The 111,882-nt window shown below is 34.1% G+C and overlaps 6 protein-coding genes, 3 long non-coding RNA genes and 4 other non-coding genes across 14 annotated transcripts; 2 read left to right on the top strand and 11 right to left on the bottom strand.

Annotated features, from left to right (window-relative positions):
• Positions 1-9,789: 9,789 nt before the first annotated feature.
• LOC141705564 (uncharacterized) lies at positions 9,790-11,945 on the bottom strand. The gene is made up of 3 exons (XR_012568398.1): positions 11,887-11,945; positions 11,651-11,727; positions 9,790-10,767 (listed from the first exon to the last, which is right to left on the bottom strand). It is a non-coding gene; the product is annotated as an uncharacterized LOC141705564 (long non-coding RNA).
• Positions 11,946-21,015: 9,070 nt separating this feature from the next.
• Positions 21,016-26,765, top strand: LOC141705559 (uncharacterized). Its single transcript, XR_012568394.1, has 4 exons — positions 21,016-21,194; positions 21,430-21,515; positions 21,763-21,943; positions 26,537-26,765. It is a non-coding gene; the product is annotated as an uncharacterized LOC141705559 (long non-coding RNA).
• Positions 26,766-54,730: 27,965 nt separating this feature from the next.
• Positions 54,731-56,261, bottom strand: LOC141684174 (uncharacterized). The gene is made up of 4 exons (XM_074489016.1): positions 55,940-56,261; positions 55,452-55,530; positions 55,070-55,292; positions 54,731-54,890 (listed from the first exon to the last, which is right to left on the bottom strand). Exons 1-4 carry the CDS (start codon positions 55,958-55,960, stop codon positions 54,731-54,733), a joined length of 483 nt encoding a protein of 160 aa, XP_074345117.1. The 5' UTR covers positions 55,961-56,261.
• Positions 56,262-58,766: 2,505 nt separating this feature from the next.
• LOC141706700 (putative protein kinase At2g41970) lies at positions 58,767-62,399 on the top strand. 2 transcript variants are annotated; one of them, XM_074509499.1, is made up of 8 exons: positions 58,767-58,919; positions 59,341-59,561; positions 59,783-60,045; positions 60,140-60,266; positions 60,341-60,614; positions 60,886-61,018; positions 61,106-61,192; positions 62,135-62,399. In XM_074509499.1, exons 2-8 carry the CDS (start codon positions 59,462-59,464, stop codon positions 62,258-62,260), a joined length of 1,110 nt encoding a protein of 369 aa, XP_074365600.1. In that variant the 5' UTR covers positions 58,767-58,919; positions 59,341-59,461; the 3' UTR covers positions 62,261-62,399. The 2 variants fall into 2 exon arrangements, with proteins under 2 accessions (XP_074365600.1, XP_074365601.1); XM_074509500.1 differs by having other exon boundaries at positions 58,797-58,919; positions 59,375-59,561.
• Positions 62,400-62,508: 109 nt separating this feature from the next.
• On the bottom strand, positions 62,509-65,465 carry LOC141706699 (uncharacterized). The gene is made up of 3 exons (XM_074509498.1): positions 64,628-65,465; positions 63,458-63,991; positions 62,509-63,371 (listed from the first exon to the last, which is right to left on the bottom strand). The coding sequence occupies exons 1-3, from the start codon at positions 65,378-65,380 to the stop codon at positions 63,261-63,263; spliced, it is 1,398 nt and encodes a 465-aa protein (XP_074365599.1). The 5' UTR covers positions 65,381-65,465; the 3' UTR covers positions 62,509-63,260.
• A 7,181-nt stretch (positions 65,466-72,646) lies between these two features.
• On the bottom strand, positions 72,647-75,514 carry LOC141706698 (putative zinc finger protein CONSTANS-LIKE 11). The gene is made up of 7 exons (XM_074509496.1): positions 75,312-75,514; positions 74,399-75,210; positions 74,000-74,221; positions 73,522-73,844; positions 73,110-73,287; positions 72,876-72,967; positions 72,647-72,793 (listed from the first exon to the last, which is right to left on the bottom strand). Exons 2-5 carry the CDS (start codon positions 75,083-75,085, stop codon positions 73,161-73,163), a joined length of 1,359 nt encoding a protein of 452 aa, XP_074365597.1. The 5' UTR covers positions 75,086-75,210; positions 75,312-75,514; the 3' UTR covers positions 72,647-72,793; positions 72,876-72,967; positions 73,110-73,160.
• Positions 75,515-79,047: 3,533 nt separating this feature from the next.
• On the bottom strand, positions 79,048-79,173 carry LOC141709975 (small nucleolar RNA snoR80). Its single transcript, XR_012570522.1, has one exon. It is a non-coding gene; the product is annotated as a small nucleolar RNA snoR80 (small nucleolar RNA).
• A 407-nt stretch (positions 79,174-79,580) lies between these two features.
• Positions 79,581-79,688, bottom strand: LOC141709967 (small nucleolar RNA Z152/R70/R12). The gene has a single exon (XR_012570514.1). It is a non-coding gene; the product is annotated as a small nucleolar RNA Z152/R70/R12 (small nucleolar RNA).
• A 63-nt stretch (positions 79,689-79,751) lies between these two features.
• LOC141709966 (small nucleolar RNA R11/Z151) lies at positions 79,752-79,837 on the bottom strand. The gene has a single exon (XR_012570513.1). It is a non-coding gene; the product is annotated as a small nucleolar RNA R11/Z151 (small nucleolar RNA).
• Positions 79,838-79,890: 53 nt separating this feature from the next.
• On the bottom strand, positions 79,891-79,985 carry LOC141709961 (small nucleolar RNA Z157/R69/R10). Its single transcript, XR_012570509.1, has one exon. It is a non-coding gene; the product is annotated as a small nucleolar RNA Z157/R69/R10 (small nucleolar RNA).
• Positions 79,986-80,850: 865 nt separating this feature from the next.
• LOC141705542 (peroxidase 3-like) lies at positions 80,851-82,459 on the bottom strand. Its single transcript, XM_074508454.1, has 4 exons — positions 82,182-82,459; positions 81,871-82,068; positions 81,600-81,762; positions 80,851-81,399 (listed from the first exon to the last, which is right to left on the bottom strand). The coding sequence occupies exons 1-4, from the start codon at positions 82,389-82,391 to the stop codon at positions 80,987-80,989; spliced, it is 984 nt and encodes a 327-aa protein (XP_074364555.1). The 5' UTR covers positions 82,392-82,459; the 3' UTR covers positions 80,851-80,986.
• A 1,132-nt stretch (positions 82,460-83,591) lies between these two features.
• LOC141705552 (uncharacterized) lies at positions 83,592-84,669 on the bottom strand. The gene is made up of 3 exons (XR_012568393.1): positions 84,201-84,669; positions 83,886-84,067; positions 83,592-83,701 (listed from the first exon to the last, which is right to left on the bottom strand). It is a non-coding gene; the product is annotated as an uncharacterized LOC141705552 (long non-coding RNA).
• A 3,790-nt stretch (positions 84,670-88,459) lies between these two features.
• LOC141705530 (vascular-related unknown protein 4-like) lies at positions 88,460-89,795 on the bottom strand. Its single transcript, XM_074508447.1, has 2 exons — positions 89,320-89,795; positions 88,460-88,933 (listed from the first exon to the last, which is right to left on the bottom strand). Exons 1-2 carry the CDS (start codon positions 89,638-89,640, stop codon positions 88,787-88,789), a joined length of 468 nt encoding a protein of 155 aa, XP_074364548.1. The 5' UTR covers positions 89,641-89,795; the 3' UTR covers positions 88,460-88,786.
• Between the last annotated feature and the right edge of the window lie 22,087 nt (positions 89,796-111,882).

Here is a 111,882-nt window from a genome sequence, read left to right as displayed (position 1 = left end):
CAGAACATACACATTCTACTTATTAAATTGAAAGAATCTTCAACAATTTTAATGAAGCAGTAATATTCGTAAAACATAATTCACAAAATAATATATTTGATAGTATTTTGATCGCAGAACATAGATGGTCTTCGAGATCTCCGATAAAATAGTGGTCTCCGTAGAATTTTATTATATAAATTATTATAATTATTTCAAAATAATCAATAATATGCATACTAAAGTGGTAAATATCACGATTTAATTAGTAATTTTATATTAAAACCTGCCGAAACCTTTGAACGGCTAAACAATATATTAAATTAAATTGGTAACAATCGGCAAAATTTCTATAAATAGTAGCACCACGTGTATAATGTAAAGCTACGTGGCAACATTTTGTAGCGAGCACATATTTTTAAACTCATTCGTGATCAACTTTTGTTTTTAGGTGCGACACTAGTAAACATTTGAATATGTTAATTTCGATCTGCTTGTACGGCAAACAATTTATAGGATAAAACAAAAGACTTCTTACGCCTTGTATCCAACTATATTGAACGTACTATAGTTTTTATCGCCTTTTCGAATCAAACACAAAGAATAACTCGGTCCGATCAATTCCGTCCCGATCCCAGCATCAAAAATAACGGTGATTCGGGGATTTTTGCGGATACAGATTAGGGACGTGGGCGATTTCAGAAAAAAAAAAGTCGAGGAACGGGTTACCATCTATACGGTATATTTATACATTCTTATTTTTCTTCAAAACATATGTATATGTTAGGGATAATTAATATTTTCTATGCTGTTAGAGATATTTTTAAATATTATTTTTTTCAAAATATAATGTGAAGTACTACAGATGTACTTTGATTTTATGTATATATTTCATGTATGAAAATACAAAATTATTAGAATTTGCAGTATAATATTTAGTTTTTGCTATTTTTTTTTCTACATTTGCATGAAAAAAATACTATCGGGGAATGGGCCGAGGACGGGGATTAGGTTTGAAGTTGCGGGTCGGGGACGAGAATAATACTACCGGGTTATATGAAATCCTAGAGGTGATAATTTCATATATGACACGATAGAGTGACATGTTATAAATGAATATGTGTTCGACTTTTGGGTACACGAACACGAAATTAAACGACACGATAAATAGAAACTTTAAATGAATACAGATATGTGTTTACCCTTAAATACACGACCCGACACGAAAGCACACGAAATTAATAAATTTATTAATAAATATTTAAATATTTATTTATATAAATATACATATTTTGGAATATTATTTGTATATATTTATAAAAATATATTCAAAAATATATCATTATATGTAAATATATATATATATATACTCTATGTAAAATTATATGAAAAAATATAATATTTTTATATATTTATTTATTTTTATACATGAAACGTACACAACACCATTAATTACAGATATGCGTTGACTTTTCAATACACAACGTGTCAAATACGTGTTTATTCTTCAATACACGAAACACGAAATTATACGATACGATCGACGAATTGTCAGCTCAACCGAGTATGCCCCCGTCTAGAAAATCAAGTGCTTCCCATAGTGCAGTAGACTAGCTCGCATAATTGCATGCGTGTTAGTGGATGACTTGATCATTAGTCTTTTTCTACTTTCACTAAGTTCCCAGAAAAACAGCCAACATCATTACCCTATAATTTCAGTTACTACTGAAAACGGCTTGTAGAACATATTTCTAAGAGTCAGTGCAAGGTAAACGGCGTTACTTTGTTCTGTGAAGTGATAATTTAGTACTTCTAATTTATCTGTTTTATTTCTTGTTTAATTTTTTATTGTCAAATTAATTCAATTTTTGACTGGAAATTTTGTATAATATATAATAAAAGATAATTATAAAAATTATATCATTAAAAAATATATTTAATCTGTTTTAATATATTTTTTTTCAGTTTTTCTAAATAATAAAAGTGTAATTTTAATTTAAATTTAACTTTGAGTTAATCTAGCAATAAAAATGGAATTTTTCATAAATACCCAAGTTGCAGAAAATATTTGCAAAAATACGGATCAACTTCATATGCAACCACATATGCAACTGTTGTCACCTCATATGCAACCCGCGTCCATATTTTTGCAAATATTTTGTTAAAAATCGGTATTTTTAGTAAATTCCCTAAAATAATCAATAATACTGATAAATTGCAACGGCAGTCTTAATTTATTGCTATAAATCTTTATGATTTTCTTAAATTTTTTTTTTCATAGGCATGAAAAAGTATATAATTTTCTTACTATAAGCTTATTAATTAAAATAATAAATAACAAAGACTAAACAGGTGGGAGATTGAGATAGGGATCATGCAAATATAAATAAAATAGAAATGTCGTGGCTAAGTATGAAACTAATGAGTGACCAACAAACTAGTTGGGGGTTCATTAATTTTAAAAATTAAAAATTTTAAAAACAGGTGATGTCATATAAATATATAATGCAAAAATAAATAGGTTGGGGTTGGGGGGTGGTCCATTTAATTCTTTCAACCTCGTGCATTTTTCCAACGACCCAACCTCCACCGTCACACCCACTGCCTCAATTCAACACCACATAATTGTTTTCATAAAAAAAATACTAAATTAAACACCATTTTTCAAACATTAATTAATTTATTATTTTTTTGAAAAATAATTTCTCTATTTTTTAATATATGACGTTTGATTTTCTGGCACACATATTTGGGAGATTTGACCATATACTTAAAATATTTTTTTTTGAACTTTTTTTTTTGTGAATAAAAGTTTTTATCTCATATTTTTATTCAAAAAAAAATTCCTTAAAAATAATAAATCAAACATGTGGTCAACTTCTAAATATGTGCGCTAAAAAGTCAAACGTCGTATATTAAAAAACAGAGGAAGTATGACTTTTATCTTATAAATGAGTATTTTTCTCATAAATCCTTGAGATAAGCGATGATCGAACTCAAGACGGGACCGATAGAAAATAAACTCTTGACCAATTGAATTATCATACCGTACACAATTATTTATTATTTTCATATTTTGAGTAGTATTTGATAACTCCGGTGAGCGGGACGGCTCCTTCCGACGCTGCGCCTAGACCTTCCTTCTGAGAGTGAGGTGTAGCTGTTGTTGGGTATCTGCAAAACAACACCGGAGGGGGGTTTTGTCCCCGTGGCGCCTCCGGTGTAAGAATAAGAGTCTGGTTGGGAAAGATGAAGATATAGAGGACTTGGGTGGTTGTGTGTGCATAAGCTGTGTATATGAGAGTGTGTGTAATGAAAATGTGGCTAACCCCTAAATTCTTCATCTTTGAGGGTATATATAGCCCAAATGTAGGGTTTAGGGGTTGGTACCTCTAGATCAGGGTCGTTGGTTGTTGGAGGCGGAATACGCCTGACTTGGGCAGATTGCATACACGTGTTTAGGCGAGGACCACCTTCGGGGTGTCCTAACGGTACTCTGACACGCACCATGTTTGTCTGATATGTTAGTTATTGATAGCTATCATTGTCACGTGCCCAGGTACCCCTCCTTGGCGGATTGTGGGCGTGCACGTGCTTGTAGGGCCCCCTCGTGTCTACTATATCTGGGTGATCCTAGAACTGAGATGGATCCAGGTGGGTCGATGATCCAGGTCCTGGCCTGGGTCCTGGTTGGTGGATGATCCAGGTTCTTGGTTGGCACCTGAGCCCGGGTCACTCCACCTGGATGTTATAGGAGAGGAGGGTCTTATCCATCAGTCGAGCCTGCCTCATCCTAAATCTGGATTGGACCCTAATCAGGTTGCTTATGCCCTATCAGTATTAGGCATAAAAAATAAATCCCAAAAGACACATATCATGTTTTATTTAGAGAATTCATATTAACACACACGTGGGATCTTTTATATTTACGACAAAAATAGACAGTTCATTTTTTGAGAAAGGTTTGGAATTTTATTGCAAACCTAAAGAATTACTCTTAAATTTTATATTGGTAATCGGTAAAATTGAGATTAAAAACCATGGACCTCATAGATCCCATGTTTTGCAGCCCACTTGACATTTGGAATGTCCATCAGGCCCAGTCTACCTTTTTCCCAAATATTTGGTTGATTGATTTTTTGTATTAGGCCCAATCTACCTTAGCTTCCCTGACCTACACGGCACATATTATTTATCATACCAAATCAAGATTCTTTTATTTTATTTTACCTTGCAATCGTTAACCATAATTTTACGTAGCTTCATAGTCGAAAGTGGTCAGCAGTTCCCTCCGCACGTAGGGTTTACCTAGTACGCATGAAAGATAGCGGTTACGGTTTACCTACAGAAAAAAAATCCAAATTTAAATCCGTCAAAAAAATAATATAAAAAATGTGTATAATTAATTTCAAAAATACATAATTATTATTTAATTATCTTTTATAATTTTTTATTTTTACAAAAATTATTATATAAATAATAATATCAGCCCGTGCATCGCATGAGTTATATGTTAGTATTATATATATACTATAATAACCGAAATGAGATATATTTTGTTTCAACGGTTATCCCCTATTTTAGTTATTAAAAATAAAAATATATAATGTTAGACATTTACTAAACTACTAAATTGTTAAACTTTTAGAATTAGTCTTTTTATCTTGTTAAACTACAACCAAAACTTATCTTACTCTTTGTCAAAAAAGAGATTATCCTATTAATTAATATACATATATACTAGATAGGGCTATATTTTGATTCAACGGTTATACGCTATTTTGGTTATTAAAAATTAAAAATAAAAATACATAATGTCAGACATTTACTAAACTACTAAATTGCTAAACTGCTAGAATTAGTCTCCTTATCCTGTTAAACTACAACCAAAGATTATCCTACTATTTGTCAAAAAAAAGATTATCCTACTAAATTATGACCACGGTTTCTTCTAACACTTTTATTATTTTGATATTATAAATCTACAATTGTTATAAATTTATATAAATATATTAAAATTATTATATAAATAAATAAATAAAATTTTAAAAAAAATTAATTATTAACGGAACATGTGCATCGCACTAGATTTAAGCTGTTACCGGGAATCTGCAAAATCGAGTATCTGACATTTTAGACCATGGACCTCCTCGTAGATCCTACATTTTTGTAGCCCACTTGAAATTTAGACTGTTTATCAGGCCCAATAAACCTTAGCTTCCCTGACCTAAATGAACACGTTGTATTGAACATCCATCGATATTATCATACCAAATCAAGCTTTCTTTTTCTTGTCATCTGGTTCCCTCTACGTACTGTTCTTCACATCTCAAGTTACATATGTAGGTTTGTTTCATCTTAATATGCTCTTTGTGTTTTCATTCTTAAATATTCTAATTAGTTTATCACATATTGAAAAGGTACACGTGTATATTATAATTTGTCTTGTTTGAAATCAATAGTAAACATCTTGGTTTATAGTTGGTCTGCTTTTCATTCAAAGCTTTGGATAGAGATGCATTACTGTATTTTAAAGCCCTCAGACTCCAGTTTTAATATGTCTTTTACCATTACTATGTGCCCGTCTGAGAATTCTTAAAATAAGTAACTTATAATCTAAATCGAATAAGTGACTGATAAGACATAAGTTGATAAATGCTTATAACTTATACAAGTGTTTGGATAATTTAACTTATACGTCAAAAATAAAAAATAAGTTGAGAAAAAGTACTTCGTTACTTAATTTATAAGTTATAAGTTGTAAATTCAACTTATAAGTTAGGTCTACAAGCACTCGTTATAAGCCAATAAACTGGTTTATAAGATTTGCCAAACAGGCCCTATATTCTTCTTATTTATTGCTAAGACGATTTTCTTATCATGTCAATGGTAATTTTTTCCAAACTGTTGTCCATGAGCATCTATTACTTTTGTTGCAGAAATTTAGTACTGAGCATATTAGCAATATTGTTGTAATATATATCAAGTCACTCTGTTTAAAAGTGCAGGTGCAGACACGCAGAAGATCCAAATCTGCAATTTCGGAGGATACATAAGTGAAGCAGGAAAGATGGAAAACTGTGGTTCTCTGGGTAAAGAAAAAATGTTTGTTTTCCCGGAAGAAATATTTGCCGAGATCTTGAGCTGGTTGGAAGTAAAGTATCTGTTGAGATATAGATGTGTGTGTAAGGTATGGTATTCCTTAATTAGAAGCAAATTCTTAGTAGAGATGCATGCTGCACGTAATGGAATTCTCCACAGTGATTGGACTCAAGAAACTTTTTTTTATGATAGTAAATATTGTAGAGGCTTGTTACTCGAGTCAAAAGTATCATCAGTCCCTGTACCAAATCAACCAAACTGTTGGATAGGTAATCCAACAACCTATCGAATAAGAAATCCAACAACCAAGCGTATACTTGATATTCCCCGTCCAAGTTAAGGAGAGATTTACATGGACATCTTTCACTATCCTTCGACTAGTTCATATTATGTGGTATCCGTATTTTTTCATCATGTGTGGAAGAGACTTACTTTGGAACTTCTTGATCTTGGAGGGCAGAGTAATGATTCTTGTCCTAATACTGATCTTTCCTGGAGAATCGTCAAAATTCCAGTATTTGACATGCTCAGCAGACAAGGGATATGTTATTTCTCATATTGTATGTCGAGGGAGGGCATCTTGCATATCCTTATTTCACCTAGAGTTGGTCGTAAAAATCCTAAGATCATGTGTGTTGATTTGGTCAAGCAGACCTGTGAAATTATTAAGGTACCACAAAACTTAAATTTCAATTGTATGCAGCTTAAATTTCAGTCCTGGATGGACAAGCCATCAGTAGTTTTTGTGCGAGAAGAGAAGCTGAATATATGGGTGTTGGAAGATTACAAGAAACAGAAGTGGGCTGACACAAAGGTAATTCCCTTGCCTTTTCTCAAACGACGTCCAATTTTGATGACAGCAATTCCTTACATACACCGTGGCAATGGTGATGAAGAGGATATCTTAATTTATATCCCTGTAAACGGGCGTTATTATGCATTTAAATCGGGATCAGATTATAATAATACACGTCCACGCATGAGGATAACACCTACATTGGTCTCTCTCAGAGGTATGCAATCAGAGAAGAATGAATGCTAAATTTAACTCCAGACAAGATTTTTGGCTTGAGTTCTTATTCTATGTTCAAATTTCCCTAATGCTATATTTATCAGTTTGCAAATGAGACTGCAATTAGTATGTTAAAGTTTCTAGTTTTCTGCAGCATATTTGTATCATTCTTATGTGATATTTTGGGACTTGTTACTATGTACTCGGTACTTCTTTCACTGTTTCTTTGACAACGAAGATGTTAAATCTGTAACCATCCCTTTTTCTGCAATCCTTTTATCTCCATTAGTACCAGTATGTTCTTCTTGTGATAAATTATTCACAGTTTCATTTTTCTCCGTCGGACTTGGCCTCAGGTCTTTGCTCTGAGTCTGATGTTGAGCTTGATTTTTGTAATATTTGACATCAAAACTCCATCTTTATAATGCATGTTTTTAGTCTGACTCTGATTTTTCACTTGTGGGGAGACACAATGGTAATAGTTGAAGTAAAAATTCAAGTTGATCATCACATTTAGGGTTCAGATTTAAGAATCCAATGTTTTAGTCTGACTCTGATTTTTAGATTATTTGACTCAGCTTCCTACTACATTGTTGAGTAATAAAAATGAGAACTGTTTAAAATATTAGCTTAAATACTGCGCAAATTAATTGAGAAAAAGTAAATGATTTTTTAGCTTTTGAAGATTAACGTTTGTATTTGAGTTGTGATGTAGGCGAGGGGAGAATAAATGTATACCAAGGCCATGTTTGTTTAATGGTATTAAACATGTGATAGGATTATAATCCTTTAAATTTTTCCAATCTAATGTTTGTTTTGTAAAAAATTAGTGAAGAGTTATCCAGAATTATAATTCTTTAAATTATCATATCTCATATTTGTTTTGTTGAAGAAGATGATATGACTATAATCCAATCTAATGCTTGGTGGAATAAGGTATTGTTTTATCCCCTCCTATAAGTCATTTTTTAAAAGATTATAATCTCCCTCATTGTTATCTCATATGAAACAAACATAGGATTGGAAAATTTAAAGGACTATATTCCAATCTCAAGTACTATCTCACAAAATAAACTTTTAAAGGATTATATTCCAATCCTACACTTAATCCTTCCAAACAAACTTAGGATAAGATTATTTAATCCATATGACTAATTTTGATGGAATTAATTATCCCCGAATTATTATCCTGGAATTATAATCCCACGAAATAAATATGGCTCAATGTTAACACTATTCTAAAAATAGGCTGTTAATTTCTAAACTGTGTTGGCCGTCACCATAGCTTGTTTGGACCATGCAATTTCCAGTTGAATTGCAGTACCCTATGGCCATATTTGTTTAATGGTATTAAGCAGGAGATAGAATTATAATCCTTTAAATTTTTCATTTTTTTTTCAAAAAAATAGTGAAGAATTATCAAAGGATTATATTACTTTAAATTATCCTATCCCATGTTTGTTTTGTTGGAGAAGAGGATAGGACTATAATCCCATCTAATGCTTGGTGGGAGGAGGTATTATTTTATTCCCTCCTACAAGTCATTTTTTAAAAGATTATAATCCCCCTCATTGTTATCCCATATGAAACAAACATAGGATTAAAAAATTTAAAGGACTATATTACAATCCCAAGTACTATCCCACAAAACAAACATAGGATAAAGTTTTAAAGGATTATATTCCAATCCTACACTTAATCCTTCCCAACAAACTTAGTATAGGATTATTTAATCTATAGGACTAATTTTGATGGGATTAGTTATCCCCGGATTATTATCCCGGGATTAAAATCCCACGAAACAAACATGACATATATTCTTGCATGCATCACTCTTACATGTGATGTCGCACAGAGTAGATGAGCGGCAAGGTGAATATTTGAATTCTCTTCCAAAGAAGGCTTAATGACCTTTTGGCGCTTAAATTATGGACCAATATATATAACCCCAAAAGTATGGAGTTGTACCCTTTGACTTCTAGAGTATTAAATACCGTTCTCTTTAGCCCTTTTCCTAATTAAAACGACAGACTAAATCGGAGGCTAAAACAGTCTTTATTGTAGAAAATGGCTAAAATGAACGATAACTAATACTATATGGGTTAAAAGGTATGGAAAATCGGCTTTTACTAAAATTATTCCCTCTTAATCAGTTGTTGATCCACAACTCCGTCTTTTGGTTTATTGTGATGGCCACTTGACTCCCAAAGCTAACATATATTACACTTCTCGATAGTTGTGCATCGAGCCAAGTTAAGCAGCTCCTGTCTTCTTTTCAAAGACTATTTGTGGAATGAGCCTGTGGAGACTTCATGGATGCTGCAAGTTTTGTGTTGTAGAGTGAATGTAGAGGACCAACAGCATAGAGGTTACCCAAGAATGGGAGGGCGATTGACCCAGGTGGAAGCTTTGTTCTAGCATATAAACCAAGAAGATATTGTACAGAGATCAGGAAAAATAATGAGAATGTTAATAAGACATAAGGTTCCATTTCTGTTGAGTGCCTTGCCCAAACACCTCAATCTCCACTTCTTATACCACTGTTACAGTTCTAGCTTGTGGTTAACTAACCATAATGTGACGTACATATTCTTGTAACCTATAGTATGTCAAGCAGGCTTGTAATATTAACCATCCACAACTTAGAACTCGGGACAAAATCGACTGACAGAATCAATCAGAACTTGAAATATAACGGACCATGTTCAATCAAATACTAAAGTTTCGAATAACAATGGTCACATAAATTTACATGTTTATGTAGAGTTGGTTGGCAAAAGTAAATCATACATGTCTGCCTTGAAGTGGTAATTACCAGTTCGACAAAACTCTGCACAATAGTTCTTTCTAATGATAGATAATTTATGCGAGCATATCAGGTAATGGCCTAATAATCAAGTAGAGATGTGTTTTGTAGATCCATACTGTTTTCATGTGAAGCTCACATCTGATATTATTCTGGCTGTTCGTGAACTACATGAGGTATCTCTTACGGCATTTTTCTCCCAGACTCTTACGACAGAGATCATGTTCTGTATCATTGTTTAGTTAGACATTTGGTAGGCCAAACTCATACTGAGGAATATCTTCTAATGCTAGTGAAGTTAGGTTTCAGTATCTTGACAAGGATTATAGCAGGTAGGTTGGTCCTTCTCGATTGTCCTGCGTTCCTTCCCAATTGATCGGAATGTTTTGTGCATGCAACCTGTAGTTTTGTCTTCAGCAGTTCAGCTGAGATTCCTTTCGAGAGAAGTAGGTTCCCAAGACGATGACAACGGATATCGTATTATTGTCTTTTGGTTATATCCTTTGTTTACTATCATGTGTCAACAAACAGTGGCCTAATGACAATGATCGCAAGTTCTCTCTGTAAAGTGAGCGAACATAATACATATATCACACTGTGAAGTGTACAAAACAGCCTGTACAAAGCATATCTAAACCTCTATACAATGATTGAACATGACAGACTAAAGAGTGTACCCTTAGTATACAAGATCAATCTGGACATCCTGTGAGGCTTCTCCTCAATCCCGCGGGTAACAACATACATTAATATAGCAGCTCCTCCTAAACTGTGACAAATCGAACATATCTTATAGGGCTGTTCACTGCTAGTTTGTTCTTCCTCCGTTTGAAGTGAAAATGGTGTGTAGTAATCTATCATTTGCTATCTGACAAAAGCAAAGTATCTTTGTTATTTCATATCTAGTTTTTCAGGAGCGACAACAATAAAGTTACTATACTGAGATTGATAGCTTTTGTTAACTGAAGATATAATAATAAAATAGCAGTTTGCAATTAGAAAACCATCTGACGTAGGACTTAAAGGAGGAGATTCCCATGAAAAGATCCAGTAGAACCTTTTCTGTGACGCCCCGGACCCCGGGATGACCTCAGAAACCAGAACCCGGGAACGCCAAACCAAACCAAACCAATTCACTCAATATTTGCTTACACAACCTTAAACTTAAATAATAATATATAATTCTTACAGTATTCCAAGTATTACAACCAAAGTTCACGATACAACCAAAAGTCTATTACACAAGCATTATTCATTAAGATACTATACGCGTTCATCATCTACTAAGCCTTAGTTCATCACATACTTATCATTTCCCGAACATCCTTCTCCAAAGTTCTTTCCTGTGGAAGTTAGTGACATAAACGAGTGAGCTTAGAAAGCTCAGTTAGCATATATAGTAGAATTCAACTGAGGTTTATCCAAGAAATCAAAGTTCATCAAACAAATATTCGAATAAAGAGACATGAAAGTTACTACAATCAACAAAAATTCATCATATAGTTCTCACAAGATTAAAACTGAGTAATCAAGCACGACAAGTTCATCAATTCATCAAGTTGGGATCCCCGCCAGCTAAACAATTGGTTTAGCTTACTTCCAAAAAGGAAGTATCATCATCAGTTCATCAAGTATCAGTGCAAGAATACTCATTTTCCATCAGTGAGTTATCAGTCCGATCAAATCAATCATCATATAAGAATCAAAACATCAACAGTGAAATACAGTGAAATAGTACAGTATATACTTACCTTAAATCGCTTTTAATACAACTTCTAAAACAATTTCTTTCTCGAATCTTAAGTCCCTTTATTCTTGACTTAGTACCCTAACAACGTCATTCACAATTCTCAGTAACATGATTTTATTAATAAATTAAAATCTAAATCTTACCAAGTAAATTCTAATATTTACTTAATTTAACTAATACAAATTACCTATAAATAATAATAAAAATGATAATGGATGAGGGCGTAGGAAGACTTACCAACTAAGGAGCTTTTCTTTTAGCTTCTTCCTCCCTCTTTATAAATAACTTATTTCATTATCTTATAGGTAGTGAAACTTTACTACTTCTTTTCTTTTTCGATGTGGTACTCAATTTGACAAGTTTAAAAATAAATTTTCCATTTTCCAAAACAAGTCGCAAAAACGGACAAGTAACTCCCAAGGCAACCCCCATGCACACAACAAACTTGAATCTTACTCAAGGCAAGGTGCACACAAGTGCAATTGCACCTTAGCAACAAATATGCTAAAGACTTCCCAATTTATTCTAGTTTATCTTCTATTTTCTTTCCAATGTGGGACTATGACACTCTCATATGCTCTTACATCCCAAGTCCCACATTGCCTATGTTTTGAAGAGACTCACTTCCCTCATCTATAAAAACAAGGCTTGGGCAACACAAGCCTTAGTTAAGTCTTAACATTGTTGGTTCCCACATTGAGAATGAATAGACACAAGGCTACACTCTTCTCCTATATAAAGGACGGGGTAGCAAATTATTTATTTTTAACAAGTGTTAAAAGGAATTTACTTGGCTTCTATAAGTTGAAATCCTTAAATAAGCTAAAAATTCTTTTTATCAAGATTACTAGATTTTGAGTTTGATATGAACTAGTTATCTAGTCCAATTTAGTCCCACATTGACTAGATTATGCTTGTAAGACTTACTATAACTCTATATAACTCACACAATAGTGTCGTTTTGAGTTATAGTTTAGAGACAAGTTCAAATTTATCCCACATCGAGAGAGTTTTGAAAAGAATCACCTCTCAATTCTATTTAAGATTATGGGGTTCAAAGTATTGAAATCATATCAACTTATATATTTGGGGCTCTTTATAGCCGAAAAATATAAAATATTTGGAGCATTATTAATGCAAGGAAAATTAGTTCAAAATTTTAAAATGCAAGAAAAATACAAGGCACTAAAATGTGTTTGGATGTTTAAAATATGATGTTATTTAGTCCCACATCGAAATGGGGTGAAACTAGGCATCTAACATTCTCTATATAAGTAGGTGCAAGAAATTTTTAGAATCATATTTTGTGCACTTGGAAGACTTGTTATTTCATTGAACTAAGTTCACTTGTCCCACATCGAGGGGATTAAAGTGAAGGTTCCCTTACTTCTCTATATATGCACACATTAGCTTAGCATAACACATTAGCTCTGCATAATATGCTAAGCTCGGGGCTAGCTCTTTGAATTAGTTCAAAATTTTCATCTTTTCTTCCTTGGGCGCCAAACCCTAAATTCTTATTCCTCTCAATCTTTTCGCGTTTCTCTCCCTTTCATTCCTTTTCTTTGGCCCTTGATTAATTTCGGGCTTGACTTATAGTTAAATTTTATGGGAGCTTCGATCAAAGAAGTAAACCAACACTCAAGATTAAAATAAAATTTTATACTAAGTATTATTATTATTTAAACAACTTAAATAATATAATAAGAGTACTTTATTATATTATTCAATCAAATGACTTAAGAAATAAGTGGGGATACTTTGCTCTCATCATCTCTTCGGGTTCCCAAGTTGCTTCCTCTATCTCATGATTTCGCCAAATCACCTTCACGAGAGATATAACCTTGTTTCTCAATTTTTGCTCACGACGATCGACTATTTCAACTGGTAGTTCTTCATACTGCATATTTTCCTGAATCTCTATTGGTTCATAATCTATAATATGCGATGGATCCGGAATATACTTCCTCAGATATGATACATGAAAAACGTTATGAATATGCCCTAAACTCGGTGGTAATGCTAATTCGTATGCTACTTCTCCAATCCGTCTAAGAATCTCAAATGGTCCAATATAACGTGGACTTAACTTTCCTTTCTTCCCGAATCTCATAATGCCCTTCCAAGGAGAAATCTTAAGAAATACAAAGTCTCCTTCCTTAAACATCACCTCTCGACGATCCTTGTCTGCATAACTCTCTTGTCTGCTTTGAGCCGTCAAAATTCTCTGTTGAATCAACTTGACTTTCTCGGTAGTTACACGAATCAACTCAGGCCCTAAAAATTTTCTTTTTCCAACTTCATCCCAACATAACGGCGTTCTACATCGACGTCCATAAAGAGCCTCGTATGGAGCCATTCCAATTATTGCTTGAAAACTGTTGTTGTACGCAAATTCTACTAAAGGTAAATGTTCTTCCCAACTTCCTTTAAAATCCAATACACAAGCTCTTAACATGTCTTCCAAAACTTGAATTATGCGTTCTGATTGCCCATCAGTCTAAGGATGAAACGTCGTGCTCATACTTAACTTAGTACCCATCTCTTCTTGAAAACTATTCCAAAACCTAGACGTAAATCTAGGATCTCTGTCAGATACAATTGAAACAGGTACTCCATGCAATCTCACTATTTCCCGCATATACAATTTTGCTAATTTCTCTAATGGTGATGATTCTAAAATTGTCAGAAAATGTGCACTCTTCGTCAGTCTATCCACAATAACCCAGATGACATCATTTCCTTTTTGTGACTTTGGCAAACCAAGTACAAAATCCATCGTTATGTGCTCCCATTTCCACTCAGGGACAGGTAAAGACTGTAATAATCCCCCAGACCTTTGATGTTCTGCTTTTACTTGTTGACAAATTAAACACCTTTCTACATACTCCGCAATTTCTCTCTTCATCTTAGGCCACCAAAAATGTTCTTTCAAGTCCTTATACATCTTCGTAGATCCAGGATGTACCGAAAAAGGTGATGAATGAGCGTTAGACAAAATTTCTTTCTTAATTTCTACATCAGACGTCACACATATTCGATCCCGAAATCTAACGATTTCATCATTACCTTTCCTAAAATCCTTTTTACCTAATTCTGAATTTGAATTATTCCAAATCTCCTTTAAGCATTCATCTTGTCTCTGACTTTCCTTTATCTTTTCTAACAAGATGGGTCTGACCTCGATTTGATACACTAAACTCTCTTCCTCTCATTTCTTAACAAATTCAATCCTAAATGTTTCCAATTCCTTATGATTTATGGATTCCACTTCAATGCTCGAGCAATTCCCTACTTGTTTCCTACTTAATGCATCAGCCACAATATTTGCCTTACCGGGGTGATATAAAATTTCACAATCATAATCTTTTAACAACTCCAACCACCTTCTCTGTCTCATATTTAAATTCTTATGTGAGAAAATATACTTTAAGCTCTGATGGTCAGTATAAATTTTGCACTTTTCCCCATACAAGTAATGTCTCCAAATCTTAAGAGCGAAAACTACTGCAGCCAATTCCAGGTTGTGGGTGGGGTAGTTCTTCTCATGGTTTCTTAATTGTCGAGATGCATAAGCAATTACCCTACCGCATTGCATTAGCACACACCCCAAACCTTTTCTTGATGCATCACTATAAATCACAAAGTCTTCAGTTCCATCTGGTAATCCAAGTACCGGGGTAGACATTAGTCTTTTCTTTAATTCATCAAAACTTTGCTCACATTCTTCCGACCAAACAAACTTAACTTCCTTTCTTGTAAGATTCGTTAACGGTCCCACTATCTTAGAGAAATTTTGAACAAACTTTCTATAATATCCGGCCAACCCTAAGAAACTTCGAATTTCTGTCACCGTCTTTGCTCTCTCCCAATTCATAATTACTTCAATCTTTGAAGGATCAACTGAAATTCCTTCTTCCTCTCTGTTGAGGAGCATGTAATGACTCCTAAACTAATTTTATATTAGTATTTATGTTTCCACTGAAGTCTGGGCACCAGTCCCTCCCTTTTGTTGCTGTTGATTTAAGATTAAAAAACATTTAGAGACATTAGCTGTTGGAGTTAGAGCAATTCATTTACATCATAAATGACTTAAGAGGTTATATAATAATAAATTTTATGAAGAGCTTGTCAAACAACTCTTGGAGTTGCTCTAAGGGCCTCTTCTCTATCCTCAATTTTAAGAGCATCTATTTAACTCTTAACTTACATTTTGTATTAAAATAATATCTCCAATTTCTTTCTTTCTCCCACTTCTTTTGTCCTTTTATAACTTCAATATACTTTTATTTATAAAATAATATATAAAGAGTGGGTTTAAAAGTTTTTATTGGAGATGAACCTATCTTATCTTACTATGAGCTAATTTTTTGTATTATTTTAAAAGAGTGAGTTAAGAGTCTCATGGAGATACTCTTAAGATGTGCTGGTCGTTTCTTTTTATGAAGTTTTGGAAGCTATCAATAAATTCGACCATTTACGGTCGAATTAAGGAGCAGTCTTTTATAATCGGTCGAATTTAGCAGCTAAATTCAACCGATTTATATTCGATCGAATTTAGCAACTAAATTCGACCAATTTTTTATTCGGTCGAATTTAGTAATCTGCCAAAAAAGGGGGAAAACTTCCCGCTAATAACTTGAATTTTGAAAAACAAATTCGACCATTTTTGGTCGAATTTAATAAATGGTTTGGGTGGGAAATATCCCGTTTTTTTTTTCAAAATGAATGGAAGTAATAAATTTTCCACCCAAGGAAAAGCTGTAAAAGTTTTTTACTAAATTCGACCAAACATGGTAGAATTTAGCTAAATGCGACTGAAATCAGTTGAAAATTTCCAATTTTTTTTAAAAAAATTGTTTTTATTTTTTAAATGGTTAGTACATATAATGCAAAGAAAAAATTTAAATTGAAGGACACTTTCATTGTTGGGAAAAAATTATTTATGAATATATATATATGTTGAATTTTTATTTGTGTTATATTTGATAAAAGTTAAAAAATCTTAATTAGTTAGAACCCGTGTTGTAAAAATCGGGAATCGGGGAAGATCGGTCGAGCTACCAATTTAGGATTTATTGAAAATCGGGGATTAATCGGGAGGATTAATCGGAGTATAAATCGTATGTATTATAATATTAAATTATATTTAATATATTATTATGATTATATTAGTTATTTATTAACTAATATATATTTATTATATCATAATTTCTATAATTATTCATTTTTAAATTAATATAGTATTTTAATTTTAATAAATAATTATATATACTACAATAAAGAAAAATTCGTAAAAATAAATCGTATTTCAAAGATCAAATCGGTTGAATACTTTGTAGGGGATTAATCGGGGATTTTTTTAAAAATCAGGGATTTTTAGAACACTGGCTAGAACAAATATAACAAAATAGCTATATCAAGAAAATATATGTTTAAATATAAATTTACAGAACATGCTATCAAGATGATAAAAAAATCTTTGCTTTAAAAAAAAAGATGATAAAAAATCTTCTAATTAAATAACTATGAAGGACAAGTTTTCTTAATTAAACACGAAGTTTGTGTATGGATTAGGGTTATATTATTTATTTTTTAAAAAAATTGGTTTGAGTAAATCAACCATACGATGAGAAGATTGTCAAAAATGAAGAGTGTACATAAAAAATAATCTATTTATATATTAAACATTAGTAAGAAATACCGGTCAAACGATTGGCTATTAAAATAGCAAACCAAAAACATTAATTTTTTCTAAAAAAATTGTTATATCACTAAAATATATAGATCTTACCATCCGTACGGTTGGATTATTCATAAATATTTGCTTTAAAAAAGATTAAACATCAATATGGAAGCAAACACTAGTTGGAAGTATTATTCAAACTATTGGTTGATTGTTAAAATAACAGATAAAATACATTTATTTTTTCTGAAAATTTTATCATATCACCAAAATATATAGATATTGATATTCGTACGGCTGGATCATTGATAAATATTTTTAAAAAATTGAAATATCAATATAGGGTTAAACACTATTAAAAAAATACTGATCAAAATATTGGTTGACTTTTAAAATAGCAAACCAAATAAATTTATATTTTTCTAGAAATTTTGTGATACCACTAAAATATAGATCTTGACATTCGTATAGTTGGATTATTCATATGTATTTTTCTAGAATGCATTCTGCTGCATTCTACTATTGTTTTTTAAAAATCTGGTGCTTTTTAAATTCTACCAAATTTGATCGAATTTAGCATACCTATTTCGACCAGATTTGGTCGAATTTAGCTTAGTAATTTCGACCAGATTTGGTCGAATTTAGTATTTTTGGGCGGGCTTTTTAAATTTTTTTTTGCGAATATTTGAAATTTCGTTAAAAAATTTGGGGGATGAGATTTTGCAACCAATTTCGGTCGAATTTAGTTGGTCGAATTTATTCGGTCGAATTTAGTACGGTCGAATTTAGCTAAATTCGACTGCCCCTTATTTTTGACTAGCCTTTGTTCGACCAACCAGTTGTTGGTCAAAAATAGCTATTTTAGATCAAAATCGGTCGAATTTAGCTAAATTCGACCCAAAAATTCGACCCAAAAATTCGGTCAAATTTAGCCGAATTTGTCGTAGTGAAAAGTAAAAGGATTGATAAGCTGAAGTATGATTGGATTGCCATTTTATGATAGATCATACTTCATAGGCATGTTTCAGGAATATTCTATAGAGTTTCATGTAGAGATATCTTATATATATATATATATAGAAAAAACATTGAATTGTATCATACCTTCATTCTGATAACTTTGGGTCATGCCGAAGGTACCAGTTAACCACCGTATGTAAGATCATGCATGCAAAAACAATCATATAACCACCACATCTACTTAAGAGTAGAGGTGGCCAGACGGTCGGTTTGACTCGGCCCGCACGTTAACCGGCTCGCCAAAATCTCGCTTGACTCGGCTCGTTGCGTGCCGATTTATTATTCGGCACTAGCCGGCTGTAGAAACGAACCGAACCCGAATCAGTATTCCAGAAACCGTGAACGGATCGGCACGTGTAACTCGTGTACGAATAAGAACCTGCTTTATTCGTTATTCGGCCCGGCACGTGGCGAATAACCGGCCCGTGTACTTTGTTATTTGCAAACACAATATGTTTGTACAAATTAAAAAATAAAAGAAAAGAAAAAACAAAAAAAAGGTAAACAGAAGGTGTGGGTGGGAGGTGGCCAGGTTGGACTTTGGAGGTGTCAAATCAAATCAAGGACATAAATCAACTTGTAATTTGTAAATCAAGGAGGAGGCCCGCGGTTATTCGCGGTTACTCGGAAAGTTTTTATTCATTTTATTTGTTAAACCGGCCCGAACCGCCAGACTCGCCAGAACCGTTAAAATCGTACGATTCGCGAGTCGTTCACGGCTTACAATTCCATCAAATCGGCATGGCATGGCACGATTCGTAGATATACGGGTCGTTCACGACTTAAGTTGTTAGTGAACCGGACCGCAGAATTTCGGCCCGGCACGGTCGGCCCGACCGTGTGGCCGGCTCTACTTAAGAGTATAAAGGTTAGAGCCTTTTTTTACTATTTAATTACGGAAACGCCCATCCAACTTTTACATATTAACAATAAAATGTCATTGCATTTGTCATATTATACGTATATTATATTATCATATGTATTTTGTACTTAAATACCGTAAAAATGTATCACTTTTGAACACTTCGCAGTTTGTACATTTCCCTAAAATTCAAAATATAATTCAATCAATACTCCCCATTTCCATATGTGCACATAGATTTCAAAAGTAGTTTGAATTTTAAATTTCACTATTAAGTATTTCTTTCTTTCTTTTATATATTCAAACTTCAGTTTACCAATAATTTTCTCATTTTTTTATTTTTTATATGCAGGTTCGACTATGTAGATTGAACAAACCTCCCGGTGTTACTACTCATTTCAAGGTTTTCAAATCATTTTTTATTACCGTCATCGATTGATTATAATACTTACAGTGATTCTTGATATTTGTGACAACTTTTGGTTTTATTTGATCAAATCTTTCACTAAAAGTTGTGTTTTGTTAATATTTCAGATCGATGAGGTTATTAGATTTGTTCGTATCAAACTAGGAACAATAATATATTTAGAAAAACAGAATCAGACAACACTAATCAAATAACAGTTGAAAAAAACCGTTGTCCCAACATGACAGACAACGAATTTTTTTGCCCTCCAATAACCATTATCTAATCCAAGGTTTAAACAATGATTTTATGAACCGTTGTTAAAAACTACTTAGATTCATGGACATCACACAACAATTTTTAAAAAAGGTTGTGTTATAAAAATTCATACAACGGGTCTTATAACCGTTGTAAAATATTAGACAACCGTTTTACAAAACTGTTGTTTTAGTGGAATTCATACAACAACTCGGAAGACCATTGTTAAATATTAGACAATGATTTTTAATATTATTATTTCAACATACGTTATACACTGGGCTAACAAGTGCTTCTTTTTTGTTGTCTATACACTATTTAGACATGTGTTTACCTTTAATACTATTGTCACACATATTCTAATTTTTATTTTTATTTTTAAAAACAAAATAATATTTTCGACGATCCAACCGGATGTTAAGATATATCGATTCTAGTCATATGATAAAATTATCAAAAATATTTGAATCACACTTACGTGATGAAAATAGATTTTTTTTGTAAAAGTACAACTCACTCGCACGAGATTCCAATTAGATTGACAAGATAATTTTATTAAATGATTTTTTCGACGGTCCGGCCGTACAGATAATAAGCTATATTGGTTCTAGTCATATGACAAAATTATCAAAAAAATTCTAGTCATATTTGCATGACAATAATAGAAAAATCTAGTAAAATTACAAATACTTTCACGGGATTATAACCCGATTGACAAGATAATTTTTTTAAATAATTTTTTCGACGATCCAAGCGTACAACTGTTAAGATATATCGATTCTAGTCATATAATATTAATATATTAAGATGTTAAGATATTTCAAATCACATTTGCATGACACAAATAGAAAATTCTAGTAAAAGTACAACTCACTCGCACGAGATTCTCACCGGATTCACATAATAATTTTATTAAATGATTTTTCCGATATTCCAACCATATAGATGTTAAGATATATCAATTTTAGTCATGTAAAAAAAATCAAAAAAATCAAATTAATCTTGTATAATTTTATAAGAATAATGAAGAAAAAAAATCTATTTTTACCAAATTAATTTAGTGGTTCTAATTTGTTTCCCCCGTTAACATTTAATTTCCCCCCAATTTTGTTTTGACTAGCCGCTTCCCTAAAATTCACTTTCCCCTTCCTTCTTTAATCTCCTTATACACTGAACATAGTCATCCCCCTGTCTCTCTTCTACTGGATATCAAGTCTCAATCCACCTATATTTGAAATACTTATTACATAAATCGGGTTGTATTCATCCCCTTTTGTGTGATTGTTATTTATGAGTTCCGATCAAATCTACAGGTGATTGTTTCCTTTATCCAAAACCCATCTCTTTTCTTTATCTTAAATCTGCTCCTCTCATCCAATAACTCTCTCCCAAGTACTATATCACCTCGATTTGCAAACTTTACCCATTCGTTTGGTACTTGAATACAAACACGAAATACAAACTCTTTCCACAAACTCCATTTACAACTCCTTTTTTCTTCCGATTGGCTATACCTAAGTTCGTTTTTTGTTTTATTTGAAATTGCAGGTAGTTTGCGCTTCAATTCATTTCAATTAGAGTTTCAACTCATTTTCATTAAAGGTTTAAAGATTTCATCTTGAGATTTTATTTAGGTAAAAGAATCTCCAACTTATTTCAATTTATATTACTAATTTTTCTTATACCATGTATTTTGCTGGTTTTATATTTGAATATTGTGGCGTTACATGTGTTGCAATTGTGCTAATTCTTTTTGAGGCATTTTTTAGATTACTAATTTTTGAATTAGAATAATTTTCATTTTTATATTATCTATTTTATTACTGATTTTTTTTTATGTTAATATGTTATTCACATTATATTGCTATTATGGTCATTTAGGATTGGAAGGGAGGAGAGGAGATCTAGCAAAGCTTTATCTTCCGACACGAAATGGAAGGGATCGAAAACCTTAGATACACTTGAGAATGATGGTGTTGGTATGAAGAGTTGTACTATGTTGAATGAGGCTTATGATCGTTTTGGTGAAGTTTGTGCTAAATATGCCAAGACATTTACTTAGGTATGTGTATTTCATTATTGCTTATTTCCTTATTTTCTTTTACTTGTAGATGTTATTTTAAGGCAAACATGATTAGGACTAGGACTCCATTGAGACTCAGACCTTCAACAATTTTTACAAAGAGATTAGCCTAATAGAATGTTATGGATCCGAAAATGTGTCTTATCCCTTCAGCAAATACTAAAAAATGATCTTTTATTTTAATGTGCGGGAACATTACTCATGACACCAGAGCGCCGAAGAGCAGTTTGGGCAATATATATGTCTAAGGATAACTTAACTATTATGTTTCTTGCACAATAACTTATAGGTATAAAGATAATATCTTTTATAAAATGAGACAAATGTGTGAATGATGAACTGAACAAAGTGTATTTACATTACAGTGTGGTGTAGAAGTATAGTAGATGGACCTAATGCCTCCCATATCACACCCAAGGCTCTTGACAGATAGGAGAAAAAACTTTATTTATTATGGTAAAGTGTATTTTGCTATTATGGTCATTTGCTGGAAGATAAAGCTTTGCTGGACCACACTTCTTTCATGTCCTAGTGTGATTATAAAATCGGATAATGTTGCTTGTATGATGTTAAAGTTGGCTGGTATATATTGAGATACTTTAATTAATTGAGTATATATATATTGAGACAACAGTCTATGTTAGTGTTGCTTCTACCCTCAAATCACTTGTACCAAACTATTTTCTAATATCAATAAAATGCAATAAGATAATAAAAAACCGTTGTATGTAGCCATTCTGACAAATGTTACAAATGAATAAAGCGTTGTCTGAACATAATATACACAAATTGAGGTTTACTTGATCGTTGTAACAAGATGTTCCACACAATACTATTATAGCAGGAAAAACTTATAACAATATGTCACACCCAACGGTTGTGTAAAACTAAACCATTGTGTTTTAAATATTCAAATAATATGTTTTTATGTAGAAACTCTTGAATGACTACAAGTCTAACAACAGTTTTATATGCCCTCGATGTTGTCTTGGATTCAAACAGACAACATATGGGTACTGTTTTCTAATACACATATCAGACAACGCCTCAATACTCAACGGTATCAGACAACAATTCCTGTTTTTCTTGTAGTGCATAATGACCCAACAATACCCCAAACATGCTCTAGTTAAATTATTCGGAATCTTAAAGCAACTCCAATGGAGAGTTTCAAGAGGGGGCGCCAGTGCCATGTGGCATGACGTGGCTTGACACCCTTTTTAGCGCTCAATTGGAGTTGAGAGATGTCACTGGGGTGCCAAATGAGTTGGCATGGGGTGCTAACTTGGGTGCCAAAAGTTGGAATCCCATAAAGTAGAAAAATGGCCCTAATTTTCACAATTTTGGAATAAAATGCCCTTAATACCCACAATATAAAAATATGGCATTTTCTCTCACAAAAAAACGTTCATAAAACATGCGTTTATACTTATACACATATGTTGCTGTTGCTGAATTGGTATTGCCTTGCAAATAGGAGCTTCGCGCACTGGAAGTTACCTGTTCGAATCCAACTTGCAGCAAAACATATTATTTTAGCACAAAAAGGCATAAATACCATGTGTTTGCAAAAATCAAACGCATGAAAAACATGGGTGTTATTCAGTAATGTATTCTGTAGATGTGCTTTCAATATTTTTTTTATTTTTATTTTTAGTTTTCAGTTTTTAATTTTATAACTAATATAAACGCAAATTAAAAATGTGTTTCCTGAAAACGGAACTTAAAAATGCGTTTTCATGTGATAAAAATGGCCATTTTTCTGAAATGTGAGATTTTGGGCCATTTTACTTGAAATTGTGATATTACGAGCTAACATCCCATAAAGTAGGGTGTCAACTTCATTTGCGGTCCCAATGTGGTCCCCGGTGCATACAATATCATTTCTCTAATATATTTCTATAACCATTTTTTATTAAATTAATGAAGTTGACATCTTGGGATGCCAACCGTTGAAGTGTTTTTTGAAATATGGGTGCTCAAAATGATATTGAAGAGAGAGAATTTAAAATATAATATTTTTGATTATGTGGCGAATTTGGCGTGCAACCTTTAAAGGTGCCAACCATTAATTGCTCTTATAGCTAGCTTTTGTATCTCCTAAAGATTACACAGTTTCATGGACAACTGTTGATTTTCTAAATCATATCCCATTATGTAATCTTGTTGAGCCGTCAAACCTATGACAGTTAGTTTTTCTAGAGTCGGACCATTTATGGAGCTGGGCATCACTGTCATGCAAAAGTAATTCAATATGGAATCCATGAATAAATCATCTTCGTCCAGTTGCAGCCTTGCTCCGCCAGCAAAGTTAAATGAAAAAATCGGAGAGTCGGATCTTTTCACTTGTTCCACAAATCCATAGAAGCATAAATCTGCTGTATTTAGCTTTTTCTCGAAACCTCTTCTACGTAGTTCAATTGCCACTTGAATGCTAACTATGTCGTAGGCATCCACTGTCAACCATGTTTTAATAGTACCACTGTCAATAATCACACCAGTACCACCTCTACCTGCTCTGTGAGCAAATACTTTAGGGTCGATATCAAGTTTTATCTCTCCCAAACTTATGCTTTCGAGAAAAAGTCGATAATGAGCGCTACCGGTGTCTATTCTTAAAGGTGTGGTATTATCATCTTGTACATCTGCCTCGTCACCTAGACTGAGTCCTGCATATGGATGAAAGGGATCAGTTACCACTCCATTGATGTAATACGAGAACTTTTTAGCTCCCAAATTGTGTAGCCAATGCACAAATGATGGACGCGGGGGACTAAGTCCAAAAATCCCGTAAAAGTTTTCTTCACCTAACATACTACCCTTTCCGCTGCAAAACATACCCATGATCACTTTATCTACCGTAGCATCCTGAAAGACAAATCTCTCATATGTTAGATAACTTTCTAATCTATGTTGGCCGTCACCATAGCTTGTTTGGACCATGCAATTTCCAGTTGAATTGCAGTAACCTAGATTCTTGCATGCATCACTCTTACATGTGATGTTGTTCTGAGTAGATGAGCGGCGAGGTGAGTACTTGAATTCTCTTTCAAAAGAATCTCCAATCACCCATGTAAGACGGCTGCCAGTATCCATGGCTAAATATGAAGTTTTGGAAGCTATCAGTTTTATGATAAGGGAGGGAGGGAGAAAAACGATGAAAGAGTTGCAGCGTAACTCCTCTATGAATTGGTTTAGTGTTTGCATCAGGCGATAATAATAAAAGTAAAAGGATTGATAAGCTGAAGTATGATTGGATTGCCATTTTATGATAGATCATAGGCATGTTTCAGGAATATTGTATAGAGTTTCTTGTAGAGATATCTTATATATATGAAAAATATTAAATTGTATTATACATTCATTCTGATAACTTTGGGTCATGCCGAAGGTACCAGTTAACCACCGTATGTAAGATCATGCATGCAAAAACAATCATATAACCACCATATCTACTTAAGAGTATAAGGGTTGGAGCCATTTTTTACTATTTAAATACGGAAACACCCATCCAACTTTTACATACTAACAGTAAAATGCCGTTGCATTTGTTATATTACATGTATATTATATTATCATATCTATCTATACTATACTATTATAAGCAGAACACTCTCTATTTGGTAGTCGTTGGTTGCTCGGTACAGTTGTTTGATACGACAAATAATAACTGTTAGATCTAAAGTCACATAGACGAGAACCGTTGGATATAATAATAAATATTATTATATTAATATTAAATATTCAGGGTTTGAACCCTGTCAACAGCTTATTATATTTAAATTTCTATATTTTTTATTTTAACAATTTCTAAATGTTCAGGGCTCGAGTCCCGTGAACAACATATTATATTATATTATTTATTTTTCAGTTAAATCTCAAATTATCACAAAATATCCTCTATTTGGTAGTCAGTTGTTCGGTATAGTCGTTTGATACGGCAAATAACAACCGTCAGATCTAAAGTCAGATATATGGGAACCGTTGGATGCAATAATAAAATAATATTATATTAATATTTAAACTGCTCTCGTAGATCTGGAGTTTGAACCCCGTCAATAACTTATTATATTTAAACTTTTATATTCTTTATTTTAACAATTTCCATAGATTGAGGGCTTGAGTCTCGTGAACAACATATTATATTATATTATTTATTTTCAGTCAAGTCTCAAATTATCACACAATATTTATTATTAAAACTTATTATGTTCTTTAATTTATTTTTCAACTATTAAAAATATATATCAAAATATAATAATTTTAAGATATAATTATATTATTAAAAATTATTCAAGTGTTAAAATCAATCAGTCTATCGCACGGGTTATGGGCTAGTATATTTTATACTTAAATACCGTACAAATGTATCACTGTTGACAACTTCATAGTTTGCACGTTTCCATAAAATTAAAAATATTATTCAATCAATACTACCCATTTGCATATCTGCACATAGATTTCAAAAGTAGTTTGAATTCAAATTTCACTATTAAGTATTTCTCTCGTCTTTTATATATTCAAACTCTAGTTTACCTATAATTTTCTCATTTATTTATTTTTTATTTGCAGGTTCGACTATGTAGATTGAACAAACCTCCCGGTGTTACTACTCAATTCAAGGTTTTCAAATCATTTTTCGAAAATACCCAATCGAAAATACATCGCTATTGTACAGGTTTAGTAAATCGAAAATACCTGATTACTAGTTGACAAAATCTAGCACAATACATTCCAAATTACATTGTTGCAGTCATTAGAATGGTAAAATTGTTAAATATATGATCCTATTGGGGCCTTTCTCTAACACCTTAAGATTTTAGATGAGCTAATTACTCAAAACGGTATCAGATCTTAGGCTGGCGGGGGAGAACTAAGGATTCCCAGCCACCCCCAATATATATGATCCAATACAAAAATGTCAATTATCCATCCCATCCCTAATTGCCAGCATTCAGCTCAATAGACAGTGGCCATACTGATCTTAGGGCTTCATCGCTATCTACTGGACTGTTCTGCATTTCGGTGTCTCTGGCAGTAGAGTTGCAATTTCCTTGCATCATGTGTTGCTACATATGCACATATGACATAACTACTGCCTAACTGGAGCACAGGAACGAACTAAATCTGCTGCTCCAACACCTTCCTCGTCTGCCACGATATTGAGCATCAACATAGGTAAACATATGCATTCCCACTGGCTCCAAACTGTTAACTGTGTCGATCCCAAAATCAATTTAATGAATAGATTCCAGTCTTCCAGGTGATCAGTTAATCAGGTTACAGTAAACTGAAGCACTAGCACAAAAAAAAGGTCCTGATTTTGTAAGAGTTCTGTAAAAACAATCAGTGACGATGTTTGATGGAACAACGAAAACAAAGTACCTGGGAAATTGTTTAAGAATACAAAAAATAAGCAAAAGCTAGCATGCAGTCTAATTTGTTGCCATGTACTGCAATCTGGCAATGGTAACTTAGGATTAAGATTAAACATAAGAAAGGACATTAAATTTAAGAATGGTATAGTGTAAATACACAAATCGAATGGATTCATTTAGTCTATTTTGATCTCACCCTCCAAAATTCCTTTCTCTAACAATAGGGGCAGTTCTTTGAGTAAATCCAGATCTACCATGACAAGCTGAACCACTTGACCTATAAACTTCTACCTGAAAATATGTAATACACGTACATAAGCAACAACATGTAAAAAATCAAGGCCAAATTATTAAATGTCAAAAAAGTGACAAGTCAAATAGTATGAGCATAATATTAAACACCTCAGTGATTTGAAGAAGAGATACTTGCCCAGCAACCTAGGAGCTAGTTCAAGAACATCGATTCTAAAGAAATCAGCAGAGAATGTCATCATCATTTTTGTTGATAATGGCTTGTTCAAGATGTTGGTATTCAATATTAATTACATTGATGATAATAATATGTATTTCCATTAGCTGCAATTGCAACAATGCAAGGTTAGGTACGCTACGTCCTTGATATATTAGTGATAATACTAATATATTCGTTTTGATCTGATTAGCAACAAACACAGTCATTAGGAAATAGTCTAACCAATTGAGCCATTGTTGCATTAAAAATGCTAAAATCGGTGATATTATAAACTGTCTAAAACAGTTCATTCAACTCATCGATTCAATTACTAGCAACTAACGAAATGCATAAACTTATCCAAAGAAGGACACAAAATACTTGATTCTTAATCTTCTCACATAAGCAAATTCATTTATTATCTATTCATACAAATCAAAAAGTTTCACATTACTACTCGTTTAAGTCAACTCACAAAGTTCATTAAAGGGCATCCCACAAACTCTGAGAACAACGAAAGTATTACCACTACAAACTAAGTTAAAAGCTGCTACCACTACATAATACAAAATACCCAATTTACAAACTAATTACTTCATAATCAAATTTTAAATATGATTGAGACATATAGTGTAGAGATCACAATTTACATTACAAGAATAAAGATAATAAAAATTTGAAGCATAATTCATGTAATTATAAAAACAATTAACATAAAAGCAAAACAACAATTCCATTCAACTGAGTTGTTTACAAATCCTAACAATTGGTAGAACCTATCAATTACATATAAGCACTAGACTTGATACATACAAACCCAAGACTTGAAACTACAGTATACGGACATTTGAAACACATGTTAAAAATTAATTCTGAGGAAACTTATTCAGTTGTTAATTTAAACAGGTTATACATCTTAGTATGCAAGTGAGACAAGTAACATTTGAATTTATTACTTCCGGAAGATAATGAGCAGGATTTACATCAGGAAACAAAATGTAATTCACATATAACCCAACCCAAGTATCTATGTTACCCTACCAAACAAACTTAATAATATTATTCACTTATAACCCAACCCCAGTATGTAAAGAATTCAGAGGACAAGTAGAGATAGCCAGTTTCTTATAATAATGTAAGCACATTAAAAAGTACATGGAGTTACACTTTACAAAAACAGAAGTGTTTAATAAACTTGATAAACCATAAGTAGATCAACCTTCCAAGGCCCAGCAAGAAAAGCAGGTTTCTCGGTTTTTAGACCTAGGCGTTGCTGTATGGTCCCCAACCCTGCTTGTGCAAACAGGAAGATAAGTAAATCATATTTAAAAAGATAGAGTGCAGATCAAACAGAGAAGATATACTGGTCTAATGGCAATTATGTAACAGGTCTTGTTCGTGAGTGTTCACCGGGTGGACCGAGTTGGTCTTAGGACCTTAGAGCCTTCTCTGGCCTGTTGGATATAGACCTTGTTGCACTATACGTTGAGAAACCATACAGTGTCAGCTATTCGTTAACCTATGACTGTAGAGTTGCAATATCCTTCAACCATGTATGTATGTTATCTATGAACATAACTACTGCATCTTTGCATCTGAATGTAATGTTAACGTGAAAAGTTTCAGTTCATAATATATATTTCCTAAACTAGGTATTCATGAAAAGAGGGCAATTACAAGGCAAAGTCAAGGATAAATAAGATACAGTTCAGATCAATCAGAGGATATATATATGGGCCAAGGAGCAAATTTGTGAAGGTTCTCATCTTAACAAAATCTAGCACAATACATTGCATTGTTGCAGACATTAAGATAGGCAAAGTGTAAATCATCAGATCCCTAATTGCCAGCATTCAGCTCACTAAACAATGACCATGCTGATCTTAGGGCCTTATGCCCTTATCGGTATCTACTGGAGTGTTCTCCCTTTCTCCTAGAAACACTATATTTAAAGAACCATATATTGTCAACTTGTCAGCTACACAGTACCTCTGGCTGTAGAGTTGCAATTTCCTTGCATCATGTGTGTGCTTACAAATGAACATAACTGCTGCCTTTTTCCATCTATATATAAGGAACAAAAAACTTTAAATTGTATATTAATCTTTTAAACATTATAATCATTAATAGAGGGCAATGATAACGGAAAGTGAAGGGGCTTCCATGCTATTCATATTTATACAGAAGTCAACCCAATAGAATTACCACTGACCGGAGCACAGGAACGAACTAAGACGTCACGGACAGCTGCTCACCTTCCTTGTCTGCCACAATATTGAGCATACTATGGAGACCAAAACATAGGTAAACATATGCATGCCCACCGCGTCCAAACTGTTAACTGAGTCCATCCCAAAATCAATATACTGAATAGAAACTAGTCTTCCAGATGATCTGCGAGTTCATATTTAATGTTAAACTAATAATCAGTGTACAGTAAAATAAAGCATTAGCACAAAAAAAGGTCCCGATTATGTAAAAGTTCTGTAAAAACAATCAGTTATAATGTTATCAATGTGAATGTTTGATGGAACATCGAAAACACAAGTTCATTCCAATGAAAGTAACCCAACTCCCATTTAAGGATCCTAATCTTCAAACTCGGGTAATCTCACAAATTTCCAAATACCAGTTATAGTAACTTACCAGGTTCACCGGAGTGAAAATCCAAAATGGCAAAATGCCAGCATTAACTAAGATACTTAAAGGCAATTGTTTAAGAATACAATATATAAGCAAAAGCTAGCATCCAGGCTAATTTGTTGCCATGTACTGCAATCTGGAAATGGTAACTTGGGATCAAGATTAAATATAAGAAAGGACATTAAATAATGTCTCATGAAAACCTGTTTATACAATTCCATTGGTCCAAGAGGATATATAAGTTACTTAAAGTATGTGAATAAACTTATTAAAGAAACTCATACCAAAGATATAGATTACACAGTAAAACAGGGTCGATATATCATATAGCTGCTACCACTACATTATACAAAACACTCGGATTTACAAACTACTTACTACATAATCAAACTTAGAATTATAAAAGCCGTGGTTTACAAACTAATTCAAGCATAGTGCAGAGATCACAATTTACATTCCAATCAAAAAGATAATAAGAAATTAAAGCAGAATACATGTAATTACAAAAACAATTAACGTAAAACCGAAACAACAGTTCAATTCAATTAATCTGTTTACAAATCCTAACAATTAAGTACAAACTTGATACATACAAACCCTAACCCTAGACTTGAAACTAAATGGGCATTTGAAACACGTGTTCAATCCCATGCACCGCAAAAACAGAAGAGAGATATATATCGGGATCAGTAATAGAAGTGTATTGAATTGTGAAGTTGGAAGGAGTAGCCGTAATTTGCAAAGTCTTCGAATGCAGGAGAGTAGGGAGATTAGAAAGAGTTTCGAAGGCTCGAAGTTGATCGAAAGAGAGTCGTTGAGGAATGATATGATAGAGAATATCATCATGATCAATTTCAATCCCGTATCGAAGACCAATCATTGCGGCATTGAGGGGAACAAACAATGTGGCCTGGTCAGGCAACACGGGTCTGGTAGAATGTCCCGCTAATAAGAGTCCCCAAAGAGTGAAATCATGGTCTAACAAGGCTCGAAAAATGTTATGAAGTTCGTCTTCATAGAAGGAAGGAGGCAGTGCGGAATACTCGGAAGGTATAATTGCAGGGGTTAGATCAGATGTTGGATGAGAAACAACTGCGGTTGATGGCGGTGGAGTTGCGGTGGCGTTGGAGGAGGGAAGGAACGGTGCTGAGGTGCTAAAAAGCATTAGACCTAGGGTTGCTACAATGGCATTCAACATCATTCTGATTCTGATGATGATGCGCATTATAAATACTATATAGAGAGCGAATTATATATTGGGCCCTGAGGGCAGTAAACTCTTTCCCTTGATCTCTTTATAGTGCTCCGATTCGGGCCGACTTTTTATTAATCGAATCTGACCGAGTTTTATTTATTTTTTGATAAATTAAGCCGAGCGGAGCTTTTTTAATCAATAAAATATCGTGCTCGAACTCGATCTCGTTAGTTAACGAGCCGAACACAAGTTTTTAAAAATTCTGGTCAAATCAAATATGTTTATTTTTTTCTAAATTTTTTATTATAATACTAAAATATATCGATTTTAATATCCGTACAGTTGGATCATTTATAAATATTTTTTAAAAAATTCAAATTTCAATATGAGATTAACACTAGTTAGAAGTACTATTCAAATGATTGGTTAATTGTTAAAATAATAAAAAAAAATAAACTTATTTTTATGTAAATTTTGTCTTATCAATAAAATATATAGATATTGACATCCGTACAGTTGGATCATTCATAATTATTTTTTAAAAATTAAAACATCTAACATAGACAAACCACTACTAAAAAGTATTTGTCAAACTAGTGATTGAATGTTAAATACAAAACCAAATAAATTTATTTTTTATAAATTTTGTTATATCACTAAAATATATAAAATCTTGATATACATACGGATTAATCATTCATACATGCATATTTAAAAATAAGTGAAAATAAAGGATAATGAATGAAAATTTAACAAAATTATAAGCCACCATGCATTACGGTACTGGAAGAGAGTCCAATCCAAGAATTATAGTGTAATAAAATTGTCACTTGTCAGTGCCTCTGGCTTAGGAGTGTAAACGAGTCAAACTGTTCGTGAGCTACTCGAGTTCGGCTCGTAAAAAAATTGAATTTGACTCGAAAATAATCGAGCCAAGCTCGAACTTGAGTTTTTCGAATTTTTAACCAAGCCGAGCTCGAGCTTTAAATTATTCGGCTCATAAGTTTCGCGAGCCTTATTGAGACTCTTTTATTTTTAATTTTTTTATTATAAATATATTTTTATGTAAATATTTAATATTTATTATATATTATTTATTTTTATCGAGTCGAACTCGAGTCGAACCGATCATTTTATTTTTTTTAATATTGGGTGAATTAATTCGAGTTTTCGAGCCGAACTCGAGTCTACCGAACCTTTTACGAGCCGAACTTCAAATTTGAAATTAAAGGTTCAATCGAGTTCGAGTTCGAACTCGAGCCCCAAATATTTTAATCGAGCTCTCCAGGCTCGGCTCAATTACACCTACCTGTAGAGTTGCAATTTCCTTGCATCATGTGTGTGCTTATATTTGAACTAGGGGTGTTCAAAACATCCGTCAAACCGTGAATCCGGACCGGACCACGGCAATCCGAACAAAAAAAAAATCAAAATCGCAAAAACCGTTTTTAATGGTTCGGTTAACCGAACCGTTCACGCATAAATGGTTTGGTTATGGTTTTCAATAAATTAAAACTGTTTAAAGCAAACCGGACCGTTATATAATAATATATAAAAATTCTAATATATACCTATAAGTTAAGATATCATGTATGCTACATGTCTTTGTGCAAGATTTCAGGCTGATCCAAGAGAACCTCGCTTAATAGCTGTGAAAAGAATTTTCAAGTACCTCAAGGGTATAGCTGATCTAGGATTATGGTATCCTAGAGAATCAGATTGTATGCTAATAGGCTACTCAGATGCAGATTTTGCAGGATGCAAAATAGACAGGAAAAGTACAAGTGGAAGCTGCCAATTTCTTGGAGGCAGATTGGTTTCTTGGTTTAGCAAGAAACAGAAGTCAATTTCCACATCAACTGCAGAAGCAGAATATATTGCTGCAGGAAGCTGTTGTGCACAGATTCTTTGGATGAAGAATCAGTTACTGGATTATGGGTTAGAATTTTCTAAAATCCCTATTTACTGTGATAATCAAAGTGTTATTGTTATGACAGGTAATCCAGTTCAACACTCAATGACAAAACACATCAGCATTATGTACCATTTCATAAGGAAACATGTAATGGAAGGTACAGTGGAATTGCATTTTGTTCCAACAGATCAACAACTAGCAAATATCTTCACAAAACCACTATGTGAAGCTACTTTTACAAGACTGGTAAATGACTTGGAATGGTTTCAGGTTCTTTCTCTAAATCTGCTTAGTTTTTGTTCTCATGTATCAGACTTTATGATCAGTGTTTACAGATTGTCTTATCTTCATGTAATCTGTGCTTAAATTGAAAATTCATTAAATACTGATTGTTATCTAATATGGATCTTTATACTCTGATAAGTGTTTTGAATGTTCTGTGACTATTCAATCCAATGAGGATAATTGTGTTAGATGCTGACCTATCAGTCTTTAACATACTAGAAATCCCATGTTTGAATTAGTTGTTTATGTGGAAACTCATTAACACAAGCAAATTCTGATATTGGGCTTAGTCAAGTTTACTTTGTGTATCTTATTACTAAGTCACAAACTAGATTCTTGCTTCTTATCTGTCAAATTCTGATGTTAGTAAATCTTAAGGATGAACTAAGTGCTGATAAGCCTCACTTATCTGAAGAAAAGAAAAGAAAATAAAAGTCAGGTACTCCTTTGAGATCTAGAGTAAATATATGGAAGGGAAGACCCAAGTGCATTGTTGGTATTAAGTAATATGCATTAGAAAAGCAAATAAATTTTTCTTGGTGACTTTTCACATTCTCTGATTACTGGAGAAATACTCTGATAATAGCATAAATCCTGATAAGCAGTTGTGACTCACTTACACTGAGAAGCCACTGTAAAAAGGAATTTCAAAAGATGCATAAAATGAGCACAAACAGTTGAGGTGGACTCTTGCATAAATTTGTTCTATAGTAGACTTCATGATTGATGACAGATTTTAAGCACTTTTCTCAGTTATGCCTTATTTCTAAGATGTACTGAAGTTTATTAGACTTTAATCTTTAACTGATATTCTGCTGAATGCACACACACTTTCACTCCATATGAATGACGAAAATTAATGTGGTGATTAAGTTATTTTTGACAAACAGTTAAGTGTCATTTGCATAAATTCTGAGGACAAGTTCTGATGGAAGTTCTGACGATTAAACTCTGAAGAAAATAAGTCAGTATTTGTATGAAGGATCACAGAAAAAGATATTCACTTTTTGAGTACAGAAGCCATATTCTGGTGTCCATTAAGTTCTGATATTAGTCAAGTTCTGATATTAAATCCTGATGGAACCTCTGATGCTTACGTGACATCATTTATTTACTTGACTTATTTGTGGTAAAAACTGAAACGGTCATATTTAATCATAATATAATTAGGTGAGATAAAAACAGTCATAATCAATAAGGGTTAGGGGTAAACGTGTCTGTCCTGAAAAACTGCATGTGCACGGTAATTATTGCTTATTTCCCGTGCCCATTAACTCCTGCTTTAACTTTTTAATGACTGTTCACACGTTGCCAGGTGTACATTGTCTGCCATGCTTCAAAATTAACTGTATCTCTTGATGAATGTTTTGATTAAAATTATGGTCAATAATAAATTGTGATGATTAGAGGACACAATTGAAGCACAGGTTCATGCATCAGAACCTATGACAGTTGAAGCTGAGAATGTCAATTTTCAGAAAGAAACAGAAGCTGAAGGGTCAATTCCTCAGATAAATGCTGAAGCTCAAAGTTCTGATACTTTGAAGAGGAAAAGAACTGTAAGTTCTGATACTAAAGCAACTCCTTCATTGACAAGGAGATTGAAGAAAATGAGGGCAAATAGGTATAATGTTAAGCCTCCATCAGAAGACACTGAAAAAGCTGAGGAAGGGGATCAGGAATCTCTGATCTCAAAAGAGCCAATTATCATTGAAGCCCTTCCAGCTAAAGCTCAAGACACTATTCCTGATACAGTGATCACTCCTACCGTTTCTCCAGTCAGAGAGACAATAGTTGAAGGTTCAGGATTAAGTCCTGAAATTGATCTTCAAAGGCTGATTATACCAACTGTTTTATTTTTGAAAGCTCCATCTACAGTAGCTCAGCCATATATAGTCAACTCTCCAATCTTAGATGCTGAGATACCATCTACACCAGCTCTGGAGATAAATTCTGATGCTCAGAATTTAGATGAAGTTGTTCCTGAATCTTCAGTTGCATCACACACTCTTGTGTTGTCAGAAAATAATGAATCTTCCTTAAGTTCTGAAGACAGTGTTTCTGTTGAGACTCCAGTTCCCATTCTGGGAAAGGAAGAATTGGTCAAGAAATTTGTTGAACATGATGCTCCTGTACCTTGGGAAGAAACTCACAGGGGAGTTGAGTGGACCAAGAAGTGGAATGAATCAGATTTTATTCCAAGCACCAAAATTCTGACAGAGCATGTGTCAAAAGCTGATGAGTTATTGTCAAATTCTGATTTCAAGACTCAACTCAAGGTTACGGCTATGAGTACAAGAAGTCTTCATGGTCTACATTCCATTACTCATGCTAAGGTTGATACACTAAAGGAAAATGTTGATAAGCTAGATCTACAGATCAAGCTTGACAAGAACAGATATATCAGACCTACTCTTGAGAAAGTTGAAGCCATTTATAAGATTTAAGAGAAGCAACAGACCCAAATTACTGAGGTCCTACAAAATCAAACTTCTCAGAAAGCTCAATTGGATGAGATCCAATCTTCAGTTGAACTTTTTCTCTCTCTCTCTTACTTCCTAATGATGCCAAAAAGGGGGAGAAGGTAGTTAAGTCCAAATGCTCGCCTACTCAAATACTGAAGAAGAAGGATGATACAAGTGATGACCAGGGAAACTGTGATAAGAGCAGAGGTCAAGGAAAAGTTCAAGAAAAATCTTCACAGAAAGTAATTTCTGATGTTAGCAAATCTTCTACACAGAATAAGTCAAGTTCTGATGTTGTGAATGCTAAAAGTCTGAAGTCAAGTTCTGATAAGCAAAGTCTGATGTCAAGTTCTGATATCCTGATTCAATCAGGATCTAAAGACTTTCAGAAGTTTTTACAAACTCTAAAGCTAAAGGGGAAGCGGACTATTGTTTATTACAAAGATCCTAAAATCCAGACACTTGATGAGAAGATAGCTAGAAGATTATTTCTGAAACAAAATCCAGGAATGGATTTGGAAACTCTCAAGGAGGAAGAAGCTAGATTTGCAACTGAGAAGACAAATCTAAAGTCTAAAGCTTCTGATGCAAAGAAATCTCCAAGGCCTAAGGAAAAAGACATTGTGATCAAGGAAAAGTCAAATTCTGAGGCTTCAAAGTCCAAGACTAGATCACAGACTGAGATTGATCCCAAAGACAAAGGGAAAAGAAAAGTTGATGAACCAACCAAGCCACTGGAGATGAAAATTCCTCAAATCCTGATGAAACCAGTGTGCAAAATGGTTCAAGTTGCTGATGATAATCTTGTTGAAGATGAAACTGTTCAAATTCTGAAGAGAAGAAAGTTAATTGAAGAATCTAAAACAACCTCTGACACTGCTCAAGTTGTTCAGAATGAAGAACAGCAAGTTACAAAAGAAACAACAAATTCTGATCAAGCTATCAAGACATCAACTACTGACAATGCTCAAGTTGATTTGAAAAAGATGACAATTGCTGATAAGAAGAAGCTGTTATGGAAGAAAGCTACTCCAGTTGAACCAAAATCCAATCCTATGATTAATCAACTCGCAACATTTGGGTTGAGAGCCAAGCAACCTAGAGATAGAGCTGGATTAGGTTTTGATGAAGAGAAGATACAAACAGGAGTAGAAGTTACTCTAAGAGATCCTTTCATATTGACAGACAAACCATATGAACAAATCAAACAAAAGCACTTTGACAAAGTGTTGTCTGCTCAAATTTTGATGGATGCTCATGATAAAGAAAATCTAAAAGAGAAATTGATCTTATTTCTCAATGATGGAAGAACTTACAGACTAGCTGATACTGATATGCTAAAGAAGTCTGTCGGAGAGCTTCAACATATTCACTATCTTCTGGAAGTAAAATCTGATATTACAAGAAGATGGTCAGAATACATTTTGAAAGCTATAAGAGATCTACTCAGAATATCTGGTACAAAGGCTTCTCAGTACATTCTAATGATTACTGAAGATGATGGAAGAGAAATTCCTATGCTGAAGAACTCTACTAAGGTGGAAGTTATTCTGAAAGGAAGATGATTATGTTATAATGAAAACTCTTCACTTCCTAGAGTTATCAGACTTGGTGATGGACTTGAAAGAACATCAATTCAAGCTCTCGGAACAGCCATTTATCAAATTGGTGACAGTAAAGATGAAGAACTGATGCAGGTCAAAGCACAGTTAGTTGAAGTTCTGAGAAAAGCTGGTAAAATATTTTGTTAAGAATCATTATGGATTCAGGTTGATCCAGTGATGTTGGTAAAGCTGCATGTTCTGTAAGTTATAGTTAATAGTCTTATTAAACTCTCATTGCATTTGAACTTAAATGTTTTTGACATCATCAAATCTATTAACTTGTATATTTTTGCATAATTTACAAGTTGGGGGAGATTGTTAGATATATTTGAGATGTCATGTCTAATATGTTTCATGTTTAGTTTTTTAGATCTTAACAAATAGGAATGTCAGGACTTACTGGAATCAGTACTTACTGGAAGTCAGAACTTAAGGTTATATCAGAACTTAAGGTCATATCAGAACTTAAGTACGGGAGGACTTACAGTTAAGGAAGGAAGCTGATTTATAGGAAAGAAGATCGAGACTAATACAAAAGAAGATATGCATGGAAAGAGTTAGAAGATAAGAAGACTTGTATAAGATATCTGATTGATATATTTTAGGAGACAGAATTATATTTCATATCAATTAGAAGTTATCTTGTAACTGTGTACTATATAAACACACACATAGGTTTACACTATATGTGTTATCATTATCGAGAAGATTATACGTTGTAACCTAGCAGATCTTAGTGATATTTGTTCATCACTGAGAGAGAACAGTTTCATTGTAACAGAGTTTATTATATTGAATATATATGTTTACTGTTACTTGTGTTCGAAATCGATTTGATTGTATTAAATACTGTCTTCAACCCCCTTCTACAGTGTTGTGTGACCTAAAAACATATATTGCATTGATTAACATTAAAATTATCTTTCAACCAGACCATCAAAAATTAGATCAACATTGATTATATTTTTAGAAACCAGGCCATCAACAAAACTTTTAACAATTAAAGATCAAGGTCCAAGCAGCAGATAATTGTCCTCAATTCAGAGCCAAAATCCTGTACATAACAAATGAAAATTATAGTGTAAGATTAGAGTTGTGGCAGGCAGAATTATTACTTTATATATATGTACAGACTACATGGATATTAGATTTTACGACACCAGTACTTTAGCATTAGTGTTCAAAACATTTTATAAATAGTACTTCAGCGTTAGTGTTCAAAACATTTATAAATAAGAAATTATCAATTGAAATGCATCCATCAGAAATATATGTACTTAATCACTGTACTGGTCATGCCTCGAAAGAACCTATGTGTTCATTTGTAAAGTTTCATAAAAGTTAATTAATTATTTAACACATGTTAATATTGCATAAAACTTTATAGCGATCTGGAAGGATACGACAACTTAAGCTCATTTACTCCTTCCACAAGACATGTACAATACAAATATCTATACTTGAACAAGTGTCTAAAAGTGTTTTTAAATAAGAAACTGTCAAGCAAAGCACATCCGTGTGAGAAGGATTATATCATATATCATTGCATTTTATGCTAGTAATACTTAACAAAATTACTAATTAGATAATAAATGTATTCAGGAGCATAATGACCACTTTGCGAAACTACCTGACTAAGTAAAACCTTTGGCATATGATGTTAAAAACGTCTCTTATGTGGAAAGCCAGACACTTGGTTGTGATATCTCAAAAGATACAAGTAGAAATAGGGGAGCTGATTTAAAAGACCTATCTTCTAGTGAAACGGAGCGAAACAGCAACGAGTTTCCGCATAGAAGCAAGCACTCTGAGCAGGAGAGTGAAGTTCATACTAGTGTTCATCAACTATGTACTAGTTCAGATTTGATAGATGGACTACGAGACCACAGGGATAATTTTCATAGCGAAAGCAAGTCCCAAATTTTAATAAACAAAGATATTTTTGTTATGTACCAACCTGATGAGTTCAAACTGATAAAAACAAAATTGTTTAGCTCTTATCCACGATTGGGAAGTAATATTTCGATATGTTTCTTCTCATATACAAGAAAACAAGTGATTAATATATTATATATATATATATATCTTAATAAAAGTATATTTATCAGTTTATATACTTTAAACTAAAAAATTAAAAGTTAAGCATATACTTTATTCTTTCTTTTAATCCCATGAAGACTACGACACCAATCTTCTCCGCAAAGAAGCACTTGAACTGTTTCAGGGGATAGTGATGGGCGATATGTGTCAATAACTCTGCCACCTGCACTAAAAGTAGCTTCAGAGGCTACTGTTGTGATAGGAATTGCAAGAATATCACGAGCCATCGTAGACAAGATGCGATATTATAAAGTATTAACTTTCCACCACTCTAAAGCATCAAAAGAGTGTGAATCTTCGCAAATAAAACAACCTTCTTCTAGATAATTATCAAGATCATACTTCAAAGGTTGAACCGTTTCAATTGTTTTCACAAAATTACTAAATTCTGACCAGCCCGAGGATGAAATTTGAATAGTATCACCTTCTTTTCGTAAACCATTTTGTGTTTCTCCACTTTGTTCACCATTTCCTGATTGAAATTCAGCCACATATTCATCATATAACTCATATAAAGCCTCTCAAACCTTAACAATATTCTCTTTCGCTACACTTGGATGATACATTTTAGGGAAGCAAAATTCAATGACTCTCATCTTACATCGAGGATCCAAAATGGTACCAATAGCCATTAATAAATTAACTTCACCCCAATACTTATCAAATTTCATTTTCATAGCTTCTATCATACTATACATAAAGTCCTCTTCATCACTGATCTCCAAATGCTTCTTATCCAATACAACCTTCACCCGACAAACTTCATTTAAAAACAAGTTAGAAGTCGGATACTCACTTCTTGAAATGATGTTACTAGCTGAATTAAACACCTCTAACAGCTCACAAACCTTCTCTATTTTCAACCAGTCTTCAGGATTTGGACAACAATAGTAATTAGGTTCACGATATTGAAATCTTGGAAAGACATCTTTGAACTTGATTGCGGTTGATAACGTTTGAAAAGTAGAATTCCACCTGGTTTTGCAATCGAGAATAAGCTTCTTGTGAGGCACTTGCAACTGCTGAGCAATTTCTGAAAATAATATAAGTCGTCCTCCAGATTGATTGAGTTTTCCTTTATATCATTCAACACAACAGAAGTTTTTGGTCTCTTTTTCTTTTGAAACTTAGAATTTTCTTCACCTTCATCACCCTCTTCATTATTAGTACGCCTTTTATCCAAATTCTCATTGTTGACATCATCTAGAGGATTCGTATTTATACAAGCTCCACGAACAGTTTCATTGTTGGAAGAATGTAGTTGTTGCGAAGATGACATGCTGGCCAAGAAAAAGTAATATAAAAAAATGATAGCATATAAGAATAAAAGTGATACCAGAAAAAATAACAAGAAGACATTTTAGGCAGAGTAAAGTGCGGAAAGTTGAATTTATTTGCTAGGATATCATGCCAAAAAAGGTATTTATAAACAAAATGAAGTGTTGAACTTAAAAAGGAAATCATTACGAAAGATTCAAAGCAACCCGAAATTTGATCAACAGTATCATAAACACGGAGCTAAGCACACATTATCAGTAGCAAAAATGCTCATTCCCTTACTTCTGTAGTTCCCTTCTGTAATTGGGAAAGGGGTTTGGCTTGCAAAGGACTGTAGAATACAAAGTGACGATCGAATTGACTAGTAGTGCTGGTAGGTGAAGCGAAAGGATTAAACTAATACTAGGGTTTTTAATACAAAAGCGTTAGATATTCAAAAAATCATCATATATATTTATGATTCATTAAAATATTTTAACATGTATATATATAATATAAAATATATATTAAATAAAGGTAAAACTCGATTAGGCTCGCGAGCCTTACAAACCGAACACATCAAAGCTCGAGCTCAGCTCGGTGTACTATTCGAACTATTCGATCTCGGGCTCGGCTAGTACCGAATCGAATTTGAATATTTAACGAATCGAGCTCGAGCCGCTCACGAACTGTTTGACTCATTTACAACCCTACTCTTGACCCACATGCTCACATAATTCACATAGCACGTAAGCACATAACTCACGTATCACATAATTCATATCACACATGTCTCGGTTCGTCAAAAGATTTGATTCGGTAAGTTTAAAACTGAAATCCGGTAAAAAATATGATTTATTGATCAATGATCAACTCAAGATGACTCGTAAAACAAGAGAACTTTCGAAACAAAAGAATTTGGGTCTCAAAAATATTTTTAATGAAAGCGGAATATTTTTCTCAGTCTAGACGCGTTCGTTTCACATTAAACGGATGAACGGTCTATTTTCTACGAATGAAATACGAATAATTCAATTAATAATAGCATTAATTGAATATTCAATACTCTATAAATATTTTTAAAAACTCGAAATAATTTCTAGGAATTATTTGGCTTAATTATAAATAATTGTATTTTATTTAACTTTTAATTGATTAAATAAATTATTCAATCAATTAAATACATAAATAATTAACTAAAATAAATTATAAATTATTAAATCAAATTTGAATTTTTGAAAATAATAAAAGAATTTTTTTTGAATTAAAATAATTCAGTTAACTATTTAAAATAATTAGCTAAATTAATTTTTGAATTTGAAAATAACTTTTTGGAATTTAAAAACAATTTTTGAAAATAAAATAAGATTTTTGATTTATTTTAAAATAAAAAATATGTACAAACAAAATTGAATTGGGGAATTAGGTTTTTAAAGATCGAAACCGGGTTGTAATCGGGTCGGGAAATGGGTCATGGGTCGCTAAGAACACGAAGACCACTCAAGAGAATCAAACCTTCATTTCTATATGATATTGAACTCAGAATTCGACATATAATATACCAAATCGATCATAAAAATGTTATCTATAACATGGTATCATCAAAACACAACAATCATGATGTTTTGGATTTTCTAGAAAATTAAAGAATTAATTTGAATTATGAAAAATAATCCGAATTTTGAAGTTGGTTCTGCACTAAATATGATGAGTGTTTTGGAAAGGTGGTGACGAGAGCTTCGGTTTGAGTACAAGAGCGTTTCAGACGGAGTACGATAAGGCCTCCAAATTTCAGTTTAATTCTCAAGAACACGAAGAACATTCAAAAACTTAATCCGAAAATCAAACAGCCTTTTGAGCATGTTATGGAACTCGAAATTCAACATATGATATATGAAATTGAATGGCAAGAGAAGATGTACAACATACAATCAACAAATCAGACAAACCGAATCGTTTACGAAAATTCATATTTTTACTAAATAGTTCAAATTTTTGTAAAAATTATAAAAACATACCGATGAAATCTGGGACGTTATGGAAAATATTCATAATAATCAAATTAGGTTAGGAAGGAGTTTTCCGAAGAGTTTCAAGTTGTAAAAACGTAAAAATGGTTGAAGTTGGACGATTTCCGGTTATATAAAATAGTTTATAATTACTCAAAAATATTATTTATTAAATTTATAAATTCTTTATAAAATCATGTAACAACATATAAATTACCAGAAAAATATCAAAATTATCTATACTTTATTATGGACATATAAAAATCAAAGTACTCAAATTTTACCCCATATAAACATCCAAACATCAATTTCAATTACTAGATAATTCACCAAAATTCACATAATAATTATTTATTGATAAAAATAATTACACGATGTATCCCATATATTACCAAACAAATTCAATTTACCGATATCAATAAGAAATTTTGAAAATAATACTTTTAGGTAACTATTTTCAGAAATTAACAAGGATCGATACAACACTTAACAATTAGCACATTACCATTTAGTAACACAAACTCGTCAAGTATGAATAAAATATCCACCATTTTACTCCTTCCAAATTAGAAGATCACATAAACATATTAAAAATAATAATTATAATTCTGAAAAATACGGGATATCACAATTGATGTTTTAATTTTTCTAAAAAAATTATCATGAATGATTCAATAGTACAAATGTCAAGATCTATGTATTTTAGTGATATAACAAAAATTTAGAAAAAATAAATGTATTTGATTTGCTATTTAAACGACCAATAAACGTATTTAGTTTGTTATTTTAACTGTCAACCAGTAGTTTGACCAGTACTTCTTACTAGTGTTTAGTCCCATATTGATGTTTTGATTTTTAAAAAAATATTTAAGAATGATCCAACCGTATGTATGTCAAGATTTATATATATTAGGTCCAAAAGGTACATACAGAGGGAGGTGATGCATGGTCTTCCTTTTCTAAAATTAATTACACCGGAATATCAAAATTAAAACGAATTAAACACACAAAGATATTCTGGGTAAATATTCTTTTTATTCAAAAATATAAATACTCGGAGGATTGCTTACAACTCCAAATACAAAGATCTGAAGCAACAAATATAAAAAGAACCAAAGCAATAAGCTATAAATCTAGGGCCCTTCCCCCTGCTCCTTCGCCGCCTTCGTGACTTCTTCAACCGCCTTCTTGGCTTCCGCCTTCATCCACTTCCTCTCAAGGAGAGCCTCCATGGAAGACACTGAAAATAAAACAAGTAAAAAATTTTAGACGAAGCAGGGGAAATAAGAGCAGTTCAAACAAGAATCTTATAAAAAGCATAAAGAAACGAAGGAGAAAGATTCGTTACCCCCACCCCACAAACCGTAGAGCCAATCCTGGCTCCGGTAATTGTCAGAGGTCAGCTTCTCCATGTTGGCATCTACCAAGTGGGTGTACAAGTCCTTCTCGTCATCACTCAGATTCGGCATGAGGAGCTTCGAAGGATCGTCTTCCCTCCAGTTAGAGAGTTGGGCTAGCTTCGGCCCACTGATATAATACCATTGGGTATGGATTATTTTGTTATTTGAATTGGTCGACATCCAGTCTGGCCGACCAGCCCTGCGGGTGGTGGTATAAAATCCCGGACTCTTCGGGTTTCGCCGAAAATCTTAGTGGTACCAGAAGAGCCTGGTCAACGGCTTCACCCCCGCTTGAAGGCACCTGTTCTGGTAGAAGTTTATGTGGATGAACCCGTTCGGGTCTATCTGTCCCAAAGCGATCCCCATTTGGAAACAAGAGATGACAAAGGATCTGCAACAGCGGGACTTGGAACCCGCATTTAAACGATGCCTCAAAAATGACGACGACATGGTCGCCATAACCCCGCGGTACTCCAGGAGTGTCATAAATCCTTTCCCCCTCTGCGGCATGGTACAACCAGTAATCCCCACGGAGAACTTTGTACTCGTCATACATCGCTTCTACCCTCGCCTTCGCCAACTCTAACCTATTGTTGATTGTCGGGAAGGAAGCGACAGAACTAAACAAGTCTTGCCCATCCCCTCGGGCTGAGAAGTTGAGGTTCCCTCTAACGTGTTCGTTCGGTTCATGTCCCTGTATTTAAAATAAGGAGACATGTTAGTCCATGTACTCGGGAAAAGAAAATAGATAAAAGACACAAAAAAGGACCGAGTACATATCCAAATACCGACCGAACAAAGAAAAGGATCTGTCCGAGGTCGGCTCCCGAAGGGTGTTCTAAGACAAGATCTTCCCCAAGAAAGTTCTTGCCCCTAAACACCTTGCAGGCCATCTTTAACCCCACCGGACGAAGAAAGGAGGCACCTAGGGTCAGCTCCCGAAGGATGTTCTAAAGCAAAATCTCCCTGAAGAGAGTTCTTGCCCGGAAACACTTCGCATGCCCTCTTTAAACCCCGTTAGGGCCTCCAAAAAAGAAAAAGAAAGAAAGAAGACAACAAAACGCATAAGGACTTCAAAAAAAGGAGCACAATAGAAAGGAATAACAAAAGAACTGCGAAATAGAGACATGCAAACATTTAAATCCCAAAGACATGCAAATCAAAATAAGAAAAATCCAGGATCTTACTAATTTCGAGATGTTGCTGGAGAGGTATGGGATGGTCTGGAAACACTGAATTTATGTTGCCCGTCTTGACAAAGTTCTGCCTTCAAGAAATGCGTTTTTGTAAGTACTTTTTGAGAGTGTTTTTGCAAACTTGGTTGAAGATATGCAAGAAAGAAACCATTCAGGTATATATAGGCCTCCAAGGAAACCTTTGGGTGCAAAAACTGAATGGGAGCCAAAAGGACGGATTTAAGAAACTTTTAAAATCAAGGGCCACGATTGAAATGGTTGGGATTCAAGGGCCACGACGAAGTCACGGTTATCAATGATGGGACAACTGTCTTCCTTAATTAAAACCCGTCTCCCACGACGTAGCCACGTGGACGGACAAGGAATTAGGACGATAGAAGGAAAGTTCCCCAGGATTTTCCACCCCAAAATGGGCCAAGATCGATGTCTCTCACCCGACCGAAGGTACATCCGTCAGACATGGACATGTTAGCCATTGGCCCAACAAGGCCCAATGAACGAAGGCCCATTAAACAACCACGCTATTGGGCCGAAGGCCCAACAGGACCACATACCCAAGCCCACAAAGCTCATAGGTCAAGGTCCATTACTCTTCCAACCGTTGGGATTGGGCAAACATAACGCCCCATTTTCACTTCTCTTCATTATTAGGATGTAACGGGCGAACATTGATGACAAATTCGGGTATAAAACCCGTGGGAAAGAAAGACATAAGACATTCATTCTCTCACACTCTCTACTTTTTTGTATTTCCAAACACCCATTCTACATCCAGATTCTTATTCTCACACCGGAGGTGAATTGGGGGGACAATCCCTCGCATTCTCTTCCTTTTCAGGTAGCAGCCGAAAGCAATTTATCGGTGGCCGAAGGCCGTTCTTACAGGACGAATGATTCTGGGCGTACCAATATCATTCCTCAACGACTTTCTTTCGATTAACTTCAAGCCTTCGAAACTCATTCTACTCTCCCTATTCTCTTGCCTTCGAAGTCTTTGCAAATTACGGCTACTCCTTCCAACTTCACAATTCAATACACTTTCATTACTAATCCCGATATATATCTTTCTTCTGTTTTTGCAATGCATGGGATTAAACATATGTTTCAAATGCTCGTATAGTTTCAAGTCTAGGGTTTGTATGTATCAAGTCGATTCAAATACTAAAAGAATATACTGTACACTACTCAAGCTCCTAGGTTCGAACCCCGCCAACGTCAAATATTTATATTATTATTATACAATACTAAAACTCTCAGGTTCAAACCCCGCCAACAACAAATATTTAGATTATTATTTATACACTACTCAAGATTCAGGTTTAAATCCCGCCAACAACAAATATTTATATTATTATTTATAAATTTGAATTTTTTGAAAAATATTTATAAATGATCTAACCGTACGGATATTAAGATCGATATATTTTAGTATTATAATAAAAATTTTAGAAAAAAATAAACATATTTGATTTGACCAGAATTTTTAGAAACTTGTGTTCGGCTCGGCTTAGTTTATAAAAAAAAACTTGATTAGATTCGATTAATAAAAAGTCGGCCCGAATCGGCGGAGCACTATAAAGAGATAAGGGAAAGAGTTTACTGCCCCCTCAGGGCCCAATATATAATTCGCTCTCTATATAGTATTTATTAGAGATGCACAAAAAACACGAGCCCGAAAATCTGGTCCGGCCCGATCCGGTCAAAGCCCGGTCAAGCCCGGCCCGGTCAAAGCCCGGCCCGGTCCCGGCCCGGGCTTCGGGCCTCGACGGGCCCTATATTTTTAGGCAAAGCCCGGTCCAGCCCGGCCCAGTTAAAAGTCCGGGCTTCGACCCGGCCCGGCCCGATTAAAAGCCCGAAAAAGCCCGGTTATAATCTGATTATTCTAATATATTTTCTTATATATTTATAAATTCACATTTACAATACATATAAATAATACTTTAAACAAATATATATTTACATATTTGTGATTAATAATATTATTTATATACTTCATTGCATAAATAATGAAAGAATATATAATAAGTACACTATATATATTTGGATATCACTGTCTATTTGGATATCATGTTATCATAACAATGATATCATTGTTATCATTGTTATCATAACAATGATAAAATATATCATATAAACATGTTTATTTTTTGCCGAACTTAAATGTTTTCAACGAAGTAATGTTTTCCTAAAATATTCCATGTAAACTAATACATTTTTACGATGATCTAGTTGCCAACACATGTATTCTTCGGAATCTCTAATAATACTAGATCCGATTTAAATTAGAAAAAAGCCCGGCCCGATCCTACCCGGCCCGAAAAAAAGCCCGGTTAGGCCCGCCTCGAGGGCCCAAACGGGCTTTGAAATTTCCGGAAAGCCCGGCCCGGCCCGGTCAAAGTCAAAGTCCGAAAAGCCCGACCCGATCAAAGCCCGGGTTTTTTAAGGCCCGGTCAAGGCCCGACCCGGTGGGCCTTTTGTGCATCTCTAGTATTTATATAGTCTTTTTTTTTACGAAAAGCTGGGATATTATTACGAATTTAGATCCAAAGAAATACAATGAAGAATCGAACTAGGAACATTACTCCTATCGAAACTACGGCCTGACAAATAATATGATTCCCTAGCTAACTGGTGAGCAACCATATTAGCAGACCGTTTGACAAAGAACAAGCTAATGTTGTTTAAATGTTGTAAAGTACAGCGGCAATCTTCAATGATCAAACCCAAATACGACCTCATCGGAACTTTACTCCTGATTGCCTGCACCATTACAAGGCAATCTGATTCCACTTCTGTGTCGTGCCAACCCCTGTCATCCATCCAACTGAGTGCCTCTTTGAAGGCCATGGCTTCAGCTACAATCGGAGGTACCAAGCACGGCTGAAACTTTGTTGTAGCTTCAATTAAATCCCCATTAGAATCTCTGGCCACTAAACCGAAACCAATCCCATCCCGATCTTCAAAAACTGCCGCATCAACTGAAATCTTGACTTTGTTTGGCTGGGGCTTAACCCAAATAGTTGCTCCATCTCCTTCAGAGTGAGGCTGGAGAGGAGTAGTAAAGAATCTTCCTTGGGTTGTTTTCCATTGTGCAAGATACTGCTTTGCTGCTGCAACTGTTCTATTAATCTTCGTAGTTTTTTGGTTCCAGACCAGATCGTTCCTTGAGCGCCACAAGGACCAGCATAAAGTGACAACTTCTCCATACTTGCTGCTAGGAGTCGTGTCGAAAATGAGTGATAACCAGGACCTGAAACAGCCATCCTCTCGGGGTTGAATCCCTGGAAGCAGAATAGACCAACACTGTTTTGCATAAGGACAAGTAACTAAACAATGCATAATAGATTCGACCTGAATTTGGCAGGTTGGACATGTGTTCTGAACTAGAACTCGTTTTAGCTGAAGTTGAGTTAAAGTTGGAAGACAGTCCGATAAAACACGCCAAACCAGATTTAGGACTTTAGGTGGAGCTCGAATACTCCACAGAATTTGCCAGATCTTATCATTATCCTCCGCTTGCTCAGAATTCCTTTGCGACTGAAGAAGCTTATAAGCAGATTATACTGAATACATGCCTGAATTTTCAGGGCTCCAATACAAGCTATCCTCCTGGCTCGAATTAGAGATCGGAATAGCCAGCACACAGCTTTGGTCCCTCTCATTGAGCACATCAGACACCACTTCCAAATCCCACTCTTTCATACCAACCTTCATGAGAGAAGCAACCACCTGATTCTGCAGAGGTTGTGAGTCTGAAGTAATAAATGGGTTCACCTCTGTTAGAAGCCATGGTTGACCGAGAATCTGGATATGTTGTCCATCACCAACGCGCCATCTAGTACCATCAATAAGGAGTTGTTTTGCCTCTAATAAACTTCGCCAAATGAAGCTGGGATTATGGCCTAACTCAACTTGAAACACATCAACAGTGGCAAAATACTTGGCTTTATAGAGTCTAGAAACCAGGCTAGTTGGGTTTGTGACTAATCTCCACAATTGTTTGCCCAACATCGCAACATTAAAATCACGAAAATGTCTAAAGCCCATTCCACCTGCATTTTTGCTTTTTGCCAATCTGTCCCAACTCATCCAGTGTAATTTAGAGTTATTTACCTGACTCGAATTCCACCAGAACTTCGATAAGCATTTTTCAATATTCCTTGTAATCTCCAGTGGCAACAAGAAAACATTCATTGCATATATTGGCAGTGTTTGAGCCACATGCTTAATTAGAATCTCCTTTCCAGAACGCGAGATATAATTGCCATCCCAAGTTCTTATTTTCGAGTTGACCCTGTCTTTTAAGTACCCCAACAAAGCAGATTTATTCTTACCAATAATGTTAGGTAACCCAAGATAGGTTGAGTGCTCAGTTGCTTCCAGCATTTGCAAAATTTGACCCACAGGCTCCTTGTTATATTGTAGCACATTAGAGCTGTAAAACACCGTAGACTTGGACTTATTCACTTGCTGACCAGTAGCCCTTTCATATATTCCTAGCAATTCACGCATCTTCAATGCTTCCTCCGGAGTAGCTTTACAGAATAAATATGAATCATCAGCAAACAACATATGGCTGATAACAGGAGCTTTCCTACAGATTTTGACTCTATTAATCCACTTCTTAGCCTCATACTTTCTCAACAGTGCAGATAAGCCTTCAGTACAAATGATGAAGAGATAGGGGGACAGCGGGTCACCCTGTCTAAGTCCGCGAGAAGGCTGGATTGGATGCAATTCATATTCACCATGATTGATTGAATAGACAACTGTGGTCACACATTTAAGAACAAGATGAACCCACCACTGCGAAAAGCCCATTTTCAGGAGAATTGCACGCAAGAACCCCCATTCTATACGGTCATATGCCTTACTCATGTCGAGTTTCAAGGCCATGTACCCGTCTTTACCAGTTCGTTTCCCTTTCAAATAGTGCATAATTTCGTATGAGATCATAACATTATCAGAAATAAGCCGATTAGGAACGAATGCACTTTGAGTATCTGTCACCACATAATCGAGTAATCCCTTCATTCTATTTGACATGACCTTGGTGATAAGTTTCATGAGAACGTTGCAAAGCGCTATTGGCCTTAGATCACCAACCACCATAGGATTTTTCTTCTTCGGAATTAAAACGATGTTAGTATCATTCAGCCCATCTACTATATCACCTGTGACAAAAAAATGTTTTACCATCTTATATACATCTTTCCCAACGATGTTCCAATGTTTTTGAAAAAATGCCCGGGTCATCCCATCGGGCCCTGGGGCTTTGTCAGGATGCATTTGGAACATTGCAAATTTCACTTCTTCGCGTGTCACTTCTTTGGACAGCTCACTATTATGATCATAAAACAGAGTCTGGGGTATACAATCCACAACCTCATCATAATCCACCTGTGTTAGATGCGCATCATCATCAGAATTAGAATGATGTTGAATGCCATTATAGCAACCCTAGGTCTAATGCTTTTTAGCACCTCAGCACCGTTCGTTCCCTCCTCCAACGCCACCGCAACTCCACCGCCATCAACCGCAGTTGTTTCTCATCCAACATCTGATCTAACCCCTGCAATTATACCTTCCGAGTATTCCGCACTGCCTCCTTCCTTCTATGAAGACGAACTTCATAACATTTTTCGAGCCTTGTTAGACCATGATTTCACTCTTTGGGGACTCTTATTAGCGGGACATTCTACCAGACCCGTGTTGCCTGACCAGGCCACATTGTTTGTTCCCCTCAATGCCGCAATGATTGGTCTTCGATACGGGATTGAAATTGATCATGATGATATTCTCTATCATATCATTCCTCAACGACTCTCTTTCGATCAACTTCGAGCCTTCGAAACTCTTTCTAATCTCCCTACTCTCCTGCATTCGAAGACTTTGCAAATTACGGCTACTCCTTCCAACTTCACAATTCAATACACTTCTATTACTGATCCCGATATATATCTCTCTTCTGTTTTTGCGGTGCATGGGATTGAACACGTGTTTCAAATGCCCATTTAGTTTCAAGTCTAGGGTTAGGGTTTGTATGTATCAAGTTTGTACTTAATTGTTAGGATTTGTAAACAGATTAATTGAATTGAACTGTTGTTTCGGTTTTACGTTAATTGTTTTTGTAATTACATGTATTCTGCTTTAATTTCTTATTATCTTTTTGATTGGAATGTAAATTGTGATCTCTGCACTATGCTTGAATTAGTTTGTAAACCACGGCTTTTATAATTCTAAGTTTGATTATATGTAGTAAGAAGTTTGTAAATCGAGTATTTTGTATTATGTAGTGGTAGTAGCTTTTAAAATTCTTAGTTTGTAGTGGTAATATTTTCGTTGCACTGGGGTTATATCGACGCTGTTTTACTGTGTACTCTACATCTTTGGTATGAGTTTCTTTAATAAGTTTGTTCACATACTTAAAGTAATTTGTATATCCTCTTGGACCAATTCAATTGTCGCTGTAGAGGTCTATAAACATGTTTTGATGAGTTTGATCGGTATGTAACAAATATGTGGTTGTGGAAGTTGTCAATTCTTACCACATCCTGGCTATGGAAGTTCAGTTATCTATGTAATGTATATATGATACAAGGACAGACAGGTGACTGCTGTGGCAAACCCAAGATTGAAGAATCGATGTTCTTGAACTTTCAGTATCTCCGCAATGTCTTCTTCAGATTACTGAGGTGTTTTATAATATGCTCATGCTACTTGTACTTGTCAATTTTTTGACATTTAATAATTTGGCCTTGATTTTCATTTGTTGTTGCTTATCTATGTGTATTACATATGTGGTAGAAGGTTATAGGTCAAGTGATTCAGCTTGTCATGGTAGATCTGGATTTACTCAAAGAACTGCCCTATTGTCAGTCACACTAATCTCTCTCTCTCTCTCTCTCTCTCTCTCTAAATTTTGTCATTGCATATGTTTTCCTCTTTATTATGAATGAACTAGCCCTATCTTAATGTCTGCAACAATGCAATGTATTGTGCTAGATTTTGTTAAGACTAGAACCTTCACAAATTTGCTCCTTGGCCCATATATATCCTCTGATTGATCTGAACTGTATCTTATTTATCCTTGACTTTGCCTTGTAATTGCGCTCTTTTCATGAATATCTAGTTTAGGAAATATATAATATGAACTGAAGCTTTTCACGTTAACATTACATTCAGATGCAAAGATGTAGTAGTTATGTTCATAGATAACACACATACATGGTTGAAGGATATTACAACTCTACAGTCATAGGTTAACCAATAGCTGACACTGTATGGTTTCTCAGAGTATAGTGCAACAAGGTCTATATCCAACAGGCCAGAGAAGGCTCTAAGGTCCTAAGACCAACTCGGTCCACCAGGTGAACACTCATGAACAAGACCTGTTACATATTTGCTCCTAGACCAGTATATCTTCTCTGTTTGATCTGCGCTCTATCTTTTTAAATATGATTTACTTCTCTTCCTGTTTGCACAAACAGGGTTGGGACCATACAACAACGCCTAGGTCTAAAAACCGAGAAACCTGTTTTTCTTGCTGGGCCTTTGAAGGTCGATCTACTTATGGTTTATCAAGTTTATTACACTTCTGTTTTTGTAAAGTGCAACTCCATGTACTTTTTAATGTGCTTACATTATTATAAGAAACTGGCTCTCTCTACTTGTCCTCTGAATTCTTTACATACTGGGGCTGGGTTATAAGTGAATAATATTATTAAGTTTGTTTGGTAGGGTAACATAGATACCTGGGTTGGGTTATATGTGAATGACATTTTGTTTCCTGATGTAAATCCTGCTCATTATCTTCAGGAAGTAATAAATTCAGATGTTACCTGTCTCACTTGCATATTAAGATGTATAACCTGTTTAAATTAACAACTGAATAAGTTTCCTCGGAATTAATTTTTACTACTTTGTCTTAATCTTAATCCTAAGTTACCATTTCCAGATTACAGTACTTGGCAACAAATTAGCCTGCATGCTAGCTTTTGCTTATATTTTGTATTCTTAAACAATTTCCCAAGTATATTGTTTTCGATGTTCCATCAAACATCATCACTGATTGTTTTTACAGAACTTCTACAAAATCAGGACCTTTTTTGTGTGCTGGTGTTTCAGTTTACTGTAACCTGATTATTAATTCAACATTAATGAACTTCCAGATCACCTATGTTGTGGTCTCTGTAGTATGCTCAATGTTGTGGCGGACAAGGAAGGTGTTGGAGCAGCAGTTTTAGTTGGTTCCTGTCCAGTTAGTGTTTATGGAGCTGAATGCTGGCAGTTAGAGATGGGATAATTGACATTTTGCATAATGAATGACTGCAACAATGCAATTTGCAATGCTTTTTGTTTTTCTGATAATTAACTTAGGTGGTCTAGAAGTACTACATGAACCAGAACCGGAAAAGATACTGATCAGACCTCGGGTTGGCATGGATAATGCATTTCCGGGCATGTCAACACATTATGGAGATTTGCGATTGCTTGTACAGGGAGGAGGTCCGGAAGTAGTAGATTGGCTTTGTGAATCTGAACAGCAAAACCCCGTGCAACTGATATAGTAACTGAATTAGAAATGATCATAGCAAACAGTTTGCTGCAAAGTTCTAGCAGGTTCTACATTTGCAGCTCTGAACAGATGTTCTGGTACTCGAATTATTATGCAAAAAAAACAAATATAATAGAAAACAACCTATGCAAACATAAAAACAGACCCCAAATTTTAATCAATCCTCAACTAAAATAAATCATAAACTGATGTAGAATTGTCCAAATAAGTTCATATAGCTACTTAAATATAGTTCTATGCAGATCATAAACTTCGGAAGATCTTTATTGATATCCAGCTTCAATGCATTCTTAATGTCTGCCATGATGGTGGTGGTGGTGGTGGTGGTGATGGTGAATGCATCTGCGTATGCCGTGCTCGCGGTGAGGGGCACATCCATTTCTACCATGACGGTGGTGGTGGTGGGCGCAACCAATTCGATTGTCGTGGTGGCAGCGAACCAAGTCATTCCTTGAATAAAAATAAAATTGCACATTCAAAGAATCAAAAACATATCTTAACTAGTAATTAGAAAAAAATAGTACGCTAGACAAGAATCTGCTGTCTTCCGAAAATTTAAAGAATTACACATTATTTTTACCAACAGTTTTAACTTTTGCCCTTAGAGATGCTCTAAATCAACAACGTACCTTAAGCGCATAAAAGGATTGGCAAAAGCAGCGTGACGGCGATTTGGATTACGGAGTTCCCAATCACGGATAAGATGACCACCAATCATTTTACCAGTCATAATATTAACTATCTCCGCCCTGTATCCCGATCTAGCTAAATTGTGGAGCACCAAATTTATGTCCACTGGTTTCGCGATTTCTACTATTCCTTCTGACGAAACTCTCGATACGTAGCGAGTGCCTGCATAAAAAGTTACAAGGGAGATGGTCATGAACAATAGAGCATACCACAGTGATGTACGGAAACTTTCCGCTACGCGCTAAAAACGTTTGTCCCAGATCGGACCCCTGACATGAGCTTAAATATTAACAAAAAAAAAGTTAAATACACCACACGCACCGCAAAAAGAATGTAAAATTTGCACCACCATCCTTCTGTCTGTTTCACAATGTGCATTCATTATTTGAAGAACATAACCCTGAAATCAATCACATAAAACCGAATAAATAATCACACCGTCGTTTGTACTATGTACTAAAACAGCGACAACAAACTACTTCCTCCGTCCCGATTTTCTTGTCCACTGTTTCCATTATTGCTTGTTATAAAATTTCATTAAAATCATCGAAAAACCAAATTTAAAACAGAAACGAGAATTCGTATCGGAAGAACATAACCCTGAAATCCATAACATAAAACCGAATAAATAATCACACCCTCATTTGTGCTATGTACTAAAACAAACAACAACAAACTACTTCCTCCGTCCCGATTTTCTTGTCCACTGTTTCCATTATTGCTCGTTATAAAATTTCATCAAAAAAATACAGGAAAACCAAAATTAAACAGAAACGAGAATTCGTATAGGAAGAACAAATATATATTACCTGGACTGGACGGGGATCCATAAGAAATCAGCAAAGTCTGACAAAGAAATCAAAAACTTCTTCTTACTTGGATAATGGTTTTGTTCTTTGCTTCAGGGGATGTAAATAACAATTTATAGACCATCAGTTGCATAAATTATGCTTCATTTGTATGGTAATTAAAGTTACCGAATTAATAATTTGACATCCAATTAACCGGGACAATGGGGGATACTTTAGAGGGATGTTACTTTATAAAAAAATTGGGTTGCATAAAATTTGTGGCCTTATATATGGTAATTTTTTGATTTAATTGTGCAATGATTCTGCAAATCAAGCTTCAAAAACAAAAAGATTCTGCATATCAAGCTTAAGAAAAAGATATTCATATTATCTTGAAATCTCGCAATAATATGTTGATACTGTTAAGTTGCAGGAAATTGCTGAAATATGGAAGTAAGGACACGGTGCGGGAGTGCGAGCGCGGAATATATGAATTCGACATATATAATAATACTAGTTTACTGTCCGTACGATGCACAAGTCTTGATTAATATTTATATATATTTTTAATTCTATTTTATATAATTTTATTAAAATTTTATATAAATAAATAAATACTAAATAATAATTATATTATAATTTCAAGTTAGGCTGAGATCTTATTGATAAATAATAATATTAATGTTTGTTGTTAAGTGAGATTTGAATTTAAAAACTTATATGTATCTTTATATATAATATAAATGTTTTTTTTAATGGGATTCAAATCTGAGAACTTATATGTATCTTTATAAATAATAATGAAAATGTTTGTTCTTGACGGGATTCGAACCTGAGAACTTGTGGAGTGTATTTTTTTAGTATTTGGATCTAACGGCTTTGATTATTTGATAAGAAGATCTGACGGTTGTGATGGAAAAATAATAACCAAAATGAGGGGTTAACCAAACTACAAATTATACATCATTCCGGCTATTATAGTATAGTATAGATATAGTATAGATGTATGGTACTTGCGAATATTGATAATGAATTTTATTTATGTTCAAAGTGAATGTCTAGTAGGGGTGTACGCGGTTCGGATCGGATTGGTTTTGGGGTAAAAGTCGAACCAAACCGCGAAGAGCGGTTTTTGAAAATTGTCCGCGTCAATTGCGTTTGCGAATTTGCGGTTATTGCGGATCGGTTTGCGGTTCAACCACTTATTTTAAAATAATTAATAATTTGCAAAAAAAATAAATTCGAAATATTAATAAATTCAAATTTATGTTACGTGATAAATTTACATTCAAAAATAAAATACAAACTAATACTCCGTGTGGAGCAAGTAAATTAAAAACATACAAAAATATGGAGACGGGAGAAAAAAAAAGAAAAAATAATACATGTTAGATTACATTTTCCATTTGTTTGGTTATATATCTTATAATGATTGTGAATCTTATGCACGAAATCTTAACATTAATATAAGATTAGTTAATAAATGTGTATACTTATTAATTTATATGATATCAACTACATTTTTGGAAATATATTTTATTATAAATATATGTTGCGAGTTGCGGGTTGCGGTTGCGATTTTGCGATTTTTAAGAATTTAAAACTGCATCCAAACCGCGAATGAGCTGTTTTTAAAATTTATATCCACAACCAACCCGCGTTTCGCGATTATCCGCAAAATACGGTTCGGTTGCGAGCGGTTGAGCGGTTGAGCGGTTCGTCTGTACACCCCTAATGTCTAGTATAAGTGGTTGAAAGCCTCACTTTAGATTTAAAGGTGTTGTGTTCAATACCCAACACCAACTAAATTGTGCCGATGGGAGTCTTGAATAGGAGTGGTATATGTGGATGACTTGGTATTATTTTTTAAAAAAATCTTGATTTATTAATTATTTTGTTATATTATAATTTGAATTATTAAAATTAATTTTGAAAGTATTTGATTTCTTACAAAAGAGCTAAGAAAGAACTTGAGTGCAATTATAAATTAAGTTGAATAATAATTCATAGAGTTTGTAGTTATATTATATACATGATTTAATATTTTTATTAAAATTATATTTGTTTGAATTTTATTTTGGAAGTTGTTAACATACTTTTTAAGAAGGTGTTAATCAACCGACCAAACGAAACCATGTTTCGCTTATAATAGTATAGTATAGATGGGCATGCGGGTGCGGAAGGATATACGGGAAAAATAAACAAAAAAATCATACATATTTTTTGTTTAACATAGTAAACCTACTAACTAGACCAAAAATTACATGAAAAATAAATCAAATTCATCATTAATCTAAAATATAAAAAATACAAGTTAATGTAAAAAAGAGTGCGATAATAAATAATTTTATAGTAACTAATATACATGAATACTTAATTTTGGAAATTTAATTTGTTAAAATAGATTTTGACTAAAAAATTTAAAGATAAAAAACTGATATTAGTATCGTGAAAAAATTCGTGTGTCCTATATGGAAATACATGTGTCCGAGTGTCCGACACGGGGACTCGACATGCAACCCAACTGTCCCTGTTTCTTGACTAAAATATGAGAAATAAAAAAAATTAGGGTCATCAAAACAGTTTTTAAAACCGTTCGCAAAATATTGATGCGTAAGGTGAATATTTGATAACCATCCGGATAATGAGACGAGATCCATATGCATTCGAAAAACTTTATATGTATTTTTGTTAATGAACGAGAATCGAAGTCAAGCCCTTATTATTTTTGTCAATGAACGAGAATCGAAAAATGTAATACATATTGATAGACAATATAAGGTAGAAAGGGCCGGTGTTAATTATTAGTGGTCAAAACAAATCCCAACCGACATTCCCGCTAAAGAATGCCCTGTTAATTTCCCTAAAGCACAAATTTCAGACACAGGAAAAAGAAAGAGAGAAAGAGAACTTTCCTGTGTTCCTCTTCCTCTCTTTCCATTTTCTGATCTTTTCATTCTCAATCTTTTGATTCTAACTGGTGATTCATGTATTTCTGGTATGTTTCATTCTTTTTTTACAAGTTTTTCACCATTTTTATGTTTCTTGGCCTATGTTATGCTGCTTTTTTTTGTAATTTTGAATAGCTAGATAACTTGGAACAATATACATTGTGTACTAGGAATTTTTAGGTGGTTAAGTTTTGTTGATATTCATTGTTGATGCATTTGCTTATCATTCAATTAGATGGACCTATAATGATTGTTAGTATTCATAAAAACGACGAAAACAACTTCTCTGTTTCTAGGATTAGGCGCGAGAATATGTACATTTTGTTCTCTTCCAGGCCCTGGTTTGGACTGATGTTTCAAATTCTCGGAAAAATGTAAAAGTTATTGATGTGAAGATGATTTGAGGGTAGAGATTTTTTTTTTTTTGGTTTGTCGGATAAATGAGGCTTATAGTGGAATATCTTATAGGGTGAACATTTGATGCTGGAATAGAAAATCGCAGGATTGAAAAAGAGCTCACTTTCGGTTCATGGTGTTCTGATAATAACTTCTGAGGTATCTCTGTAAGAGCGTGCCCTTGATTTGAAGCATGTTTTGCTGTGGAGGCGCAGAAGAGGAGAGCCTCGGAGGTCCACCTGCAAATCAATATACTGCGCCTCCTAGAGGGGGATCTGCATTAGGTGGCGGAGGTAATATATAACCTCTTTTATCTGGTCTTTCGTCTTCAAATATCTTTTTTTCCAAAATTTAAGAAAGACTTCGTATTTTTTGTTCCAGACTCTTGATGCATTATTTTAAGTCTTGATGCATTATTTACCCTCTCCAGAATGTTTCTTACCATTTGTTCATTTGATCTAACAAAGAAATATCTGATCAAGTTATAATGTCAACTTCGGGATTCATAAATTAGGTAGTAATCGAGGGGAACCAAGGGGTTCTGCAGCCATAAGAGGTGGAGCTCATCAGAAAGTTTTACCTATTGAAATACCAGCTCTATCATTGGATGAGCTGAATAAGATAACCAGTAACTTTGGAACAAAAGCTTTGATTGGAGAAGGTTCATATGGACGGGTTTTCTGTGGAAAGTTGAGCGATGGAACAACTGCTGCGATTAAGAAGCTTGATACTAGCTCTTCCCAGGAGCCAGACTCTGACTCTGACTTTGCAGCCCAGGCACATTCTAAGAACATCTTTCGTAGTTGTGATAAGAAGTGGTTAAACTTCTTATATCAATTTAACTTTGCTACTTTTGTTTTGCATCTTGCAGCTGTCCATGGTGTCCAGACTCAAGAATGATCATTTTACGCAGATGATTGGCTATTGCTTAGAGTCCAACAACAGGATCTTGGTATATCAGTATGCAAAAATGGGATCTCTGCATGATGTACTACATGGTATGTCAAGGCTTTATTGTAGAAAATTTTGTTTCAAAAACAGCAGCTTATAGTTGGTTATTACACTGGTATAGGGAGGAAGGGTGTACAAGGGGCAGAACCTGGTCCAGTTCTTAGTTGGAACCAAAGAGTTAAAATTGCTTATGGTGCAGCAAGAGGCCTCGAGTTTCTACATGAAAAGGTTCAGCCTCCTATTGTTCATCGTGATGTCAGATCCAGCAATGTCCTTCTGTTTGATGATTTTGTAGCCAAGATTGCCGATTTTAGTTTAACAAGTCAGTCATCCGACACAGCTGCTCGTCTGCATTCAACTAGAGTACTGGGAACATTCGGCTATCATGCTCCAGAGTATGACCTTTTCTTTGTCGTTTGAATGTACAGTTATATTGTTTAAAGATCAGTGTTCGGACTTCAGCGTAAGTTTTAGATCATCAACTAGCAAGTTTGCTTATGTGGTATAACTCTAAATGAAAATCTGTAGAGTTTCAAATTAGAAGCTTAGCAATGCAAGAAAAATATACAATTATGAGCTCTGGAAATAAGGCTTTCACTAGTTATGCAAGTAACTCAGCCGTTTATGAGGTGATTGTCTTATAAATGTCTTGTGGATCTGGTTCAGGTATGCCATGACAGGGCAGGTAACTCATAAAAGTGATGTTTACAGTTTCGGAGTGGTTCTTCTTGAGCTTTTGACAGGAAGGAAGCCAGTGGATCACACAATGCCCAAAGGACAACAGAGTCTTGTTACTTGGGTACATATTTCTTTACTCTAGTCTAGAAAAACTCCCACCATTACACATATCTGCAGATTTATAACATGCAGTCATTTTGATCTGTAGGCAACTCCGAGATTGAGTGAAGACAAAGTGAAGCAATGTGTGGATCCCAAGCTAGAGAATGATTACCCACCAAAGGCCATTGCCAAGGTTTCCTTATACATCCTCATTTGTACACTTTTTCTGTTGAAAATTATCCCAAACTAGGGGTGTAAACGAGTCAAACTGTACGTGAGCTACTCGAGTTCGGCTCGTAAAAAAATTCGAATTTGGCTTGAAAATAATCGAGCCGAGCTCGAGCTCGAGCTTTTCGAATTTTTAACCGAGCCGAGCTCGAGCTTCAAATTATTCGGCTCGTAAGGTTCGCTAGCCTTATCGAGCCTCTATTATTTTTATTTATTTTTATTATAAATATAACCTTATCGAGTCTCTATTATTTTTATTTATTTTTATTATAAATATATTTCTATGTAAATTTTAATATTTATTATATATTATTTGTTTTTATCGAGTCGAACTTGAGCCGAACTCGAGTCGAACCGATCATGTTTCAATTTTTTTGTTAATATTTAGTGAATTAATTCGAGCTTTCGAGTCGAACTCGAGCCTACCGAACCTTTTACGAGCCAAGTTTCGAACTTAAAATTAAAGGCTCGATCGAGATCGAACTCGAGCTCGAGCTCGAGCCTGAACTATTTTAATCGAGCTGAGCCTGTGCCTGAACTATTTTAATTGAGCTCGAGCCTAGCCTGACAGTATTCGGCTCGGCTTGATTACCCCACTATCCCAAACCAGTTAAAAGTTATATCTGGCTCTGGCCATTGCTAAAAGTTTTCATCATTTGACTCTAACTCACCCCGAGAATTTCTTAGAACAGATACTTAAGGATATAAGCCATATTAGTCGCAACAACTGGTTTGGGAAACATTGAGGTTCCACAGAATATCAGATATGACACTAGCTTATAAGTTTTGTGCATGAACTGAACCTAGTTAGCACTTTAAACTGGTTGTCTTCTTCCTTTCTTACCATATTGTCAAGCTTATCACCAAGGTCAGTAATTGCAATTGTCTTTTCTTTTAATCCTTTCAGATGGCAGCAGTTGCAGCACTATGTGTCCAATATGAAGCTGACTTCCGGCCAAATATGACGATCGTCGTCAAGGCTTTACAACCACTTTTGAACTCCAAGCCAGCAGGTCCAGAACCTCATGCATAGAGAGTGTATACTACCCATATTTGTGTAATTTATAGAAGTTTCTAATCCGAAACTGACATCTTTACTGCTTTTGTATACAAAGTCTGGCGTAGTTACCCTATTACAAATTACATTCCAGGATGCTTCCATTTTGTTGCAACAGCATTTTTGCGTTAGATAGCTCAGATATCTCTCGAAAAACACTAAAAATATGGAACACGGTTTTTGACACTACATTGTATCGAAATAATGCCTTCAAGAAAAACGTATCTGCAGAGAATCAGCTGGTTTCTGATATTTAAAGAAGACATAACATCAAGGTTGCTAACTTGCTAGGGTTTTGAACCATAACACAACTGATAGGTGTTCAAACCACGACATGAGCGATAAAAGATAGACATTTTAGAATTGCACAAAGTTTATACATATTCTTACAAATTTGTTATAGCAGAAAGTTCAAAAACATCAATTCCTGACATGACCTCCTTTGTAATGCATTTCTTCTCTTTCCTTTAATGAAACATTGCTCCCGACTTCTTAAAGACACTGTAATGGTGCACTTGTACACTCAAAAAGACACAGGTATATAGTTCTTCACCAAATTATCTCTTGATAATCTAGATAAACTCGGACAAACAAGTTCTCGCTCTTAAATTTCTTGCTCCATGTTCCGACTACGTGTTCTCGTGCAACAGAAGAAATGATTTTTTTTAGGTAACCCGTGCACATAATAAATGTTAGAACACAGAGCAACAATTCGAAATGTTATAAGTATTGAGAAATCTTTCCCGATTGTGCAATCCCCAAATGTAACATTCGTATCATTACTCTGTACCTCTAGTCCCCTATAAGACTGACTCCCTAAATGTAACATTCGTATCATTACTCTGTACCTCTAGTCCCCTATAAGACATGTAACATTAGTATCATTACTCCGTACCTCTAGTCCCCTATAAGACAGACTTCTGTTAAAAGGATCGTCCATATAAAATCTTTTTGTGACTGTCAAAACGTATGAGTTCTAGTTCTGCATAGATATCAATTCATCAGCGCCGCATTTTTTTATCTCAGCAACTAGCATGTTGCTGGAAACTGATAAAATGTTACAACACTGACGACGAGGTGCCTTCATCTGCAATGGAAAGAACAGAAGCACACAATCAGCACATATGATAGGAAGTAAAATCAGACATAAATATAATTTCAACATAGTATAACCTGTTCAGGATCAAGATATAGTGTATGAGAGATAATTCTGATGCTTTTCAAATTCTGTATAATGTCAGGTTCTGAGCAAACACCGAAATTGTGCCTTAAATAGTCGGTATAAACACCACTTTTAAATGGGGTAACACTATTTAGGAAATAGACAGCGGGTCTTTTGCAAGGGTCACGGAAATATTCTCTTGTGTTGAACATATAATGGCTGGAGGAAGTATCTTTACCCCTTCTCCATGGTCTAAATGTTCTCTGTACAGGAAGAAGGTCTGGAAGGAGCACATTGGCTTCATGAACCTGAACAGCATAACCCCAAGCAACTGATACAGTCAGTGAGTTAGAACGATCATAGCAAACAGTTTGCTGCAAAGTTCTGGCAGGATCTACATTTGCAGCTTTGAACAGATGTTCTAGCGCTTGAATCTGGTTCATTTTTGGGAAAATTGGATCAATGGCATCAAAGTGATGGAGTGAGAGGAGAGGTGATAACGGATGCGATGTAAGCATTCCAAACAGATCTCCCCGGACATCAACCTTGCAAAAATAACGCACAACTAATCAATCCAAATTATTAATGCAACTGTATCCGGTACTTCCATTAATCAGAGGTCCTTCGGAATGATAACATAATCCAATATATAAGGTCCTTCAGAGTATGATCATATAATCAAATATACCATATATACAATATTACAATGTAAAACAACACCAGGTCGAGCATTAAACAAATCTTGCGTTAGATGATAAGCAACTAACGTAGGATCATGTCCTAACACTCTGCCAAAAGTAAACTGTCAAAGTACATGTAACTCTATTGTTTTTTCACACTTTCAGTTTTAATTAGGAATGACAAAGTCTAACACGCCCCATTATCAACTCATTTTAGAACTCAATTAGTCCGAATTTAACTTTGTTCTTGTGTTAGATAATAAACCTAATTAATAACATGATGGCCATTTAATCAATCCGAATATGACCCAAAAATGAATGCTTATTAAAATTATATCTCTTAAAACTTATAAATTCATTTTTTTCATCAAATTTTAGCAAGTTTAGGTACCAAATTTACACATTCCGAAAATGATCCAAGAACTAAAAGTACCTCCCCTAATTTAAAACAAAAATCGAATACACTACTAAGACAAGCAATGCCATGATAACAAAATGTACCTGATGAAATCCCGGCTCACGAGTCAACTCAACACCAAGCTCAATCAAGCAAGAATAAATTCTCGAATCACTCCCATACAAATGAGAATACCTCACAAGACACGAATCTAAAACCCTAGCTAAAACCCTCCCTAAACCATAACTAATCGCAAATCCTCCCCCACCAAACCCCATACCAAATGCATACTTATCATTTTGTTCGAAACTCTCCGAATTACTCCCAATATAATACCACTTCTCATGATCATACTTCCCTAAACATTTCACCAAATTATCGACAAAAAAGACCGTATCATCATCTCCAAACACGAACCACCTCACATCACTCTCATTCAATTCAACAGCTTCCTTAACAATCCTAGCAACACGAATAGCGGAGCGAAAGCCCTTAGGAAACGTATAAGCAAAAGAATCAGTAGGTGCCGAGACACGAACTTGAGGAACACCACTAAAAACGTTTGATATTTTATGATCAACAAAAATGAATGCACGAGTAGTATTAGGATTGTACCACAGACGAATGTAAGGGATGCGTTTCGGGAGGGAAGTTGAAGAAGAGGCTATGGAGAAGAGGAGGTGGGGTAGGGTGGTGGGGTCTACTTGAGGGTGGGGTAGGGTTGCGGTGGTGGGGTCCAGGTGGGTGGTGATGTGGTTGAGATGGAGAAAGAGGAGGAGGAGAATAAAAGTGAGGAGAAGAGAATCTTTGATTGTACTTGGGTTTCTCAAGATTCTCCTGAATGAGATTCTCACCATTTTTGTACTTGTAATAATAATAGATACATAGGATAGATTATAGATACAATTGAGTTGTAAAGAGAGACAGAGATACAGAAAAGTACTGTTGTGTTCGAGTACTAGGTTGTTTTTGTAATGAGTACTGGATTTGGCCCATGATGATATGTGTAATGGGCTGGGTTGAGTATCAGATATGGGCTAGTATCAGATATTTATGGTCTTGGACTAGGTGCGAAATGACAGCTCAGATTAAAAATAATTTATTACTCTATATTTGTTTAAACATGTTCTTCCAATTATTTACATTTCAAATTTTTGTAAAAATATTAAGTTTTTATAATTTTTAAAATAATTATATTCCTACTTTTCTCCACTATACCCACTTTATACATATAATATTAATCGGTCCCACCACTTTACTTATTTTTTTATTAACTTTTTCTTAAACTCCGTGTCCAACCAAAATATATTTTAAAACATTAAGATTTCTTAACTGAAAAACATTGAGAGTTGGAGACTGTAAATTTTTCATGATAAGGAAATACATTTTATTCTACTTACAAATTAATAGAAAAAAAATTATTATATCATACTGCGATCCTAAAAAATACTCCCTCCGTCCCTTTCAATTGTTTATATTTTTTTAGAGTGTCTGACACGTATTTTAAGGTGCATATAAAGTATAGTTCCGTAACATTTTTTTACAATTTTGTTTTTCTGAATAAAAATTAAAACATTCAACTTTTATTCAAAAAAAGAAAATTGTAAAAATAAGTTATATAACTATACTTTTTATGCACTGTGTCAGACACTTCCTCATAAATGTAAACAATTGGAAGGGACTGAGGGAGTAAGATTCTAGAATATTTTCTTATGCATTTCAATCAATATTTTTGTAATTTTAAAATTTCGTGTAGAAAGATTTTTACATTTTTACAAAATAATAAAAATTAAAATTTTATATTTTTCGAAAACCTATTCCGGACATATTATAAAATTGTAATATTATTTGGTTAAAATGCACAAGCTTTTAGATCCTCATTCCTCAAACACGTATGTTCTGTGACATGGTTAAAATGCTTTTTAAGAAATGTAGAAGAAACAATGAAACAAAACTGAAGACAGTCAATGGCTCTGTGTGCATAGATACAGCACATAAAACTTGTGCTTGATCATCAACCTTGTAGAAAACCATTAATATACAAGAAATCAAACTTTTAAAAACAAATAAACCAGTTATCAATGAAGCACAGGTACTGCAGAAGGTTGCATGTCCACAACAGACAATTACATATAATGCATAGTGCCCAAGAACTAACGGTTAAATATCAAAGTAGTCATCGAAGTGAAGGCCATATATCACTTCCTTCACTAATCTTAACGGGGTATCATTTTGATCACTAAATTCGTATAAATATCAAATAGATAACTCTAAAAATGCGATTATAAAGTAAATATTATCATCTGTTATGTTCTACGCATTTTTCTTCAACGCTACTATAACCAAATAAAAAGTTGTGAACTCTAGTATTTAGATAATATATCTAGATTTTAAAAAAAAAATTACTATTTATTTTAAATTTTATAGTTATTTTATCTTACTTAATTAAAAATAAATAGTAAATAAAAGTTTTAAAATCTAGATATATTATCTAAAATACTAGAGTTCATAACTTTTCATTTGATTATAGTAGCGTTGAAGAAAAATGTGTAGAACTTAACAAAAGATAATATTTATTTTTTCGTCACATTTTTGGAGTTATCTATTTGATAATTATACGATTTTAGTGATCAAAATGATACCCCGTTAAGATCAGTGAAGGAATTGATAAATCACGATCCCCAATTCTTGTTCACCCCGTAGGATCGTGTTGGGTGAATTGTGAAGTGACCAATTTGATATTTAACCCAAGAACTAACTAATCAATGGTGTTCTGGCAAAGTTATGAATATTCTTTGAGGTTAATTATCAAACAGGTCACTTACTGCATCCAAATATATCAAGTGGGTCATTGATTACAAAATTGACTCAAATAAGTCACTCATCTAAAAATTTATATAAAAAAAAACACTCTATCGTTAGTCGAAATTCTTAAAAGTTTTTTATATTGAGTTTCGTACATTTTTTATGAATGATATTATATCCAAATGAAAGGTTCTGACTTCTACTATTTTAGATAATATTGTTAGATTTTTAAAATTTTATCAACTATTTATTTTTAATTTTTTTATTGTTTTATTTGATTTTAATTAAAAATAAATAGTAGAAAATTTTTTAAAATTTTAAAAATATTATCTAAAATACTAGAACTCAGAATCTTTCATTTAGATGTAATATCATTCATAAAAAATGTGTGAAACTCAATATATAATACTTTTAATAATTTTGACTAATGATAGAGTGATATTTTTTATACAAATTTTCAAATCATTTGAGTTAGTTTTGTAATCAGCGACTTACTTGATACATTTGGACGCAATAAATGAGCTACTTGATATTTTTTTTTTATCGTAGGTAACCCGCATCCGCTACCCTTCGGGTGCGCACTGAGTAAACCCTACTTGATATTTAACCCATATTTTTTGTGCCGCAAATGCCTGCCTATATGGCTAACAGAATTAACAGTTGATCAAGAAACACCAAATCTAGCAAGTTTTCTAGTTCAACTATATTGAATGCATTAGAGAAAAAAAATCTCAGAACTTCTGTTCACTACAGATCAAGTACTTAGGACTTGGGAGTTCAGGGAATCGTTGCCTGGTCTCGTTGAAAGCCAATTGGACGTAGGAAGATGTTTCTGACAATTAAACATTCAAAGACAGGTAGAAGTGTTACAAGGAAGAACAGTGAGAATAAATTCATCATCTGTTATTAATTAACTAAATTTAAGCCAATGTGCTCTAGGATTCTGCTTTTGAATAATCTAATACAATGAGGGAATTTAACAAACAGTAGATTATCTCACATTATATAGAACAAGTTTGAAATCAACGTTGCACAAATACCACGATTGATATAATTAGTCCTGTCATTAACCGCTAATATCAGCACTTATTCCAGGACTATCATCTTCATGATCAGTCCAGTTGACTAGTTTGGATCTTGTAACTGAAACCATGCTTTCAGTATACTTGAAAACTTCATAGTATTGACAGAAAGGAGTGTGAGTAACACATCTGGTCTCTTTCTTGTCGAAGTTGTACAATACCCGTTCTCCCATTTGAGTTCTTAGTAAGAATTCAACGTTGTTGAAGAGGCCCTTGATACTGTTTGTTGAGCGAATTATTGCATAAACCCAAGCAGATACATAAGAACGAGAGTGGATAGCTACTTTGTCTGGGTTCGATTGTCGCTTAGAAAACTTATTAAATAAAAAATTGTATGCTAGTTAGCTTATAAGCTATACTTCAAAGGGGGAAAAAAGAATACTGCCATCAGCTAGAGTCCTTGAACAGGGTAAGAACTTATCTTTTCATTTAATTTGTCTCTCCAAAGTGAATTACATGTTTCTCAAATGTTTAGTGGTCCTCTTTAATCGTTGCTGAGTGTTTTAAAACTGTTGATTAACCGGTCCATCTAAAATTTTAAGGTGTTATTCAAACGTTGATTGCTTCTTGCTTGCTGCAGCGAGCGTCCTGCACACAGCATGATTCATAAACAGTCTAAGGACCGAGAAGGGGCACTGTTGGCAACATATGGGACACAGGATTATGCTAATTTGGAGGAGCTGCCACTGTTTATATATGCCATTTTAGACTTTGCATTTCAGACATTTAAAGGTTCTAGTGTGCCGACAGCTGGACTTGAGGTCGGCATTTGATACAATCATCCTATCAATTATATGTGCTCATCTTGTTAACATATCTTCGTCACTATCACTCATCTCTTCCTTGCAAGACTTCATTAAAGAATTATATGTTAAAAGGCCTCGTTCTGACGAAAATCACCTTAAAATGAGAATTTGGGCCCACAACGGTTGGTTAATTATATTCTTGATCACAGATTTGAATCCCACGTGGCGAGAATTTATGATTATGACTCTTGAGTTAGAGCATGTCGCTTAAATGCGGTTTACCTTGGTTCACGTAGGCTATTGCGTGAGCCCGTAGGGTTTACCCAGTACGCACCCGAAGAGTAGCGACTGTGGGTTACCTACGATAAAAAAAATGAGAATTCGGAACAAATCCATAACTTGTAAAATTAACACCGGTGATGTAGATGCATGTAATTTGTATTCGTAATTATTGATTTGAAACAAATTATTGATTACCACGTAAACTAAAACCGGTGATTTAGATGCAGAACGTGTGATTTGTATTCGTAATTATTGATTTGGAACAAATCACCGCAATTCGCATGTTTTTCGGTTATTCGTGGTTATTTCTCGTAAGAAGTTTCATTCAAGTACAAGCATATAAAATGTGTTTGTTTAAATTTTTACCACACAAATCGCAAGTTTTTCGTTATTATTTCTCGTAGTAAGAAGTTTTCGATCAAGTACAAGCATATACCATGTGTCCGTCTAAAATTGGACTACAATTTTCCGTGCTAGAATGGAAGATGAAATTCTGTAAAGAAAAATAGAGGAAATGATCAAGTAGTTGCATGGTTGGTTCAAAACATGACCACACAACAACTCACCATGAAATCAAAATGACAGATGCCAACAAACTATAGAACACATGAATGTTGTTGTCTGAGCTGCAGTAAAATCTGTAGTCTCCCTTCAACAACTGAAATAAAGAAGGTGTTGAATTGGTTGGCACAAGATTCACAAATAAAAGAAGCATTCAAAACTAACCACACATTTGTACTAACTTGACAACACAAGACTAATCTATGGTCAGTAAAACAGAATGTTCATTTTTGGGTTCCACTCCTCTGTTTACACGTTCCAATCACTCACTTGAAATGGCTGAGGCATATGCGTTTAATAGCATCAAATTAAAGCCATATAATTTTTATATGGCCTCAGAAAAAGTCAAGTTACTTCTCACCTTGTGTTGTGTTTTAGATTTTAGAACTCTGAAGATCTGATAATTGATTAAACAAATATGCCCCACTGGGAAATTTAACACTTTAATTACAGACCATGTAACCAGCTAGCAAGCTAGCTTCTTCTTTACTTCATCATTATTGACCATCTAACCACCAACAACAAATTAGAACTATGTGTTTGTTCCTGTTCGGTCCTTCCTTTACCATCTTAGACTTTTAGTGTGACTGGTTACTTAACATGGTATCAGAGCTATAAGAATATGTTGGGCCTTTCTCTACCACCTTAAAGTTTTAGACGAACCGGTTTCTTAACTGTGTTTATAGACGAACTGGTTTCTTAACGGTGTTTATCTCCTAATACAGTTAAATACATTCGAGATCGGAAAATTTTATTCATTTAACGAGAATATTTATTTATCGAGATTAAAAATACATTGTTTATATTATAGTGGGACCAGGACAAATTATTTATTTGACGAGATTATTCGTTTCTCGAATATTTATTTATCAGGTTCTACTGTACATTAGATTTTTATGGAGGGTATTTTGGTCATGACATTAAATTATAGGACAGCATTGCTTGACTGAACTGCATGCAAACTACCACATGTTGGTATGCATGTACAGGGAAAGCTTCTATATAAACACATTAGGTCCAGTATCTGTTTCTTCAATTCATTAGTTATTCTCCTTGTTTCTTCATCTGTTTCGTATCGATTTCGATAAGAAAATGTGCAGAGGAAGAGAAGAGGAGGAGAGAAAGCAAGATTACTTGTCTGATCAGGAAGAGTGCTTGACAGATGAAGTGTGTGTGTGCAAAGATGATCATCATCATGGCTCTCAATTCACACCACCTTCATCAGTTTCTTGTGAGCTTTGTGATTCAGAAGCCTCTGTATACTGTCAAGCCGACGATGCATTCCTATGCGAAAAATGTGATACTAGGGTTCATGCTGCTAATTTCCTAGCTCAAAGACATATCAGATGCTTTCTCTGCACTAATTGTCACTCTCTCACCCACCGCTATCTCATCGGACTCTCTGTTCAGGTGTTACTTCCCACTATTCTTTGTAACGATGAATCAAATGTTGCGGAACCAAACTGCTCCAATCAACTCATCAGGCCTTTCTTGTTCCTCTAATTCTCCTTTTCTTTGGAAACAAATATTCAGAACCTGGCATTTGTTTCTTCTAACTCTATTGTTTTTTAGGATTTTTACTTAGTAATACTCCCCCATCCCTTCCATTTGTTATCGTTTCTGGAAAAATGTCCGACACGTATTTTAAGATGAACAAAAAGTATAGTTCTATAACTTTAAAAAAAAAAAAATTCTGAATAAAAGTTTAAGCATCCTATTTCTATTCAGAAAGTGAAAATTTTGAAAACAAAATATAGAACTATACTTTCTATTCATCTTCAAATACGTGTCGGACACTCTCTTAGAAATGATAACAAATGGGTGGGACCGAGGGAGTACTAGATGTAGGCTCTATTAGACTTCAGACAGAGATGTATACATGATTCTAAACTTATGAATAACAGTAAGATCAGATTTCCTATTTGTTGATAAATTTCAGTTGTATCAGTGATGATGATGTATATTGTAGTAACTTTATATCGATTTTTTTTCCGAGCTAGCTAAATAGTATGGTTGATTCTGCAATTCGTATCAGGAGAATTTTCCGGGCTAGCTAACTAATATGGTTGATTCTGCAATTCGTATCAGAAGAATTTTCCGGGCTAGCTAACTATATTGTCTCAAACTAGGGTACTCAACATTCGAGAATTTTAAAGATTATAGCTCAAATTGATCAGATAGTGTATCAGGAGAAAGGAAAATAAACAAGCAAATATTTATTTCAGTGTTTAAGAAACTATAAAGCTCTGGCTGCTCTGGTGAAATAGTATCCAGTCCTCTAGCAGCCGAAAATAAAATAAAAAGATCCCGCAAGGTATCATCACTAACGAAAGTGATAACCTTTTCCAGATTATTTGTAATTCAAGACAAAATTGTAGAGGCACCTTCTGTCAACTTGACTGCAATAGCACAAAAATGTTGAACATACAGCAAGCTTGTACCTGAACGATGCCAATGGAGAGAACAAAAAAAAACATTCTCTCAGCAAGTGTTGATTGTATCGTCACAGAGAGAAGCTTCTCTTGCAAAATTGCTTTCCCTGTTTCCTTTCCAGTATATATCTGCTCGGTATCCTTATTTGTTCTGTCAAAATGGGGAGTTTGCTCCAGTGTTTCAGAACTAATGTTGTTCAGATTTATTACTTGGTATAATTGCAGCTCTGTTAAAGAAATCGCGTATCCTCAATGCTGGATTGAGGAAGTAGTGCAAAATTCCAAAAAAAAAGTTTTTTTTTTGCTGAAAACTAATCTTCCACCATGAAGTTCAGCAGTAATTCCTCACAATATTCTTTGAACTGCAAAATTAATTTGTGCGACAGAGTGAATATCAATGAAATACTAAGAAACTTCAATGTATGGGAGATGAGAGAAACTAACCAATGGTAACAACTTTATGAAAGATGCAAGTGTTGCTCCATTGTCCAAAATGCAATTGAAATATTGTAAAGGCCTCTGCAGAAAATATGTATCTGCAATCATTGTTAGAGTAAAACAGCTCAGTTGTAGCAAAATGTAATAAACAGTTGAACACTTTCAAGAAACTTAACAAGTGTGATTGTGTTCCTTGTGTGTTTTGGATAATGCATGCTACATATTGTGACATGAAAATACCTTCTTCGAAGTAAATATTGCAAAAAAATAGAACAGAATCGAGCAACTGATTTATAAGATTCTTTTCCCAAGAGGGTCATAGTCATATGCTTCACCAGCCTTCACAAATCTTCCTTTCACGCGCTTTCTGGTGTCAGCTCTGGCTTTACGAGAAGCATACCGAATTTGTTTACCAAACCTAGAAAGACAAGAACAATAATTATTATAGAAGGCATAATGAGGTAAATAGCTGCACAGAAAAGAACTCAGAGGCCATATATTTTTTAGGCTTTGGGAAATTTGACATACTGGTATGCAATTATGAATGAAAGTTTGGCCTGTAGAAGTTCAGATAATCTTTTTGCTCCTAATTCTGAATATGCAAAGCTTATTGATATACTTGGACATACACAGTTAGGGGAAGAAATTTTACATTCGTGTTTTCTTCTTTTCGTTGTATCTCATCTTAGCTTTGTCCCTTGCCTGCGGGGAACTGGTTTCCAGTGTTGATTCCCATGGTGATTCACCAGCCAGAAATGCTGGTGACAAACAGTCCTGGTAATCAGTAACCTTGCTTTCTTCTGTGATGGTGGTTAGTGAGAGTGGTCCAGTAGGAAACGGAAAGCCAATATTATTGTTGCAGCTAGGATCCATGATCATACAACTGGCATTGTTACTCATAGCTTGCATCATAGCTGGTCCATTCACCTGTGGGGATTGAAAAGTAATGCAGTCTTGCTGAGATGATGATGCTGTCTGCAAAAATGTGCAAGTGATTTCGTCAGTCTTATGAGAATAAATTAAAATGTGAGCATCATTAGAAAGGTTCAAGAACATCTAATGGAACAAAAGTTGGACTAACAGAAACATAAGGGTTTTATTTATGATTCAAGATTAGGTTGGAAGAGTACCTCCAGTGTGTTCTCTATCATGTTGTTTGACTCCATTATTGGCACAGGCTTTTCCAAAACCAAGCAGTCCAATCCCCCATTCTCACTCTGAAATTTAGACTGATCTTGGGAGCAACCAAACATTTCATAACCACATTCAAAATTCAGAGCAACATCAAGATCAACGCCTTTACAGGGATCATCGTCTTGACCAAGAATGATATTCTTCAAACTAGAACAAGTCTGCAAAAAATTAAGTAATAAACCATATCAAATTACCATATCTATGATTCTTGACTACAGACAAGAGTACAAGACTAATATGGACGAGTATAGTGCACAGAATCATCGATAAACATCAGATTATCGATTATTGATAAACATCAAATTTTTAAGTTAAGGAAACATAAAAGAAAATACCTTTGGCAAGTTTGGTCCTTCATCAGCAGGTAAGAAGGATACCTTCGGCAAGTTTGCTCCTTCCTCAGCAGGTAAGAAGGGTACCTTCGACAAGTTGAGTCCTTCCCCAGCAGGTAAGAAGGATGGTTGATCGAGACTACACTGTGGTACATAATTGGAGTCCAGAGGAACCACTGTAGATGGACCTACAATATCTTCAAACTTGATAGAAGATGACAATTCATTCATCCTATTAGCATCATCTACCAACACTGACGAGCACTCATTTGGGCTATGTTCCAAGCAGCTGTTGATCGAGCTGTCATTAACCATAACTGAACCAGCCATAGGTGTAAACGATGAATCACATGCACTCGGATAAGGCATTTCAAGCAATGAAGGGCAAATGCTTGAGAATTGATCAATTGAAGAACAACCCGTATAAGCATTCAATTTCTGAAGCCTGTGACCAGACCCTGAACAACCATTCCAATCACAACCTTGACAAAATGAAAGCTTATCATCCATACATCTTACTGTCGCAGGCTGAGAATTGCATCTGTCACATACTAATGATCGCGGATGCCTACACGATAAAGGATTTGCAGAATGCACACAGGTATCACACTGCAAGCATAACTTAGCCAAGTCTGATTCACAATACACCATTGCTCCCACTACCCCACAATAATCACATAAAACCGACATTCTTTCTTCTTTGTTCTAATTGCTAAACACTAATCTCCAAAAAAATTTATTAATTTTTTTCCCCTAACCTAATCAAATTTATCGAAAATTTAGGACAGGAATCAGGCTCCAAGACTCCCAGCTCCCTGATCAAATCCAAAATAATGCAAACAAAAAAATCATATCAGTAAGAAACAAAAATGCAGAGAACTGATCATATACCAAAAACAAGAAATGTAACACTTACCACTGTCTATATAGAGCCTCAATTCCCGTCGATTATCGAAGAACAGAAGATGATTAATTCTTAATGAAACCACAAATCCATAGCCAGCATGCAGCTTCACATCCGGATTTTATTACCATAATCATGAAACAGACTCAATAATCAAGAAAAAAAAGTACTTAAAGCTGATCAGAAACAATAAATCACAGAAGGTACAGTCATTATTTTTAGTGCAAGTACAGTTTGAGGGTAACTGATGAACAACAAGAGCTATTTATATGTAAGGGTAGTGACTAATAATATTAAGTACAAAATGTATATAGTCAACTTGGTTGTTGCAGAGTAGCGAGATAAGGGTGTAACAGTGCATTAATAAAATGAATGTAGCATGTAAAAATGAATTTACTATACGAGAAATTAAAATGTGAAATAAAATGTGATAAGGGTTGACAAGATCTGGTATGGTCTTCCATATTACTCGCTCTCTTTGGTCTCTTTATTAGGAAGAATGGCAATGAATGTAAATTGTTGGAAATCTGAGATGAACATTGGTAATATTGTGTTATTTTGAGTTCTTAACAAATTTGCAGATATTTAGATAGTCTTGCTCGAATCAGAATGTTCTTACTAGAATCTGACTTAGAGCCCGATTTATATAAGTATATGATATTTCTCAATATTTTAAGTTCTAAAAAATGTAGCAGTCACTTAAATTTTGAAATTTGAATCGATTTCTTTTCAAATTTATTTAACATTAAACTAGCCTGTTAATAGTGTTGACCTAAAATTGGATCGAAAGTTTATCGGTTTGAATTAAGATTATTATAAAAAAAATAAAAAATTCTTACTGAGTTTACCATAATTTTATCGGATAAACATAAAGTTACGTGTAAAATATAATAATTATTTATTTTTAATTTCAAAATAACAAAATACTAAAACAGAATTAAATTAAATATGCTTGCATTTCAACAATATTAATTAACAATATTTTTATATTATATTAATATTTTTTTCATTTTTTATTAAAAATAATAATAATTATTATTATTATATACCTCCTCTTTTCAAAATGAATGTTCATTTTTAAAATATCGCACATGTTAATAAAAGTGAATTTTGATAATAAAAAAAAAGTTATATCAATAGCACTAGATTAATATAATATGTGGAATATGATTAATTTGTAAACTAGGAATATGTAAAATATAGTTATTTTTGAAAATATAAACTTATATTAAAGGTTAAACTGATCAACTAAAAATAAATTTATTTTTCTAAAGTGTACATGTATTGTGAAATCGAGTAAATAATTTTTTATAAAAAGCAATCAGGTTACAAATTTGCGAGAACAGTTGCATTGCGAGACTTTGTTAAATTGCAAAATTTAATCTTTGAAACATATATTCAACCAACCAAGTGTTATTATATTTTTATTCATAATTTTTGTACTCTCCTAAAATATATAATTGCATCGAAAGCCATAAATCCGAATGTATAAAAAATAAATGGTATAAAATCGTCTTGATTATCCTTACACGCGCGATCATTTCTTGTTTGACTGTAATGTTTTTTACTTAATGTATTAATTATTATATAATAATTAAATATTTTTATTATTATTATTTAGAATTTAATTAAAGTTACATAATTTATTATTAGTCATAATCATATGAAAATAAATGTTTTTACTACAAAACCTCGCACATTATAACTTTAATATCTTCTTATCACGCTTGAAAAAATTAAAATAAAAAAATATTATTATTTGGAGTAAAATATGAACCGAGATGGCGGGGGAGGCTCGTTTGTACCAAAAAATGATCTCAAATTGGGCCAAAGTCTTTTTAAAGGTCCAAATAATAACTTGGGCCAACGTTTTTAAATATGGCCCAATTACTATTTCTTCCAAACGAGCCGAATAATAAATTCTTAAATTTTCTTCAACTAAAAAAAAACTTTATATTCTCGTTGACCTATACATTTTTGTACACTGTTTTTTTTTGACAGCATACTTTTTTCTTAATATTCTACTCAATTTTATAAATTTCAAAAATTATCAAAAGTACTAAAATTTGATAATATACAGAATAAATTACATGTACTATTTTCTCCCAACATACATTAAATATTGATTGATCTTATCAACTTACACATTTCATTTAATTAACCTTTTATCACTAAATTATTATTTTTTTTCTACCTTTTTCCCACTTTTTCTTAAAATTCAGATATAATTTATTTTTTCATGATATTTGACCTGAGGGTGTAATGCAATAACTTCGAACCTAAACTTGTCATTGGCTACAAAAATATAATTTTCATTTTCAAAATGTACAATCAGAAAATAAAAATAACTATTGTTTAAGATCGCAATGGAAAATATATTTGTCTTTCAGGTTTTTTTATTTAGAAGTTCCAAAAAAATATCATAAGAGCAACTCGGGATTCCATAAATTACTAAAATTCACTAAGATCTTCTTCCCGTTACTTATCTTTAGCTAACATCTCTCATCTTCTAACTTTTATTTTATAATATATATTTGAAATAAAACAGTTCTCTTTCTTTACTCTATGTAATAATGTTACTTTTTAATGATTAAATATTGTATAAGAAATAAATATAGATAATATTGTTGGAGTTGAGAATAGCTATTGATGTATTAAGTTACTAAGATCCAATATTTTATATTAAATTTAGGAAATAAATTAAAAAACGGTTGGAGATTCTCTAAATTTTCTAAAAAATGAGGTGTTAGATTTATGATTGATTGATTACTATCAATATAATAAACCCCAAGTTTGTTAGAATGAGTCTCCCTTGCTTAAAACAAATCATGTGTTTTTTGAGAATTATTTAGATAGTTATTTTTTACCTCTAATGCTACTCCTTCCAAAAAAGCACCGATTATTCTCGATAAAAACCTCTTTTATCATTTTTTTTTGCCACCAACCTATGTTTATCATTTAAAGGATTCTGTTGAAATAGAGATTCTAATTTATCTATTCAACTATACCAGTCTCAACTATACCAGTCTCAAATTTTATTGTATTGGGTTCTTTTTGGGCCTTTCTGTTAATGGGTATTCATTATAACGGCCCAACAGATTCTACTGTCAAATTTTGAAGTGCTTGATTTTAAATGGTGTGATCCTAAATAAGCTATATCTTCCGCTGCTTATTCACTTTCATTCAAAATTAACGACTTTGATTGCAAATTCATTGATCAACAATGTTCGAGTAGAGATCACAATGTTTTTATTTATAGCTCGTCGCCAATTTCAATCCAATCCAATCCAATTGGTCTACGGTTTTAGTCGAGAATTTGGCATATATTAGAAAAACCGATCAATTTTAATCGATTTTCAACTACGGAAAGAATCACAATTCATTTAACTAGGGTACCTCAAATTTAAATTAATCCACTTATATCTCATTAACCTATTTTTTTTAAAATAAAAAACTATTTATTTCTAATTACATTGCCATTTCTAGCTTTGGTTCAGTTCACAGCAATTTGAAAAAACACGAAAACAAAAAAAAAATCAAAAATAAAACTCAAAACAATATTTATAAAGGCTATCTGAAACTATCAGTGCACAAGCTGTACATAATTTACAAACCATGCAAGCATATAGTATTCAAAATCATTCTAGCAACCAAAGATCCTGCTTAATGCAGTATCTACATTCAGCAAATCAATCTCTCTAATTGCCTATTAATAATAAACATAATTAAGCTAAATTAAATTTTAAATAAATGTAGGTGGTGTTTCCACGATCAAACGACATTGAAATAGTACATTTATCAGGATGGCCACTCTTCCGTTGTTGCGTCCAAGCCATTATACCTGGAGAAACCATTTTTATTCTCCAGAATTGGTAAAGGACGCCTCCGTAAATTGCTCTTTTCGTCCAAATTTACCCGTCTCATTTAAATTTTTTATAGTCAAATTGACCAAATTTTGACCGAAATAAGATTTTAAAGTTGAACATAGTATATTCTTTCAAAATTATACTTTTAAGTTTTCAATCAAAATTTGTTCAATTTAACCGTAAAAAGTTAAACAAGACGGATAATTTGGTATAAAACGAGTCCAATTTCAAATTAAATTTATTTATGATCTAAAAAAACTGAAAAATACATTTTAAGCTTGGTTGTAGGTATTATATACTTCTAAAAAATGAATTTTGATTTTCTATCAAAATCTGATCAATTTGACCGTAAAAAATAAACAAAACGGATAAATCGGACAAAAAGAGCAATAATTCAAAAAAAATAATAATAATGAATGCTCAGTGGAAGGAGAAGTCGTTTAAAAAAGGGATCACGGCGAGGCCACGTGGCCACGTCCACTACCCAGTACACCCTCACGGTGTTTAGCCTCATCACAGCAATTAACGAAATAAAAACATCGCATTCATAATCTCGTTAAATGAATAAAATTTTCCGATAAAAGAGGGGCTTCAGTGTGTGTAACATTCAGATCATTGATATAAATACCTCACTGAAATCCGCTAAGATAAAAGATTTATCATCATAAGCCAATCAAAAAATTTGAATTGAAAAGATAAAAGAGAGAAAAATAAGGGAATAAATACATGATGCTCAGACAGCCAAGGGGTTGTCTTCAGATACTGGGTACTAAGCCAGATCAGAAACTCTAGTCCACATAAGCTTCATCACCGCACCAAATTAAACTTAAAATAATCGTAACGAAAACAATCATATAAGAGAAGAGAATTATAGAATGCTGAGATTTTATGGGTAGAAGAACTTGGAGAATTGACTTGAAGAGGATGAACATTGTAGCGGTGTATATATAGAGGCGCTCTGGTAGGGTTTTTAGGGTTTAGGTTTTGGGCTTTTTGATTTTTGGGCTTGTTTTTGGATGGACCCGGAATGTGCGAGACTTTACTCATGGGCTTTTAATTAATTTTATGATTTGGGCTTTTAGTGAGTGTAAATTATAGCACTTAGTCTAAAACGCGAAAATCATTTCAGAAAATAGCTTATTTCCAAAAAATATTTTTTGTGTAAATTAATGATTTTGTGGGTTTAAAGTCTGTACAAAACTTTGATTCTTTTTTGTTATTTTTGAAACCAAAAAATAAAAGAAAATTATGATTTTTAAGCATGAGAGTTAAAATTATGTACATATGATCAAAAATCTATATTTACAAAAAAAATGTTTCTTGTATTTATGTTAAAAATTCTTTGCACCTAGAAGATGTGGATACGTAATTAAATGTATTAGTTACTTATAAAAATTTCTAAAAAGTGGTTGCTGGAAATTCGGATTTAAATATTCAGCCAGAATTTCTGATAAAAAAACGAGTACTCGGAAAATTAACCGATTACCCAGATTTGAAAGACGCAATGCAGGGTCCATTATTATTAAAAATTAAGATCAAATTTAGTTAAATATATGAAATTTTATACTTAGTGTGCTCATTGGGGCAGATCACATGAAAATTGATATTAGTATACACTTTTACTTATGTTTGACCGAATTTGGAATTTGTAAATTACAAACATTGAGTAATTCACACAAAAATGAAAAAAGTAGATAAAAGAACATTTACAAGTACAATTAAGGTGACATAATTATTCCTGCTAGCCATTACATTTACAAATGATGAAAAAAAGGATTATTTCAAGCACAAGCAACAACCATGCAAAACAAAGTACATCTACTAATTCACAAATGCACAATTTTTCCTAACTTCTCCTGCAGATCCAGTCATCACTCCAATCTGTCCCATTTTCTCCATGGACTTTGCAAATTCAGCATAGAAATTCTGGAGAGAGCCTTGAAGAAGTTGAGTAATGAGTGCTGCAGTTGTTGAGTTTGTTGTTAAGGCTGCATCAGATTCGAATAAGCCTCTTCTTTTGAGTAAAAGACTGTAGTAGCTCAGATCAAATGTCCTGACACTTCCAGGGTCCATCTCAATCATTGTGGTTGTGTCACTGATTGATTTACATTTCCTGGCCTTAAGATTTGTCGCGTATTCACTGTCGAGTGATGGATCTTGATCTCCTACTCCTGTGAAGTTGTAGAGTCGGTTTGAGAGAGAGGAACAGTGTCCAAAACCAATTGTGTGAGCACCTGAAACAATTCTGTTAGAATGATATAAGATCCTGGAAAGGGCCATTCTCTAACACCTTTAGGTTTTAGAGTAACTGGTTCCTTGACATGGTAAAGTAACGGTTCCTTGACAAATTCAACCGTACATTGTGTGTTGATTGCGTGGAACTTATTTAGGAATTACGCGTTATGAGGAAGTTAGGGAGATAGAATTTAACTACCTGATAAAACAACTAAATCTTTCAAGTCAAGGCCTTGGTTAGCAAAATTTGTTTGCAAGGTGGAAAAATTTGAAGATGGAGCAGGAATAGGGCCTATGGTTTCTGAGCCATTTGAGATTAAGCCATCTCTTCGGCCTGTGGGAACTTTCCAGGAAGGACCTCCCTGTATCGATGACAAGACATAAAATTTTATTATGCATATCTCTGTTGAATCATCAATATGAAGCAGCTAGGGGAGCAATTGTTTGTGTAAATACAGTATGCTTCTTACAGTAGCAACTATTGAATCTCTGGCAACCAAAGTGATAATATCTGCACATGAGACTATGCCAGGGCATTCTTTTTCGAGTAGGCTTTTTACACCATCAATGAAGCCAAATCCTCTAATTGTTAGGTTTGGAATAGCAAACTTCTCTGTTTGATTACCAGTACTTGAAGTAGAATTCAGTAATATAGATGCATCACAACCCTGCCAATAAACATGTCAGTAGTTAAGCATTGGAATTAACATTTAAATCTGCTCGTGAGTCGTTATGCTATAATATTTCTGCAGAACAAAAATAACTAAGTTGAGGTACCAACCCTCAGAAAACAATCATGAAAGTGCAATCTTATTAAGGCTGCTGGGAGCGACGGGGCATTTGGAATGTGCTCATTGACATAATCTTGCACAATAGTCTCGGCTTTGGGGCAACTCTTGGAGTAAAATCCCATCTGCAGATCTGCATGGACAGTTCCAACAAGTCCCACTGCAGCAACAACTGCAAAAACAAAATAGCCAAAAGTGCTCATTTTGAAATTTAAAATACTCCTAAACAGCTAAATGCTCTTAGCTCTTGCAAGTGCATAAGTTGATGGTTATCTAAAATATGAAGCCAAATTTATAGACATCCATTTGGGGTAATCAAATGCAAGATTAAAGAAAGAAAAAGGTACATTCTTGTTCTGCATAGTTAATTAGTATGCTCTTTATCATCTCCTTCTGTATAGCACTTTAATTATATCAAAGTTACAATATCCATGAGTACGTAAATGAATATGATTAGAAAAATAATTAGTTAGGGTTGTTAACTAATGAATAGATATCAGTATGTATTAGTAAGATTTATCTGTCAGTCTCATTAACCGGCCTTTGCCAATGCATACGCATGTCTGCATACCAGTAGCCGTCCATATTCACCAATGATTAACAACTCGATCTTTAGTAAATATAGACAAATTCATCGAGCATAATACAACCAACTACATATATGTAGCTAGCTGAATGAGAATCCAGGTATTTACTCTGCTGTATGCCAAGTAACATTAATCTTAATGCAAAACTTGAGGTCTATGAAAAACTTTAGATTAATTATTAGTTAATTACTGGTCTTCTGGTCACCTGCTGCTTTGATGGGAAATAATTTGTACCTGCTCTACATGTCAACTTGTTTAATCTAAATCATGCTGAACCTAATGTCCCTGTCTTATATGAGATTAGAAGATAAACATCAATACATTTGTAATTAAAACCAACTAAATGCTAATGTGTGTGTGACAGATACTTGGTTTATATATGAAGAGTGTATGTTTAACATATGTGAGTATCAATGGATTAGTTAGCTTCTCGTATCTTACTGTCCTTTCAAAGAGTGGATGAAGAGGAAGGTATTAGAAGATTACACAGGAGTTCCATGGTTATGTGACAGATACTTGGTTTTGTTGAAGTTTCCGTTTTCTATACAAAAAAGGCAAAAGAAAATAGGTAGCTCTGAGTTACATATTCTTGTTGATTTACTTTTAGTTAGTTTATTAAGGATGCTAAGCCTCTTAGAGAAGGAATGTTATACAAAAATGTAAAGAATCGTATAACTAGACCCTGAATGCTCCTACATAGGCCTCTAACTTAATCACGAACTGCGAATCCTTAACCTATTGTTACCCGAAGAGAAATCCATGCCTCTAACTCCGCTCAGCTAATACTAAAACAATCATCATATTGTTATTGAAGATAGTTCTTACTTAAGGAATACATTAATAGCAGATGCTAACTCTGTGTTGCACGATATTTCTGCACTTTATTCTTCTTTCAGTTGTCACCAGACATAGAAAATTGCATGACCCTGTGTTGTTATGTAGGAAATAAGTAAATTGTCAGTACTTAAATGAATATTATCATACTTGCATGTGTAGCTAAACAGAGAGGTGAAATATAAAATCCAATGCAGGGCCTAATTATAAATCCCAGGAATATGATTACGCCCAAGAAAAATGAAATTCATTGGCAAAAAGAATTTAGGTTCATACATGTGCTCCTGCATCCTTGATACAAGAGAGTTGAATGAATTTTACATTGCTGGAGAGAGTTGAATTAGGACTTTTGCAATCTGAGTAGGTATGCATATCCGAATTTTCAGACATTGTAGTTCACCTCAAGAGTGGGAGTGTTATAAGGCACACAACTAGCTTAAAAAATCAGCTTTCAATCCCTGTTATGAGTTATTGATGAGAGGAACAAAGTACAACTCGAAAAAGAGTGTTGTAACGAGCAGCAAAGCAAGATAGTCGCCTCTACTAATACAACGACAGGATAAGAGATTCAGATTGCCTAATTATACAAACCTCTGAATAGTAGAAGACTGATCAACTCTCTCTGGTACAAGCTTGGATGCGCTGCAACAGTTCAGATGGAGACTGAGATTCCGAGGAGTGGATCCTTTTGTACGGCTCTAGCTAGCCAAATTTAGTGAACCACCGCTGAAATAAAGAGCTTCTAGTTGCATGATGAAATCTTACCGATAAGAATACCTAGAAATATAATCAACTTCTGCTCTGCAGGTTTACCATAGCACGTAGGTAAAATCTTCTCTACTTCAAATATTTCCTCGTTAACTACAACTTCCTCCTCAATCTTCATCACTGTGAGTGTGCAGAGCATCTCACAGTCCTTGAGAAGAGCTAAAAAATCTCCAGCTTTCTCATTTCTAACTTGTTTAAGATCCGCGATAGTGAGCCAATTAAGTTTTGGAAAATGCTGATCCATACAATTACAAAAAAAAACACATTCATACCTCAGTCAGTCTCTGAAAGTTTGAAAGTTTGGCATGCATACATGTTGGGGTCTACGGCCCATCTCTATAATAATACGATAGCCTGATTAGAAATTAAACAGAGTAATTATGCTGAAACAAAAAAAAGTTTTGTTCTCCAAATTAATGGGCAGCTTCTGCCCGTTAATTAGTGCAACTTACTGTGACTAAGTGAGAAACTAGCCTTACTGGCACGAACGGACAGATTCCCGTGGACATGGCACCACATCCAGCATTAGGTCCAATACCTTGATTACCTATGCAATTTTGTTGCCTTTAGCATTATGGACATCACTCTCACTTGAAATGGTAGACATAGACTTGATTCCGTCATCATCAGTGCCATCGACCAAATTAAACAAAGGTTGAACACTTGAACTACATAATCGCCTTGAAAAAAACACTTCAGATAGAGACTACTGTGGGAGGAGTTTAAGAAGTAACAATAGAGGTTTCGAGAAACCATTTTTAGGTTGAGGATTAAGAATGTTAAAAAGGGCACGTAGTACGCCATGTCAAACAAGTGATCACAATCTGCAGTTGCAGCCATCGAGAGATCATTACTCAGTCCAGGATATAAGAATGTTGAAGAAGGGCAAGTAGTACATCATGTCAAAATAGTAATCACAATCTGCGACTGCAGCCATTTTGTAATTAGAGTCAGTCTGGTACTATGAGAAGAATTTTTAAGAATTTTATTTCAATTGACGGCAAAAATATAGTAATTGCGTTAATTAAAAAGATATTTAAGTTACATTTGCATGAATTCCTCAAAAATAAAAGCTTACATTTGCATGAGATAAATGGTTAAAAGTTGCGTCAATTCAATTTTTTGTCAGGGTGATACATACTCGTACATAATTTGTACCGAGATATAATAGAAAAGGAATTTTTTTCATACAATAAAGTTTATCATCTAATCGAAAGACAGCTCCGGAAACTTAGACAATAAAGCTTTAAGTTCTGAAAAGAGAACACCCATAAAGGAAAAGTAGAACAACTTATCTGAAAAGATGAAATCAACTCATTTTTACTCCTGTCAACACCTTTCAATCCCAAACCATCTAGTCTCCTGTCCAAAACCGCTCCGATATAAAAATAAGAGGAGTCCAGTCACATAAAAGTCACTAATAACCAAACATCATGTTGGTCGTCACAACTAAAAACTTAGTGTTTAATGCGTGACAAACTTAATAAAAAATATGAAAATTGTAATGAAGTATTGCCCTCTAAACCTAGGGTCCCACTCTTTATTTAAATTATATAGGAAATTCAACTTTTTCGCTTAATCTAAGCAAAAGCCACCTAGGAAGGTTGTTATCCTAGCCTAATCCCCTTCTCGTGAACTAATCACAATTTGATTGATTACCAGATTCTTTTAAATATTATTCACACAATTTTCCAACCTAGATGAGTGCATCTCATAATTTCTTGTATCGCATCAAAATCAAGATCATAGAACCAAATATGTTTATAATCCAGACGTAATTAAAATCTGCAGCATAATTATGAAAATATTTAATTCTGTTTAGCTAACAAAGTGTTGATGAAGTGGTTGTGTTCTTCTATTCCTTTGCGAGGTTCAGAATAAAAACAGTTTTTTAAGAGCTTAACTGAGTCCGACATCTTGAAAAATTGGACTGTGTTGTGCCGGACAATGTTACCCGGACTAGGGTATGAGTGTCGGACACGGGTTCGTATCCATGTATTGGACTCGGCAATATTCTGAAAAATTTACGTATTTTTGGCCTAAAATAAGTGTCTGAATGTCAAGTATGTGACACGCGAACTCGAAACAAAATGAAGAGAATAAGTGTTGCTGAAATTGTTGTGCTCTTATACCTCTTTGCCTAAGGTCAAGATAAAAACAGTGCTTCGAATTCTACTGAAAGAGAATTTATGATTATGTCTTCCGAATCAGAGCATTTCGCTTAAATGCGATTTATCTTGGTTCACGTGGTTTGCAGATTATTGCGTAAGCCCCGGGGTTTACCCAATACGCACTCGAAGTTTATCGGCCGCGGGTTCCCTAGCTACGATAAAAAAAAGTGTTTGAAGAGCTAAACTGAGTCCGACATCTTGAAAAAATGGACTGAGTTCGATAAAATGATCTTTATTAACATCTCAGCCGAGAGTAGCTTCAACAAAATGAACACACCAAAAATCAGTTTCTAACTAGTGTCATATAAAACGAGTCTCAAAACTACCACCTGTTATATTTTCAAACAATTGTATATGCACAAAAATACTAAAGTCAACTAAAGATCCTAAACAAAACGTAGTCATCTCTGTTTTCACATATGACCTGACTTTAATAAGGATGCACATGGAGGGGTCTTTCGTTTTAAAACATCCCTGACTAATTTTAATGAATGGCCTGCAACGCAAACCAGTTAGTTGGAGTTGTAGACATGAATTTAATAGTATAATTTCCGCTAATCTAACTACCTTGTTACTTACGATAAACTGACCCGAACACCTGTTTAATCACAAGAACATACTCCTTTTGTCCAATTTAATTTTATATTTCCTCCGTCCATTTCGATTGCTTACATTTTTGAGAGAGTGTCCGATACGCATTTTAAGTTGCATATAAATTATAGTTATGTAACTTTTCTTTACAATTTTCTTTTTCTGAATAAAAGTTGAATATTTTAATTTTTATTCAGAAAAACAAAATTGTAAAAAAAATTACAGAACTATACTTTATATGCACCTTAAAATGCGTGTCGGAGACCCTCTAAAAATTGTAAACAATTGAAAGGGACGGAGGGAGTACATTACTTTTTGACACACTTTTCAATACTCATTTAAAACATAACTCCACAATATTTTTTTAATTTTTTTTTCCTGAATAAAAGTTTTATGTTTAAACTTTTATTAAAAAAAGAAAATTTTAAAAAAACATTATTAAACTATACTTTATAAAAACCCCGAAATGTGTGCAAATAGTGAACTTATATTATTCAACGGGACGGAGGTAGTAGTAATTTACGATCGTTAAGTGATGATAAACAGACCCGAATACATGGTTAATCGGAAGAACACAATTGTTTACGATCGTTAAGTAATGATAAACTGACCCGAACACATGGTTATCAGAAGAACATGGTAGTAAAATACAATCACTAATCATTCTTTTGTTATATTACATAGTTTTAGTGCTAGGTAGTAGGTATAATTAGGGAACATAAATTCTGTTGGAATAAGAATATATATGATTATGAGCATCTTGATTGCTTAAACCATACTTAATCTTCTATGGTGGCTCCATTTTTTAAACATGTAATGCTTTAATTTATGGTTTATGATGTATGGACTTTAGCACACCCCACATTTAGTTTAATTCGAATTTTCTTTTCAAACGGTGTTTGGTTTCATTAATATTCCCTGCTTAGAGGGCAGATTTTATTCGCCTCAACCTACGACCAACATGCAAGTTTTTACTATGATAATCTCGTCAATTTTTGAAATCATAGGCGCAGATTTTGTTCGTCTCAAATTACGACGAAGACGCAAGTCTTTACTATGATAATCTCGTAAATTTTGAAATCATAGGCGCAGGTGTTGTCCGACTTAGGCCTGGGCCACACTGATCCGACAAAAGAAGCAAGTCTTTACGGTTATACATGTGAATATGAGAAAAGAGTTGATGAATGCATGGTCCTGGAGACCTGGACTTCTGTACACGGGAGTATATCAGCAAGTTGAAATTTACACTTCCCACAGAAGTTTTCAATTCAACAGCCTACCATAATCAAACCTTCTCTATTACTGCACATGCAGTTGCATTAGCTGATGAACTTTTCATCTCCTCTCACACTCCGGCATCACTTAAGATTAATTTTTCACTCAAATTATGAATACTAGTATCAATATTACGAACAAGTACGTACGAGTTCTTCCTGCAGACTTGCAGAGTTTAATTTATAACATCGAACATAGACATGAATGGAGCCAACGAAGTGTTGGTGCAGTGGTTGAGATCTTGTACCCCTTGCGGGAGGTCAAGATGTATTAGCATTGATACCAAAGTGTATGTGCAATCATATTAACAAGACAGTGCATTTCTTCTTCCAAGTATTTACATAGAGAAATTATCCATGTTAACTAACCAAACTAGCTCCTTGTCATGGACATCGAAAACAAGCACAGTCCTGGTTTTTTCAAGGCTCTACAATCATTTCCTTCTCCTTCCTTAACCACTCCACCGGTCTTTTCATCTAACCGCCCATCTAGACGAAGATCAGGAATACCTCCTTCTACCTACACAATTCGAGTAATTTATATACAGCCCGCCAAAAGAAGTTTACTACAGTTAAAACCGTTAAGTAATCAGTCGCCCTAAAACATAGAGTAAGACTCAACATGATCTTATGTTATTCAACGAACACCCTTCTTTTCAATACTTAAAAATTTTGATTTTCATAAAACAAATACATATGTGATAAGGCTCAACATGATCTTATGTTATTCGACAAACACCCTTCTTTTCAATACTTAAAATTTTGATTTTCATAAAACAAACACATATGTGATAAGGCTCAACATGATCTTATGTTATTCAACGAACACCCTTCTTTCCAATACTTAAAATTTTGATTTTCATAAAACAAACACATATGTGATACTCATAAAGAACTTGCGTTCACCTGCATGATCTTGGGGCTATTAACAGGAGAACTAGCAGTGTCTTCCAAAGAATCATCATACAAAATTTCTTTGCTTCTTTTCTTGAAGTCTAACGTCTTCGATAACTTTGTCAGAGTCGAGGTCGATTGAACTAATCGACCTGACTCTGAGAATTTCTTCTGATCAACCACACCAGAAGCAGCATCAGAGACCTGAAAATTACTCGAATATTGCTCCTTTTTTTGGTTGGCAAAAAATTCATCAAAGTATGAAGTCCATCCACTCTCTTCTGAATCTTCATCTTCTGATAAATTTTCTTTAGAAGCAAAAGATGTATCCATCAATCCTCAGCTACTACTGTGGAGAAAATATATAAATGAAGGGTTTTTGTAACACATTTATAGGATGAGAATGGAGATAAATATAAGACAGAAAATCAAAGTGTGTTTGAATAGTATATATAGAATCTTGTTTGTGGGGCAAGAGGTTAGAAGAAGTTAAACAGCAGTTGCAAGTTGCACCAGAAAAAATAGAAACGATATAAAGAAGAGAACGTGCAAAGGAGCTAAATTAAATGAGAAAATAGAGTATGGTAAATCGTTCTCAAATACTCGCTTCGTCCTAAAATATAAGTTTTTTATTTTTAAGGCATATTTTAAAGTGTATAAAAATCATAACTCTGCATATTATTTTCTAAATATTTTTTTAATTAAAAATTAATATGTATACTTTTATTTTGAAAAAAAATAAAAATAATTTGTGAAGTTATGCGAACTTGTATTTTGGGACTGGGGAAGTAATAAATTATCACAATATTATTAATTGTTGTTTCCTAAATTAGATAAATACCTCACTCATGCCTGTCATACATATAAAACTCTTGGAGTCTTGGCACCATTTATTTGCTCAAGCTCACACTTATCTTTCATGTTTCAATTAAATAAACACGGATACGTCAATCGAAATACTAAATCAAGCATTGTTCATGGGTTAAAAAGTACATATTTCACCAATTTGTTTAATTTTGTCCCTATATATATAATATCTAGGGTTATACTCAAATACAAACCAATTTAACACAAACTAAAAACGGGCCGGTCCATCGGCCTCCCTTTCACGAACGGCTAAACAATATGATATATAGAGATGCACAAAAGGTCCACTGGGACGGGTTTTGACCGGGCCGGGCTGGGCTTTTCGGGCTTTGACTTTGACCGGGCTGGGCCGGATTTCCCGAAAATGTCAGAGCTCGTTTGGGCCCTCGAGATGGGCCTAACAGGGCTTTTTTTCGGGCCGGATCGGATCGGGCCGGATTTTTTTCTAATTTAAATCGGATCGAGTATTATTAGAGATTACGAAGAATACATATGTTAGCAACTAGATCATCGTAAAAATGTATTAGTTTACATGGAATATTTTATGAGAACATTACTTCGTTGAAAACATTTAAGTTCGGCAAAAAATAAACATGTTTATAGAATAATATGTTTTATCATTGTTATGATAATATGATATCCAAATATATATAGTGTACTTATTATATCTTTTTTCATTATTTATGCAACGAAGTATATAAATAATATTATTAATCACAAATATGCAAATATATATGTGTTTAAAGTATTATTTATATTTAGAGTAAATGTGAATTTATAAATATATAAGAAAATATATTAGAATAATCAGATTATAACCGGCTTTTTTCGGGTTTTTAATCGGGTCGGACCGGGCCGAAGCCCGGGCTTTGCCCAAAAATATAGGGCTCGTCGAGGCCTGAAGCCCGGGCCGGGACTGGACCGGGCTTTGACCGGGCCGGGACTGACCGGGTTTTGACCGGATCGGGCCGGGCCAGATTTTCGGCCCCCCCAAACTTTTTGTGCATCTCTAATGATATACCAGCCAACTAACCATTTTTACTGTAATAATGCACACTAAAAATACACATTATTAGTTGTTTATGTTTTGTAACCTTTCCAAATACAATTTGATTTGTTTTAGTCAAAAAGTCTTATTTATAAATTTTAAGTATACAAATCACTTAATTATTAAATATAAATTATGATAAATAAAATCATAAATCATGGAATTAATTGAATATCTTAAAATAAAAATACTAATATTAAATTGTTAAATTCACTAATTAAATCATCCAGTAAACTGTTTTGATTAATAAAAGTTCATTGATATTTGGTTATAAACCTCCAAATCACTAAATTTTTTAAACATAAAACTAGTTAAAAATATTAAAAATCACCAAATTTAATATAAATTAGAAATTAATTCAACTCACCTGTCATGATAATAAATTTTATTGTTAATACAAACTATTAATATTGGAATCATTAAATCATAAAATGTGAAATTAAAGAATTATTCAAGACACTATATCTTTAAAACATCTATTAGTTATGAAGTAAAACGCCTCAAAATTAACGCATCACTAATATTAATTTAGAAATTATCAAATTTAATAATTAAAATAAAAAAATTAAATGAAAAAAAACTATTTAAGATTATTCAGATCACCGTATAATCACATTAAATAGTGAAATTACGAAATTAATTGATAAAAATGTTATTTGTAATATTTATATGGTTAACTTCTAAATTATTTGACTTTTTTTTACAATATGAGATGGGAAATATTGAATTTTATTGACATGTACTTTTAGCCTGCTGTATTATAGCATATCTAGAGTAATAAAATCAAATGAGGGAAGATTCAAAAGTTTGTTAATTTTTTTTTTTTGACAAATGCAGAAAATTTCATTAAATTGAATATAATACAGCCGGGACAAACCCCCAACTGTCGATACAACCAGGTGATAAAACAAATAACATACTAAAATCAATTAGATGATTTATTTCCTGATCGTTTAACACATAGAATTTAAAAATTCTTGAAGCTAAAAACGAAATCAAAGACATCCCAAGCGATCCAAATTGTACTAGCATCTCTGAAGATAGCAACATCGCAATTGACCATATCACGTAAAAACTATGGTTAACCCAATGTTCAGAAACAATAATCACATAAAATGAGATTGGAGAAGCGGCACCCAGCTATCTACATGCCGGATACCAGCTATAAACATGCCGAAAGCACCTCAGCTATCTACATGCCGGATACCAGCTATAGACATGCCGAAAGTGTAAACCCGTAAAAGATGAACAATCTTTGGTTGTAAAAGGTGAGCTCTTGCAATAATCATCACCGTCCCAGATTCGATACAGGTTTTGCAGATCACCAAAAATATCAGCAACTTCATCCTCAACAGATCCAATACCAGATTAACCCAAGCATGACAAAACAAAAACATAACAAACACTCCAAAAGGAGAGGCAAACACACACTCCCAGATGAGAGACACACAAATACCCAAAAAAATGGGTTTTATTGAAAAGAAATCAACCAGAAATAAAAGAAAATGAAGGGATCGGGGCTTTCCACTGGAGAAAACCAGTGAAAGCCCCTCGATTTACTTCAAAATGAACAAACCCTAGGAGAGGGGAGAGAGGGGGGAGGCGGCGGCTAGCGGACAATAGACACGCAAGTAAAAGTCTGTTAATTTTATCCACTTATAATTAATCATTCTTGCCTCCTAGCACAAAAATGTTATGTGACAAATTTATTAACAGAATATTTATAACATACATATCATGAACAAAAGTTCATGAACTAACACACTACTATCTAAGCATTTTCTGAACAATAAGCGCTAGAATTCCAATTGTAATTTAGTAATAAAATCACAAATATATATTATAAGAATCACTTACATATATGATGAAAATCACTAACATGTAATATTAAAATTACTAAAAACCAACACTGATACACATGTAAATATACAACACTTTACCACACCTCCCGTTTCACCAATCTCGAATTTGATCTGTTCCGACCATCGTTGTCGTCATCCTTAAAACAACAAATATCATATTTGATAGAATTCACTAGGGATGAGCAAAAAATCAATTTAAAACCAAAAGTGAACCGAAATCGGAAAAAACCGAGGTGAAACCGAAATCGAAAAACAAAAAATCGAACCGATTTAAATGGCTCGGTTCCGATTATGCATTCCAACTAAACCGATAAAAACCATACCGAATCAGTTACTAATATTAATAAATAATTATTATATTTCACATGTATAATTAATATATTATTTCAGAATTTTTTAAAATGTATAAGTGTATAGTTTATAGGGCTTATCGAATTGTAATCATCTAATATAATGGGTCTTACCTACTTTTTTTGGTCCTGAGCCCAGAATATCTAGTATCTACGCCCTAAAGTGTTTACAGATTAGGGCACTCTCACGGACACAAATTCACAGTTCGTAAACACTAAACTTATTACAAGCACACAAATTATGTATGTAGAATAAATTTAGATCTGTAGTATTTTTCTCAACGATTCAACCACACAAATCATGTCTGAGAATGAAATTCCTCAGCAACAACAACAACCAGCTGAACAAGTATCAATTATGAATCTATGATTCTATATTAATATGATATTATACTTGTGTTTTGTGTATATATATGTTTTATGTTCAAATTTTAGTTATACTTGTGTGGATACGAGTCTCGGTTAATTGTCTATTTTAATGTGTTAACTGCTATAAATTATAATTAAGTGGTTTATATAAGCCTGTTAGTAGCTTTCCAAATTAAGGATTATTCTATCTATTTAGTCGCATATGTATGTGTAACATCCCACATCGATAAGAATAAGAGTGTTTGAGACCTTTATAGATACAAGTCAACAACTAATGTGTACCAAATCGCTAGCTTTTTCGGACTGACATGTGGTGGGATGTTGGGTCCGGTACACATTCGGTTGTGGGCTTTGATGTTATAAATGGTATCAGAGCTCTGCCCGCCCGGAAGTGCTGAGACACTGCCTGGGTTCCGTATGTGTATTTGTGGGCTCGACGAGGACGTCGAGTTTATAAGAGGGGGTGTTTGTAATATCCCACATCGATAAGAATAAGAGTGTTTGGGACCTTTATAGATACAAGTCAACAACTAATGTGTACCAAATCGCTAGCTTTTTCGGACTGACTTATGGTGGGTTGTTGGGTCCGGTACGCATTCGGTTGTGGGCTTGGATGTTATAGTATGCATTTTATAACATAAGATATGTATAAAAATCAATTACTCTGCATTTTTCATTTATAAGGAGCAGAGAAAGCTCATATGGCTATGAATGCAGAGGAACCCTTTTCTTTAGTGGCTTATTTAGTTTGTAAATTTAGGGGTCTCTTGGATTATGGAGTATGGGATTTCAATAACGGAAATATGAATGAGGTTCTAAAATTTTTTGTATTGAAATTTCATTGTAATTCATGTTGAACGGGGTGGAAGCCAATGATCCAACCGAACACAAGTTTTTCCCTAATAAACTTTACTTTAACCTATATTGAATAAATATGGGTTGCGTCTCCATTCACTCATCATATTTCCCTTACTTAAAGTGTAGTAGTACCGGCAGGTTTGCCATGTCCCTTTGAGTGGTTAGCAATTGTAAATCATTAAAATCAAAATGTTCCCTTTATTGTAATTGAGTGTATGATGGAACCTATTAATTTTATGCAGGCCAGGTATGTGTTTTCATCATGTTGGACATATAATTCCTTAACTATTGAAATTTTCTTGCAACCTTATCTTGATTTTATTAATCTTTTGTTGTGCAGGCCATGCTATTACTTTGCTGATTTTGTTATTCTGATTTTGTTAATCGATTTTGTAACCGGAACCACCAAAATTACCACTAATCACTAACTATCACATTACGACTACTTCCAACCACCACCAAAATCATTATCGTTTACATGATCTTCGTAAACACAAGTCTCAGAATCACCGAAATTCATCCTCAAAATCATTAAAAAAATCAACATAAATGATAAAATGAACTAAAATCACCAAAACTCAAATAAATTCACCATCGTATTTGATAACTTAACCATATCTATAAGCATCCTTATTTCTTCAGATATGTTGCCACCACGTCTTCAACGATGACATATTCACCATTACCATCGCCAATCATAATTACCAATTAATTTTTTGATTGAATTTTCAATTTTTGGGTCGAAATCAGAGTTAAAATAAAGATATAATTGTATGTATATATGTATATATAAAGTACAAGTGGGTGGTGGTGTAGATTGCATAATAGTTTTGAATCAAGTCGGAAAAATAAGATGGTGTTATTGTGTGAGCAGATGAGTGAGAGAGCCTATGTTTATCAAGGTACATGAGAAAGAAAAAAATAGGAGGGGTAGAAAAAAAATGGGTGGAGATTTAAAAATTAATATAAATTCAATGGATGAGATTAGATCTCAGTTCTCATAATAACATGAGTTCTCATTTGAGCACCTCTATATATATAATATGAGTGTGTGTGTGTGTGTGTGTATAATTTCGATTAATATAATATTTTCTTGAGTCGACATCCGTTGTGTATATATATATATATACAATATGAGTGTGTGTGTGCGTATAATTTCGATTAATATAATATTTTCTTGAGTCGACATCCATTGTACACTTCAATTCGATTGAATTCACGAATTTCAAATTTCAGATATATTATTAAATTATGGATATTAGTATTGACTTGTATCAAATTTTTTCTGGCCGATACCAAATTTTAATTTCAATCTTATTGAATTTCATGTATCCGAATTATCTATAAATATGAAATGTATTTAATTAATATCGAGTTGTATCGGGTGATGGCCTTAAATGCCCATCACAGAAAAAAGATGACCCGAAATACTCAGATTCTATTCAGGTGGCCCAAAATACCGATTTGATATGCATCATGAGAATGCGCATCGCGGGATACACATGTGAGATATATGTATCTTTTCTTTTATTTCAGTTGTGAAAATGAAAAATGGTATTAAAAAAAGATTAAAGTGGGATACGTATTCTGTAATTCGCATATGGGGATGCGCATGTACAGAATGCGTAACCTTTCTAAAAAAATTAAAAGATAAGTGAAGACACACATTCTAGAAATGCGTATCATGGGATGTGCATATGCAAAATGCATGCCTTTAGTAAATTCGGATACTCCTTTCCAAAATGTGTATATTGACGGTATTTTGGGCCATGCACTATGGGTATTTTGAGTCGTTGGTGCTGAAATGTGGGTATTTCTAATTTGTATCATATTTTTTTGGATTGATACTCATCATAAATTTACTTCTTGATTTCTGTAATATAATATTTCGGATTCCAATTCGATAAAAAATAATAAAATTAAGTATACCAAATATTGTGGCCATAAGAAATGACGCAAGTTATGTTAATTGAAATTTTGTTGAATATATTGTAAAATAAATGGTTATATTCTTCTGATTTCATTTTAAATTTGAATCAGAATTTTCTTTAATTATATAGATATGATAAAGATAAAGATTACTAAAATTTTGATATCACATTTCTATTTAAATTTTAAAATAAGCTTTTTATTATACTTTTTCTGTATTAATTTATATTTTATTTTCTTTCAAATTTTAGGATAAGTCGGATTCTGATTTTTTCTACAAATTTGAATACATTTTCTATTTCAAATATGTAATTTGATTATTTTCTTATATATATATATTATTAGGATCTAAAAAATAAAATTTTACTTTTATATTAGAGTAGCTTTAAAAAAAGATAAATACGATCCAATTTTTAAAAAAAGTTTCGATTTCGTTTTCTAAATTTGAACTTTTAAAAAAAAATGATTTTAGTATTTGAAATATGGGATTTCATAACTAATTTTCATAGAAAGAGATATAAAAATTGAATTTGGGTTGGATTGAAGGTGGGTTTTGTTGGACAAAAATGTCATTTGAGCCCCAAAAGCCCAACAAGAAGGAATGACCCAAATTGTCTAAGAGTCTTGATTTATAATATAATTGCCAAATATAGTTACGTTTTGTATAATTCTAACAATCAAAATTCAAAACCCTAATACCACTTTCACAAAAAGCCTTGATGATGATGAGATCTGTTGTTGATACGAAGAACGAGAGCAAGGCCACAACATTGGGAAATCCTCAGACAAAGAAAGATACTTTCTTCTTCATTTTTGCATCAGTTCAAAATGGTGTTTACGCTTTGTATAGTTTCTATACTCTAGAGCTGATTCGTAAAATAGATGAGTAAGATGTGGTTGATTTTAGAAATTTGGAGCCTTTTATGGTTTTTAAATGTGGTAGTCTTCCTGAATTATTTTGTACTATAATACCCTTTGGTCATTATTTTTACTTTATCGTTGAAAAGGCCACTGATGTTTTTAGGGTTAGCAAAGTTTTCTTTGAACGATATTCTTTTCTTAAGTCATCATTTCCACAACTAATAACCCAAATCAGTCTCATGAAGTCTTCAAAAGTTTGTCTCATTATTTTCACTGCCCATTGATAGGGTATAAGAGACCCGGATAGGCGTCAACCTGGACTAAATGAATGCAGGCTCAACTAACCAGCTAAGACCCCCCCTCTCAGGCCAGTCAAGCATTGGAGCCCAGGACCGGGTCTATCCTATTGCCCGGATCCGGGTCCACCCGCATACCCTGATCCGGATCAGGACTAAGACCACCGTGAGGGGGGGTCCCAGCAAACACATGCACGTCCCACAACCCGCCAAGGAAGGGTACGTGGGCACGCGACTATGACAACCATCAACAACCAACACACCAGACAAGCGTGGCGCATGTCAGAAGGCCGTTAGGACACTCTGGAGGTGGTCCTCCCCTGGACACGTGTAAGCAATCCACCCAAGCCAGGCGTCCTCCGCTCCCAAGATCCAACGGCCCAGATTTAGAGGTAAATATCCCTAAATCCTACCTTGGGGCTATATATACCCCCAAGGCTGAAGGGTTTAGGGGTTGAAAATTATTCACTCTTGCACACTCACACTCTCTCATATATTCATAAACACTCAACAGCCTTTCCATACATACATACATACATCTTCATCTTCTTCAAAGCCCTGTTCTTATTCTTACACCGGAGGCGCTGTGGGAGCCAAACCCCCCTTCCGGTGTTGTTTTGCAGGCGCCCAACCAGCAGCTACACCTCACCCGTACCCAGAAGGTCCAGGAATGGCGTCGGACGGAGCCGTCCGCTCACCGGAGTTATCACCCATAATAATCTATATGTTATCTTTCGTGAATGCTCTTATAATAGGCATTATGATTTTGAAATATTTTCTCTCACTACTGAAAAATGGACCATCTTGAAGTTTAAGGCTTATGGTGTTTGCGGAAATCTTAAATCTTTTCTTGTAAGAGATAAATATGTTTATTTTGCCACCACCTCTGTTGATCACGGCAGCGATGGTTATTCTGTTTTATCTTACCACTTCATTTCTGACTCATGAACACATTTGTCTACTTGTCCCGTTTGTAATTTCCCTCACAATATTTGTATTGCTTTTAACTATCCGGTTGTTCTTGTCGGTGACATGGTGTTTAGAGGTTTTGATCGTAATCTTACAATTGGCGCAACTCTAGACTCCCGCCTTACTTCTGATACAATGGAAATGTTTATGCACTCATATTTGACCCCGGATTTTACTTTCTGGAAGGCATTTTCTCGTCATCACGACTATGTTTCATCGGGTGCGTCACATTACATGACTTCTCTCCTTACCCAGGCTGGTCAGAATATGATTTGGTGTGTCTCATACGACTCATTTTCTTCCTATTATGAGCCCATAGTTTTCTTCATAATTTTCGAGATCTCAGGTATTGTTTCGAGTGGTCCTCCAAAGGATGAACCAATGGATGACTATAACCAATGGTATTATTAAAATCATATTCAAAACCATTTATTTTTTAGGGAAACGTTACAATTTCATTATATATGTTTCAAAATGATGTCGTTGTCTTCGAACATAACCATGATAAATTTTATAATCTATATTTTGAAGATTATCTAAAAATTGAAATTCGTATGGTATACAATGTAGATGTAGTTGACAACCGGAGAGTTGACGTAAATGCCCTACTGGTCATTTAGGACATATTTAATTTTCAAGATATCTAAATTTATTTATTTATTAACTAAAAATAAAATATAAAAATTTAACGTTGCATTTTTTAAAATTTATTCATAAGTTTTAATTCATTCAAACGTACATTATCTTTATTTTACTCGTGCCTAGTAAAGAAATATAACAATACAAAATCCAAAACTAGGAAGTTAAACAAGTAATTCTTGTGCTACGGTGATCACAGTCGAAACACCTCGAACACACAACTCTCCAACTATCTCTCTGGATGTGGACATGATTTCCACATCAATTCATGACTCCATCTCTCAAACTCAAGGAGGAGCCCCACACTCAAACTGGTGATCATCATTTAATTAATGAGTTGTTGGATCAACGACTAATTCTTTCATAAATTATTGAGGGGTCTATGCATCAAAATTTAAAATCAATTTCCACAGACTCTACAATAGTTTCAACTTCTATTCCTCATGTTTTTTCTTCATCAATGGATATTACTCATTTGTTGATAAGTGATTGTTCTTTAAAGGATATGCCTTACAGCGGTTATTCGTTGATAGTCACAACCACACCTTCAACTGTTATTTCACAGCAGTTGACAGTCTCTGCACAAACACTTGATATCTCGAAATCTATCACAGGTGCAGATGACTTAGTGGTTATCCAATCACTTTTAGGGTTGAGAGAATGGAGTAATTTGAGTGAGAGACTAGGTTACTCCGAGGCAAAAGGAGAGGATGAGAGCTCAATTATGCACACTATTTCTTTTAGTGTGGAAAAAGAAAGTGAGAGGAATTTCATCTTAGAAGGTGGAGGTAAGGGTGTGAGAAGTGTGAGCTAGGGGGAGCCCCTGATGCAAGAAAGAGGAGAAAAAGAGAGAAAAGCATGTACAACAACCATTGTACATGAGTCAATGGATGTCAATGAAGATGAAAAGGAAAGGATGTATCAACAACATTACAAAGTTGTTATAGACTTCATTTCCTTGGATGCTGAGACATTTACTCATCCTATAATAGTCTATCAAACCTTGGTTGTTCAGGGCAACGAGGAGGCAGAAAGGACATTAAATTTAGTACACACAACTAAATCAATGCAAAGGGCCAAAAATGCAATCTCTAACATGCTTCATACAACTGATGATGAATTTGACATTGAAGATGATGCTGATGATTTTGATTAAGAGTCTGGTGAAGATACTGGTATAGACATAGAGGGAGATGTAGGCCCTAGTTCTACCACTGATATTCCTGATTGGATGTTCAACAAGGGGTGCAGCTCCCATCACTTAATCTTCACTCGAAGCTCATCAAATAGACTCAAACAGCTTTAGCAGCTACTTCAAATGCTAGTACAAGGTCTCTTCTGCAAGCCCATCTAGATTCTTTGCAACTTCATAACATTCAAGAACTCAAACAGACTCTAAATTTGGATGATCTAAAACAATCTATTGATGAAGTTAAAAGGACATGTACAACAAGCTGGATGAGAAGCTTCCCGCCACAACCATGAGAGATCTACAGCAAAAGCTAAGGAAGGAAGGAGGCCTATCTAATAAAGTTGAGGCCTTGGATAAAAGGATGACTATTATTGAAGATTCTTTGGCCAAGATACTGTTGGATTCCGAAGGCATAAAACGCAGTGGATAAACGTAAATAAAACAAAAAAATTTCGAAACCCAAAACAGGATCCATGTATAATTATGGGCAGATTATGGAGATAACGAATCATACCTTTCAAGAGCTTAACTTTCACGAACTCAACGGAGATCCTAGCTATCACGCTTTGTGTCTACCTCTCGGAGAAACACCTCTATGGTATCCACAAAGCACCTTCAAGAACGTCTCACGAACTTGACTACGGAATGGATGTACTAGCCTCCTTCTTGACGATCTGAATTGCCTCTGCCTCTCTTTGCTGCTAGGGTTTTTTCTTAAAAATGTACAAGCCTCTTTAACCTATCATTATCTATTTATAATGGCTGATTAAAAAGGCCCATAATAGCAAAGCCCAACCCTAGTAGATATTGGATTAAATAATAAAAATGAATTTCTATTATTTAATTAATAACTAAGTCATACTTAATTATTATGGGCAAAAACATTCCTTTTAATTTGAATTTATATTATCTCAATTAAGTCTTACTTAATTAAAATAAAATTTAAATAATCATCAATTAATTTAAATCTATAATTTAAATTAACTATTCCATTAAGTGCTCTATTTGCGCGACCCTATAGGCTATTATTTAATTGACAATAATTTTATTCTCTAATAAAATTATAAACAATGAGCGGTATCTAGTAATACATCATTGTTACCCAATTAAACAATAATTAAATCGTGATTAGATAAAACCTTTCGTGATTAATATTTTTCTCAATCAAGAGGCCAATAATATCTCTCCTAATTATAGGAGGGTTAAATCCTTTATCTATCATTCAAATTTCTCATACGACTCATGATATACCCGATGTCCACTTTTATCATCACCCGATCAAAAGTAACTTTTAATGTAGTCAAAGTATATTAATCCTCGTATAGAAATATAATGATTTCAAGTCAAAGGATCGTTACATCATTATCACTGTGAGTCTTTCTTATGACTTTATTAAACATGAAGAATCTCACTGTGGGTCTGTCCAGTACCATGTACTCTCACATGTACCTATGTATTGACTTTAGTATCCCCATACTTATAACCAATGAGATGTGGTTATCTTGTCAAACAACATACTAGTCTATCTATGTATTATTATTGTCCTATATAATAATACTCGACTAGGGACCTTTAAGAATATGATATATTATATAATCTCAAGTTCAAGTCATGTACTTAAACTATACAATTTGTATCATGATTCTAAGGACATTTATTATGCTAACAAAATATCGCAGTAATTAAGGTCATAATAAATACATTTATTGAATGATCAACTGACATAAAGATTATAAAAGAATAATGTATGGCCTCTAGGGCACCTACACTAACAATCTCCCACTTGCACTAGAGGCAATCACCCATATATCTAATACCCATGGAACTAGTGTGACCATCGTGCTTCTGCTGCGACAAGCCTTTGGTCAGTGGGTCTGCAATGTTATCATTTGTGTGCACTTTATATATATGTATATCACCCCTTTCATTAATCTCTCGAATAAGGTGAAATCTCCTGAGTATATGTTTAGCCCGGGAGTGTGATCTAGGTTCTTTAGCCTGTGCAATGGCTCCATTATTATCGCAGTATAGATCAATGGCATCTGCGATCGATGGAACCACTCCCAAATCAGAAATGAACTTTCGAATCCAAACGGCCTCCTTAGCTGCTTCACAAGCTGCAATGTACTCAGCCTCCATTGTAGAAGCAGCTACTGTTTCTTGCTTTGAACTCTTCCAGCTTACAGCACCTCCGTTTAGACAAAACACAAAACCAGACTGTGATACAGTATCATCTCTGTCTGTTTGGAAACTTGCATCGGTGTAACCTTTTACAACGAGTTTCTCTTCTCCTCCATACACCAAGAATGAATCTTTAGTTCTTTTCAAGTACTTAAGAATATTCTTAACTGCCGTCCAATAACCTTCACCCGGATTCGACTGGTATCTGCTCGTCATGCTCAAAGCATACGAGACATCTGGACAAGTACATACCATTGCATACATGATAGATCCAATTGCTAAAGCATATGGAACTTTATTCATGTGGTCCTTCTCATCCAATGATTTCGGACACTGGTCCTTAGAGATCGTTATCCCTTGAGACACGGGGACATATCCCCTTTTTGCATTTTAAATTCCAAAATGATGCAAAACCTTATCAATGTATGTGCTCTGACTTAGACCGATCATCCTTCTAGATCTTTCTCTATAGATCCTCATTCCTAGAATGTAGGATGCCTCTCCTAAGTCTTTAATGGAGAAATTGCTCCCTAACCAAGTCTTAACAGCCTTTAGAGAAGGTATGTCATTCCCCATTAGTAGTATATCATCAACATATAGTACTATGAATGCCACATAGCTCCCACTAACCTTCTTGTAAACACACGGTTCATCTTCGTTTTGAACAAAGCCATACTCTGTGACTATTTCATCAAAACGGATATTCTATCTCCTAGAGGATTGCTTCAATCCATAAATGGATCGACGCAATTTACATACCTTGCCAGCATTCCTTGGATCGACAAAACCCTCAGGTTGTGTCATGTACACATCCTCTTCAAGGCTTCCATTAAGGAAGGCTGTTTTGACATCCATTTGCCAGATTTCATAATCATGGAATGCTGCAATGGCAAGTAAAATCCTTATAGACTTGACCATAGCCACTGGTGAGAAAGTTTCATCATAGTCAATACCATGAATTTATTTGAAACCTTTTGCAACCAGCCTAGCTTTATAGGTCTGAACATTTCCATCCATGCCCTTTTTCTTCTTAAAAACCCATTTGCACCCTATGGGTTTTACCCCTTCAGGTGGATCAACCAAAGTCCATACTTGGTTTTCGTACATGGAATCTATCTCGGATTTCATGGCTTCAAGCCATCTCTTAGAGTCTGGACTGTTCATAGCATCTTGGTATGTGAGAGGCTCATCTTCATCTATGAGCATCAAATCACCACACTGAGTCATGAGAAATCCATATCTCTCTGGCTCATGGCGAAATCTACCAGATCTACGAACAACCTGTGTTTGTTGAGCATTATCATTATTCTGCTCTTGTTCCACTTCAGGTTCAATGCTATTTTGCGGTTCTCGATCTTCATCGAGATCTATAGTTCTCCCACTGTTTCTTTTGGAAACAAAATCTCTTTCCATGAAGACAGCATCTCGAGCAATAAACACTTTCTTCTCAGAAGGACTATAAAAATAATACGCCTTTGTTTTATTAGGGTATCCTACAAAAATGCACTCTTCGGATTTAGGTCCAAGCTTGTCAGATTCTTGACGTTTCACTAACGCCTTACATCCCCAAACTTTCATAAAGTTCATGCCTGACCGTTTCTCCTTCCATATCTCATATGGAGTCTTTTGAACCTTTTTAGTAGGAACACGGTTAAGTGTGAAAGCCGCTTTTTCTAGAGCGTAACCCCAGAAACTAATTGGAAGATCTGCATGACTCATCATCGATCGCACCATGTCCAACAAGGTGCGATTTCTCCTCTCTGAAACTCCATTCCATTGAGGTGTTCCTGGCGGAGTGAGTTGTGATACAATACCACACTCTTTCAAATACTCTCTAAATTCGGTGCTTAAGTATTCACCCCCACGATCGGATCGTAAGATCTTAATACTTGCATCTCCGCCAATTTGCTTCTCTACTTCAACCTTGTATTCTTTAAATTTTTCAAAAGAATCGGATTTGTTCTTCATAAGATATACATATCCATATCTACTGAAATCATCAGTAAATGTTATGAAGTAGTAGTAGCCTCCTCTAGCCATTACACGCATTGGGCCACATACATCACTATGTATTAGCTCCAGACGTTTAATGGCCCTTTGACCCTTACCAGTGAAAGGGGCTTTAGTCATCTTACCAAGCAAACAAGATTCGCATTCTTGGTATGATTCAAAATCAAACTTATCCAAGTATCCATCCTTATGTAATTTGGATATGCGTTTCTCATTTATGTGGCCTAGACGACAATGCCAGAGGTATGTTTGATTTGAGTCATTCATTTTAAGTCGTTTGTTTTCTATATTACAGACAGGGTTATCTAAATCAAGAACATATAAACCATTAAATAAACGCGCAACACCATAGGTTAAATCATTCAAAGCAAAAGAGCAATTGTTGTTCTTTATTGTAAACGAAAAACCTTTCTTGTCCAAACAAGAAACAGAAATAATGTTTCTGCGAATCGCAGGCACGTAAAAACAGTCTTCTAGTTCTAAAATAAGGCCAGAGGGCATAGATAAATAATAAGTCCCTACAGCTAAAGCATCAACTTTTGCTCTATTGCCTACTCTTAGGTCCACTTCTCCCTTAGCCAAAGTTCTACTTCTCTGCAGGCCCTGCACATTTATACAAATGTGAGAAGCACATCCAGTATCAAATACCCAAGATGTAGAAATCGACAAATTGACTTCTATAACATAAATACCTGATCCAAAAATCTGAACTGCTTTCTTTTTCTTCAGATCCTCCAAGTAAATTGGACAGTTTCTCTTCCAATGACCATCTTTCTTACAGTAGTGACATTCACCCTTGGCCACACCACCTTTAGGCTTTAAAGCCTGTTTGGGACCTGACTTTGGCTTGGGTGTAGAATCAGATCCAATCTTCTTCTTACCCTTCCATTTGCCCTTCCCTTTGGCCTTACCTTTATTTCCCACCATCAGTATGGGAGCAGGTTCAGCTGTCTTCATGTTGGTCTCATATGTTCTCAACATATGCAACAATTCATTAGGTGTTTTGTCAAATTCATTCATATTGTAGTTCACAATAAACTGAGTGAATTTGTTGTTCAAAGAATTCATGATTAGGTCAATACCAGTTTTCGGACCAATCGGGAAACCCAAAGTTTCAAGGTACTCAATGTAACCAATTATCTTCAGAACATGTGGGCCAACTGGTTCACTCGCCCCTTGTTTGCAATTAAAAAGTGACTTACTCGTGTTGAACCTTTCTTGACGAGTTTGGCTTGCAAACATGCTTTGCAAGTGCTCATTGATAGTATATGCATCCATATGCACATATTGTCTTTGAAGCTCAGCACTCATAGTTGCCAACATAAGACATGCAACATCATTTGCATCTTTCTCATCCCTTGTGCGTGCTGCTTGTTCATCAGCAGTAGTACCCTCAGGAAGGGGGCATGGAGGAGGAATATCAATGACATGAAGCTTGCGCTCCTGCCTGAGGACAATCCTCAAATTCCTCTGCCAGTCTAGGAAGTTGTTTCCTCCTGTCAGCTTGTCCTTCTCAAGGACTGAACGTACGGACAGTGTGTTTGTGTTGTTTGCCATTACTCAGTATCTACAATAATAAAAGCGCAAAATAAACATTAGATTATTTGAGTTAAAATTTTATGTTCATATGATTATGATATATTCATAATATATCTCCCACTATTTTTTATCAAATTAATAGCCCTAATTATTAATTCGGAAAGTATATCCCATAAATCTTTCTAGTGAGCCAAGATCCATATTTCGTCATGTTCTAAGTCAACCACTGGTATCCTTAAAACATGATTATTTAGGTAGACAACAGTTGTCAATTATATCATATATAATTCTTGGATAATTTGGTGAACAACAATTGATCTTATCTATCTAATAGATTTTTAACCAAACTCTATGCTTCTAAGTTCATAATAGTTGAATATAACCATTTATATTCACCTTATTATGATGACTCAGTTAAGTTAGACCCAATGATACAACGTCCGAATATAACCGTTTATATTCATCGCATTTCACCATGATAGATAGGAGTCCTCTGCCACTGACAGCCCTTCCCCTTATCGATCTAGGATTTAATGAGTGTTCATTCATTGGAAAGCATCTGATTAAAACTTAATATTTTACTTAGGGATTTTTAATTTAGAACGATCATGATCCCATCATAAAGAGATTCCCAATTTTTCCTTGAATAAAATACTTCAAATCAATACTCGTCAATGGTTTGATTTTCAGGTAGTGGAGGAGTCACATCGGTCTCGCTTAAAACCCACAGCCTTACAAGTTCTATGAACCCGTTGTTGACAAAATCGCCCCATGTCAGAAATAAATAAAATTCGTATTTTATTTTGTGTTTCATAAACACGAGAATCTCATGATCGTTTGTTAATTTTAAATCTTGAGTCGTTACAGATTTTATCTTGTTTAAAGGCATGGCATGGGTGATGTATCTAATATATACATGCATCATTAATCTAATTAAAACATGCATTTTCTACTCTACACATACTATTTATACATCATATGAAAAGTGCGTAAAGTAAACGTGCAATAGTTATGGCCCAATCCTATGTGATCTTTTCAGGCTAATGAAAAGATCAAGGTCAGTCTATGGTGTAAAAATAACTATTACATATGTCTTCTCTATTGCTTCCATTGTCTCCTTGGCCTCCATAGGATGCCTCCTCTTTCCCTTGTCCTTCTTGGATGTTACATTAAGAATTACACTAATGAACTTATAAAAGAACTCGAGTTACATTTGAGATAAAACAACTACAAATAGAAAACGACATGCAAGTCGTATTTATTACAAACCAAAAGAATAAACCATTACAACTAAGGTCTTAAGGCCATAACTATGCACCATGCTCAAGTAACTATTAAAGAACATGACAGATCATATAAAGATGACATACTATTTATCACTTATCATGATCCAATCAAGAATAATAAATAAGTAAAGCATATGTCATAAGCACAAATTAAAAATGAAACCCTAAGCACGCGGATCGAGTTATGGCATACTATTCCAGAAGCATGTATCAGTATACACACGATCCATATCAAGTATCAGAATACTAGTAAAACATGTATCAGAATACTATTCCAGAAGCATGTATCAGTATACACACGATCCATATCCCAGTTACCAAAAACATGTATCGGTATACATATTTTAAGAGATCGCATACATATGAGTTATGGCAGATCTTAAACATACTAGTATCATCATATAGATCATTAACAGATTCATCATATCATTCATATAACATAACTGTTATCATGGCAGACTCATATAACATAACTGTTATCATGGTAGACTCATCACACATGCATACTTGTAAAAATACAGTATACACGTAACCAAATCAGCCCCTTATACACGTAGCTCTGATGCCATTGTTGGGTTCCGAAGGCATAAAACGCAGCGGATAAACGTAAATAAAACAAAAAAATTTCGAAACCCAAAACAGGATTCATGTATAATTATGGGCAGATTATGGAGATAACGAATCATACCTTTCAAGAGCTTACCTTTCACGAACTCAACGGAGATCCTAGCTATCACGCTTTGTGTCTACCTCTCGGAGAAACACCTCTATGGTATCCACACGAGCACCTTCAAGAACGTCTCACGAACTTGACTACGGAATGGATGTACTAGCCTCCTTCTTGACGATCTGAATTGCCTCTGCCTCTCTTTGCTGCTAGGGTTTTTTCTTAAAAATGTACAAGCCTCTTTAACCTATCATTATCTATTTATAATGGCTGATTAAAAAGGCCCATAATAGCAAAGCCCAACCCTAGTAGGTATTGGATTAAATAATAAAAATGAATTTCTATTATTTAATTAATAACTAAGTCATACTTAATTATTATGGGCAAAAACATTCCTTTTAATTCGAATTTATATTATCTCAATTAAGTCTTACTTAATTATAATAAAATTCAAATAATCATCAATTAATTTAAATCTATAATTTAAATTAACTATTCCATTAAGTGCTCTATTTGTGCGACCCTATAGGATATTATTTAATTGACAATAATTTTATTCTCTAATAAAATTATAAACAATGAGCGGTATCTAGTAATACATCATTGTTACCCAATTAAACAATAATTAAATCGTGATTAGATAAAACCTTTCGTGATTAATATTTTTCATGTAATATAATCCCTTTAACCATACATATTATAGATTAAACTCGAGGCATGTATTTAGTCATCCTCTTCAACATTTAATCCGGGTTTACTTGATCCATGAGTAGATTATCGAGACAAATCATTATTTGAGCATGGCCATGCTTTTATAATCTCACTCAATCAAGAGGCCAATAATATCTCTCTTAATTATAGGAGGGTTAAATCCTTTATCTATCATTCAAATTTCTCATACGACTCATGATATACCCGATGTCCACTTTTATCATCACCCGATCAAAAGTAACTTTTAATGTAGTCAAAGTATATTAATCCTCGTATAGAAATATAATGATTTCAAGTCAAAGGATCGTTACACCATTATCACTGTGAGTCTTTCTTATGACTTTATTAAACATGAAGAATCTCACTGTGGGTCTGTCCAGTACCATGTACTCTCACATGTACCTATGTATTGACTTTAGTATCCCCATACTTATAACCAATGAGATGTGGTTATCTTGTCAAACAACATACTAGTCTATCTATGTATTATTATTGTCCTATATAATAATACTCGACTAGGGACCTTTAAGAATATGATATATTATATAATCTCAAGTTCAAGTCATGTACTTAAATTATACAATTTGTATCATGATTCTAAGGACATTTATTATGCTAACAAAATATCGCAGTAATTAAGGTCATAATAAATACATTTATTGAATGATCAACTGACATAAAGATTATAAAAGAATAATGTATTGCCTCTAGGGCACCTACACTAACAGATACTTCAAGTTCAAGACACACAAACTCAGTTACTACAACAACTGGTGGTTGCACAATCCTCAACCTCTATATCTCTCTTTGATGATAACAAAAAGGGGTAGAAGGGTGTGCATGTACAAGTCACTAAGGTAATGGTTCCCTCTATTACTGCGCCAAAACCACCAATAAGGGGAGAGTTGGACATCATAGACTTGATCAATCTTGCTGCAGCTGAGATGAAACTTATGCACAAAAACAGTGGATAGATCAAAGAATAGCTCAAGTATTTGGATCAACTACAAAAACATCAGAATCTGTGAAATATTTTACACAGTTGAGGCCTCTTACATCAGATGAATTAAATCTGGGAAAGGTTGCAAAGGGAGAAACATCACTTGAAAATGAGCTAAAGCCCATTGTGGTACTCAAGCCTAAACCTTAATATTTCATATTTACAAGCAAAAACCCAATGAAGCTAGATTACTCACCTCCCTTGTCCGATGAGCAGAAACTCATGGGAAAATTAATTGCTAGCTACAAGACAACCAAAGACTCAAAATTAAGAAAGAGGATAACACGAATTTACAGACATGAAGAACTGATCTGTATAATGAGTGGACATCCCAAGTTTGTAGAAACAAAGAAAGAAGAAGACTTGAGACTAAAGCCACAACCAAAGCCAAAGAAAAAGCAGGCTACTAAAGAAGCTCAAAAGAAGATTGAGAAGTCTGCTACTGAAATTGAAAAGACATTGGTTGATGAAAATGAAGAGAAGCCTGAGTGGAAAATGGGAAAAAGAATAAAAGTGAGAGCTAAGAGGGAAAGTAAAATTTCAGGAAGAAGAGTGAGCCATCTCAATCTGTAACTTCAACTCAATCAACTGTGTCCAGAGAGGAACCGGTTGAAATCAATATATATCCTGGGGTAAACTATCATGGTGAACCAGTAGTGCCCAAAGAGGAACCTATAATTGGGAGAGTTTACCAATCCCTGATTTGAATACCCCCTCTACTAACCAAAAAAATTACATCAAGAAAGAAGAAGAATCCTACCCTACCTCAAAAAAAGGCCATCTCAAAACCACGGAAGCCTACTGTCAACAAAGATGATCAACTCTATATCCGTGACATCAAAGAATTCTTTGATATTGAGCTCTATTTGGAAGAATTAGAAGAAGTGAGAGGAATTGATGCTACTACCAAACTTCCAGAGAGATCGACTTTCGGATACAAGGGTGGTTATAAGAGGATATGGACATTCTATAGGATTCTTGAGGAAGGATACAATGTCTTAACCAAGGTATTTACTGCAATAAAGAATTACTTTGGATTCACAAAGTTTGCTAAATCAGAAATACCCAAGAACATAACTCAAATCAGATAAAGATGAAGAGATCCCAGTGCACTACCAAGGGTTCTAACCATTCCAAAAACTGGAGATAGGGTGCACATAAAACCTTACTGGATCGTGGAGTTTAGAGATGAGAAGGTTATCAGAAGATTTTTCAAAATTGAAGACCAGCTCAAAATCTAATGTAATGAAACTCTCAAGGAGATGTTGGAGATGCTGAATGTAAATGAAGAAAATGAAGCTGAGTTTTACAGAGAACTTCAACTCCAGATTGAGGAAAACAATGAGAAGTTGGGAAGAAAAATAAGGAAATCAGGGAAAAGAAAATAATTGGCTCAGACTAGAGGAGCACATTGATAATGGCATGTAAACTTCTTTTAACCTTCTTTATACATTTCCATTGTAATGCAACACTTTGCAAATTGTTTACTTTTCAAATTATTATCTTTATAGGGTGTTTTGTTATCATCAAGTCAACCGGAATTCATGCCTATAATTCCATTAGACATAAATTGGGGGAGATTGTTTGGAATATGTTGTAGTCTTGATGATAACTCACCAAAACACCCTAAGTATAATTGTTAAGTGTCATTTAGTAGCCTTCAATGGATAACCGTTGTCTATCTATTCGTTGAAGGAGTAGCTTATATTAATAAGTGTGTAGCATATTCTGTACACTATGATAGTTGTGGGATTTGGGAGTTATAGTGATTTCTAAGTCATGTTGACTATCACTCCCTCTGTTCCACTGGATTCTTTACATACTTTTTTCTCATATTTGGCACGCATTTTAAGGCTACTATAAAATATATTTCTATAATTTATTTTTAGAATTTTCTTTTTATGTATAAAAGTTTAAACATTATATTTTTATTTAAAAAAA

The sequence above is a fragment of the Apium graveolens genome, chromosome 2 (assembly GCF_009905375.1).
Source record: "Apium graveolens cultivar Ventura chromosome 2, ASM990537v1, whole genome shotgun sequence".
In the NCBI taxonomy this organism is placed as follows: Eukaryota; Viridiplantae; Streptophyta; class Magnoliopsida; order Apiales; family Apiaceae; genus Apium; species Apium graveolens.
This window is presented reverse-complemented; position numbering and strand designations above follow the sequence as displayed.

Bases quoted from the DNA above. Each gene is read 5' to 3' on its own strand.
- LOC141705542 (XM_074508454.1), bottom strand. From the start codon at position 82,391: ATGAGCACTTTTGGCTATTTTGTTTTTGCAGTTGTTGCTGCAGTGGGA. The intron at 81,763-81,870 runs GTAAGAAGCATA...TCATCGATACAG, and splicing joins GAGATTCAATAGTTGCTACT to GGAGGTCCTTCCTGGAAAGT. The intron at 81,400-81,599 runs GTAGTTAAATTC...GAATTGTTTCAG, and splicing joins AGATTTAGTTGTTTTATCAG to GTGCTCACACAATTGGTTTT.
- LOC141705530 (XM_074508447.1), bottom strand. From the start codon at position 89,640: ATGGATACATCTTTTGCTTCTAAAGAAAATTTATCAGAAGATGAAGAT. The intron at 88,934-89,319 runs GTGAACGCAAGT...CGAATTGTGTAG, and splicing joins ATAGCCCCAAGATCATGCAG to GTAGAAGGAGGTATTCCTGA.
- LOC141706699 (XM_074509498.1), bottom strand. From the start codon at position 65,380: ATGGTGAGAATCTCATTCAGGAGAATCTTGAGAAACCCAAGTACAATC. The intron at 63,992-64,627 runs GTACATTTTGTT...TATTTTTGCAAG, and splicing joins GTGAGCCGGGATTTCATCAG to GTTGATGTCCGGGGAGATCT. The intron at 63,372-63,457 runs GTTATACTATGT...TTTCCATTGCAG, and splicing joins TATATCTTGATCCTGAACAG to ATGAAGGCACCTCGTCGTCA.
- LOC141706698 (XM_074509496.1), bottom strand. From the start codon at position 75,085: ATGTCGGTTTTATGTGATTATTGTGGGGTAGTGGGAGCAATGGTGTAT. The intron at 74,222-74,398 runs GTATTTTCTTTT...AATTTTTTGCAG, and splicing joins AAGGACCAAACTTGCCAAAG to ACTTGTTCTAGTTTGAAGAA. The intron at 73,288-73,521 runs GTAAAATTTCTT...TTGTCTTTCTAG, and splicing joins GAAAAGAAGAAAACACGAAT to GTTTGGTAAACAAATTCGGT.
- LOC141706700 (XM_074509499.1), top strand. From the start codon at position 59,462: ATGTTTTGCTGTGGAGGCGCAGAAGAGGAGAGCCTCGGAGGTCCACCT. The intron at 60,046-60,139 runs GCACATTCTAAG...TGCATCTTGCAG, and splicing joins ACTCTGACTTTGCAGCCCAG to CTGTCCATGGTGTCCAGACT. The intron at 61,019-61,105 runs GTACATATTTCT...TTTGATCTGTAG, and splicing joins AACAGAGTCTTGTTACTTGG to GCAACTCCGAGATTGAGTGA.
- LOC141684174 (XM_074489016.1), bottom strand. From the start codon at position 55,960: ATGGATCCCCGTCCAGTCCAG. The intron at 55,531-55,939 runs GTAATATATATT...GATTGATTTCAG, and splicing joins TGGATCCCCGTCCAGTCCAG to GGTTATGTTCTTCAAATAAT. The intron at 55,293-55,451 runs GTGCGTGTGGTG...CTTTTTATGCAG, and splicing joins AATTTTACATTCTTTTTGCG to GCACTCGCTACGTATCGAGA.